The 144,179-nt window shown below is 42.2% G+C and overlaps 1 protein-coding gene across 1 annotated transcript; it reads left to right on the forward strand.

Annotated features, from left to right (window-relative positions):
• The first annotated feature begins 7,431 nt into the window (after window positions 1–7,431).
• LOC128850190 (rapamycin-insensitive companion of mTOR-like) lies at window positions 7,432–70,218 on the forward strand. The gene is given in 27 exon segments (XM_054053178.1): window positions 7,432–7,465; window positions 11,451–11,537; window positions 12,240–12,323; window positions 14,325–14,415; window positions 14,550–14,616; window positions 14,722–14,736; window positions 14,739–14,804; window positions 27,392–27,492; window positions 31,933–32,095; window positions 32,496–32,597; window positions 34,998–35,044; window positions 37,567–37,702; window positions 38,309–38,508; window positions 39,498–39,624; window positions 50,075–50,184; window positions 50,318–50,405; window positions 51,190–51,282; window positions 52,259–52,365; window positions 53,018–53,247; window positions 54,099–55,119; window positions 59,403–59,580; window positions 60,853–60,937; window positions 66,265–66,402; window positions 67,870–68,022; window positions 68,813–68,936; window positions 69,841–69,979; window positions 70,144–70,218. Coding segments are annotated over 27 exon segments (3,861 nt in total).
• The last annotated feature ends 73,961 nt before the right edge of the window (window positions 70,219–144,179 follow it).

Raw genomic sequence — 144,179 nt, forward strand, 5'->3', positions numbered from 1 at the left:
CTTTAGTCTACTTAAGGTCATATATTGTGTCTTCTGTTGATTACAAAATTGCAATTAATAATTGAGATTTAGAGTCCTTGGGTTCTGGCCTTGTGTGATGTTACCTGCTCAGAATAAAACAGAAAAGGAAAGGAAGATGGACTCGCTTCCAATGCAACTCCCATTGCAATCATCTGGAAGGAATTGGCAATGGTATGAGACAGACTGGTTTTACTTGAACTACTGAAATCAAGCGCATAACTTCTTAAGGCCAGAAAGGACTTTTGGCATTACTGACCAGGTTATTGCATTCTCTAGGAAATTTTACATTGAGTCTGGTCATGGTTGTGTATGTAACAATGCTTCAAGTATTATATAATTTTAGCATAATTCATCTTCAACTCTGTTTTACAGGGATTCCAAACTGGATTACTCAAGTTCATATACCTCTCAGAGCTCTGGGCAACGTAAAAGGCTTGTGTAATCCACACTTCATTTGCTGCTAAGTTTTTTGCTTATCTCTGTAACTTGAATCCACTACAGACTGATTTTGAAAATTTGTTACTCCTTCAGTATCACCTTATCCTGTTGGGTGACCAACACCCCTTCCTTTGTTGGAGTTTTAGCTGTTACCTTTGGGCTGTGAAGGCCTAAACAGTTTGGAACTTGCCTAGTTGAGAGCAGTGTATTACAGTGCCTTATCTGTAGTCAGGCTCCTTTTAAATGTCCTTCCTTCAAGGACATTTGTTTCTTCTTCAAGGACATCCCTGTTTTCTTGGATTTCTATAGCTCTGATTGTGCAATGGCTATTAGGAACTTCTCAGAGCTTGTTCATTTACTAAAACTTTGGAGAGATACAAGGGTGCCGACTGCTGATGTTCATGTCTGTATGTCTTCATTTCCCCCTTTTTGAGGGTAACAGGTACATTTTATTCAGTCTTCACTTTCAAATATTGTACTTGTTAATTATCTCCAACATTGTTACTTTTATTTATTATTAATAAATGTGTGTTATTAGAGACTACTTTGATTTAGCAGCTTTTCTTGTATGGCTGATTCCTGTATTTTGTAAATGTTGAGTCTTCTAGCTATAATGAGACAAATAGGAATAAAGTAGCTGAGAAAAATGGCTTTTTTTTTTCTCCCCAAGAGTGAGTTTCATAAAACTGGCTTAATGTTATCTGAAAAATACTTTTTTTTTTCCCTCCTCCCTTCTCTATAATTCCCTTCTATCATGTAGGTAAAATTAAATACAGAACTTCCAGTTAACTTCACAAAAACTAAACTGTATTTCTTTTCTTACTGTGCTGTGTTGTATTTGATTCCATGTGCCCACATGGCAAATACGTTGCATGGAGGGCAAATTTCTTGGGATGTTATTTGCAGTTTACAGCCCACAAAAATGTTGTGTGTTTTCAAGAGTTATTTGCAGGATAGTTAAAGAAGTCTGGATGAATTTTGTTTCCAAATTCAGCTTGAGATTTGGTGACCATGCTGTTTCTGGCTTCCTTCATCAGTATGGAAGAAGCAGGAATGGATGCTGTGCACCTGTGTGATACTGAGAGCTCAAGTAGTGTTGGGGGGGACCCCTTTTGCAGTGCTTGCAGAAAGGTAGTAGGGAAATGGTGCAGAGATGGTAACTGGTGTATAATTTCTTGGTGGCTCAAAGGCGGTTCTTCCACACTAATGGCATGACTGTTATTGAAACCTTTAAGAAGTTCTTTGCCTACTCTTGGAATACATGGTATGGCTTGAAAATATGGAGAAGTTGGGCTCCACTGCACCTTAGAAACACTATTTAAAAAATACCCAAATAAACAGAATGTGTGGTCATCATTAACCCTTGCTTTGTGGCGTGCCATCATTGTGATGGGTAACTATAATAGGGTGCACAGAGCACCAGCTTTGTGGGTTTTATTTTTTTCTGCTTTTTGTTTGTGAATCTGTAACAGAAGCTGTAATAGGCAGTATTTAGCAATGTTGGGTTTGGGTTTTTTTTTTTTGGTTCTTCTGAGATAGAGAGGAGCAACTTGAAAAACAGCTGGAGGGAGATTTTACTTGCCTTGCTGTCTGAGAAATTCTCTAATGAATTATTCTTCAATGTATTTTCTTTAATTTTTTTATGTATATAATAGTTGGAGTCCAAAGGGCAAGTGATTGTGATACCAAAAATGATGGCAGATAAACTCTCTAAGACTTGTTTTGGAGTTTTAGAAAGCAAGCAGCCTTTATTACAGTGCTGGGCGCTTGGGGGATAATTCCACCAATCATGCATAACGAGATGAGAGCTGGTTACAGAATATAGTTCCCACTTACGTGCATATGGATAACATTTCCCAGAAATTTCATGCATATTCTGTAACTTCCAAGGACTAATTTTAATGTTGTTATGAACTTCACAACAGCCAAATCTCCACTAATTGGGACAGGACCAGTTCTCTGACTGCCCTTACATTCTTCAGATAGAGCGAGACTATAAACAAATGGAAATGATTACAGAAGATGACACATCTGTTCAGCACATATACTTAATACAAGGCGTTATCATTTTGCAAGAGAACAGTGTCTGATAAAAGTGTTTGAAGAAAAAACCCTTGTTATCAGAGGGACATTCTATCTGTAACTTTCAAAAAAAAGTACAGTTATTTAAATGAGATTTAACTGAAGTTAGAAAACTGGTTCTACTTTAGCTTAAATTGGAATATTCCTCTTTTTGCAGTAGTAACTACTTTCAGTTGATGGTGGTGGCTGTCACGTTAAACAGGTGAGATTCTGACAGGTGGCTAAGGAGGCCCTCCCATCAAGTCATGAGATGAAAAATCTCAGACTTGGTTGATGGTTTATGACTAAAGGATTATGTGTGTGCTTATATGTGTGTTTGCCACAAATCAGAATGTGGTTACCTGTGAGGCTCTCCTTAGAGACTGGTACTCAGACGGTTAATAAGTGTGGTTCGTGGCCCAAACGGGAGGCCAGCATCTGCTTGCAGCAAAGCCTGTCAGAGAGACAGTTTCACAATGCTAGAGGCAGCAAGTAGTTTAATTCACATGAGGGATTAAAACAATTTCAGAATTGCCTTGATAAATTGACTGCTGCATTAGAGCTTAAACACTTATAACTGGTTAACAATCAGATATAAAGCAAGTAACAGTAAAAACTTGAGTCGGTAGTTATTTTCCCAGGAAACATCTGACAGTCAGAGGCGTGATTCTTGCCAAGACATTTCTTCTTGGTGGAGGAAGAGGGGTCCAGGCCCATCGACCCATCCATCACATAAGGTGGTCATTTTTTCTTCCCCAAAGAAAAGGGGTTTCAGATATCAATTTTGTACCTTTTGAAAGCCTTTGGTGCCTCTTGGAGAGGCAGGGACTGAGTCAATTAGTATGTGTTGATTGGCCCTTGACAAGGCTGTTTGTGCCATTGAGTGGGGAGCTCAGTCTATGCTTTGAAACAACACCAGGCTGTGAGGCCTCCAAGTCACCCCAGGTGCCACTTAGTTGATATGAATGTGAGACCACCACCCAATCCATCTGTTTTACCAGATGCATTGTCCATTGCTGGCAAAACAAGCTCTTTGTCATTCATAGGGCCTAATACATCTATTATATCACAGAGGCCTGCTAAATTTTTGGGAAACATGTAATGTTTTGGTAGGCTTTAAAAGTAAGGGAGTTTAAAGTGCTCAGTGTACAAGGTCCAACACAAAAAAATAAAAACACAACCCCCAAGACTAACCTTATAGCTCAGGAATCAAAAGCAGAAAGGGAGGGACAAAGAGATGGTTATAGAACACGTTCTAACCTGTCACAGTAAGGCCAGGCTCAAATTGGATCTCTTTACTCAGTGTAAGTGGACACTTGTTCAAATATAGGCCTTTTGTTACCCTTGGGTGCTTGATCACCTACCCTATTCGCCAGACCCAGCTCCCTCTTCCCAAAGATCCAGTCGGTGCTCAGAGGAACCCATGTTTTGCCGGTCAAAGATGTGAAACAACAGACATCTTCAACAGCATTTCAGGAAATGATCTGCGGAATTGCTTTGAGTGTTTGCAGCATCGTACGCTGTGTGGGTCAACTCAGAAAGGCAACTGTTTTGAAGGGAGTGGTAGTTGATTTACTTAACTTTTTAAATAAAAAGAGTTAAAAGCACAGCCTTTTTTGTCGGACCTCGTATGCACTCCAAAATTAAGGCATACACAACTATCATGTCTGCACTTGTGCTTCAGTTTACAGTTGTTTTGGAATTATGTAGTGCTCTGCCTTGCTTAGGTTAATAACGCTTGGGTCACCAAGGTAATGGGCCACTGCTCACACCTATTCCTAGGGTAATCAAGGCCATCCCAGAGTTGGTGGTGAAGGAGGTCGCACCTGCTGGGAGGGGCAGACAGGACAGGTGACCCAAAGCTGACCAAGGAAGTATTCCATGCCACATATGTCATACTCCGTATAAAACTGAGGGATCAGGAGGGTCGCCCGGGGATCACACCTCTTCTTCGATGGCCGGCGTTCAGGGAGGACCTCGTTTGTTTGTCTGTCTGTCCCTGATCCTGATCTGCAGATTCCATTCCTGAGTCCAGCTCCCACCTGCCGCTGAGTCCAGGCTGGGACTTTCCCCCGCCCTGCAGGTCAGTGGTGACTTACGGGTCATCCAGGGAGTTTGAATTGGGTTTGTATACTTGTATATATTTTAGTATTGTCTTATTATTATTGTTTTCCTTTTTATCATTATTGTTTCATTAAAGCTGTTTTAGTTTCCAGCCCGCAAGTCTCTCTCTGTTTCCCTTTCCCCTTTCCCCGTGGGGGGTAATTGTGTTTACAGCTGCCCAGTTTAGCTGCTGACTGGGCTGAAGGGGGGTGTACGTGTGCTAAACTGGGACAGAGATTCTTCTCTGTGGGTTCATATTAAATAGATTGTACTCAAATGATTAAGGGTATTTGATTAATAACTAATGGATTAGATAATAAATGTTCTTAATGTTCATTTCATATGTTTTAATCATTAGTTAAATATAAACCAAAATCACACAGTACACAAAGGAAAAATCTTAACAAAAGGCAACTTTAAAACACTATAATTTGCTTACCTAGGGTTAAGGTATCTGTTGGATCTGGGCATGACTGGGTCTTTCAAGACATGTGTTCTTGTCTGTGTTTAAAGTGTTTGTGGGTGGGTTCACGTTTTTCCTGCTGTGGTTCAGATTGGTCAATCTCTAAATTCTGTCACCTTCTTGATATTAATGATTTAGTCTTTGCCGTAACCGTTCTTCAGGGTTCAATTGGGTTGGGTTTTTTTGTTTGTTTGTTTGTTTTTCTTCTCTACCTATTCTATTAATACATGGCTCTGTGGCTGGTGTCACCATAGTAACTTTGGGTTTTTTTTGACAACGGGATGTTCTACACGGCACTAGGTTTACAACTATCAGATGGGAACCACCTTTCTCAAAGGAGGAGGAGGGTCTTCTGCTCGGGAGCTTGCAGGGCTCGTTGACAGGGCTTTAAATTAGATGTGAAGGGGGATAATATCAGGCTTGCCTGTGACAAGCTGAAGGAGGACACAGGATGGGTAGGGGGATGGGGTGCTGGTACGGGCCCTCCACATGCTGCCCCGGGGCACGCTGGGGATGCCACGGCACACTTGAAGTCTTGTGGAGATGAGCTGGGGGCTCCTGAGGTAGTAGGAGCCAGGAAGGAAACTTCCATGGAACACCTTAAGGGAAATACGGGATGTTCCACTAATGCACCCAGCTACCGTGCTGCTAGAAAGCTATGACCTGATTACTGCTACTGAAACTAATGGATTGGAAGTAGTGCAAAAATACACTGCTGTGTGGAAACTTGGTTGTAAATAAGCTGAGAAATTACTGCACGATGGTGTCTGACTGACCAATATTTTTATTGATAAATTATTCAAAAATCTCAATTTATTGCTAATGTCAATCATTAAAAGCTTTACTGTGTGCCTCAGCAGTGTTCAGGAAGAAAACGATATATGTACAAAAAAGATAAATTTTTGTTGTATTGGAAGTTGTGAAATGTTTTCTTTCCTATCACTGACTGGAAGTGAAGTGTTTTTCTTTATTTAGCATTTCAGAATCCGGAGGTGGTGGCTCTTCGGGGTGGTTTAAGTACCATCTTAAAAAATGTGATTGATTGTCAGCTAAGCTGAATAAATGAAGCTTTGATAACTACAGTTTTGCACCTCATTAATCATCCAAAGACCCGACAGTATGTGTGAGCAGATGTAGAGTTAGAGGTGGGTTCAGTTTTACTTGTTTAGTGACAGAAGTTAAGCATTGTATTGCTAATGAAAATGTTTAATTTTCACTTGAGATTTCACCCACTGTATTAGTGCAAAATGTTTAAATGCAACAGTTTAGGCGAAGAGTTTAATGATTTAGAAAGCAGGAATAGAATGGCTGATAGGAGTGGGACTGAGGAAAAGGCAAGACCTATTAACGCTTCTTGTGTAAAAGTAATGCATGTCTTTCTTTTGTTTAGCGAATTTTAGCTCCTTACACAGATTTTCACTACAGACATAATCCAGACACAGCAGGACAGCTCAAGTAAGTGTTTGTGCTGCTACTTATGCTACCAGTTCTGTTCATGGTGCTGGAAGTAAACATTTTCTTTCCAAAGTCACAAAATAAAAGCAATTAGCTAATATTAAACTAGTTGAAGTTGAATATGATAGCAGGTTAGAATGCAACATCTTAAAATATTGTTAAGCATTTCAGATCTTAGAAGGGTAAAATTAATTTTACCCTTCTTCCCTTACCCCCCCCCATTATATTTTTTTTTACTGAAAACAATCATCACAGTCATCAGTTTTTACTTCAAGCATAGGTTTATTTTTTTCTAGGTTTATCCATCCACGTTAGGAGTTTGCATTTGAGCTAGCTTTATGTTTGATGGTTGTATGGTCAGGCTCAGAAATGGAAACGAGACGTTCCTACTTGATATCAAGGGGGAAAAAAATGAATTCTGTGACGCCAGTCAAGTATTGGAACAAGCTGTCCAAGAAAGGTCCTATAGCCCTCATCCTTGAGAGTTTCTAAGACTCAAATGGATAAAGACCATTTATTTAAAGTCCAAGTGTTCCCTGCTGTAGTCTTATTGTCAGTGGAGGCTTCAGAGTGAATTATCCAACCAAGTATAGGTGTTTACTTTTGACGTGATCCTTCTAACATGGAGCCTCCGCTGATAAAGGAAAAGTAACAATACTTAAAAAATTCTAATCTTTGTGTGTACACATTGCATAAAATAAATACACACACATATATATGTAACAGACTTTTCTTACTCTGGATTTTGTCCCCCATCTAAAATTTCAGTTAACTGCTTTTTACTTACTGTGTTAGTAATATTGTTTGTTTTACAGTAACTAACTGTGTATTGTGACATTTGTTATTTTAATGACAGAGAGGACAGAGAAGCACGATTCCTAGCTAGTAAAATGGGAATAGTGGCAGCATTTCGATCATGGGCATGTAAGATTTTTTTGTTGCTGTTGATTGAAGCTGGATGACTGGAAGGGGAATTTTACTTTCTAGTGTACAAGAATTAATTTAGTCACAGAATCTGTCTCTCTTGATCTGTCAGTTTTCTGTCAGTATGTTCCTACAGTGGTACTAAGGTGTGTTTTGATATTGTTCAATTGGAGGACTCAGGCATAGTTTTCTTTGATGAACTCACTGACAAGACCACTTTTTTTTTTTTTAATAGAATACCATATAAGTTGTACCTTGATGGTGGTACTTGACATTTGATGGGTGAGAGCATGTTGAATATAGCACCACATCATAAGAATTTGCCTTTGAGATTGTTCTGCCACTGTAAATAAGAAATTTATTTGTCTATGCAAAGAGATATCAACAGAATGGATTCATTAGCACCTGCTTTTACGAAGTGCTATAGTTGAAAATATATTGCAGTTTGGACATATTTTGGGATTTTTCATGTAGAAAACAATTCTAAACTGAAAAAGTAGGTTTTGACATTTTTCTAAATCCTTTCTCTACAATATTACAATATCTAATATGAAGTTATTACCTAGGAGACTGCTCATTCTTTAGTAGCATAACAACCCTATACAGTGCTACAGACTAGGAGAAGTCTGGCTAGAAAGCTGCCTAGAGAAGGACCTAGGGCTGTTGGTTGACAGCCGACTGAACATGAGCCAGCGGTGTGCCCAGGTGGCCAAGAAGGCCAACGGTATCTTGGCTTGGATCAGAAACGGTGTGACCAGCAGGTCCAGGGAGGTTATTCTCCCTCTGTACTTGGCACTGGTGAGACCGCACCTTGAATACTGTGTTCTCTTCTGGACCCCTCACCACAAGAAGGATGTTGAGGCTCTAGAGTGTGTCCAGAGAAGAGCAATGAAGCTGGTGAGGGGGCTGGAGAACAAGTCTTCTGAGGAGCGGCTGAGAGAGCTGGGGTTGTTTAACCTGGAGAAGAGGAGGCTGAGGGGAGACCTTATTGCTCTCTACAACTACCTGAAAGGAGGTTGTGGAGAGGAGGGTGCTGGCCTTTTCTCCCAAGTGACAGGGGACAGGACAAGGGGGAATGGCCTTAAGCTCCGCCAGGGGAGGTTCAGACTGGACATCAGGAAAAAAATTTTCACGGAAAGGGTCATTGGGCACTGGAATAGGCTGCCCAGGGAGATGGTTGAGTCACCTTCCCTGGAGGTGTTTAAGGGACGGGTGGACGAGGTGCTGAGGGGCATGGTTTAGGGAGTGTTAGGAATGGTTGAACTTGATGACCCAGTGGGTCCCTTCCAACCTAGTGATTCTATGATTCCCAAAGGACATGTAGCAAAACCACACATGAGGGTGTTTTGGGTTTTTTTTTTTTGTTATGGCTTTCTGGACATTTTCTAGTTTGATGGGTTTTTTTTCCTGCCTGTACTGTCTGCTTTGTTCTATTATTCTGCTCTTCTTATTCTCCAGACTGGATTATTCTTTAGAGCTAATTACCGTGTCCTTTATCCTCATGTGTGATCGTGTCCATAGAATTGAAATTGAGGAATGCAGCAGTGACCGCATGCACCCAAATCTATTCCTGCATTGCAATTGGGATGTGGCCATTTATTGGGTTTGCATGGCAAGGTTTTAGTAGTGGGGCAGCTACAGGGGTGACTTCTGTGAGAAGCTGACAAAAGCTTCCCCTATGTCCAGATAGAGTCAATGCCAGCTGGCTCCAAGGTAGACTTTCCGCTGGGCAAGGCTGAGCCAATCAGTGATGGTGGTATTGCCTCTGTGATAACATAGTTAAGAAGGGGGGAAAAAAACTGCGCAAGAACAGCTGGGAAAGAGGAGTTGAGAATATGTGAGAGAAACAACTCTGCAGGCGCAAGGTCAACGAAGAAGGAGGCACTCCAGGTGCAGCCCATGGTGAAGTCCATGGTGGAGTCCGTGGTGAGGCAGATTGCCCTCCCCTGCAGCCCGTAGAGGTCCACAGTGGAGTGGATATCCAACTGCAGCCTGTGGAGGGCACCACACCAGAGCAGGTGGATGCACCTGCAGGAGGCTGTGACCCCATGGGAAGCTCGCTCTGGAGCAGGCTCCTGGCAGGACTCCTGTGGAGAGAAGAGCCCATGCCAGAGCAGGTTTGCTGGCAGGACTTGTGACCCTGTGGGGATCCCACAGTGGAGCAGTTTGTTCCTGAAGGTCTGCACCCCATGGAAAGGACCCACATTGGAGAAGTTCATGAAGGACTGTCTCCTGGGAGGGACCCCATGCTGGAGCAGGGGAAGAGCATGAGGAAAAAGGAGCAGTAGAGACAACGTGTGGACTGACTACAACCCCATTCCCCATCCCCCTGAGTTGCTCGGGGGGAGTAGGTAGAGAAATGGGGAGTGAAGTTGAGTGCAGGAAGAAGGGAGGGGTGGGGGGAAGGTGTTTTAAGATTTGGTTTTATTTCTCATTGCCCTATTCTGATTTGGTTGGTAATAAGTTAATTTCCCTGGGCTGAGTCTGTTTTGCCCACGACAGTAAAATTGCTGAGTGATCTCTCCCTGTTCTTATCTTGACCCTCCTTCATTATATTTTCTCTCCCCTGTTCAGCTGAGGAGGGGGGAGTGACAGAGTAGCTTGGTGGGCACCTGCCATCCAGCCAAGGTCAACCCACCATAGGCCATTATATGTTCTTGGGGGAAAAAAGGCCTCTGAGGTACACTGAGTAACATATTTAAATGCCATTAACATATATGTGGCCACACGTGCTTGTCATAAATTTTTGTGACATGGAGGTTTTAAACTTGAGGACTTTCTGTAAGTTCATATAAAACACATCATTAAAGTTGAATTTGTATTAGTGAAAATAAATAATTAGTAGGTGATATTTTTCACCTTTTAGTAATTTTTAATGAATGAAGGTTTGAGTTTATTTATAATATATAAGAAAAAGGTGTGCAAACCTGGCTTCTTTTTGTTCATTTAAAACTGCATTTTTGAGAAACCTGTTTGTTTTCTGAGTAGTATGTTACTGTAAGTTTTAATTTATTCTATGATATATGAAGAGAAATGGTCAAGGAAATGGGCAAGGTTTTTGCATTGTATGTAATTTGTGGCTGAAATTCAGTGTAACCATTAGCTTCAGGGGGTATTCTGTAACATTTATAAACAATTTGAGGGTTTGCCCTGTTAATATTGAAATATTAAGCCAACTGAGTAAAAATATAGCATAAAAAGACCAAATTATAAGAGATTTTATGTAAAGTAAAATCAACTGTGTTGAAAAGAAGAAAGAATTTTTTTTATGCTGAGGGTGGTGAAACACTGGCACAGGTTGCCCAGAGAGGCTAAAGATGCCCCATCCCTGGAAACATTAAAGGCTCAACCGGGCTTTGAGCAACCTGGTCTAGTTGAAGATGTCCCTGCTCATGGTGGCAGGGGTGGGGTGGACTGGATGACCTTTAAAGGTCCCTTACAACCCAAACCATTCTACAATTCTATGAAAATTCTGGAGGTGAGTATTTGTCTTTTGGGAAAAAATGAATAAAAATGATGCACAGAGAAGATCATTCCAAATAGATTTAAACTCGCGGTTTAGAATTCACATAAGATTAAAGGTACTAAAATAATTTGTTTAAGATACAGCTTTTGATGGAAAAACTGCCCACAGTTCTGCAGATGTTTCAGATTTACAATTTATTCTTTATTGACAATCTTGTCTTTTCTTTCTGCCACTTCTATGTAAATGTTGGTTTTGCAGATAATTTGAGGATACTGTTCACAGTAGAAAGGGTAAAAGTAGCTATAGTTTTTAATGAAGAAACAAAGTTTTGTGATTGGAATGCTTTGTTAAACACCGATTAGAAAGGAGATGACATTATGAAGGTAAAAAATGTTTATGATTAATAATTTTTATCATCTGTGCTTGCACTCAAACTGGAAATTAACAAATTTAACAATGTGTCTAATGCACTTTTTTTGTTTGATGATGGAGTATTATTATGTATTTAATATTTTCTAGGTATTATCAGTCTGTGCAAACCTGGAAATTCTGGGATTCAGTCTCTTATTGGGGTACTCTGTATACCAAATATGGAAATACAGATAGGTGGTAAATATTTAGTACTGATACTGGAATAATATTGGATGTTTTAATTAAAATTTAAAATTTTAACATTTTTATCAGTTTAGTGGTTTAAATGCAGACTCCAGTTATGAGACCACTAGCCTTGAGTTTATTTGTCCCCCAAGTCTAAGTCTATGATTCCATTCTAAAATATCTGTGATCTTAAGCAAGTTCCTTGCTTTTTCTGTCTCAGCCCCTTACACATAAAATGGGAATGGAATCACACCCTGTATGTCTGAGAGGAGGAAAGGGAAGAAAGAAAAGAGCATAAATTAATTTTTACTCTGGCCTCAAGTCAAAGTAAATTCATAGTAGCTGCAGTTATGAGTTTAAAGCTTTGACTCTGAGATAAATAAAAATGTTTCTTCCCAGTTGTCTACTAAATGAAGAAGTTGATGATAGCAGTACCAATTGTTCTAAAAACCTGTAATCCAAGTAGCTTGAGCTTCTGTAGAATTTGTAGTGTCAATCAGGCACACTTCTAAAGTAAGCAAGCCACTTCCCTTCTTCTGTTCTCCGGGCTCATTCAGATTATGAAAATAAGCATGTTACCATAAAAGCAACCCCGAAACACAGACACCAATTTTAGCACACTGTAGAAATCCCAACTGCAATATTAGTACTGAACAAAAAGACCGTTTTTTGTACATCTATAAAATTTTTGCCTCTTTTTTCGGTAGCAAGGTCTACTTGAGGTCCTTTATGATATATTTCGCCTTCCTCTCCCTGTTGTTGCAGAAGAATTTATTGAGGCACTTCTCAGTGTGGGTAAGTGCTTTATTACTGGTTCAGTATTTTAGTTCATGTAAATTTTTTTCTATTAAGCTCTTCTACAGATTTGAACTCTGTAGAAACATTTTATATTAACGAAGGGCACGATGCCCTTGAAGGACCATGAACGGTGCAGTGAGAGGAAACAACTGATAGCAACAGTAAGCTATGGCTGTATGCCCAGAAGCTGAGAGGGAGGTGTAAGCTAGAAAAGTAGAAATCATGATAACTTAGGGGAAAAGCATGTAAAATATGCAAAACTAATTAACCAAGTAAGCATTTGATCCAGGCGCGTGGACAGTAGCAACTAACCAGCAGTAGTATAAACTTATACATATGAACAGTTGTTTGTAACCAATCAAACGATGCCAAATTTTAGATGCAACGTGACATTGTGTATATAAGGAGCTCGCTAAGAGAAATAAAGATCTTCGATCCAAGATATCAGAGTCCGTGTCATCAATCTCTTCAGAACCCTTCACTGTTCCCTCCGTATTGTAAATTATGTCAGTCTTACCTGTTTCATCACTGAATTAATTGGGTGTTCTGAAGTCCTGTTTAAAACTTTCAACTGTTCAGCATTGATCAGCCTAGTAGAAGTCTAGATTTCTTCTGACATCCTTACTACTATATATCAGTTATATGTTTCATACAAGAGCAGTAGCAGAGCATTTACACAAAAGGCTCTGTAAATATGTCACTACAAATTAGATGACTTTGAAGCATTAGAACCATTAGTAACGTAGAAATTTTGATGAATGTTACAGAAGTTATGAAAAAGGGTTTTTCTATATATTGTGTAACTGCTAGCTATCTGCAGTGCACTTCAGCACACCTGTACTTTTCCTAGGGCAAGTATACGAGGTCTGACACAAAAAAAACCCCAAGGCTATGCTTGTAACTCTTATTTAACAAATTAAGAAAAGCAACTACCATCCCCTTCAAAACAGTTCCCTTCTGAGTTGACCCACACAGCATATGATGCTGCCAATGCTCAAAGCAATTCCACAGATCATTTCCTGAAAGGCTGTTGAGGATCTCTGTTGTTTTTGCTTTCACATCTTTGACCAAAAAAACATGGGTGCCTCTGAGCACCGACTGGATCTTTGGGAAGAGGGAGCCGGGTCTGGCGAATAGGGTGGGTGATCAACCACAGAGATGTTGTTATTAGCTACAAACTGCTTCACAGACAAAGCATTGTGGTCTGGCGTATTGTCTTGATGTTCACTCGCTGGTCACTCTTGCACACCGACAATTTCTGACCGAGGGTAAGAAAATGTCTATACTTGAACACATGTCCACCCATAGTGAGTGAAGCAATTGAGTTGAGACTTGTCTCACTGTGACAGGTTAGAATGTGTTCTATAACCATCTCTTTGTCTCCCCTCTCACTCTTGGTTCCCAAGATATAGGATTAGTCTCATTTTTTTTTTCTGTTGGACCTTGTATGTGTTTTCATGTCTATATATTTAGTAGTTAGTCTTTTATCATTAGAATTACTCCTTTGTAAACCTAAGAGTATCTTCTGCTTTGTCTCACAGTGCAAAAGTACGAGTCCAAAAGGAGCAAGTTTCAGTAATTCTCTTCTTGAAACTTGTTATAAATGTTTTGTAATGCAGTTGTATAATTAAGATTAATCCTTGTTCTGCACTTATAAGTAAATAAATAATTCTTTATTACAAACTTGCTACTTTGCAACATATGGATGTACGGTTTAAAATTTTAGGTGCCTATGATATTTTCTGTTAAACAAGTTTCATGTGCTTATGAATTGGAAATGTCATTATTTTGGTTGAGATCTTTGTCCTAGCTTTGACGTTAGCCTTGCTTTGTGCTGGAGTGTGGATTAGATGACTTGTTAGAGATAACTTCTGACAAAATTTTCTATAATTTTAAACCTGAAATAACAGTTACTAAGAACTATTATCTATGTACTGACAACCATTAACTATGAAATCCAGTGTTATAATTACCATTGTCCATATTTTCTTGTTATAGATCCAAGCAGGTTTCAGGAGTGCTGGAGACTTTCTGATGGCTTTGTAGCTGCTGAAGCTAAAATTATACTACCACATCGAGCCAGGTCAAGGTGAGCATTTCACAAACTCAGTCTAAACTATTGTTTTAGTTTTCTTTTGTTGTTGACAAAAATATTTGTTGTTTTCTTGCAGATACAATAAGAAATGTACTTTATAAACCATTTCCATACTTTTTTCTCCTTAGGCTTGATCTCATGGATAATTATTTGGCTTTAGTGCTTTCAGCTTTTATTACTAATGGACTTCTAGAGGTAACTAATGACTTGAAATTTGAATAGATGCTTGCTACTGTTTTTCTATAAACATTACAATAAGATGTTATACATTAAATTAATAATTTTTAAACTTTTTTGAAGGGTCTAGTTGAAGCGAAGTCATAAGTAGCGACGACCATATATCTGTTAGAGCAACTATCATTTTAGGAGAACTTTTGCACATGGTAAGTAAGACTTTTTGATGACAATAAGTAATAGTAGGTCATTGTAAATAGATATTTCCTATTATAGCTTTGAACTTCTGTTACAAATTTGGAACATCCACTTTTTATCAAAATAATGGGTTATTTTATATTACAGCATATGCCACTTCATATATTAAAACCATCATGAATTAATAGGAAGGCAATTTGGAATGTATTAAAAGTCCTAGGGCTTCTGCTCCAAGGATAATCCTTAATAACCAGTTGTATTTTTAAGCTGGAGTCTTGCAAAATTACTCATTGGTTACTGGGTTTGGGGAAAATGGTTACTGATGCTTTTTCCTTTACGTAAAATTATGGTAGCTTTGTGGCAGTGTGTTTAGCATTCTGCCTCACAGGCTAGGCAGATGAAACTTTTTTTCATTTTCAGCTTGATATGGCTTGGGCACTTTGTAGTATTCATTTAGGCAACTCCAACTTGATGGAATATTCTTTCAGCACTGCTGTTGGTAACCCCTGTGCAGAGAAGCTGAAGGGACCTTGCTTCATTCCTTTTCCCTCTTCTTAAAATCTTTCTTATAGTATCTTCTCTTTTTTTTTCCTTCATGCTGTATCACAACAAGATTAGTCTTTACCATTCCACACTGACAGGATTTATACTTATTTCAACAGCTAGGGATGAGAGGAAATTGTAAATTTATTCACAGAATCATAGACTATCTCAAGTTGGAAGGGACCCATAAGGATCATCAAGTCCAACTCCTTGCTCCTTACAGGATTACCTAAAACTAAACCATATGACTGATACCATCATCTGTTGGAGAATGGATGCATGAATGGCTAACTGAACAAGGCCATGGATCTATGGAGAAACTGTGCGAGACACAGTTATCATGAGGCTTTTGTTTAGCATGAGTATCTCAGTGGAAACTTATCAGCTGCAATGAAGATGTACCAGAGGTATGTTAAAACATGCTGATAAGGAAGTGAGTAAAGGTCAGGCGGACCTAGAAGATATGCCGAACAAACAACTTCAAGGAAGCAGGAGAGTATCGTGGGCCCCCCACTGTATCTGCAAGTAGGAGAGAATAAGATTAAATGAATGTAGTAGTAGCCAATGATTGTGACAAATGTATAACCAAACCAATCAAGTTTAGGGAATGACTAAGCAAAATGTAGTAAAAGGTATATAAACCGCAACTGTAATCAATAAAGTTGAAGCTTGCTTTATCACTCACATTGAGTCGTCTGCTTGCTTCCCTCGCCCGTCGCAAGTGGCGCCCGAACAGGGACCCCCAATCCCTGTTTCCACCGGACGGCGAGCTCGGCAAAGCACTGGTAGCAGCGACCAGAGGGCGGAAGATCGGCAACACTGAATCAGTACTTACGATCCGTGCCTGAACCCGGATAAAAAAAAAGAAGGGGTTCGCCGGCCGAGTAAGAAGACTACCCAGACGCACAGAGTGAAAGGCTGCATCTTATATGACTGGATAACAAAAGAGGGTCACGGAGAAGTGCACAATGGAAAGAGAGGTAGCATTTGAAATTTTACAACGCTTTTTAGAAAAGCGGGGAGTAGGTCCGATTAAGGACTTAATAGACGAGTGGAGAAATTATGGAGATTGTTTGTAAAAGTCGGGAAAAGCGCCGGGATGCAGCGACCGGAGTGCGAAGACTAAGAGCTTATGATTTCGTTAGGGATCGTTGCACTCTAGTCCGAACGCCTGGATCGTCCAAAAGGGATCCGCCGCCCGACATCATAAAGCTTTGGAGAGAAAAGACGGAACAGGGCTGCACGTAAGACTATAAATTTATAAGGGTTTTTTTTTTTCTCTGACCAGAAATGGATAAAGAAGTGGCTTATGAAATATTACAAAGCTTCTTAGAGAAGCGAGGACTTGACTCACAATATCTCAAACAACTTACGGGCCTCATTGCCTTAGAAAAACTAAGGGATGTTTTAAGGATCTGGATGAGATATTTGAGGAAAGTGAATGGCGCAAATTTGGGAACATCCTGTGGGAGGCACTTATAGATGATGATAAAACTGCAAAGAAACTAACGAAAGCTTGGAGAGAGATTACAAATTGTATAAAACGTTACAAGGTAGAAAAACAGTTAGATATTGAAATCCAACACCAGAAAATAATAGCGAGGAATCAGAGGAGGAAGAAGATGCCACGAAAATGCTGTAACAACCAAGGACTGTTACCTGTTAAACAACTGATACAAACCTTATCTTATGATATATGAGCATATTGTAAGTGTTGTATGTGTTCGGTACCATGTATAGTTTAAATATTCATACCATCGTGCTATTCTTATTGGTCGTAAACAATGTTGTATAGGTATACTAATCCAGTTCTCAAAAGAGTGGTTCTGCGTGTGTGTTTAAAGCGCTTTAAACGTTTGTAAGACTTGCAAATTGGGTTTTGGTTATATTGAGCCTCTGTTTTGATTAATCTTTAAAATGCAACTCTGAAACCTTTCAATCTCAAATGTCCGCTAAGCCAGCAAACAGGTAGATTTACCTGGGACCTTTGAAGTGAAAGGCTGCAGATGACAAGATTTTAAAATACCTAGGAAAAGAAAAAAAAAAAAAAATTAAAAAAAAATAAAAAAAAAATAGAAAAAAGAAAGAAAATGGGAAATACAGAAAGAAAAACAGAAAAGAAAATGGAAAAAGAAAATATAGAAAACCAGAAAAAAAAGAACATAGAAAATAGAAGAAGAAAATGAAAAAAAAAAAAAAAACCAAAAAAAAACCAGCCCTGTGGCTGCGTGTGAGTTCCCCCCCCCCCCCCCCATCTCCCCCCTCTTACTCCTGTAAGGTTTTTTGTTTTGTTTCAGCTTGGGAGTCCTTATCTCTCTAAGGGATTAACAATTTATGAAGAACACTCTGCATTCCAGTGTCCCTTATCAGATCAGCAACTGCTGGGTCCTAGTGCAGACAATTGTAAAGGGAATTTTAGCCAGATACTAATGAAGACATGATTTAAGAGTCCAAAAGGAGTATCCTCTGAGAGTAAAAAACTGCAAAGGAATAGAAAAGTTAATGCATTTGCACCCTTGAGAACTCCCATACAGGTAAAAACAGACAAAAGAAGCCAGGGGTAAACCGTTAACATTAAAGAACCAAGGAAACCAGCGCTCCAAGCTTTTGGTCCTATTGGTAACGGTTTAAGTGTTTTGGTTAGTAGGTCATTCGAGTGTCACTTTGCAAAGTCTTTTTGTGTAACCTGGTGTTATTAATTCTGCTTTTACTGGACAAATACAAGCTATGGTTTATATTCCTTTCCCACCTGTGTATATCACCCAAAGCAGTTGTGTTACTCAATTAATACCATTTCAAAGATTGTATTAGAGAAAATAGGCCTTCAAGTCGCACCTGGAAAAAATTCAAACCTGGAAATATTTTGAGTGGAAAATTTTGAACGCCACAATTGAACCCCAGCAAACCAAATTGCAAATAGTAGTTAAAACAATTTACAAAAGCTCCTAGGAACAATCAGTCAAGTTAAACCTTATTTGGGTATAACAAATGCAGAACTAAGTCCATTATTTGATCTTCTTAAGGGAGGACATGGCTTTAACAGCACCTCGTACTTTTACGAGTGATGCACAACAAACTTTGGGCAAGATTGAAAAAGCCATTACTCAGAGAAAAGCCCATAGACGACTTGATGGTCATCCAACATGTATGTTTTTGTTATTCTGTGTCAAGCATTTGGTCTAATAGCACAATTAGTACCTTTTAAAAGTAAAGCTCCTCAAACTGGGAAAAAAAAAAAAAAAAAAAAAAAGGAGAAATGTTACCTCCTAGTGAAAGAATTGCAAAGGCAACTTATGTGTTGAACTTTTGAACTTTTTATATTTAACTGGAAATAGAACTAGTCCTCCTATTGTAATCCATCACAGCTGAATCATTAAAATCGCCTGTATTGAAATGGATAAGCAATAATAATTGGGTGGAACGCCCGAATCGTAGCGAATGACCCTTGGAACATGCAATTACTGTTTATACTGATGCAGGAAAGAAGTCACGACGAGCTGCAACCACTTGGTATGAGGGAAAGACATGGAAGCATAAAATATTGACTGCAGTTCCAGAGGATTCCTTACAGACCCTTGAACTGACAGCTGTTGTCTGGACCTTTTCTCAGTGGATGCATCATGATCTGAATGTAGTAACGGACTCCATGTATGTTGCCAATATAGCGAATCATGTAGAAGATGCTCGGATAAAAGAAATACACAATCAACCGCTGTTTGATTTAATTCGACAACTACAATCAGCTATTCGACAACGAACGTGCCCTTTTTGCATAGTACATACTAGAAGTCATATGTGGGCAGAAGGACTTGGAGAAGGAAATTATAGCCGCACCACTGAGCGATTTTGTGAAAGCACGAGAAGCGCATAATGCCTTTCACCAAAATGCACGAGGACTACATCGACAATTCAACATTACAATGGAGGAAGCAAAAGGAATTGTCCGCGCTTGCCCCACATGCAGTCATCATGGACCTGGTTTAGGGTTAGGTGTAAATCCAAGAGGTCTCAGATCTCAAGAATTATGGCAAATGGACGTGACCATTTTGCTGCATTTGGCAGATGGAAATATGTACATGTCACCATAGACACTTATAGCAAATATATATGGGCCTCTGCGCGAACGGGTGAAAAGGCACTCCATGTTATAAGACATTTAACACAATGTTTTGCCATCATGGGAATGCCTCAGGTGATAAAAACGGATAATGGCCCAGCATATACTAGCATGAGGGTTCGACGATTTTTACAAACATGGGGAGCACGGCATTCTACTGGTATTCCACATTCCCCCACAGGTCAAGCTATTATTGAAAGGGCTCATCAAACCCTAAAGCAATATCTTCAAAAATTTATGGATCTATTTGATGTTCAAGAACGATTAGCAAAGACTCTCTTTGTTTTAAACCATCTATGTATATTTGGAGATCAGAAAGAACCAGCAGCATGGATCCATAGTCATGATAGTGATGAGCAAAAGAATCCACCAATGTTTGTTATGTACAGAGACCTAACAACGGGAACCTGGATGGGGCCAGCAGAAGTTAAGTATATGGGAAGGGGTTATATGTGTGTGCTTACCCCCACAGGACCAAAATGGATTCCCAGCCGTTGGACTAAAGCTGCTGTAGCTCCTGTAGTCCCATCTGGCTCTGACATTGATAATACTGTTGATCAGCAGGAAACCGCTAGAGAGTAAGCAGAAATTTGAATAAATATCTATGCAACGGTTGCACAACATCCTGACAGAGGAAGACAAGAGAAGAATAGAGGAAAAGCTGCCGCTGATTCTGTGAGTTGCTGGCACAATTGAAAGGATACTCAAAAGCTATCGACAGGACGTTAAAGCACTGCCAGACTTCTGAGGGACTAACATCCTGACAAAGAATTGGATCAGTGTTTAAGCAAATTGCAGGAGTTAAAACTGCAACGATTAGGAACAGTAAGATTTAAAAGAAATAAGAGAAGAAAGAGAGGGGAAGAAAAATGAGGTTTAGTTGTATTATATTGCTTGGTGCTGTGATAACCAGCACAGCAGGAATCACACGCTTTAATCAGCCAAGAGATAACATCTGGGTAACATTAGCAAGCCAAACTAATCAATCGTTGCTTTGCCTTAGCTTAGGAGGGGTTACTAATCCTTTTCGAACTTGTTTGGTAGGTTTGCCTGTTTGGTCTCCAGGGGAATTTTGTAGTCTTATAAGTAATAGTACCCTATGTGGACAGTGAATAAGTTGTAACATGTCAATGTATGGAAGCACACCATCACAGGACGATGGCTGCCACCAATGTAATATCATATTGTCCTTGAATACCACCCTGAATTCTCCCCCAGAGGAATTAGATCTCTTTGGAAGTGCAAATGCCAGTTTATCCAATGCCAGACAGGGGGGTTGGCTCAGTTTTGAGCCACTGAACCTAAATAACTTTAACAAGAATCGCAAATATTGGGCCAGCCTAGACTCATCCCTGGAATCAGGAACAGTGTATCGCCAGCTTTACTCCAAATGTAACGGTGCCAACATTACGGCCCCGAAGAAATTGCCCCCCGGTATATTTTTAATTTGCGGGGATAGAGCTTGGAATGGTATACCGGCAAAACCACAGGGAGGACCTTGTTATTTGGGAAAGTTATCATTATTTCACCCCAATATATCCCTACTGATGCAATGGAGTCAAAACGAAAATGCAAGCAGAGTAAAACGCAGTGTACATGAACTAGACTGCGATCAGTTAGGAGACCCTACGTTTTGGAGTAAATTCAAACAGGTAGCAATTGCGACCGTCCTCCCTGGAGCTGCAGCTAATAAGGCAATGAATTTAGCAAAACAATTGGGGTGTTGGGCAAAGGACGAATTAAATAAGACATCAGATATTTTAGATATGCTTACTACAGATGTGCAAAGTGTTCATCACGCGGATGCTTCAAAATAGAGCTGCTATAGACTTTTTGCTCTTAGCGCAAGGACAGTGGTGTGAGGAATTTGAAGGTATGTGTTGCATGAACTTTTCTGATCATTCTACATCCATCCATGCTAAAATAAAAGAATTGCAACAAGGCCTTCACCGCCTTACGCAAGAAGAAGGATGGGGAATCGATAGCTGGTTACAATCAATCTTTGGATCCCTATCCCCTTGGCTCCTATCGATAATTAAGGAAGCATTGCGCTGGTTTGGGCTGATATTATTGCTCGTAGTTGTATGTAAGATAGGTTACAATTGTATTATGCGCAATATAATGAAAAATCAAAATGCTTTGCTTGCTCAAAAAGAAAAAGGGGGAACTGTTGGAGAATGGATGCATGAATGGCTAAGTGAACAAGGCCATGGATCTATGGAGAAACTGTGCGAGACACAGTTATCATGAGGCTTTTGTTTAGCATGAGTAGCTCAGTGGAAACTTATCAGCTGCAAGGAAGATGTACCAGAGGTATGTTAAAACATACTGATAAGGAAGTGAGTAAAGGTCAGGCGGACCTAGAAGATATGCCGAACAAACAACTTCAAGGAAGCAGGAGAGTATCGTGGGCCCCCCGCTGTATCCGCAAGTTAGAGAGAATAAGATTAAATGAATGTAGTAGTAGCCAATGATTGTTTGAGAAATGTATAACCAAACCAATCAAGTTTAGGGAATGACTAAGCAAAATGTAGTAAAAGGTATATAAACCGCAACTGTAATCAATAAAGTTGAAGCTTGCTTTATCACTCACATTGAGTCATCTGCTTGCTTCCCTCGCCCGTCGCAATCATCCAGATGCTTCTTGAACTGTGACCACTTCCCTGGGAACCCTGTTCAGTGACTGTCCACTCTCTCAGTGAAGAACCTTTTCCTAATGTCCAATCTGAACTTCCCCTGAGGTAACTTCATTCCATTTCCTCATGTCCTATCACTGGTCACCAGAGAGAGGAGATCAGCATCTCCCTCTCTGCTGCCCCCCTTGAGGCCGTTGTAGACTGTGATGAGCTCATCCCTCAGCCTTCTCTTCTCCAAACTGAACAAACCAAGTGACCTCAGCCACTCCTTGTAAGCCTTGCCCTCAAAGCCTTTCACCACCTTGGTCACCCTTCTCTAGACACACTCTGATATCCTTCTTATATTGAGGCATCCAAAACTGCACGCATGTTGCTAACTGATAAAATTCAAAGTAAAAGTGGACTCTCAGTTAAATGTATATAGAAAAATTGATATATTTTGTGTACAAAACAATAACTGGGAAGAAAAAGTAAACAGAACAGTGATGCACCAGTTCATTACTGTACAGCAACACAGTGATTAAGAAAAGGATGCATCACCAATTACCACCTCGAAAACATCATACGGGTTCACACTTCAGCTGGGAAGGCAGCTGGCCCCTGGAAATTCTCAGTAATTGGGAAAGGTCCTACACGGTGTGTCCACCCGTAGATGAGGCTTCAAAAGTCAGCCCAGGAGTCTCCCATTTTTATAGTTAGTAACAAACATCTTACATTAAGTCTTCTGGCACAAGTCAGTGTGAATATGCAGACTGTTTGGGTTCCTGTTGTCAATCCCATCTGAGACACTGGCCAAATGTTCCAGATGTAACTCAGGATAGGGCCATATCTAGTCAGCACACAATATGATATATTCTCCAAATGTTCATGCTACTATATTTAGAGGTAGGTAATTATAGAAGCAGTAATCAACAATATGATACATTGTCTGAATGTCCATGCAAAAATAGATAAAAGCATAATTGATCATAAGTAGTAATCGACCATTCACATCACAGCACAGTGCTCAAGGTGGAGGACACCAGTGCAGTGTAGAGGGGAACAGTCACCTCCCCTGAATGACTGGCCATGCTGTGCTTGATGCACCCCAGGACACAGTTGACCCTTTTGGCTGACAGGGCACATTGATGACTCATATTCAACTTGCCATCAACCCAAACACCCAGATCTACTCTATTGATAGGACCCAAGGGAATGGCAGGAAGATGCACCAGGGGAGGTTTAGGTTGGATATTAGGAAAAAGTTCTTCACCCAGAGGGTGGTGGAGCACTGGAACAGGCTCCCCAGGGAAGCAGTCATGGTGCCAAGCCTGACAATATTCCAGAAGCATTTGGGCAATGCCCTCAGACACATGGTATAAATTTTGGGGTTGTCCTATGCAGGGATAGGAGTTGGACTCGATGATCCTCATGGGCCCCTTCCAACTCAGGTCATTCTATGATTCTGTCTCTTTCTGCGGGGCTGCTTTCCAGCCTCTCATCCCCCAATTTGTATAACCAGGATTACTCCATCCCAGGTGGAGAATCCAGCACTTGCTCTTGGTAAATTTCATCTGGTTCGGGATTGCCCAGCTCTCTAGTCTATCAAGATCTCTCTGTAAGGCCTCTTTACTCTCGAGTGAGTCCACATCTCCTCCTAGTTCAGTATCATTGGAAAACTTAATGAATATTTGATTCCTGCATCCAGCTAGTTTATAAAACATTAAAGAGCACTGACCCTAAAACCGAGCCCTATGGAACTGCACTGGTGACTGGCCATCAGCCTGACGGAACCTTATTGAGCCTGACACATCAGCCAATTGCTCACCCAATGTATTATGGACTTGTATAGCTGTGTGCTGGATATTTTGTCCAGAAGGATACTGTGAGAGACTGTATCAAAAGCTTTGCTGAAGTCCAATACCCCCCACATCTACTGGCTTCCCTTGGTCAACTAGATGGGTGACCATGTCATAAAAGGAAATTTAGTTAAGCGGGATTTTCCCCTCATGAACTTGTGCTGGCTGTGATCAATGACTGCATTGTCTCTCAAGTGTTTGCCAATAACTCCCAGAATAACCTGCTCCACAATTTTGTCAGGCACTGAAGTGAGACTTCCAGGCCTGTAATTACCAGGGGTTTCCTTCTTATCCTTCTTGAAAATTGGGACAACATTTGCCAGCTTCCCATCAACTGGGACCTCTCCAGACTCCCAAGACCATTGAAAAATAATGGAGAGAGGTCCTGCAATGACATCGGCCAGCTCTTTCAGTACCCTGTGATGAATCCTATCAGGCCCCATAGACTTATGTGCATCCAGCTGGAGCAGCAAGTCTCAAGTTCAGAGTTGCCTGGGATTTTATCATCCCCCTAGTCACAATCTTCCAACACAGGTCTCCGGGGGTCCTAGGGCCCATCTTTGGTGTTGAAGGCAGGAGTGAAAAAGGCATTAAATGCCTCCACTTTGTCTACATCCCCATCTGTGAGGTTACTGACTCCGTCAAGCAAGAGCTCAATGTGGAAATATAACGGAAGACTGGCAAGGAGGAACTATGGACACCCTCAAGTCACCTTGCAGCTGGGATGTAGAAAAACACCGATATTGTACTAATTGCTGTTTAGCCTTGTGTGCTTGCCAAGTAGAACCTCTCTGTTTAGATAACATAGGCCTGTGAAACTCAGAGATTCCAGCTGTAGTGGGAGAAAGATCCAGAAGACTCTGCTCTACCCTGATAAATAGGGGAGAAAGCAGCAATTTGCTCTCACGCTTTCTAGCAAGGAACAAGCTCCGCTGTGCCTGTGGTCCCTGTTGCATTCTCTCTGCCCAGGTGCTGTTTTGGAGTTGCCCCGGATCGTGAGGTAACGGGAAATAATTTATTCTTTTCATTTTATCTGTGGCTTTGTGGTTGTTCCTGCACTTTGCCTGCATTTGGCTCACACACCCAATGTTATCTCTGATTCTCTTTTTGCTATTAACATATTTTAAAAAGCCCTTTTTGTTGTCCTTCACAGCGCTGGCCAGCTTCAACTCTAATTGAGCTTTGGCTGCACAAATTTTCTCCCTATAGTAGCGAAATGCATCTTTGTAGTCCTCCCATGTTGCCTGTCCTTGCTTCCAAAGTCTACACACTTTCCTTTTCCACCTAAGTTCTAGAAGAAGATTCCTGCTCAGCCAAGCTGGCCTTCTGCCCCGCTGGCTTGACTTCTGACACTTTGGAATTGCCTGCTCCTGTGCTCTTAAGAGATGGCTCTTAAAAAGTGACCAGCATTCAATACCTTCAAAAGCAGATTCCCAGGGGACCTTGCTAACTGGCTCCTTCAGCAGCCCAAAGTCTGCTCTCCCCATATCCAGGATCGAAGTTTTGCTGGCAGTTTTTCTCCTGTCATCGCCAACAATTTGAAACTCAACTACTTCGTGGTCACTATGACCAAGAGAGCCATGAATCACCACTTCGCCCACGAGTCCCTCTCTGTTTATAAACAACAAATCTAGGAGACCACCTTTCCTAGTCGGCTCCCTGCACCAAGAAGTTATCTTCAATGTGCTTCAGAAATTTCCTGAACCTGTTTGTGACTGCTGTATGATGTTCTCAGTTGTTGTTTGGGAAGTTAAAATCACCCCTAAGGACAAGGGCAGCTGACCTAGAGATATCCCTTAATTCCTTTTAGAATAATACTTTGGTATCATAGTCCTGGCTGACTGATCGATAGTAGACTCCCACAACATCTGCTTAATATGCTTTCCCCTTCATCCTTACCCAGAGGCTCTCAATTGTTTTGTCACCAACTGTAAGCACTGTACATCTAACCCCTCCCTCATATACAGCGCCGCCGCCCCCCTCCCCCCCACACCTTTGCCTGCCCTGTCTATCCCTCCTGAAGAGCCTGTAACCATCCAGCACTGCTTTACTGTATTTGTCTTGCTCAGGTTGCTTTAGCTTACTCCAGACCAAAACCAACCAACCAAAAAAACCCTACTTGAAGAGCAGAACTTAAGCTAAATTATTTTGGTGTAGAGATGATAATGTTTTCATGTGCACTCCTCCAGTGTTGCCTTTCAGTCTGCTGAGAAGCTATTACTCACATGTGAACTAATATGATTTACTTATCTTGCAAAACAATTCTTTCTTTTTCATGGCCTTTCTTGATGGCAGAAGTATATGCAGCAAATTACTTTTTGATAATTTTCTTGTGGGTTTTTTTTTGTTTATTTTTTTTTCCAAATGAACTGTTTTATAAGAGACAGTAAGATCATGAGATAGAATTTTTTTTTTTTTACAAAAATCTGAATATGAGTTATCAGACATAGTCTGCATCTTCAGACTGTAGACTCATTTCAGTGATGTGGGATTGACCTGCCCTTAATGCTCCAGAAAACAAGATCAATCTTCAGGTATAGGATTGCTTACTCCTACAGTGATTTCCAACAGCTCAGCAGCATGGGTCACAACCACAACAAATCTGTTCTTTTTGTCTCTGCATTAATTTTCTTTTCTTTAAATAGTTGGTGGAATTTTTTGAGTGTTCAGTCAGTTATGTAGTTTAAAAAGAGGAATCTGCATTAATATATGCTGGGTTTCATGGTTTCTGGGAATACTTTTGAATGGGAGTGATTAGATGCACTGACATTTGAGTATGCTGCAAAACATAGGTTTTTTTTATTTTCTAAAGAGAAGATTTGCTAGTTAGAGATGACTTTATCAAATTATTCAACAAATATTTGTACTCCATTTAATTTTACAATATTGAAGTATTTTCTTATCTTCATTATTCTTTAGTTTTCAAAAGTATTTGCACAACTTCCCTAATTGTTTCCCAAAGCTCAAATGTTTCCCCAAATAAAATCCATTAAATGTCCAGTAACTTATGAACTTATGTTTATTTATCAGATTTTTTTTTGGCAGAATCATTGATAGTCAAAAGTATTGAATGAACATCTTTAGCTTAAACTGTATTTTTTATTTTAGGGTTTTTAGTACTTTTATACATATGACATAAGGATATCTGATACTTTGCATGTTTTTGTATTTTACAACTTTAAAAAACACCGATGCAAAAATTCAAATGAGAAGGCTTCAAAAGAAGGCTCTGAGTCCTAAAATTGTCTTAAGCTGTCTTCAATAGTATTTTGTATTGATTAATTAGATCATACATTCAAAATGGTATGTGTAATTATTGCTCTGATGTTATGCAAAAGTAGTTTTATTGTCATGTATTTGTGAAATTCTTGTGAAAAGTGGTAGATTATTCAAATAGTGATCCTAAAGAGATGGCTGAAAATGTTTTAATAACTTATTCTAATTAGTCTTCTGTTGTTGTTTAGGCAAACACAATCCTTCCTCATTCTCACAGCCATCACCTGCACTGCTTACCAACGCTAATGAATATGGCAGCATCTTTTGACATCATGAAAGAGAAAAGACTGTAAGAATTCCAAGTTACACTTAAAAGCAAAAATATGTACATTCAGAAATTTGGACAGATCACTTTTGCATAGATAGCAAGATTTGGGTTTTTTTTGTTTTACGCAGAACTTTTCTGAAATGAACTCTAAGGCACTGTTTGACCAAGCACCATCTGAGTTTTCTGTGTGTTTGACCTCTCCATTATTTTACACTTCTTTTTTTTTTTGGCATTTTGATAAAATTAAGCTTTCCAAACTAAAAAAGCCTGAACCAGTTTTATTCATTTTAGTGCTTATCTATAGCTAATTAAATAGTAATAGACCAAATCAGCAAATCATTGTTAATGTGAACAAGTGCCTGGGACAAAGCGAACGTGAGATGATAGGGTTTTCAGTTCTAGGTGAGATGAAGAAGGGGATTAGCAAAACAGTCACATTAAACTTCCAGAGGGCAGACTTTGGACTGTTCAAAAGGCTGGTTACAAAGTCCCATGGGAGACAGTCCTCAAGGGCAAGGGAGCCCACGAGGGCTGGGTGCTCTTAAAAAATGAAATCCTAGCAGCTCAGGAGCAACTCATCCCCATGTTCTGGAAAAAGGAGCCGGCGGGGGAAAAAAACACCTTGGTTGAGTAGGGAGATCTTGAGAGATATCAAAAAGAAGAGGAATGTCTATGAGCTTTGGAAGAAGGGACAGGCGTCTTGGGTAGACTACAGGGAGGAAGTGAGATGGTGCAGGGAAAAAATCAGGAGGGCTAAGGCCCAACTAGAAATCAAACTGGCTAAGTCTGTGAAAGATAATAAAAAATCTTTCTACAAATACATTAACAAGAAAAGGAGGACTAGGGAGAATATTCAGTCCCTATTGGATGCAGAAGGAACAACAGTGCCAGGGGATAAGGACAAGGCTGAGGTACTTTATGCCTTCTTTGCCTCAGTCTTTAATAGTAAGGAAAGTTGTTCCCCCTGTGTACAAACCCAGGAGTTAGAGGAGCAGAATGAGGCTCCCATGATCCAAGAGGAGGCGGTTAGAGACTTGCTTGCCCAGCTAGACACCCACAAGTCTATGGGGCCGGATGGGATCCACCCAAGAGTGTTAAAGGAGCTGGCGGATGTCCTTTCCAACCCCCTTTCCATCATCTTCCAGCGGTCCTGGCTGACTGGGGAAGTTCCACTGGACTGGAGGCTGGCTGATGTTGTACCCATCTACAAGAAGGGTTGCAGGGAGGATCCGGGGAACTACAGGCCTGTCAGTCTGACCTCAGTGCTGGAGAACGTCATGGAACAGGTGATCTTGAGTGCTATCATGAAGCACTCAAGAATGAAGCACATGCAAGAGAACCGGGTGATCTGGCCCAGTCAACAAGGGTTTACAAAAGACAGATCTTGCCAAACTAACCTGATTGCCTTCTATGACAAAGTGACTCGACTACTGGATGGGGAAAGGCTGTGGATGTAGTCTTCTTGGACTTGAGTAAAGCCTTTGACACAGCTTCTCACAGCATTCTGCATCAGAAACTGTCAGCCTCTGGCCTGGGTGGGTGCACACTCTCCTGGGTTGAAAACTGGTTGGATGGCCGGACCCAGAGAGTGGTGGTAAATGGAGTTAACTCCAGCTGGAGGCCAGTTACAAGTGGGGTTCCTTGGTGCTGGGTCCAGCTCTGTTCAATGTCTTTATCAATGACCTGGATGAAGGCATTGAGTGCACCCTTAGTAAGTTTGCAGATGACACTAAGTTGGGTGGAAGCGTGGATCTGCTGGAGGGTAGGGAGGCTCTGCAAAGGGATCTGAACAGGCTGGACCGCTGGGCTGAGACCAATGGCATGAAGTTTAACAAGGCCAAATGCCAGGTCCTGCACTTGGGGCATAACAACCTTATGCAGTGCTACAGACTAGACGTCTGGCTAGAAAGCTGCCTAGAGGAGAAGGACCTGAGGGTGTTGGTTGACAGCTGACTGAACATGAGCCAGCAGTGTGCCCAGGTGGCCAAGAAGGCCAATGGCATCTTGGCTTGTATCAGAAATGGCCATGACCAGCAGGTCCAGGGAGGTTATTCTCCCTCTGTATGCGGCACCGGTGAGACCGCACCTTGAGTACTGTGTTCAGTTCTGGGCCCCTCACCACAAGAAGGATGTTGAGGCTCTGGAGCGTGTCCAGAGAAGAACAACAAAGCTGGTGAGGGGGCTGGAGAACAAGTCTTACGAGGAGCAGCTGAGAAAGCTGGGGTTGTTTAGCCTGGAGAGGAGGAGGCTGAGGGGAGACCTTATTGCTCTCTACAACTACCTGAAAGGAGGTTGTGGAGAGGAGGGTGCTGGCCTTTTCTCCCAAGTGACAGGGGACAGGACAAGAGGGAATGGCCTTAAGCTGCGCCAGGGGAGGTTCAGGCTTGACATCAGGAAAAAATTTTTCACAGAAAGGGTCATTGGGCACTGGAACAGCTGCTCAGGGAGGTGGTTGAGTCTCCTTCCCTGGAGGTGTTTAATGGACGGGTGGACGAGGTGCTGAGGGGTATGGTTTGGGGAGCATTAGGAACGGTTGGACTCGGTGACCCAGTGGGTCCCTTCCAACCTAATGATTCTATGATTGTAAGAGAAAGAGATGTAATATTGGCATGGGACTGGTTTTTAAACCTTTTTTTCTTTATAAGAAAATGGTCATTTTAACAGTAGTAATTATGTTAAAACTTTCTGGTGCATTTGTTTGAAGTTTGCACTGATAATTTTTTCAGTTCATTTCATTCCCATTTAAATATAAGAATTTTTAAACAATTTAGTGCAGCATTCTGCAGTGACATGTTAGGCAGCATTAGGAACTGTTTGGCACTCATGGTAATCAAATGAGGTATATTTAGGTATCTGACTTAAAACAAATTTTCACACAAGTTTTCTATTCCTCTTTGAATGAGATATGCCTGAATTTTTAAACTTTAAAAACCTGTGGTTTTTTTAATTTTATTTTCCTTATATTTTGGCATTTCTCTGTATGTCTACTAATGTTGCAATTTAACCTCTGAAGTGCTCTGTCATAAAATACCATCTCTTGGATACTTCACACAATTTAAGCCTCTTGAGGAAAGAAGTCATAATTTGACAGATTCTAGTGTCTTTAAAATGTTTTTCTCTAACTCGGTGGTCTTACTTGCATTTCTTTGTAGAAGATCATTTAAATTGAGTGTGTTTGGGTTTTTTTTCCCTAACAGTAAATTATAGGAATAAATTTTGTTAATTACTCTTGCCATTCCTGATCTGATTTGTCAGATCAATATTGTGATAAATGTATCATAACTTTGTATTTTGTCTTTTGTTGTCGGTGATAAATTACAGAATCGTTTTTAACTGCTACTGTGAAATGATGAATGCTGCTTGTAGAGTGCTTCCCAGAAAATGAATGTTCTTCTTTTTAGTTTTGAGGATTTCTTACATGTCACTAGAAGATTTTCATACATGAACACAGTTATTTTTCAGAAAATCATATCTGAAAAGCCTTCACAGAGTATTCCACTTGATCAAAGCTGTGGGAAGAGAGGAAGGATGAAGAGCAGAAGGGATATGTTTGTGGATTACTTGCAGGTTTTTTGCCTTTTGAAATTTGTGGACTTACCTGATAGAGAAGTAAGAAGTCTTGGTTTTGTTGGAAGAAAGAGATTTTGTAGATGTAGTATGTTATATTTGGGGATCTTGGTTTTGGTTGATACTCTGCATTATTTCATACTCTGAAAAACTCTAAGCCCTGTTACAGATTAAATTTATGTCATTTAGGTAGGTGACCAAATTCACAGACATTTGTTTGTTTTAAGAGAATACAAAAAAACCCACTCTCTTACCCTATGAGATTTTCTGTTTATGGGGAAGAAAGGTAGACTTACCTCCTCATTTTTTAGACTTCCTTATTTTATTTGCTCAGCAATATTTTTCTGCTACCATTATAATGTAATTAACTGTTACTGCCCACGTCAAATGTCATTTCTATTCCTATCTTTTCCTGGGAAATTTCATACATATTTTTGCTGAGCTGTTTAGATATAAAAAGCAGGAAATATACTACTGATAATCCTGTCACCCTCTGTGGAAGGGAAGAGAATTTACAAGAAATACTTAGCTAGTCAAAGTTAAAGCTAGCCATCTCAACTTCACTGTAGAATGTTGATCTACTGTGACATCTCACAATACTTCATCAACTTTAAACTTTGCAATATCTTCTGTGAACTCTGAAAGGCATCACTAATTGCAGAGTAGAAGAAAAGTTATCAGTAAATTCTGAAAGACAATTTTCTGTACAATTTTAGTATAAGACTGAAGGATATGGAAGTATGAAAGCTTATATCAAGAAAATTATTTTTATTGGCTTTGGTTTTGTTGGTAAATTAATTCTTGAGCTTTGTTTATTTAACTCAAGATATAGCAGTAGCGCTCTTTAGTTGAATAATAGTTGTCAAATACTGATTATTGTATTTTTTCTGTTAGACGAGCAAGTGCTGCACTCAACTACTTAAAACGTTTTCATGAGATGAAGAAAAGAGGACCTAAACCCTACAGCCTCCATTTAGATCATATTATTCAGAAAGCGATATCAACCCACCAAAAAAGGGATCATTACCGTGTGCAGAAAGACATCTTTATTTTAAAGGTATTACCATTATTTATTTTTCAAAACTGAATTTGATTTTGTGTTTTGGAGACTTAGATCCCACTCCCCAAGCTTCACTCTCTGTAATTCAGAGCCATTTATGTGAGTTGTTTGTAGATTTTGTTTTCATTTAATTTATCTTCTAGCTACTTGTGGATACTATATTGTGTTTCTAGAAATTGTGGAGTGAAATTACAGTAATTTTTAATGCTTTTTATGCCCAATTATAATCTCTTACTATTAGATTTTTTTAATGCAATACTATAACCATACAATTTACTTTCAAATGCAAAATATTGTGGAGCATAGCCTTTTTAATGATTATTACATGAACAGTAAGTATATCATGTGACCAGACATGATACAAGGAAGCTTACTGTAGTTTATGTTTGTATTCCAGGATACAGAAGAGGCACTTGTAATGAATCTTCAAGACAGCCAAGTTCTCAATCATAAAGAGAACCTTGAGTGGAATTGGAATCTGATAGGGACCATACTGAAGGTGAGCATAAGAAGGGCATGATACTATTTTTATGAAATTATTTGGGGGGTGGGAAGTCTTCATTTCACATGTGAGCCTTGACTTCCTAATATCAATTCCATACTATATCACATAATCTGTTTTATTTCAGAAAATTAGAATCCTGTGTGTTTAATCAGTGCTGATATAGTCTCTTTGTATACAACCTTTAAACTATACACAATAATATGCTACAGTTAAATTCACAAGTTTCTTAATAAGTATATATTGTTTTATATAACTTTATTTGTATAGAAATAGACTTTATAGAATGAGATATAGTGACTTTTAAGTTGCTTATACTTTAGACTTCAGCCCAAACTACATAGGGATACTGTCTTGTTCAATTTCATAGCAGATTTTTTTAAAATATGTAAGTGAAGGCTAGAGGTGAATTATAGATCAAGCTTCAGATCTTAGACTGAGCCACATACAAAAACTTCAATAGTATACAGTCTTATTATATGTTGTGAAATAATACAAATAGTCCCAGAGCATTAAGTTCATTACAAAATGAAGTTGTTTTCACAAAATACAGGAAATATCTCTGACATATTTATTGTACAGCTTTTAAGAGACTGCCTCTTTTTTAAGCAGAGGACTTTGAGTAAGAAAATTTTCTGACTGAGTACTCAGTATAGTCTTAGAGTGAAAATAGCTCCTGTCATTCTGTGTATCAAAGCCATCTTTCCATTATTAAGCCCAAGTAACATCTTTACTACATTGTTATAAAGATGGCAAAAGTACAAAACATGATTAATGGTGGCAGACATAATCAAGATTATATTAACCCACCCCCCCAAAAAAATCCCGCTAAATATTTCTGCATTTTTTCAGGGACTGATAAACTTGAGAGAGTAAGCAAGACTCTGTCTGGTATAAAGATCCAATTAGGTATATGACAGTAGCTTTGTTACACTGAATTCTACTGTTTGCGGACTTTTTACTGTAACACTACTAGATATCTATGATTAATAATCATAGATATTTTTACCTTTAATCAAGAAACTCTTCTTCAGAATCTCACTTGACATTGTAGTACTTTGACAATGGAAGTTTTATGTAGTTGACAACTAATGGAATTTGGGGTTTTTTTAGGTTGGGTTTTCTTTTTTGTTTTGGTGGTGTTTGTTTTCTTCCCTGAAATTTAGGTCAAGCTGTCAGTTTCCCTGCTGTCTCAACCCCCTCCTGCAGCATATTTTCTAGTGTCCTGTCGAACAGTTCTAAACGTCTCAAAATCAGGGAATTCTGTCTTTCAGAATGAGAAGTTACTGTGTTTTCCAGTTAAATTATAACCACTTCCATTCCTGTTAACATCATCTTAGTTTACACTGGTGTTGTGCAGTTTATCAGTGGTCCATCTTTAGTCCTGGAATCATCAGGACCCAGATTCCATTTGGATTCCAGATTCACCATTTCATGTGGCCACTAACCTCCCTCCCATTTCAGTCACAACCTCACAACTGTGGAACATAATCTTTCCCACCACCTCACTACTTGCATCTCATATGGTGCCTTTTACTTGCTCAGCTTGCTGTTTAAGTGGCAGTAGTCAGGATGGAGGACTTGAGACTGTGTTAACAGTAGAGCTTTGTACTTAATCTGGCACTGTGGGTTCAATGTTATTAGTATAGTCAATTTTACTAATCATTAACTAGTGCACTATATGTCTTAATACTAGTATACCAATTGGAAATGTAGAACTGTATCATTTAGGTAGGAAACAAAAATGATTGATGCACTTTTTTCCATCCGTTCCAAGAAGATACTAGTAGCAACAAAGATAAATCTAAAACCATAGAGACAACAGATGACTGTAAAAACAGAGGAAAATATAATATGAAGAAAAGATAGGTCCAGAAGAGAGTATTATCACTTTGTGTGATCCTTTTAAAAACATCTTACAAAGTATCAACAGAGGAGTTTAAATACCATTTTAATAAGCAGTATTTAAGTGAACTATAACAGAAAAATTATTATTGTTAAATCAGATTAATAATGAAATCAACAACAACAAAACCCCATTTCCCTGTTATGCATATCAAAATTTATTTGCTATTTGCAGGGAAGAAACCGAGCAAAATTGATGATTTTTCATTAGGATGTCATAGTTTGCTATTTTCAATAGAATCATGGACTTGTACAAATAGCATGTGCCTGACATTCCCTGTCCTTCTCTAGAAAATAATAGAACAGTTCTTGGAGCAAAAATTTGGGCTTTTCAATAAAAATAGGGGCTATTTTATAGGTAACATTAGATGCAATAAAGCTTACGCTTATTATTAGGCGAATAGAACCATAACAGAAATGAGTAAATTTTAGTGACTAATCAAGAACTGATGTATAAGTTTCATATAATGCTATATTTGCTGTTTTTTCTAGTGGCCAAATATAAATCTAAGGAACTATAAAGATGAACAAATGCACAGGTATGTAAAAATTACATAGACTTTCTTTGTAGAAAGAAATTTGGAAAAACTGGGGTTTAATGTTGCAATAAATTGTTCCTTGATGTGTCACATATCTAAAACTTAATCTATAGGTAAGCAGCAAAAATAGATAATTAGGCTGCAAAATTTGCTGTAAATAAAAAGGTCACTTGTTTGGAAAAGACCTTTGAGAACACTGAGTCCAACTGTACCTGTCCACTACTAAACCAGATCCCTGAGCACCTCATCTTTTAAACACCTTCAGGAATGGTGACTCAACCACCTCCCTGGGCAGTCGCTGCCAGTGCCTGAGAACCCTTTCGGTGAAGAAATTTTTCCTGATGTCTAATCTGAACCTGCCCTGGCACAACTTGAGGCCATTCCCTCTCGTCCTATCACCTGTCACTTGGGAGAAGAGACCAACACCCACCTCGCTACAACCTCCTTTCAGGGAGTTGAAGACAGTGATAAGGTCTCCCCTCAGCGTCCTCTTCTCCAGGCTAAACAACCCCAGGTCCCTCAGCTGCCTCTCATAAGACTTATGCTCCAGCATAAGGACATTAGTGTTTGATGTCAGCACTTGACAAATTTTGGCAGAATAGATCTACAGTTGTGCAGTTATATAGTTATAAGTTCTATCAAAAACCAAGAGAAAGTTATTTCTAGTTGCTATTAATGGAAAGGAAAGCATGTGTACCGCTCCGATTCCTTTCACGTCTGTTGGCATTAAGGTGTTATTACAACTTTTGTGCATGTGTGGTAATTGTAGTACTAATTAGTTCTTGGATGTTACTTTTAACATGCATTACAGAAACTAATTTCATTAAACAAACTACTTTGATAGTAGGTCTGTATTTGTAGGCATAGAAAGCTACTTCTACATGAATTTGAGGAAAAACCTAAAGCTAAAATGTATCCTGAAGGACTCATGCTGCGTAATTTTAAATTTTTACTCAAAAGTAATCAGGCAACTTTTATATAGTGTTCCCAGCATAAGTGATAGTCCCATTGAAATCATAGTCATAATTTAATTTTGCATTTGTGTTTTTTTCTGATTTTTTTTCCTTCCCTGAACATTAATTGCTACTCTGTAAAATCTAGTGGCTTATAACATTGCTTCTCTAAAGGAAAATTAGACACATCCATTCCTCTACCTACCTGGCACAGTGTTCCTGTTCCCTGGTTTTGTGCTGCACTCAAGCATTGTTCAGTTCCTAAATGATTTAATTCTAAATAAATGGAGGTAACCTAGTGTTGAGTTACTGTAAAACATCTACAGTTGGTTGTTCCTTTCTACAGGATTGTGCATTATTTTTAATGGCTTTAAAATGCTGTTGTTCTTGTTTAATTATAACTAATTAACCCCAAAATCTGTCTAGTTTCAATGCTGATCATAAAAACTTTTCAGCCACTTTGGTTTTGAAGTGTAAATTTGTCCTTCCATAATTTGATTTTTTTCCTTTTGCCGTTAATAGCTTTTGTGATGATCTTATGGCTGTTAAAGTGAAATTCAAGATTTTTTTTATAGAGATCCCTTCATCTCATAGAGATACAGTTAATGCAGTGTGTGTATGCACATGTATGCGTATATAAATATATACACGTTTAAGTATAGATGTGTATATATACACTCACATATAAATGTGTGTGCTAATATATATATTTATTGCTAATAACCCAGAATAAAATACACTTCATTTAACTAAATTTAAAGAAGCCCTTCGAAGTCCTGTGTTTAGAGTTGGGATAGTGGCTTACTCTCACTTTTTTAACTAAAGGCAGTGCTTTAGTTATGCTTTCTTAATGCTTGACACATCTACCTTCAAGCAGAACATTCTGTGCTCTTTAAAAGCACAAATGTGTTTATTTTTTTTGACTAAGAATTGACAGGGGTAGCTCTTTGCTGAAGATTTATTCTTGCAATGCAAAATTCAAGCTATATTGCTCACCATAGTTTCAAAAAGTCTGAGTGAGAGTCTGCATTTGCAGTTATTGTGTTACACTTTAGAAATGCTGAAGTGAGTTTAATGCAAATACTGTTGCTGAATAAATATGGCCTTTTTCTGGCAGAACATAATTATTTTTTTTCACAGTAGCATTAACTATAATAGCTAAAGAAAAGTCATGTCATATAAACAATTAACAGACTCTTGTTTAGCTCTTTTTAAGTCTGGATAGTATAGTATTTGAAATTTACCACAGGATAAATTACAGCAGAATAAATTATAAGCATGAGAATGAAAAGGAGGCTATGACTTCTAAGAGCATAGAGATTTTGAATTCTTTTGCTTATAAGTCATGGCATAGAAAACCCTTTATAAGACACAATACAGTCACATCTCTGAATTCGTGTCTGGATAGACTCATTACTGGTAACTGCTGATCTCTTTTAATAACTTTTGAAAATTTATTGCAAATAAGCTAATTTAGTGATAAAATATCTTTTATACCAACAGCATTTTGTAATGTGAGGCTGTCCTTGTCTTACTGAAAAATAACTAATTCTTTTTTATTTTCCACAGGTTTGTAAGGAGATTGCTATATTTTTACAAGCCTAGCAGTAACCTGTATGCCAACCTGGATCTGGACTACACCAAGGCTAAGCAGCTCACTGTAGTGGGTTGTCAGTTTACTGAATTTCTTCTTGAATCAGAAGAGGTAAGAAATTTTCAGCTACAAGACTGGAGATAGAATGAGTGGTGCTGCTGTATGCCACTTAGTGAAAAAAAGCTTAATTTTGGTAAAGACTTCTGCAGACATTGGGTGTTAAATCTAAAATGATCAGCATAATTAAGAAATATAACTTAAAATTTTGAATTGTGCAGATAAGACACTAGGGAGACAACTGTGTTTGAATTCTATTAAATGCATCTTTATTAAATGCATTTTAGGGTATGGTTGTAGGGTTTTTGTTTGGGGGGGAGATTGTTTGGGTTTGGGGTATTTTTTTCTGTGTATATCCTTTGTTTCTCTGCTTCCTTTCTTCTTGTGTAATAAAGACTTTAATGCCTCAGGCCAGAGGAAAATATCATTTCACAATCCTTTTCTTGGAAAGAATGGAATTGGTCCTAAGAAATCTCCAAGCTAAACTCTTTTTATTTGCCTTGAACGTTTTTCTTTAGACTGAACTGTGTTTGCCAAACAGCATTTCTATTTTGGATCTGTATTGTGTTTGTACACTTTAAGAAATTTTAAATGATGAATTTCAATAAAGAAGAGAGACACAGTTCTGTTATTAGTAAGTGCTATTCTTTGTTTTCTTAGGATGGACAAGGTTACCTGGAGGAATTGGTTAAAGATATTGTAAATTGGCTCAGCTCTTCATCGGGAATGAAGCCTGAATGTAGTCTTCAAAATAATGGATTACTAAATACCCTTAGCCAGCACTACTTTCTGGTTTTTGGTACACTCTCTTGTCACCCTCATGGAGTGAAAATGCTTGAAAAATGTAATGTGTTTCAGTGGTGAGTGTTTTTATTCCGTTTGAATTGTGCTTATAGGTATAATTGTTATGAAACTTGTAAACTGTGCACGAGGACCACTGTCTATAAAGCTAACTTTAAAATTATTTTGTTTTATTTTCAAGTAAAGATGCTCAGTTGTGGGGTTTTGGTGTTTTTTTAAGTGGTCTTTTAGTCTGTCTTACTGAACAGATAGGGATAATTGTGTTACAAAATAGCTTACTTTTTCCTGTCTACACCTATCTGACAGAATTCAGTATCAGGAAGGATGATATTGTACTGAAATGTTTAAAAAAAAAAGGGGGGGGAGGGGAAACCCCAACAAAATGGTAGGCATCGTACTATGTGTGAAATATGATGATGCATGTTGTACCTAAACTTCAGTCCAGTATATTTGATTGAAGCTGTGGAGTTGAAAATTTCGTTTGGGTACAAATAAAGTTAACTTATCTTTGGGAGTAATTTGAACAATAGCCAATTTATTTCAAATAGTGTAAATTTTAAGAGAAAATTCAGGTGGTTTGATATTTAATTAAGTTGTTTTCATTCCTTATTAGAATGCAAGTTTTTTGCTTGCTATAGAAAACTGCATTTACAATAAAATCTAGACAGTTAATAGGACTAACCTTATGGCAAGCTGTGTACACAGAATGTTTTACGATGTGGAATTGTTCACAGAGCTTCACGAACATTTAATTTTGTACTCATAATCATCAGTCCAAGTATGTTGATAAAACTGCTACATAGCAATTATAAAAAATGTTGGATTGGTTTTTTTTTCCCCTTGCAGTTAAGTACATTATTTGGTCTCCCTTTGACTCTTAACAGCTGTAATAGTTTAAAGTCTCACCATTTCACGTGAGACCTTACTTTGTATCCTTCTGCTTTTGTAGAACTGAAAATCTAATTCAGAGTACTTAAGTTTAAATTATTGATTGAATAAAAAGTGGATTTGAGTGGGTTCAAATACTAATTTTTATTTCTCTCCCCAGTCTTCTTAATCTTTGTTCTTTGAAGAACCAAGATAACTTGTTAAAATTGACTGTTTCTAGTTTGGATTACAGCAGAGATGGGTTAGCAAGAGTCATTCTTTCTAAAATCCTGACAGCAGCTAATGATGTAAGTTCGATACAACTTATGTTCCATTGTTATTTGCCATTAGACGTTTATTTTGTTATTCAAGGTGTGTGACTTTATTTTTAAGACGATATATATGCAGAAAGTATTTTTTTTTTTTGTATTTAGAGAAATTAAACTCCTACTCATATAGTTTTTGAATTTACTCTGGACTTCACACCTTGTGCTCACACTATTTGTGCTCAAGAAATTAAGTTATTCAAACAGATGTTTCTCATGCATGAAGGGGGTTAAAGTCTTTAAATGTATAAACCCAAATGTAAACTAAATATAACATTGTCTAGGTCAGTGGACATCCTAAATCAATGGTGAAGGCTTTGTTTTCAGAAACAGAAATGTGTATTTCTAGCAGTAATAAGCAAGTTAACCTTCCAGTTATAGATGCTGGTTTGATAATGATTGAGATTACTGTGGTGGAACTCAGTAGAATCTATAGCTCCTGGAACAAGGGAAAATTTTAATTATTAAATTTTTTTTATCTCAGCCCATGAGTTTTCTCACTTTTACCTTTCCCATTCTCTCCCCAGTCCCACCAGGGGGAAACTGAATGAGTGCTTTGTAGTGCTTTGTTGCCGGCTGGATTTAAACCGTGACAAGCCCCCCAGATTTACCTATTTCAGTTCTGGTTTGTTTGGGATTGTGAAAAGGATTAGAGATCATGATCTGACTTTAATAGGCCTCACTGGTATTACCATGAGTATTTAATGCCAAACCTTGACAGATGTTGAGGTAGAACTCCTTGGAGAGAGCTAAGAGATTTTATACTGGCTCAGAAATGTAAGAACTCAAATTTTGGAGCTCCAACCTAAATAATTAGTTTTAAAGACAGAAATCTTTCTTGCTAGAAAAACTGATACCTTCTCACATCTATGATGTTTTAAGTTTTCAGCCTATGTTAGTAGTATATAGATACTGAGTTCTAATGTTTCTATTTCTTAGTCTCACATTGATGAATGGATGTAGAAATGTCTAGGGAAACAGCAGTGTTTAAGTAACTGTCTATTTTTGGAAGTCTCGTAAAATGTGAAGGAATAGAAATGAAGACTATGTCTTCTCAACTGCTTAAAACTGAATTATGAGAAAGGTTACAGTTTTACTTATAAAATATGTTATTAGTCCTTAATATCAGAGTTAGTTCTGCAGTCAGGTATAGCAGATCTCTAACCATAGTGCTCTCTAGGAAAGTTCACAGCTGAGATGTACTGTAACTTAAATTCTACTTCTACATCAGTGTTTCACTGGATGAGTGTAACCTGATTTTTATACCCTGCAATACCATGAGAATCCCTTCAATATTTTCTTTTTTTAAAAAAATATATATTTATGATAACACATTTAAGAAATATTAAAAAATAGATCTTACTTGTTCATAACAAATGTAAATGAATCTTTTACTTATCAGGATGCTAGAAATGAAGAAAAATTTACTGCTTGAATATCTTAAATAGAGCCTAACGTCCTTTGTTACACTTATTGAACCCTGAGGGATAGATAAAACTGCTTCAGAGGGTTTTGTTTCCTTAATTAGTTGACATGTTTGGAATTCATAAGGAAATGTTTTGTACTTTTGGTCTAAAAGAAGAAAAGCAAAAATATAATGGACTGTTTCATCCAGCAGAAATGGATCTACCTTTGCATCAACCACAGATGATTTCATACTTGGATAAAATTTATTTACTTCCTTAAGAAATTCTTTTCCTCTTTTACATGTGGCCCAGCTGCATACATTGTTATGGTGGAAACTGCACCAATGAGATTTTGAGGAGAAAATTTCATTGACTACTAGTTGACAAAAAGGCAAAATGTTGACATTTTGAAGAACTCTCTGGCAGAATATTACCAGTATCATAGAATCATAGAATAGTGTGGGTTGGAAGGGACCTTAAAGATCATCTAGTTCCAACCTCCCTGCCATGGGCAGGGACATCCCACTAGATCAGGCTGCCCAAGGCCCCATCCAACCTGGCCTTGAACACCTCCAGGGATGGGGCATCCACAACTTCCCTGGGCAACCCATTCCAGTGCCTCACTACTCTCATGGTGAAGAAATTCTTTATGTCTAGCCCAAATATGCCCCTCTCCAGTTTATACCCATTCCCCCTCATCCTATCACAATAAGCCTTTGTAAACAGACCCTCCCCAGCTTTCTTGTAGGCTCCCTTCAGGTACTGGAAGGTTGCTATAAGATCTCATCAGAGCCTTTTCTTCTCCAGGCTGAACAAGCCCAACTCTCTCAGCCTGTCCTCGTATGGGAGGTGCTCCAGCTCTCTGATAATCTTCATAGCTGAGGATTCCAGAACTGGACACAATACTCCAGATAAGATCTCACAAGAGAGGAATAGAGGGGCAGAATCACCTCCCTCATCCTGCTGGCCACGCTTCTTTTGATGCAGCCCATGATATGGTTGGCCTTCTGGGCTGTGAGTACACATTGCCAGCTCATGTCGAGCTTCTCATCAACCAGCATCCCCAAGTCCTTCTCTGCAGGGCTGCTCTCAATCACATCACCCCCATCCTGTACTGAAATCAGGGATTGCCCTGACCCAGGTGTAGGACCTTGCACTTGGCTTTGTTGAGCCTCATGAGGTTCACACAGGCCCACTTCTCCAGCTTGTCCAGGTCCCTCTGGATGACATCCTGTCCTTCCAGTGTGGCGACTGCACCATTCAGCTTGGTGTCATCTGCAAACTTCTTGAGGGTGCACTTGATCTCGCTGCCAATATCATTGATGAATATATTAAAGAGCACTGGTCCCAGTATGGACCCCTGAGGGACACCACTTGTCACGGATCTCCATCTGGTCTTCAAGCCATTGAGCACTACTCTCTGAATACAACCATCCAACCAGTTTCTTATCCATCGAACCATCCATCCATCAAATCCTAATTTAGAGAGAAGGATGTTGTGGTGGACAATGTCAAAGGCTTTACAGAAGTCCAGATATATCACATCTGTTGGTTTACCCGTGTCCACTGCTGCGGTTACTCCATCATAGAACACCACATGGGCACAATGTTGCCCTTCTTCTGGTCACCAGGGACTTCTCCTGACTGGCATGACTTTTCAAATATCTTGGAGAATGGCTTGGCAACAACATCAGCCAATTCCCTCAGGACTCTGAGATGCATCTCATCAGGTCCCATAGACTTATATATGTTCAAGTTCCTCAGGTGTTCGCAAACCTGATCCTTCTCTACTGTGGGAGGGGGTTTACCCCCCTCAGTCCCCATCTTGCTGTCCCATGACCCAGAAGGGGTGAGGAGAGCGGTTATCAGTGAAGAGTTAGGAAAAAAAAGTTGTAAAGTACCTCAGCCATCTCCTCGTCTGTTGATATGAGGTCACCATTTCCAGCCATCAGTGGGGGTGCATTCTCTTTGACCTTCCTCTTCTGGTTGACATACCTGTAAAAGCCCTTCTTGTTAGTCTTCACTTCCCTTGCCAAGTTCAGCTCCAGCTGTGCCTTGGCCTTCCTGACCCCACCCCTACACAACCGGGCAGCATCTCTGCCTGTGCAGTTCCCTCTTCTTTAGTTTGACCAGCAGGTCTCGACTCAGCCACGCTGGTCTGTTCCCTTTCCTGACTGATTTCCTACATCTGGGGCTGAGCACTCTTGTGCTTTATGCAAAGCATCCTTAAATATTTGCCAGTTCTGCTCTGCTCCCTTGTCCCCAAGGACTGTGCCTGAGGGGGTCCTAATGAGTAACTCCTTGAAGAGCTGGAAGTCTGCTTTTCTGAAATTTAGGGTCCTGACTATACTCTTCGCTTGTCCCATATCACTCTGGACCTTGAACTCCCCCAGTGCGTGATCACTGCAGCCCAGGCTGCCTCCAGTCCTGATGTCACTGATGAGTTCACTTGTATTAGTGACCATCAGGTCCAGTATTGCATCCCTTGGAGAAGTATCATCTCTTGGAGAAAATGCTTGTGTTTAGGGTTTCTCATGTTTGTGCTCCCAAATAGAATATCAAAGTGTAAAAGGCTAATCCAAAGGATAAAACGTTTTGATTATTCTGATGTTATCCTTAGAGGTATAAGTGGTATTTTTGAGCTACTGTAATTGGCAAAACTGCGAGTCTCTTCCAGAAATTAAAATATTTGTGTGAGGTGAAAATAGTAGTCAGTTCAGAGAAGATAAGAAACCAGAAAGAATATAGAAATATTGAACTGACAGATATTTGCACGGGCAGTTCCACTGACTGAGGAGTAATTTGGAAGTACAGCTGCTTAGATGTTAGGGGAAGGTATCTGCCATTTCCTGGGATTTACAATCTGGAATTATGAAACTGCAGCACTGTCAACAGCAAACAAAGATTTACTCCTTCGTATTTAGTAAGCATGATAGGAAAAAACTGAAACTTGGTGCAGTTTATACCACTCACTGTCCTGTCCCATAGGGAGAATATTTTTTAATATTACCAAAACTGACATTCTGTCACCTTGGACAAGTGAATTCTATGGTCAAAAATTAACATGCAGTTCAATTCAAATAAGGCACTTGCAAACCCTTTCTTTTGCAATGACTTCTGATGAGGACCTGGTAGGATGAGTGGAGCCTGTATAATAAGCAAATTCCTATGGAATGGTTTGTATTAATTCAAAATCCAGAAGATAAATTGTGATTTTATGATTCTGTATGCTGCCTCTAGCTTCTAAATTATGTTTGAAAACAATAAAAATGCATGGAACTGGGCATAATTTCTAAAAAGCTATGTTTGGTAAGGGAGAAATACCATCTCCACTAAGCCTTCTTCCCTTCAGAAATTTTAATTCCCTGAGATATTTTTACATGAAATATCGTATTTTTAGTATCTATTAATTTCAAGACCTGAAGACGCTCTTTTTTTGTAGGTTAACTAAGGTTCTAGTCTCATACGCTTTTTACAGCTACCCAGAGCTGTGAAGCAAGCTAGTTAGCCATTTGCTAATGAGTATCTCAGAACAAGGAAAAATAATTTCTGTAGTCAGCTTAGCATTAGAAGGGGAGAGTAGCTTTTGTGGGGTTGACTATACACAACAAAAACATTTACAGTGCAATATCTTTGTAGATCAGTGAAGCAGAAACAGATCTTAACCTACTTCCAGATGTGCTTTGGTCATTCATGCTGAAGCAAATTAATACTGCCTCAGCTGCCTTTCTTCAAGCTCGTGGTAGAAACAGAAGAGTAGCCAGTATGTCCTCAAGTGTTGCAGTTCATAACCTTTTGTCTTCATGGGTAGATTTATCCTATATCTACTGGCATCTATGCTGAGCTGTATCTAGTCAGCTGAGCATAGTGACCTCTAACTTGCACCATCAATTCCATGGGTCACAAAGACCTTTACTATTAAAAGTAAGAATCTTCTGACAAAAGTAAGAATCTTCCTGTCAAAAGTAAAAACATTCCAGGATTTTGCTTCATCTTTTTCTTCTCCAAACAGGAAAAAAAAAAAATTGTGCTATTTCTGCACTAGCTATGTGGATAGATTAATTCATAGAATCATGGAATGGTTTATGTTGGAAGATACCTCAAAGATCATCCAGTTCAAACCCCCCTGCCATGGGCAGGGACACCTCCCACATTACTCAAAGCCCCATCCAACCTGGCTTTGAACACCTCCAGGGATAGGGCAGCCACAAATTCTCTGGGCAACCTGGGCCAGTGCCTCACCACCCTCGCAGTAAAAAATTTCTTCCTAAGATCTAAGCTAAATCTCCCCTCTTTCAGCTAAAAACTGTTACCCCTTGTCCTATCACTCTATGCCCTTGTAAAAAGTCCCTCCCCAGCTTTCCTGTAGCCCCTTCAGGTACCGGAAGGTCACTATAAGGTCTCCCCAGAGGCTTCTCTTCTCTTCTCTAGGCTGAACATCTCCAAGTCTCTCAGCCTGTCTTCTTAGTAGATGTGCTCCAGCCCTCTGCTCTTCTTCATGGTCGCTCCAACAGATCAACAGTCGCTCCCCGTAAGACTGGTTCTCCAGCCCCTTCACCAGCTTTCTTGCTCTTCTCTGGACACGCTCCAGAGCCTCAATGTCTTTCTGGTAGTGAGGGGCACAAAACTGAACATAGTATTTGAGGTGCAGCCTCACCAGTGCTGAGTACAGGGGCATGATCCCTTCCCTAGTCTTGCTGGCCATGCCGTTTCTGATACAAGTAAGCCTTCTTGGCCACCTGGGCACACTGCTGGCTCATGTTCAGCTGGCTGTCACCCAGCACCCCACATCCTTTTCCACCAGGCAGCTTTCAATCCATTTGCATCATTGCATGGGGTTGTTGTGACCAAAGTGCAGGACCCGGCACTTGGTCTTGTTGAACCTCACACAGTTGGCCTCATCCCACTGATCCATCCTGTACAGACCCCTCTGTAGAGCCTTCCTGCTCTCAAGCAGATCAACACTCCTACCCAATTTGGTGTCGTCTGCAAAATTCCTGAGGGAGCACTTGATCCCCTCATCTAGATAATTCATAAAGATTGATAATTGATAAAATTGAACCAAACTGACCCCAACACTGAGCCCTGGGGAACACCGCTTCTGACCAGCTGCCAACTGGATTTAACTCCATTATAAAGCAGATTTTCTTGGTTTGTGAGCAGCAAGTCCAGCAGTGCCTTATTCCTGTTTGGCACATCAAACATTTGTATGAGGAAGCAGTCCTCTACGCACTCCAGGAACTTGATGGATGATGTGAGCTGCTGTGTTGTTCTTCCAACAAATGTCCAGGTAGTCGAAGAACCAGATTCTGTTGACCCAAAGCTTGCTTAAGTGATCCAAATATTGCTTCGTTGACCTTGTCATCCTACTTTGGAGACCAGTAGTAGATGCTTTCCTTAAGATCCCCCTTGGAGATGACCCCTCTGATTTTGACCCAGAGACATTCAGTAGGGCTTCCACAATCGCCATAGTTGACTGCTATACATTCAAGGTTCTCCTTAACATAGAACATGACTCCTTCATCTCTTCTTCCTTGCCTATCTTTACAAAACGGCCTATAGCCATCCATTGCGATCCTCCAGTCATGTGAGTTGTTCCACCATGTTTCAGTTACTCCTATGATATCATAACTTTCTGACTAGGCACGGAGCTCCACTTCCTCCTGTTTGTTCCCCAGGCTGCATGCGTTGGTATATATGCACTTGAGGCAGTTGGTCTTCTGGTTCTCATCTTGGGAGGCAGCTAAGGAACATTTGTCACTGCTCTGGTTGGCCTTGCTTATTCCCCAGTTGGTTGCAAAGGTGTGAGTGTTGCTACTTTGGACCCCATCCTCTGAGTCCTTCATTTTAAAGCCCGCTTCACCAAACTGACCAGCCTGCTAGCAAAGATTCCCTTGCCTCTTCTTGACAGGTGGATCCCATCCCTCTCTAACAGGCTATAGTCATCAAAGAATGTCCCATTGTCATAAAAGCCAAAACCCTCACAATGGCACCAGCCACGAAGACAGAAGTTAGCTTAACTGAGAGCTTCTGAGTCTGCTCAAAACCAAAAGAGAAGCATGCCAGAGATGGAAAAGCAGATGAATACCTGTTGAGAACTACAAGGGCATTGCCAGGGCATGCAGAGGTGCAGTTAGAAAAGCAAAAGCTCAGCTTGAACTGAAATTGGCCAGAGAGGTCAAATACTACAAGTAAGGGTTCTTCAACAAGCAGAAACAGAAGGAAATTATTGGCCTGCTGTTAAACAGGAGAGGTGAATTGGTCACCAACAGTGCTGAAAAGACAGAGGTTCTCAACACTTTCTTCATCTCTGACTTTACCAGCACTGTTGGGCCCCAGGCCTTGGGAACAAAAATCCAGGTTGATGCAAACACAGACCCACCATCAGTGACGAAGAAGAGTTGGTATGTGAACCAACTTACAGGAGCTTGATCCCTGCAAATCGATGGGCCCTGACAATATCTGACTGATGGTGTTAAGAAAGCTGGCTGACATCATTGCAAGGCTCCTCTGCAAAATCTTTGAGTAGCTGTGGAGATCCAGAAGACTGGAAGAAGGCTAATGTCACCCCCATCCACAAGAAGGGCTTAAAGGAGGTTCCAGGAAATTATAGGCCTATCAGTCTTGCTTCAGTCCCTGGGAAAGTTATGGAATGAATCCTCCTAGGGGTTATCACAGGTCAAATGAGGCATGTGATTGGGAAAAGCCAGCATCTGATTGTCTTCTATGACAAAGTAACCTGCTCAGTTGATGTGGGGCAAGCGATGGACATTGTCTACCTGGATTCCTCCAAGGGTTTGATAGGGTTTCCCACAGCCTGCTCCTAGAAAACCTGATGTGTTATGGTTTAGACAAGTGATCTGTGCGATGGGTGAGGAACTGGCTGATAGGCCATACCCAGAGGGTGGTGGTAAATAGCTCCTTTTCAATCTGGCAGCCAGTCACATGCGGGGTACCCTAGGGATCGATACTAGACCCAATGTTGTTTAATATCTTCATAAGTGATCTGGATGATGGGATCAAGTGTACCCTGATGAAATTTGCCAATGATACCATACTGAGTGGGGAAGTGGACACTTTGGAGAGGGAGAGCCACCCTGCTGGAAGACCTGGATAGGCTAAAAGAGTGGGCTAACAAGAACCTTATGAAGTTCAACAAGGATAAATGTAAGGTCTTGCACTTGGGAAAACATAATCCAGAAGTGCAGCACAGGCTGGGATCTATCCAGCTGGGGAGCAGCTCTGTGGAAAGGGACCTGGTGGTCCTGGTGGACAACAAGCTCAATATGAGCAAACAGCATGCTGCTGTGGCAAAGGAGGCCAACAGGATGCTGGGTTGCATCAACAAGGGCATCACCAGCAGAGATAAAGAAGTCATTATCCCACTGTTTTGGTCCCTGCTATACAAAAAAGATGTGGACAGGCTGGAGTGGGTCCAGAGAAGGGCCAAAAGAGGATCAAAGGACCAGGAAGCCTGCCATATGAGGAAAAACGGAGAGAAGTGGGTTTGTTTGGTCTTGAGAAAAGAAGGCTTAGGGGAGACCTTATCACCATGCTCCAGTATTTAAAGGGTGGCTGCAAAGAAGATGGAGACTCCCTTTTTACAAGGAGTCACATTGAAAAGATGAGGGGTAATGGGTACAAGTTACTCCTGAGGAGATTCCGGTTGGACACAAGTGGAAAATTCTTCACAATGAGAACAATCAGCCATTGGAATAATTTCCCCAGAGAAGCGGTGGATTCCCCATCATTGGACACTTTTAAGATTCAACTGGGCAGCATGCTGGGCCATCTTGTGTAGACTGTGCTTTTGCCAAGAAAGGTGGACCAGATGATCCTTGAGGTCCCTTCCAACTTGGTATTCTATGATTCCTTTCACCACAACTCTTAGGGCCCGATCATCCAGCCAGTTTTTTACCCAGCAAAGAATACACCCGTCCAAGGCATGAGCAGCCAGTTTCTCCAGGAGAATGCTGTGGGAAATGGTGTCAAAGTCCTTACTAAAGTCCAGGTAAAAAACAGCCCCAGCATTTCCCTCATGCACTACAAGGGTCCCCTGGTCATAGAAGGAGATCAGGTTATTCAAGCAAGACCCTACCTTTCCTAAACCCATGCTGACTGGATCTGATCACTTGGTTGTCCCGTATGTGCCGTGTGATGGCACTCAGGATGATATGCTCCATAACCTTCCCCAGCACCGAGGTCAGGCTGACAGGCCTGTAATTCCCTGGATCCTCTTTCTGGCCCTTCTTGTAGATGGGTGTCACATTGGCAAGCCTGCAGTAGTCTGGGATCTCCCCGATTAGCCAGGACTGTTGATAAAGGATGTAATAAGTGGCTTGATGAGCACTTCTGCCAACTCCTTCAGTACTCTTGGGTGGATCCCATCTGGTCCCATAGACTTGCGAATGTCTAGGTGGTGTAGCAGGTCACTAACCATTTCCTCTTGGATTATGGGGCTCCATTCTGCTCCCCGTCCCTGTCTTCCAGATCAGAGGGTTGGGTACCCTGAGAACAACTGGTCTTGGTTGTTGCTAATTACAGTTAAATCTAGATCTCATGAAGACAGAATTAGCTTATGCATTTAGGAAGTAAAGAGGAACACAAGACCCATAAAGAAAAATGCATCATTGTCATGACTAGAATAAAACTCTTCATACTTTTTTTTTTAAACATATATAATTGATTATAAGTGCTTGGTCTCATTCCTGTTGGCTTTTATGCAATTTTTTTACTAACTTATAAACAACTTCTCTAGGAATACTGAAATGCTTTGAGATTATTTGGATTAGTCACACGTGAAGGATTTCTTTCTTTCCTTCCTTTTTTAACAAATTCACTGAAATAGTTATGGAATCAGTTGTTGACTCTCTGCAAACTCATTGTATGTATGAAGAGCAGTAATGTTAGTGAGCCTCACCTTCAAATTACAATTCAGCACTTCCATTGTTCCTTCCTTATGAAGTACCGTACTATAAAAACATTAACCACCTAAATGTATTTTGTCAACCTTTATCATCTTTTAGGAATATAACTTAAAGTATGTTGAACTGATTGAAGAAAGACTTAATGAAGCACTTACAACTTATCGCAAACCTGTTGATGGTGATAACTACGTTCGTCGGAGCAACCAAAGGTAAACTCTCCAAAAGAATCCTCTTTGTCTGAAAAAACTCAAGAGTAATTCATTGCATTACACTGCAATGCAATTTATTTTAAAGGCAAATTTCAGAAATCCTTGGAAAACATTTGATTTTTCATTCTACTAGATTACAACGACCACATGTCTACCTGCCAGTTCACCTTTATGGCCAACTGGTGCACCATAAAACAGGTTGCCATTTATTGGAGTCTCAGGTGAGGATAATAACTATTTATATATTTATTTATATATTTGAAAGATTATTGTAAACCTTTTAAAATATGATTTTAAAGAGATGGCATTTAAACAGTCATTGCAAAATAAATAGAGTATGAAAGTCTCAAGTTACTTGAGGCCAAAAAGTTGTGAAGGAAGTCTTTGACATCTAGTCTCATGTAAAATTCCTTCCTGGCCACTGAAATATATGAGAGAAATACCTTGCAACATTTTTCTTAAAATTACTAGCAAAAACTTAGAATGGAAAGTAACTCACCAATAGAAATAATTTCTCAATCTGTGTGAGTGAATTGTATATTGACAAGTAAAACCGTCTGGCCTTTTATGCATACATGGAGATGAGAGAATAAAATCTTCTTTCTAGTATCCTGAAGAGCTAAGAAAAGATAAGTCAATTCATAGCTGCTTAAATAAATTGACTTTTGATGTGGATTTGCAAGATGATGTAATGAATTGTATATGATAAATCAACAAATTCAAGAGAAATCTTGTATATTATAGAGTGTTAATCTGGTGAATCTGTTATCTTTATAAAATCTGAATTAACCTGATGCAACCAGTCTTAACATTAACATTTTCTACCTGCATTACCATTGCTGTGAATTTATGGTTATTATGCTAGAACTATCACTATTTTATTTTAAGGTACATACTTTAAATTATGACTTTACCTTTATTAAAGCTACAAGAGAACCTGTTTTACTGAGGTCACCTCTTTTTCATTTTCAACTGAGTATTTTTTTTTCCATTTTTCTCCTTCAGAATATTGTTACAGATATAAGTTACACTGTTCATTCCCCAGTGCTGGATAAGTGGGAAGGAATTAAGCAGCTGAAAGCAGCCCTTTGGGCCTTGGTTAATAATACACTTTCAGTCTTTTTGCAGCTTTTTAAATTCAGTTATGACTCTTAATTTTGAAATAACTAGGCAAAATCCCTTAACATCATTATTTAGGGGTATTGTCATAAAACGACTGTGACTTTCCAAGTTAGTGGAAACTACCTTATCTGGACTTTCGAATGAAAATTGTTCACTGCATCTATTTTGTTTCGAGTCTTTTAATAGTTGCTTTGTCTTTCTGGGTTTTTTAGGGAGGTGAGGTGGGTTGGTAGTGGGGTGGTTTGATTTTTTGTTGTTTGTTTGGGGGGGTGTCTTTTTTTGTTTTAAACCAAATAAAAATAGCAGATTGCCACATGTAGCAATAGTATTACTATAGAACCAGTGGTTAGCACTAGCTGTGATCTATTTTTAATATATTTACTTTGATGTTCCAAAATTCAGTTTTTCTGGAAGAAAATTGGCTGCCAACTGTTGATGCATGTGAATGTATATGGTCGTTACATCCCTGATACTTGGGATAACATGAGGAAAACCTAGTGTCTGTGCCTATCTAAGCTATACTTCTAAAGTTGCTTTGCCACCTCAGCTGTTTGTCTGCCTCTTTCTTATCTTCCCCAAAGTTTATTTTGGAACATTTGTCCAAGGTGATTATTACTGGAAGATACTGTAGGTATGTAATAAAATGCCTGTCAAGAAGAATGTAAAGTGAGTAATTCATGATCATACTGCTGGCTGTAGTAGAACTGGTAAAATAAAGAATGCATAGTAGTTAACTGTGAGCAGTTTTAGGTATTATACATAGTGTCCCAAGTCCTTTTTTGGATTTGCATGACTAAGAAATGCCAAAAGTGTGATCAAATCTCTAATTGCTTTGAGAAGATATGTCTTGAAACTTGTACCACCAACAAACAAAGTTGTCAAAAGCTTTACATTGACAGTGCTGCAGATCACATAAAAATCAAAGCTTATTTGACAAACTGTTTTATTCCAGGGCAATATTGGATCATCAAATTGGGGTCTTAACTTGCTTCAAGAGGAGAATGTAATTCCTGATATAATGGCACTTGCACAACATTGTGAGGTTCTCTCTGTTAGAGGGTACGTGTATCTGATTTATACATAAAATTTACAGATGGTAGTTCCAGTAGATTTTCAGATAACCTTACCTAATTGATGTGAATGTAGTTTTGCCACTTACTCGGAAATCAGTTATTGAAGACCATTTATCAGCCTCAGTCTTATACAATCTCAGAATTGTATAGGAAGGCTAAAAGAACATGCAGTAACCAAATGAAATGTATGAAAAAAAATACAAACTACTTATTTCCTTTTCTAAAAAGCAATTAAAATATTTTCTATTTGTATCTCTGTTGGAATCAATTTATTGTTCCATCATTTTTATTCAGTATCTTTTTTGAATCTTTAAAAGAAAGCATAGATAGATGGTCTTTTGCCTAATACTGCTAATGCATTAATGTTTTTCCTTTAAAAAAAAGAGATATTTTTCTACTTTATGTATCAGGCTCTTGTCATAATTTTTTTTAATAGTATATTGTTCTCAGGTATTTTAGTGCATTTCTTAAGCTTCCATTGATTTACAAATAAAAATCAGAAACAAAAAGCTATTTGGCAGTTTTGTGTAGTTTCTGCTGAACTGTTTTGAAACTGTTTCCTTCAAGAGAGAAATAAGTTTAGTTAAATTAGATGCTTTTATTGTTGCTTTTTTTTTCTATAAATACATTAAATACAGAACCTGTGTCTACGTGCTTGGTCTAATAGCCAGAACTAAACAAGGATGTGACATTCTGAAGCATCATAACTGGGATGCAGTGAGACACAGTCGTAAACAGCCTTGGCCAGTGGTCCCTGATGACATGGAGCAGCTCTGCAATGAACTTTCTTCTATACCCAGTACTCTGAGCTTGAACTCCAAGTCCACCAGTTCTAGGCATAACAGTGAAAGTGAATCTACACCTTCAAGTGAGTAACAACAAAAGAACTCAAACAACACCCACCCCACCCCCTCAAAAAAACCCACAAAATTCCCCAACAAAACTGAAAACCAAGCAAATAACAAAACCAAAACAACACCACAAAACAGTATTTTGATGTTCTTACTTTTTAGCAGGATGAGTTTCAAGCAAGTGGTTTAAAGGTACTATTGCAAGAAAGAAGAGTGCAAGCCATGAGAGAGTTATATGCATTCAGAGAGACATAGTCAAGTGAGAAGGAAGAGAACAGTGTCTTAGATTTACATTTCATGTAAAAATAAGAAATTTTAATATTAGGCAAAGTTACTAGGTTTTAATGTGAAGTTATGGCAGCTTGCTATCATATCCTGCAGAAATCTCCATGCTTAGGTATAAAGATACATTTGCTGGTTTGTCCTCAAAGGAATATTTAGAATACATATTCTGTGTATACAGGTGCACTTGGATATATACAGTATTGCTGTATTTAAATTCTTGTATATTTTGTGTATCTAATCCATTTTAATTTTGCTATTGATATTTGGAATTTAAATCTAGAAATATACCATATTTAGATATCATTAAGGGAGCGCATCAGTTGTAATCCTAGTACCTGGATATTTGCACTGAAATATGATAGCATGGAAGGTTTTTTGAAGCAATTAGACCTTCAGCTCAGGTACTCCAGAAGATAATTTATTTACAGTACTAAGTTTTGCAGAAAAAATGTTGAATTAAAATTTTGGTAAAACACATAGCCTTCCATTTTAGCTTTTATAGAATTGCTTACTTTTTTGCAACATAGTTTATGCACTTTGAAGGAATATCCATTTTGAGTTACAAAGTCTCATATTATTTCAGGTATGTTCATCATGGAGGATGACTGTTTTGGTAGTACTTCCACTAGTACATTCTTCCTAGATATTACCGAAGATGCAGAACAAATATTTTATGACAGACCTGGACTTTCAATAGGCAAAGATCGTAGTCCCTTTCCTTTTTTTTCTTCTAGCAGACTTGTGAAAAATCGTATTCTAAGCTCTCTTACTCTACCTAATAAAAAACATAGGAGTGATCCGAAAGGAGGAAAGCTGACATCTGACAGTAAATCAAGCCTGAGGTGAAATCGTGCTGTAACAGAACCTTCCAGTAGCATAGACGTCCCTGCTGGGGAAGAATTCAACCCTGTTTTCAGAATTCCGAAAATCCAGATTTTACATTTAGAAGCTTCTTTTGCCAGAAATAAGCACATGGAAGATACTGAAAGAACCCCAAGTATTGGAGAAAATGATCTGAAGCTGCCAAAAGGTCTTGGAAATGAAATTCACCATGAAAACACAAGCAGAGAAAGGCTAATGGGAGATGGTAATACACAAACACATTTCAAGAGTCGTAGCTTAAGTTTTAATACAGATACCACAACAAGTGGCATAAGCTCAAAGAGCTCTAGCCCTTCGAGGGAGACTGTAGGTGTGGACACTACAAACGTAGATAATGACTGTGGAAGTTTGAGTACTGTTGTAAGCACAAAAACAGTTAAACCAAGTCACTGTTCAACACCACAGCCTAACCATCTGCCTCTCTCAAAATCCAACTCTGTATCCCTGGTACTGCCAGGATCTTGTCATATGCTTCCCCAAAGAGCACAGTCTCTTAAAGCTCCTTCTCTTGCTACAATAAAAAGTCTTGCTGACTATAACTTTAGCTACACAAGTTCTCGAGATGCCTTTGGCTATGCCACACTAAAACACTTACAACAGCAGAGAATGCATTCTTCACTGTCTCACTCAGAAGCCCTAGCATCTCCAGCAAAGGATGTGCTGTTTACTGACACTATTACCATGAAGTCTGGCAGCCTGGATTCTCGGTTGACCCCAAGCTGGTAAGAGATTATGTGTGTTTTTCATTTCAAAACTGTAAAAGTAATTTATTAAGAAAAGTATCTTTCTAATATGTTTTTCCAACATCATCTAAAAGTGACAGTGTGTCAGTTGTTGCAGGATGATTCATAACTTTGCTGAAAAGAAGTACCAGTATAAGGAGAATAGGCTAATGAGAAGTCTGAACTTAGTAAGTGCTGTCAAAGAAATGCAGCTTTCATAGCTGTCCTCAGTCCCTTTAATGCTGTTAGTGACAAAGGAGTATGCTTCCTTCTATCACATTTGCTTCCTGTTTAATTTTATTTAATATTTAAATGCAATTGCACTGCTAACATTACTAAAGTTGCAATCACACAAAATTGCTCCTGCAGTCAGAGCAGTATTTCAGAAGAGAATTTTCTTGACCAAACCTGGTGAGATTTTAAGACAGGGACTCCAGCCAATATTGAATCATGGAATCATTAAGGTTGGAAAAGACCACTAAGATCATCCCACCACCACCATGCCTACTAAACCATGTCCCCAAGTGCCATGTCTGCACTTTTTTTTAACACCTCCAGGGATGGAGAGACCCCACCAATTCCCTGGGCAGCTTCTTCCAGTGCTTCACGACTCTTCGGGTAAAGAATTTTTCCCTAATATCCCATCTAAACCTCATCTGGTGCAACTTGAGGCCATTTCCTCTCATCTTATCATTTGTGACTTGGGAGAAGAGATCAGCTCCCTCCTCTCCACAACCTCCTTTCAAGTAGTTGAAGAGAGCAATAAGGTCTCCCCTCAGCCTCTTCTTCTCCAGGCTAAACAACCCCAGTCCCCTCAGCCGCTCTTCATAAGAATTGTTCTCCAGCCCCTTCACCAGCTTCATTGCCCTTCTCTGGACACGCTCCAGCATCTCAATGTCCTTCTACCGAGGGGCCTCACCAGTACCAAGTACAGGGGAACAATCACTTCTCTGGTCCTGCTGGCCACACCGTTTCTGATACAAGTCAGGATGCTGTTGGCTCATATTCAGCCAGCTGTCAGTCAGTACCCCCAGGTCCTTTTCTGTCAGACAACTTTTCAGCCACTCTTCTCCAAGCCTGTAGTGTTGCATGGGGTTGTTGTGACTCAAGTGCAGGACCCTCTGTAGGGCCTTCCTGTCCTCAGGCAGATCAACACTCCTACACAACTTGGTGTTGACTGCAAACTTCCTGATGAAGCACTCGATCCCCTCGTCCAGATCACTGATAAAGGTATTGAACAGAACTGGCCCCAACACCGAGCCCAGGGGAACATCACTTGTGCTGCCAACTGGATTTAACTCCTTTCACCACAACTCTCTGGGCTCGGCCATCCAGCCAGTTTTTTACCCAGCAAACAGCACACCCGTCTAAGCCACGAGCAGCCAGTTTCTCCAGGGGAATGCTGTGGGAAATGGTATCAAAGACTTTAGTAAAGTCCAGGTGGACAACATCCACAGCATTTCCCTCATCCACTAAATGGGTCCCGTGGTCATAGAAGGAGATCAGGTTAGTCAAGCAGGACCTGCCCTTCCTAAACCCATGCTGTTTGGGTCTTATTAGCCAGTTATCTTGTTTGTGCCGTGTGATGGCACTCAAGATGATTTGCTCCATAACCTTCCCCAGCACTGGGTCAGGCTGACAGACCTGTAGTTCCCCAGGTCCTCCTTCCCGCCCCTCCTGTAGATGCAGGTCACATTGGCAAGCTTCCAGTTCACTGTGACCTCCCCTGTTAGCCAGGACTGCTGATCACTGACAGAGAATAAATTGGTGAACACTTCTGTCAGCCCCCTCAGTACCCTTGGGTGGATCCCATCTAGCTGCTAACCACTTCCACTTGTATTATGGGGGCTCCATTCTTCTCCCTGTCCCTGTCTTCCAGCTCAGGGGGGCTGGGTATCCTGAGAACAACTGGTCTGACTATTAAAGACTGAGGCAAAGAAGGCATTGAGTATCTCGGCCTTTTCTTCATCCTTCATCTCTGTGTTTCCCCCCGCATCTACTAAAGGCTGGAGATTCTCCTTATTCCTCCTTTTGCTGCTGCTATGTTTATAGAAACATTTTTATTGTCCTTCATGGCAGTAGCCAGAGTGAGTTCTAGTTGGGCTTTGTCCCTTCTATCTTTCTCCCTGTCTAAGCCATGGGCCGCCAGCTTCTCTAGGAGAATGCTGTGGGAAACGGTGTCAAAGGCTTTACTGAAGTTGAGGTAGATAACATCCACAGCTTTTCCCTCATCCACTAGGTGAGTCACCTGGTCATAGAAGGAGATCGGGTGGGTCAAGCAGGACCTGCATTTCATGAACTCGTGTTGACTGGGCCTGATCTCCTGGGTGACCTGCACATGCCTGGTGAGCACGCTCAGGATGCACTGCTCCATAATCTTTCCTGGTACCAATGTCAGGCTGACAGGACTGTAATTCCCTGGATCCTCTTTCTGGTCCTTCTTGTAGGTGGATGTCACATTGGCAAGCCTCCAGTCATCTGGGACCTCACCTGTTAGCCAGGACTGCTGATAAATGATGGAGAGTGGCTTGGCAAGCTCCTCTGCCAGCTCCCTCAGTATGCTTGGGTGGATCCTATCTGGCCCAATAGGCTTGTGAGTGTCCAGGTGGCATAGCGGGTCGTTGACTGCTTCCTCCTGGATTATGAGAGGTTTATCCTGCTCTCTGTCCCTGTCTTCCAGCTCAGGGGGCTGAATGCCCTGGGGATGACTGGTCCAACTGTTAAAGACGGAGGCAAAGAAGGCATTAAGCACCTCAGCTTTTTCCTCATCCTTGGTAGCAGTGTTCCCCCCCCTCATCCAGTAAAGGATGGAGATTCTCATTTGTTCTCTTTTTGTTATTGATGTATTTGTAAAACCACTTTTTGTTATCTCTTACAACAGTGGCCAGATTGAATTCTATCTGGGCTTTTGCCTTTCTGATTTTCTCCCTGCATGACCTAACGAGGTCCCTGTACTCTTCTTGAGGTGCCTGCCCCTTCTTCCAAAGGCGGGAAACTTTTTTCTTTCTCAAGTTCCAGCAAAAACTCCCTGTTCAGCCAGGTTGGTCATCTTCCCCATCAATTTGTCTTGCAGCGCATGGGGACAGCCTGCTCCTGTGCCTTTAAGACTTCCTTCTTGAAGAATGTTCAGCCTTCCTGGACCCCTTTGCCCTTCAGGACTGTTTCCCAAGGGACTCTCTCAACTGGTGACTGGAAGCCCATGGCAGCGGTTCTGGTGACTCCCCTCATTACTTCACCAAGAATCAAGAACTCAGTTGTTTCATGGTCGTTAAGCCCAAGACGACCTTTGATCACCACATCTCCCACCAGTCCTTCTCTGTTTGTAAACAGCAGGTCAAGCAAGGCACCTCCCCTGATAGGCTCACTTACCAGCTGTATCAAAAAATTATCTTCCGATATGCTGTATTGCTATTCACTGTAGCACTGAAACTAGTGTTGAGATACTGGTACCACTGATATAAATGCAAGTTTGGCTTCTTAACTACAACAGAGTAAAGATTTTACTTGCATGGTTTGTTTTTAGATTGCAGTGTCATCTTTTCAGCTTTGAGTAACATTAGCTCTTCTGAAGACTCATTAGATAGTTATCTAAGATATATAGTTCATGATATTGGAAGGGGAGAAGTTACTAGCACATTAGTCACTTCCTTACTGCACAGAAAAGCAAATGCCCATTTGCTGATTTTCAGTCCACATACCCAACTGAGTTTTTATAATGCATCTATAGTGCCTGTTTATTACTACTAGTTTCCTTCCTGATTAAGAGCATTATTTTTTTAATATTTTCACATGATTCTACAAAGATGTCGCAAAAAGATAAGTTTTGTTCCCTTTGTTCAGTTAAGTTAGAACTAGACTGAGTGTGCTGATTCAATTAAGGATGATTCAGTAGTTAAGCTGCACCATCCTGGAAATCATAAGTGCTGTTCCTTGCTCTGTAACTGGTTTCCTGTGCTAATGCAGGAAGAAATCAGTGTAATTTCAGTGGCAGTACAGATTCTGTGGCTGTCATCATGCTGTACCTTTCCTTGCAGTCATGCCCTTGATAAGCAAAGCAGCCTTGCTGCAGTGGACTCATCCTGAGACTCAGCATGCAGTCTATTACTAACAGTAATCCTGGTGCTTAGCTGTTCATAATTTCTCTTATCAGTGGTTAAGTGCAAGGTTTTGACCTGACCTGTTTAACATTAAACTGAAATGACTGGAGTGCTCATATCTCTTACTTGTAATATGCCAGAATGAGACATTTACCAAGATTAAGATTTATTATTTCAATGCTACAGGTTCGTGAAAGCATTAAGTGATGCTTTGTTAGATAAAGAAGATTTATTAAGTCCTATTAACCAAAACACGCTTCAGCATTCCTCCTCTGTTTGCTCCATGGTTTCTAATGCTACATATGGTAGCTCTGATGATTACATTGGCCTTGCCCTCCCAGTGGATATCAATGAAATATTTCAGGTATGTATGTGATAACTTAATGCATTCATTTATATTTTCATACTAGAAAGTAGTCACCTGTTGCATTATCATAAGAATAGATTAGGTCTACAGAAATGAGGAAAACAGGATGTGGTACTTTCAAGGAATACATTTTGGAGAACAAGAGTTAGTTTTCTAACCCTGTTTTATAAAAATGCTACTCCGTTTTGTATTATTAGGCAAATAATGACACAGACTAGGTTAGAAGTGTGTTAAACAGTGGTAGCATAAATATGCTGTCATAAGATTTTTAGCTGACAGCTAGCTTTTATACTAGTCTGTGGGAATTTGTTAATATCTCTTTAGCCAAATAATAGATATCTTCATTGGTCAACCATAAATGATGTGCATAATCCCACAGTAAACTTTCTGCTACCATATTTTCTGCTACCATGATCCTCATTTAATATGACTTTATTTGTATATCTATCATCATTACATTAAATTATATTGTCTTTACTTAACCTCACAGATATATTTCTTTAAGTTAAATCAGGTTATCTTAAGTGCCTTCCTCTCTCTACTTAGTTAAAACACATTCCCATCTAACAAACTAATGCATCACAGTGTTTAATATTCTGTTACCTAATTATCGAAAACAAGACATGATCTATGTCAAATGTAAATCAGTGGCTTCCTTATCTTTAGTTTACTTAGTCTTTGCCTTTCAAACCTAAATTTCTTTCTTACTAATCTCAAAAAATTACAAAACTAGAACAAAGGCAAGATTTCCATCATGCTTACTTTTATTTCCCCTTTATGAAATTACTATTTTATTTCTCTCTCTCTTCCACAGTCTTATTCCTCACTTCTTTTCTCTCAACTCTTTTTTTTTTTTGTAGAGTTGAGACACGTCTCTGCTCAACTCTGCAGCATCTTACAGGCAACATTCTAGATGTCCTAGATGGTTTTGCTCTACTTTCCCAATGTCTCCAGTGTTGTAGAGTGTTTGTGGACAGATCATTAATAGTCACTTCCGAGTCACTGGGTTCCTTACAACCTGTCACCACTATGTTTTACCATTTGCTAATTGTTCACAAGCCTTGCTTAATAAATGTTCATTTACAAATTTATGTTTTTCTCAGTGGCTTTTCTTTGCTACTCAGGAGCCCATTCTTAATTTCCTCCTGCAATTATATCCTTTTCCTCAAGTAAAAAATTGTCAACTTTTTATTTCCTCATTAAAAACTATTTTTCCTTTGCATATATTTATCACTTGTGCTAATTTTAATTTTCATTTGAATATTCCAGGTAAAGGAAACACCGTATTTCCAGAAGAAAAGCACACCTCCATTTGATGACCATGGAGCTAGGATCTTTGCACCTGATGCAGGAGGTATTTGTTTGGTTCCTCTTCTGTACCTGCCGCGATTGAGAGACGGGATGCAGCTTGATGCAAACAAATGTCATCTTTATTGCGCAGCTAACATATATTTATACTACTAGTTACAGATAATTAAGGCTCATACATATTGCAAAAAGCAAGCTCATTATTGGCTACATCGTTAAAGGCCAACTCCTCCTTAAGATAGATTTTTGTGATTTCTTGTACTTCTTTATCTATATCCTGTTGTTCTATAACAGCTACGCTCAAGGGTACTGCGGCCTTGCTTATAAGGATTCTACAAAGAAACTAGTGAGAAACTAGAGGCTGCTTATGCGTCAAAGTTCTTATCTCACTCCTTCCCAGGGCCTGTGGCCGACAAGTTCCAGCACATCCCCCTTAAACAATCCTTCTGTACTTTGGGTTTTTCCACTGCCTGTCAGGCCCTGTCCTACATGTACCTTTCTATTGTTTGTTTGTACATTAAGTGATGTGTTGGGGTTTATTTGTTTATTTTTCTTTACAGAAAAGGTTATTTTTAGCTGTTAATTTTTGAGAGCTGTGTTCTGGATTCAGGATAGTGGACTATTAATTTCCTGGTTTATGTAGTTCAAGATAACATGGTGTTGCTACAAAACTTGATCCAGCTCTAATAAAGTAAGAACGAAAGTCTTCGTATCTTTGATTATAATATGAGCTAACGTTAATTGAAGACTGGTATTGATGTTGCATTGAAGAAAGTGACAAAATTTAAGCTAAGATAAAATGTATACCACATATAGAATCATAGAATCATAGAATCACCAGGTTGGAAAGGACCCAACACTCCCTTAAACCATGTCCCTAAGCACTTCATCCACTGGTTTCTTGAACACCTCCAGGGAAGGTGACTCGACCACCTCCTTGGGCAGCCTGTTCCAGTGCTCAATGACTCTTTCTGTGAAGAATTTTTTTCTGATATCCAGCCTGAACCTCCCGTGGCAGAGCTTGAGGCCATTCGCCCTTGTCCTGTCCTCAGTCACTTGGGAGAAGAGCCCAGCTCCCTCCTCTCCACAACCTCCTTTCAGGTAGTTGTAGAGAGTAATAAGGTCTCCCCTCAGCCTCCTCTTCTCCAGGCTGAACAATCCCAGCTCTCTCAGCCGCTCCTCTTAAGACTTGTTCTCCAGCCCCCTCACCAGCTTTGTTGCTCTTCTCTGGACATGCTCCAGAGCCTCAACATCCTTCTTGTGGTGAGGGGTCCAGAACTGAACTCAGTACTCAAAGTGCGGTCTCAAGGTACAGAGGGAGAATAACCTCCCTGGACCTGCTGGTCACGGCCATTTCTGATACAAGCCAAGATGCCATTGGCCTTCTTGGCCACCTGGGCACACTGCTGTTCAGTCAGCTGTCAACCATTACTCCCAGGTCCTTCTCCTCTGTACAGCTCTCCAGCCACTCTTCCCCCAGTCTGTAGCACTGCATAGGGTTGTTATGCCCCAAGTGCAGGACCCGGCATTTGGCCTTGTTAAACCTCATGCCATTGGCCTCAGCGGTCCAGCCTGTTAAGATCCCTTTGCAGAGCCTCCCTACCCTCCAGCAGATCCACACTTCCTCCCAGCTTAGTGTCATCTGCAAACTTGCTGAGGGTGCACTCAATGCCTTCATCCAGGTCATTGATAAAGACATTGAACAGGGCAGGACCCATTAACGAGCCCTGAGGAACCCCACTTGTGACTGGCCTCCAGCTGGAGTTAACTCCATTGACCACCATTCTCTGGGCCTGGCCATCCAACGAGTTTTCAACCCAGGAGAGTGTGCACCCACCCAGGCCAGAGGCAGACAGTTTCTGATGCAGAATGCTGTGAGAAACTGTGCCAAAGGCTTTACCAAAGTCCAAGAAGACTACATCCACAGCCTTTCCCCCATCCAGTAGTCGAGTCATTTTGTCATAGAAGGTGATCAGGTTAGTTTGGCAAGATCTGCCTTTTGTAAACCCATGTTGACTGGGTCTGATCACCCGGTTCTCTTGCATGTGCTTCATGATAGCACTCAAGATTACCTGTTCCATGACTTTCCCCGGCACTGAGGTCAGACTGACAGGCCTGTAGTTCCCTGGATCTTCCCTGCAACCCTTCTTGTCTAGTCAGCCAGGACCGCTGGAAGATGATGGAAAGGGGGTTGGAAAGGACATCTGCCAGCTCCTTTAACACTCTTGGGTGGATCCCATCTGGCCCCATAGACTTGTGGGTGTCTAGCTGGGCAAGCAAGTCTCTAACCGCTTCCTCTTGGATCATGGGAGCCTCATTCTGCTCCTCTAACTCCTGGGTTTGTACACAAGGGGAACAACTTTCCTTGCTACTAAAGACTGAGGCAAAGGCGGCATTAAGAACCTCAGCCTTGCCCTTATCCCCTATCACTGTTGTTCCTTCTGCATCCAATAGGGACTGAATATTCTCCCTAGTCCTCCTTTTCTTGTTGATGTATTTGTAGAAAGATTTTTTATTATCTTTCACAGACTTAGCCAATTTGATTTCTAGTTGGGCCTTAGCCCTCCTGATTTTTTCCCTGCACGATCTCACTTCCTCCCTGTAGTCAACCCAAGACACCTGCCCTTTCCTCCAAAGCTCATAAACCTTCTTCTTCTTTTTGATGCATCCCAAAATCTCCCTACTCAACCAAGCTGGCTTTTTCCCCTGCCGGCTCCTTTTCCGGAACATGGGGATGGCTTGCTCCTGAGCTGCTAGGATTTCATTTTTTAAGAGCGCCCAGCCCTCATGGGCTCCCTTGCCCTGAAGGACTGTCTCCCATGGGACTTTGCCAACCAACCTTCTAAACAGTCCAAAGTCTGCCCTCTGGAAGTTTAATGTGACTATTCTGCTAATCCCCTTCTTTATCCCACCTAGAACTGAAAAACCTATCATCTCATGATGGCGTCCCCCAACCGTCACATCCGCCACAAGACCTTCCCTATTCTCAAACAGCAGGTCAAGGAGGGTACCCTCCCTTGTTGGTTCACTAACCAGTTGTGTGAGGAAGTTGTCTTCCACGCACTCCAGGAACCTCCTAGACTGCTTCCTTTCTGCTGTATTGTACTCCCAGCAGATATCCGGAAGATTGAAGTCACCCACGAGGACAAGAGGTAGAGATCTAGAGACCATTCCCAGCTGTTTATTAGAATAGCTCGTCAGCTGCCTCCCCTTGGCTGGGTGGTCTGTAGGAGACTCCCATCACAATGTCTGCCTTCTTGTGGGCTTCTCTGATTTTAACCCATAAGCACTCAGTCCCTTCCTTACCGTAATCCAGCTCAAGGGTATCGAAGCACTCCTTAACATAGAGGGCTACCCCGCCTCCTCTTCTACCCTTCCTGTCCCGTCTGAAGAGTTTATACCCCCCCATAGCTGTACTCCAGTTATATGAGTCATCCCACCACGTTTCTGTGATGGCAACGACATCATAGTCACCTTGCCCTACAACAGCTTCCAGCTCCTCCTTCTTATTGCCCATGCTGCATGCATTGGTGTAAATGCACTTCAGCTGGACTGACGAACCTTCAGCCCTCATAAAGGGAATAAAGTTCATTCCCAATTGACTGGTCCTTGGAATAACTATCTCCACAGTGACAGTTTCATTCTTGTGGTTCCCAGCTGTATTCGCCCCCTCTTGCTCTGTGGTGGTGTGCTGGTGGTCCACCCCGGCACACCATATCTCAGTCGCTAGACTCCCACTACCAGGCTCATTCCCAACTAGCCTGGTCTTCTCTCCCTCCCCCCTCACATCTAGTTTAAAGCTTTATTGAAAAGCCTAACTAGATTTTTAGAAAGTACTTTAGTCCCCCTTGGAGACAAGCATGTCCCATCCCTAGTAAGAAAGCCTGGGGGTGCATGGGTCACTCCATGATCAAAGAATCCAAAGCCTCTCTCCTCACACCAGGCTCTGAGCCAGGCATTAATCAGCTGTTTGTCCCTGACGTCCTGTTCCATATTCCTTAGTATTGGGATGGAACTAAACACCACTTGTGCCCCAGAGCCCTCCATCATTCTCCCTAGAGCCCTGAAGTCTCTTTTGATGGCTTTCAGCTTTCTGCGCTGTAAGTCATCATGGCCTATTTGAAATACTAGCAGGGGGTAATAATCCATTTCCTTCACCAAGGAAGGAAGTTTTCTAGTGACATCCTTTACTGATGCCCCTGGTAAGCAGCAGACCTCCCTGTGTAGCGGGTCCGGTCTGCAGATGGGGATCGATATATATCGAGCTGTTATATTTTTACTCCCCTTTGATTACATGTGAATTTACAGGAACCAATAAAGGTTAGGTACGTATTTAAAAAAGTAAATTTCATTTTTCTGTGATGTTTCTGTGACAGTTGATCAGTGGAGGGGATGGAACATTGTATAAGAAAACTACAAGTGCTCTGTAATGCCTGGCTTGTTCTGGAACATGCTTTTTACTCCAGAATAGTCAGAAATCTATAGGGCATCAATATGTATTTTTACAGTAGGACAACTGAAAAAAACATTGATACTGGTCCTAAAGTAGTACAGTATAGCTGTTTTCTTGCTTCTTAGTTAACTGGGACTTTATTACAAGCACTTGGAACATTCAAATAGACATATCTTACTGATTTTTTTCTTTTTTGTGTTTTTTATGTAATATATAAAGATTACTTTCCTGAAAGTGTATTTCTGTAGTTTACTAAGTTTCAGTGTCAAGTAATGCCTATTCAAAATTGTATTTGTTGCTATTTTCCACTCCAGGGAAGAGCATGTCGTGAAAGTGTCTTTGGCTTGTTTCTGCTTCGTTGAGTCTAGTTTTATCCTTTTACAGGCACTAAGTTACAGTTTTTTAAATTGTGTTTGTATCTTCATTGTTGTATATGTCAATTTATACATCTGGTGTATTATTGTACTAATCTCATTTGATACTATGAAAATTTGTAACATATTAATGTTACATGGATGTTACCATTACATGTTGATATAATGTCAGGATTTACCCCATATCTTCTTACAGGATGTGTGTTTAGAGGCTGAATTCTGTCCTTTGCAATGTCTTGTTATGTATGATAAGCCAGGACTAAAATGTGATGTTTATTTCCTGAATGATAACAAATCTTGGTAGCTTAACAATTCAAAAAAAGTTTCTAGATCTTCACATATACCCTTCCCAGCCTTAAAAGACTTAAAAGGGGAAATTTAATTGAAATGTTTTATTAACTGTTCATTGTGCGATTTTGTCTTTTCTGATGTCTAATTGCTTATCTACAGGTGTTCCATCAAGTACATGTGATGTTGTCAAAAGTCCTTTTCATATGCTCCGACAGCAGATCAGTCTCACAGAAATGATGAATACCAGTCGTTCAGATGCCTCTCAGTTTTTGGAAAATACAGAGGATACAGGGTTACAGGAGCACACGGATGAGAGCTGCCTTTACTGTGCCTGCATTCAAATACTGGCTTATCAGCCTACCAACAAAGTGAACTCTTCATATAGTCATACAGGTTAGTGTTCCTTGTGGGGAAGTGTGATGAAACTGAATGAAAATATAGAATTTTGTTCATCTTTGAAACTGATGAATCTGTAAGGCTTTTTGTTGTGATTTTCTTGTGTCATTTTTTTTTTCTTACAGACTATTGACCTTGAAATTAATTCTCCTTAATAAGCTCACTATATAACCATCATTTCCATCTTTTCTGTTTCTAGTGGTGTTAGTAGTTAAATATTTCTAAAAGCTTATCAAAATATAAAATTCAAAACCTTATTTAGTACTTACAAATTGATGTCCTGAAAACTGAGGTTTGCAGTCAAACTAATGAAAACTCTAACTTCAAAGCAAGTCTGTACCATAAAAAAAAAAAAAACCAAAAAACCAAAGGAAATCTGACCGAGTTGTCTGAAGTTGAGCTGTAACTTCTGGGATTTAGTCTTCTTTCTTGGTATTTTGACATTCAGATCAGATTCAGAATTATTTTCTTCCTAACCTCCTCTGCAGAGCTTGAAGTTCTATGCCTTTTTACAGTGTTTACAATAAAAAGATAATCCCATAATGGAAATACCAATTTCTGCTTAGGAGTAATCCTTACCATTTTACAACAGTGTTATGCATTCAAGTAGTAACACATAAAGAATACTGTTGGCAAGGGGGATGATGCACAAAATGTGAGGAATGGCCAAGAGTTTAAGCTCTAGTTCAGTGTTGAGAAGAGATAGCAAATAAAATCTCAATTGTAGTCTTCAATTAGCATGAGGGGATTACAGGTGAGGCAGAGCCAGGCTCTTGTCATAAGCACACAGCTGAAGGACAGGAGACCATGGACGTGCTGTAGGAATGGAAATTCCAGTTAAACATAAGGGGGAAAACTCTTAGCATTGTAATTTGATCTCATTTTGAAGTTAGCCCTTCTTTGAGCAAGAAGTTGAACTAGTGATCTCCAGAAGTCCCTTCAGATCTATGTTTTTTGTGATTCTGTTAACTGTACAACAATTAAAAGCTTGGATTTTATATTCATCTCTTACATGCAAAATGCCAAAGGCTATGAATAGTGAAACCTTTCAGAAGACTCTTACTTGTCACATCTTTCTGTTGGTGAAGTCAGAACCCTTTCCACAAGACCTGTGGTAATTGTATGAACAAAAACGCTTGTGCATATGCAAGAGCATCTTTATTATGTTATTGATATATCTATGATCTATTTTACATAAGAACTCTACGTGGGATTACAGTTTTTTTAGGCTTCTGACAGTGTTTAAGAGCTGATTATTTTCACTCAAGCATTATAAGATTCAAAATAAGTTATATTTAGATGTTTTGAGTATTTGTCCAAAATCAAACATCTAGTTTCCAGCTGTTTTATGTGCTGATAGTTACTGTACACAGTGCATCAGTGTCTTGCATGCTTAATATTGTTAAAAAATAAGAAAAGCATTTGAAGTGTGAATAACAAAGATGCAACATCTGTTTCTCTCAGATTTTTCAGACATTCCGTATACTGACTGGTATGGACAGACCATACACGATCACTTAGATGTGCATTCCTCCAAATTTTCTGGAATTTCAAGCTGTAGTGATGCAGTATCCCATGATTCAGCTAGCAGCACCAAGAGTACAGAGCTTGTACTAGGTAAGTTTGAAAGCCTTATGATTATTAGAGACTATAACGCCTAAAGTATATTTTAAGTATTGTGGAAAATAATTATTTATATATACTACAACAAGGTAATGATATTATTTTTTTAAAAAAACAAACATCAAAAGAAAACTTTTTGAATGCTCTAATCATTTTCCAGGAAGGTAGTTGCATTATCAATGGCTATGGCAGATGGCATACTTTCAAACTGTTCTGCTTTAGCTATATAGCATTTTCACAGGTAATGTTGGAAACAGAACTGCATTTACATTACCATCAAATTGATTGCCCTTTCCCCTCATGATGTTGTTAGTTTACAAAGAAAACAAATTATTTTAAAGCAGTTCCTGATTTATTGTAAAGAGGAAGACATTTATTTTTTAGCCTTGTGTTTTATGTTTTGAATTTCCATAATTTCTTATGAAGTAGCTGGTTGCTAGCTTTGCCAGTATCTTATACAAACAGAGCAGGTAATCACCCAGACTGCAACATGATTTAGTGATAGAGACAGCACTGTAATTGAACATCACAGATTTTTCTAAATGTCACACAGCATTTTTTAAATGCTATTTTACCTTTTTTAAATATTTCCATGTTAAAATTCATGAAAATATTTTTGTTTGTTTTAATTGTAATGGGATTATTTGTTTGTAGTTCAGAATACATACATAAATATGTACTCATATGTGTGCATGTGATGCTAAAACAGACTTATGTGGCATAAGATAAGCACAATCAAAGACTATTCTGTTTAAACTCCATGCTGTTGAATTTGGTTTTCCAGGAGTAAAATCAATCCCAGATGATACACCACTGTGCAGAATACTTCTGCGGAAAGAAGTCTTACGTTTGGTAATTAATTTGAGTAGTTCAGTAGGAACTAAGGGCCATGAAACTGGACTCCTGACGTAAGTTAAATACATTTTAAATGTTTTAGCAACATTTAGTTGTATGAATTTTCTAAGATAGTGATTCGCCTTATTTCTGACTTCTCAAACAATTGTCAAGTAGGTATTATTGTGAGTTACTGGGGATGACTGAATGTAACACAAAAACTAAGAAAAGAATTTTCCTTTTTATGTTTGTTCTGTCTTTAATTTCTTACCATTCCCCATTATTTTTCAAATCAGTAATTCAACTGTAGTGATGTTTCATTACATACCCAGTATGTCATGCATCTTTGATATTTCTTTTTTGTTATTTGCACCAAATAATATATATCAGATAACCAGAATAAGAATTTGAAAGTAACTTCTTGAGAAACACATATCTGCTTTAAGCAAGAGTACAACTATTAGAATTAATTTATAGAAAAATTCATGTTAAATTGTAAGAATATAAATCCAGGGACCACACAATATAATAAATACGTAGGTTTCTGGGCTAGTGATGTTGGAAACTGACATACAACTGCTAAAAGAAAACACAGAAATGCTCATTTTATTTTAAAAATGTTTACAGGTAATTAAGTTAGCATTTTGTATTTTTTATTGCTGCTCTACATGTGGATGCCTATTCTTTGATATACTGTTCTCTTTCTATATCTATTATTTTAAGACTAGGTGATCTCAGATTCTGTACAATTTTCAAAATATATATTCTATTTCATTTCATTAATATATATTTCTTCCATTGTGGTATAAAATAATACTGTCTGTTCTGATTTTCTTGCTTCATCAGATCCGGAATGTATGCCTATCACTGAAGAGTTCTATTTTGTTAATGATGACAGTCAAAATTTAATTGAACAATTTTTTAGAATATGATGGAAATCTGTTCAAGACTTAAAATTTTGTTTTTCCTGTTGATCAGAATTAAGGAGAAATATCCCCAAGCGTTTGATGACATATGCCTTTACTCTGAGGTGTCCTACTTGTTAGCACATTGTACATTTCGACTTCCATCTCGAAGGTTCATTCAGGAGCTATTTCAAGATGTACAGTTCTTACAAGTAAGTGGAGAGCTCAGATGCATTGAATGCACCAAAATGTGCCAGCTGGGTGCAGGTTTCATGTTCCGAATGCTTTCAGATATGTCTTAAAGGAAACCATTTTATGATGTGTTTCTAGTAAAATCTCTGATGACATTAATACTTCATCTGTCTTTTTCTTTGAGATGCATGAAGAAGCAGAGGCTATTTTAGCAACAACAACAAAACAGCCAGTAATTGCTATATCAGCTGAATCCTGATCTCTGTCTCGTGCAATGCATAGCATATAGACTTTCTGAAATCCTCATACAACCTTCGACTGACTGGATAAAAAACTTTGGAGAATCATTTTCTAGACTGTTCCAGAAGCTACTGGTGCCTGAAGACTTGAACTGAAAACTTTTTCTTTTTTAATCAATTATTGCCCCATTTTTTTGAGACCTTTGGGGAGTTATTAAACATTAACATAGTTTTAATAACAATAATTGCTAGTATATGCAAAAGACAAGCACTGAACACCTCCACAAGTCTTCATTTAGTGTTTTACCATAAATATAAAAAAAAGAAAAAAACAAACAACATACACAGATATCTTTTATGCTTCCAATTTTGTTCCAGAGAAGCAGAATGATGCCTTGCTTTTTAACCCCTGGATACCAGGAATCAGAGATGAGGGTGCATTCCATTGCCATGGGGAGCTTTGCTGTGATCATGGACACTAGGGGATTAATATTAGCCTTTCTCTGTTGGTTTTTGTACTGTTTGTAATGCTACTTGGGGGTTTGTAACTTCAAACAGAAAGAAAAGCCTCTGTGAATCTGAGGTTTCATTTAAGTTATGTAAATATTACTATAGTTGTAAGTAATTTTGTTTGCAGTCTCTGATTTTATTACACTTATGTACACATATCTTATCTGAACCAGTTAAAGATGTTCACTACAGTTTGATTTAAAATGAACGAATTTCCAACTTAAAATGCTGAAATTGGATTGTTTTCCCTGAATTATATGCGTTTGCAGTTTCTATACTCATGCTCATATAGTATGAACTTTGGTCTTGCTCTTAACTAAAAACCTTTAAAAAGCATGATTTGTATCAGATAAATGAATATTGTATAAACTAAACTTGAAGGCATTTAATCATTGCTGCTTTTGTAAGAAGACATAATATGAGCATTTTCAAAGTTCCATGGAAACAGCATTTTATAAAAACAAAAATTTGATTTGGATTTTCAGTGCATCAAGCATTGTAGTACTAATAAATGTAGTAAAAAGTCTTAAGTAGCAAATTTTGAAACAACAGTAATTTTATATTGGTATTTAAGACTTCTTGCAAAAGTTACATGATACAGTGACTGTTAATGACTGAAATAGTTTTGTCTGTCATGTTACTAGCGAGGTTTCTAAATTAATGAGTGCAAGCTTAAAAAAATGTAAGAATCCCCATCACTTCTCATGTATCTAAAGATTCAGAAGCCTTTAAACAAAGGTAATATAAATATATGCAAATTTATATATACAGTAGCATGGCCACCTATGTTAGAAAGCCTGTAATAGAAGGCATTACCCTTTGATTTTCATATAGGTGAATAATTCAGCTGGACTGTACTAAGACAGAGTGTATTTCTATCCATTCACTTTTACATATTTTTTTTATAATTGTCCTGAAATTTATCCTGATGCTCATAACTCTGTTCTTATTAAACATGCTACTGGAGATTTCAGTAAGTCCTGTGAAAAGTAAAACATGATTCCTAGTGAAATGTAGAATTTATTTGCTCTTTTTGGAAATTTCATCTTCCCATATAAGCACTGCTTTGCAGTTATCACATCACTAAGTTCTTATGTGCACTGCATACCATCAGGTTCTGGTAAAGCAGATCTCTAAGTTGCTGTTCACAGTCAAATTTAGTCCCTGAGATTATCTTTTCATGAGTTCCCACTGAAATGAGGAGCAAAAAGAAATGGATTCAACTCTTTCATGGTCAGTGACACAAATAATATATCTATGTGTCAAGGCACGTTTGAAATGCTCTGAAAACATACCACGCCGGTAACTATTGTACTTCTCTGGTCATAAGAAATAAACGTTCCTGTAAAACCAAAATGTCAGTCACAGTAGATCAAACAGTGGTATAAAATCCAAAGGAAATGATGTAGTTTTCAAAAAAAAAGGAGCTAGCCTATCTTATGCAGTAGTTGCAAACACTACCTCAGGTAGGCTAGATTATGAGAGATTTCTTTTAATAACTGAATGGGGTTACATGAAACAACTCCATGTTATTTTTCTGCAGTTAAGGCAAAATAAACAAATTTTACTGCCTATATGTAAAAACAAAACCACCTTTATTCATTTGTTACTGGTTTAATCCATAGCACTTAATGTAGAAAGCACCATAGGAAGTCCTCTGATTATAAAATGCAAGCAAAAGCAATGTCAGTATACTTTTGAAAGATTCTTCATCCTGAAATGCTTATGTGTTCTGAAGTACTCACTTGTGTGGGGATCCATGACAACAGAAACTTGACATATGAGTTGTTGCTGCAAATTCAGTTATAAAACATATTTTTTTTCCTGAAAGTGTATGTGTCAGTCAATTTCAACAAGTATGCATCGAGGATGTAAAGTCTGTACTGCACATAACACACAACCTTTCTAGAATTAATTTACATATTTACACATTAAGTTCATGACTTTCATTTTAATTGGTAAGTGAAGGGATACTGTTATTGAAGGAATTTTATATTGGCCTAGTTAAAAACTGAATTTCTAATTCTATCCATTTCTTTTTTAAAATATCCCTTTCAAAGTTCTTAGTTTGAGGTTTTATTTCAGAGAATCACAAGGTTGGAAAAGGCCTCCAGGATCATTGAGTCCAACCATTCCTATCAACCATTAAACCATGCCCCTTAGCATCTCATCCACCCGTCTTTTAAATACCTCCAGGAAAGGTGACTCAACGACCTCCCTGGGCAGCCTGTTCCAGTACCCAGTGACCCTTTCTGTGAAAAATTTTTTTCTGATGTCCAGCCTGTGTTGGAGAATGGATGCATGAATGGCTAAGTGAACAAGGCCATGGATCTATGGAAAGGCTGTGCGAGACACGGTTATCATGAGGCTTTTGTTTAGCATGAGTATCTCAGTGGAAACTTATCAGCTGCAAAGAAGATGTACCAGAGGTATGTTAAAACATGCTGATAAGGAAGTGAGTAAAGATCAGGCGGACCTAGAAGATATGCCGAACAAACAACTTCAAGGAAGCAGGAGAGTATCGTGGGCCCCCCGCTGTATCCGCAAGTTAGAGAGAATAAGATTAAATGAATGTAGTAGTAGCCAATGATTGTTTGACAAACGTGTAACCAAACCAATCAAGTTTAGGGAATGACTAAGCAAAATGTAGTAAAAGGTATATAAACCGCAACTGTAATCAATAAAGTTGAAGCTTGCTTTATCACTCACATTGAGTCGTCTGCTTGCTTCCCTCGCCCGTCGCAAGTGGCACCCGAACAGGGACCCCCAATCCCTGTTTCCACCGGACGGCGAGCTCGGCAAAGCACTGGTAGCAGCGACCAGAGGGCGGAAGATCGGCAACACTGAATCAGTACTTACGATCTGCGCCTGAACCCGGATAAGAAAAGAAGGGGTTCGCCGGCCGAGTAAGAAGACTACCCAGACGCACAGAGTGAAAGGCTGCATCTTATATGACCGGATAACGAAAGAGGGTCACAGAGAAGTGCGCAATGGAAAGAGAGGTAGCATTTGAAATTTTACAACGCTTTTTAGAAAAGCGGGGAGTAGGTCCGATTAAGGACTTAATAGACGAGTGGAGAAATTATGGAGATTGTTTGTAAAAGTTGGGAAAAGCACCGGGATGCAGCGACCGGAGGGCGAAGACTAAGAGCTTATGATTTCGTTAGGGATTGTTGCACTCTAGTCCGAACGCCTGGATCGTCCAAAAGGGATCCGCCACCCGACATCATAAGGCTTTGGAGAGAAAAGACGTAACAGGGCTGCACATAAGACTTTATAAATTTATAAGGGGTTTTTTCTCTGACCAGAAATGGATAAAGAAGTGGCTTATGAAATATTACAAAGCTTCTTAGAGAAGCGAGGACTTGACTCACAATATCTCAAACAACTTGCGGGCCTCATTGCCTTAGGAAAAACTAAGGGATGTTTTAAGGATCCGGATGAGATATTTGAGGAAAGTGAATGGCGCAAATTTGGGAACATCCTGTGGGAGGCACTTATAGGTGATGATAAAACTGCAAAGAAACTAACGAAAGCTTGGAGAGAGATTACAAATTGTATAAAACGTTACAAGGTAGAAAAACAGTTAGATATTGAAATCCAACATCAGAAAATAATAGCGAGGAATCAGAGGAGGAAGAAGATGCCACGAAAATGCTGTAACAACCAAGGACTGTTACCTGTTAAACAATTGATACAAACCTTATCTTATAATATATGAGCATATTGTAAGTGTTGTATGTGTTGGGTACCATGTATAGTTTAAATATTCATACCATCGTGCTATTCTTATTGGTAGTAAGCAATGTTGTATAGGTATACTAATCCAGTTCTCAAAAGAGTGGTTCTGCGTGTGTGTATGCGTGTGTGTGTTTAAAGCGCTTTAAACGTTTGTAAGACTTGCAAATTGGGTTTTGGTTATATTGAGCCTCTGTTTTGATTAATCTTTAAAATGCAACTCTGAAACCTTTCAATCTCAAACGTCCATTAAGCCGGCAAACAGGTAGATTTACCTGGGACCTTTGAAGTGAAAGGCTACAGATGACAAGATTTTAAAATACCTAGGGAAAAAAAAAAAAAAAAAAAAAAATAGAAAAAAGAAAGAAAATAGGAAATACAGGAAGAAAAACAGAAAAGAAAATGGAAAAAAATATAGAAAAATAGAAAAAAAGAACATAGAAAGAAAATAGAAGAAGAAAATGAAAAAAAAAAAAAAAAAAAAAAAAACCAAAAACAAAAAAAACCAAAACAAAAACCCAGCCCTGTGGCTGTGTGTGAGTTCCCCCCCCCCCCCCCCCATCTCCCCCCTCTTACTCCTGTAAGGTTTTTTGTTTTGTTTCAGCTTGGGAGTCCTTATCTCTCTCTAGGGGAGTAACAATTGATTAAGAACACTCTGCGTTCCAGTATCCCTTATCAGATCAGCAGCTGCTGGGTCCTAGTGCAGACAATTGTAAAGGGAATTTTAGCCAGATACTAATGAAGACATGATTTAAGAGTCCAAAAGGAGTATCCTCTGAGAGTAAAAAACTGCAAAGGAATAGAAAAGTTAATGCATTTGCACCCTTGAGAACTCCCATACAGGTAAAAACAGACAAAAGAAGCCAGGGGTAAACCGTTAACATTAAAGAACCAAGGAAACCAGCAACCCAGCATGCGCTCCAAGCTTTTGGTCCTATTGGTAACGGTTCAAGTGCTTGGTTAGTGGGTCATTCAAGTGTTACTTTGCAAAGTCTTTTTGTGTAACCTGGTGTTATTAATTCTGCTTTTCAATAATAATTGGGTGGAACACCCGAAACGTAGCGAATGACCCTTGGAACATGCAATTACTGTTTATACTGATGCAGGAAAGAAGTCACGACGAGCTGCAACCACTTGGTATGAGGGAAAGACATGGAAGCATAAAATATTGACTGCAGTTCCAGAGGATTCCTTACAGACCCTTGAACTGACAGCTGTTGTCTGGACCTTTTCTCAGTGGATGCATCATGATCTGAATGTAGTAACGGACTCCATGTATGTTGCCAATATAGCAAATCATGTAGAAGATGCTCGGATAAAAGAAATACACAATCAACCGCTGTTTGATTTAATTCGACAACTACAATCAGCTATTCGACAACGAACGTGCCCTTTTTGCATAGTACATACTAGAAGTCATATGTGGGCAGAAGGACTTGGAGAAGGAAATTATAGCCGCACCACTGAGCGATTTTGTGAAAGCACGAGAAGCGCATAATGCCTTTCACCAAAATGCACGAGGACTACATCGACAATTCAACATTACAATGGAGGAAGCAAAAGGAATTGTCCGCGCTTGCCCCACATGCAGTCATCATGGACCTGGTTTAGGGTTAGGTGTAAATCCAAGAGGTCTCAGATCTCAAGAATTATGGCAAATGGACGTGACCATTTTGCTGCATTTGGCAGATGGAAATATGTACATGTCACCATAGACACTTATAGCAAATATATATGGGCCTCTGCGCGAACGGGTGAAAAGGCACTCCATGTTATAAGACATTTAACACAATGTTTTGCCATTATGGGAGTGCCTCAGGTGATAAAAACGGATAATGGCCCAGCATATACTAGCATGAGGGTTCGACGATTTTTACAAACATGGGGAGCACGGCATTCTACTGGTATTCCACATTCCCCCACAGGTCAAGCTATTATTGAAAGGGCTCATCAAACCCTAAAGCAATATCTTCAAAAATTTATGGATCTATTTGATGTTCAAGAACGATTAGCAAAGACTCTCTTTGTTTTAAACCATCTATGTATATTTGGAGATCAGAAAGAACCAGCAGCATGGATCCATAGTCATGATAGTGATGAGCAAAATAATCCACCAATGTTTGTTATGTACAGAGATCTAACAACGGGAACCTGGATGGGTTGTGCAACGGTTGCACAACATCCTGACAGAGGAAGACAAGAGAAGAATAGAAGAAAAGCTGCCTCACAATTGAAAGGATACTCAAAAGCTATCGACAGGACGTTAAAGCACTGCCAGACTTCTGAGGGACTAACATCCTGACAAAGAATTGGATCAGTGTTTAAGTAAATTGCAGGAGTTAAAACTGCAACGATTAGGAACAGTAAGATTTAAAAGAAATAAGAGAAGAAAGAGAGGGGAAGAAAAATGAGGTTTAGTTGTATTATATCGCTTGGTGCTGTGATAGCCAGCACAGTAGGAATCACACGCTTTAATCAGCCAAGAGATAACATCTGGGTAACATTAGCAAGCCAAACTAATCAATCGTTGCTTTGCCTTAGCTTAGGAGGGGTTACTAATCCTTTTCGGACCTGCCTGATAGGTTTGCCTGTTTGGCCCCCAGAGGAATTAGATCTCTTTGGAAGTGCAAATGCCAGTTTATCCAATGCCAAACAGGGGGGTTGAAATTGCCCCCCGGGAATTTGTGGAGACAGGGCTTGGAATGGCATACTGGCAAAACCACAAGGAGGGCCTTGTTATTTGGGAAAGTTATCATTATTTCACCCCAATATATCCCTACTGATGCAATGGAGTCAAAACGCAAGCAGAGTAAAATGCAGTGTACATGAGCTAGACTGCGATCAGATAGGAGACCCTACATTTTGGAGCAAATTCAAACAGGTAGCAATTGCGACCGTCCTCCCTGGAGCTGCAGCTAATAAGGCAATGAATTTAGCAAAACAATTGGGGTGTTGGGCAAAGGACGAATTAAATAAGACATCAGATATTTTAGATATGCTTACTACAGATGTGCAAAGTGTTAATCACGCGGTGCTTCAAAATAGAGCTGCTATAGACTTTTTGCTCTTAGCGCAAGGACAGGGGTGTGAGGAATTTGAAGGTATGTGTTGCATGAACTTTTCCGATCATTCTACATCCATCCATGCTAAAATAAAAGAATTGCAACAAGGCCTTCACCGCCTTACGCAAGAAGAAGGATGGGGAATCGATAGCTGGTTACAATCAATCTTTGGATCCCTATCCCCTTGGCTCCTATCGATAATTAAGGAAGCATTGCGCTGGTTTGGGCTGATATTATTGCTCGTAGTTGTATGTAAGATAGGTTACAATTGTATTATGCGCAATATAATGAAAAATCAAAATGCTTTGCTTGCTCAAAAAGAAAAAGGGGGAACTGTTGGAGAATGGATGCATGAATGGCTAAGTGAACAAGGCCATGGATCTATGGAAAGGCTGTGCGAGACACGGTTATCATGAGGCTTTTGTTTAGCATGAGTATCTCAGTGGAAACTTATCAGCTGCAAAGAAGATGTACCAGAGGTATGTTAAAACATGCTGATAAGGAAGTGAGTAAAGATCAGGCGGACCTAGAAGATATGCCGAACAAACAACTTCAAGGAAGCAGGAGAGTATCGTGGGCCCCCCGCTGTATCCGCAAGTTAGAGAGAATAAGATTAAATTAATGTAGTAGTAGCCAATGATTGTTTGACAAACGTGTAACCAAACCAATCAAGTTTAGGGAATGACTAAGCAAAATGTAGTAAAAGGTATATAAACCGCAACTGTAATCAATAAAGTTGAAGCTTGCTTTATCACTCACATTGAGTCGTCTGCTTGCTTCCCTCGCCCGTCGCAAGCCTGAACCTCCCCTGGCGCAGCTTGAGGCCATTCCCCCTTGTCTTGTCCCCTGTCACTTGGGAGAAGAGGCCAGCTCCCTCCTCTCTACAACCTCCTTTCAGGTAGTTGTAGAGAGCAATAAGGTCTCCCCTCAGCCTCCTCTTCTCCAGGCTAAACAACTCCAGTTCCCTCACCCACTCCTCGTAAGACTTGTTCTCCAGCCCCCTCACCAGCTTCATTGCTCTTCTCTGGACATGCTCCAGAGCCTCAACATCCTTCTTGTGGTGAGGGGCCCAGAACTGAACACAGTACTCAAGGTGCGGTCTCACCAGTGCCGAGTACAGACGGAGAATAACCTCCCTGGACCTGCTGGCCACGCCATTTCTGATACAAGCCAAGATGCCATTGGCCTTCTTGGCCACCTGGGCACACTGCTGGCTCATGTTCAGTCAGCTGTCGATCAACGCCTCCAGGTCTTTCTCCACCGGGCAGCTTTTCCAGTCACTCCTACCCAATCCTGTAGCACTGCATAGGGTTGTTGTGCCCCAAGTGCAGGACATGGCATTTGGTCTTGTTAAACCTCATGCCATTGGTCTCAGCCCATCAGGCCAGCCTGTTCAATCCCCTCTGTAGAGCCTCTCTACCATCCAGCAGATCAACACTTCCTTCCAGCTTAATGTCGTCCGCAAACTTACTTAGGGTGCATTCAATCCCCTCATCCAGGTCATTGATAAAGACATTGAACAGGGCTGGACCCAGCACTGAGCCCTGGGGGACACCACTTGTGACCGGCCTCCAGCTGGAGTTAACTCCATTTACCACAACTCTTTGGGCCTGGCCATCCAACCAGTTTTCAGCCCAGGAGAGGGTGCACCTGTCCAGGCCAGAGGCAGACAGTTTCCTAAGCAGAATGCTGTGAGAAACTGTGTCAAAGGCTTTACTGAAGTCCAAGCCTTTCATCCACAGCCTTTCCCTCTTCTAGTAGGTGGGTCACTTTGCTTCATGATAAAACTTCAAAAGCAAACAGTAGTAAATAAAAATTCTTCTTATATTAACCCTAGAAGAATCCTTCCACTTCCCCTAGGAAGGGTAGCAAGGGAAGCTGACAGACTACTCACTTTGTATTTTTTGCAATCATAACTGTTTGTGATACTGCTGAACAAATGGTAATGCATATCTCATTCATTTACATTATGTACAAATACAACTTGGTTGCTGTGACAAAGAAAACTCCTGAATTATTAAATATGATAACATGAAATACTCAGACCACTCTGAGGCAAAAGCCTTTGTGGGAAGGAGTGGTTGGCTGTGAAACCAATTGTGTTTGGTCTACTAAATTAGCTAGATAATTTACTTAGTATGCATTTACAGTCAGTGGAAAGGGATAGCCTTTTCCAAAGGGCAGAGAGAGAACTAAAAGGCTCTGAATTACTTCCCTGAGGGCCTGTTTCTCTCCACTGAGTAGGGAGGACAAAGCTGGGTGCTGCAAATGTCCTTTTGGAGAGAGAGACCCTTCCAGCTGTCTGAAATTGAGATGCTGAATGGTCCCAGCTATCATGGACATCACTTGCAGCTAGAGATGGTCAGGCTTTGAGATGCCAAACTTGTGTGTTGGGCCCTTGGCATGTTGTATTTGAAACAGTCACTTTTCCTCGTCTGGCAGTTCTTATGTGACCTGACAGATGTACCCTAAATGTGCTCTCATTGAGTGGTGGTGGGGTTTTTTTCCCCAAAAACAATGGAGTGCTGAAGTATTTGGTAGTTTACAGCACAGTGGCTTGGCACACTAAAGTAAGCTGCCTTTATAAATATTTTAAAAGGCAGAATGCTGCTCACCTTTGTCATTTTATTTCAAAACATATCTCATGGTGTTGAACCAGAGATTTGTAATTTGCAGTAAGAAGATAAAAGTACCCCAAAAACTATAGCAACTTTACTAGGTGCCCGAAGAGAAAGATAGCTATTTGAGAAATAGGTAACAATCAGAGCCCAGTGAGAGATGACAGAGTTGTTGCTGCTTCTTAGTCTATGTCCTGATCTTGGTATTTGGCTTTTTTGAACTTCAGGAAGCTGGTGCTACCTTGTAAATGTGAGCTCAAGTTGAATAATTACAGTGGAAGAATTCTCAACAGGCTTTGGAGTGTCTCTGAGGTTTCTGCTTGCCTCCTGACAGGGCTGCATGGAAGTCCTGTTATTCAGGGCTTTGCAGTGGAGGCAATTGAAAGCAAGTCCCATAACTTTTTTATTTTTTCAGTTATATTTTTATTATCATGTGCTTATTAAACAAACTAGGTGAGTAAAATCTAAGAACTGTAAAAGACCTTTGGGAACATACTAGAAACTATGTTTGTTTTTGCTAGAAGCCTCCCATCTCCTTGTTTTTTTGTTTAAATCCTGATTCTGGTTCCCCAGATCATTTTATTTTCAAGAGATATGTATGTTCATTAAAGAATGTAGATTTTGTTTGGACTATTTTTGTAATACAGATGGATAACAATGCCACAGCATGCAGAAACTGCACATTTTGCTTGAATTGCTTTGTAAAATACACTATATTATTAGAGAAATGTAATTTATACCTAAAAGCATATCATGCCATTTTGCCACTCAATAGGATGTTTTAGCACAAGATGCAGTGTCTTGGGGGGGGGAGCAGATGTCTTCAAGATTTAATTGAAAAATTGTTCCAATACTGTGCTGTCAGCTTCCCTAAAACTGCATTACAAGAGGTTATGTAAATTAATCATTCTGAGGAGGGAAGGGATCAGGGAAAATCTCAAGACTTATTCTCCATGTCTCATGTGGTCTTTTGTTTTTTTTTTAATTTAGTAACACGCTGCTACATATTTGGAGGTTCTAGTAGTTGTAGGTCACTGAACAGACATTGAAATCTGATTTATACTGTATACCTGTAACATAGAAAGAAAAAATATTTATATACTTTCCGTAAAAATATTGCATTGACCTGTGCATAGTTTAGACAGAGGCTTGTCCCAAAATGGTATTGCCCACCTGGATTTATTTTTTTATGGGGATTTTTTTTTCCTTTTTTTTCCTTTTCTATTTTTTTTTTTGTGTGTGTGTGTAGTGGGTACAGTTCATCTCTATGGGCATTAAAAGCCTCCTGAAGGGTAATCTTATCAAAGGGATGCATTGTTAATAAAATCTACTTAAAACTTAAAGTTGTTCTAGTCTCATGTACCTGTCAGCACCAGAAATGGGTTTTAATTTTATTTATATTTGTGTCACGTTTTGTCAAAGTAAGGGAACAATGGAATTTCCTGGGACTCCTTATAATTTGATCAGTCTGCCTGGACCACATTGGCAGTGATGCAAGGAGAAATTCCTGTAATTTATCCAGCCTGCCAGGCCCATATTGGCAGTGACACTTGAACAAATCCCTTCTATCCATCATTTCAATTATTAAAGTTTCTGGAAACTTGTATATGTGTGCAAACAAATTTTATTATATAAGTTGTGACAGGATAAGGGTTCAATGGTAGCTGGTGATACAATACTGGCTGTGATACTAGGTTGGGGAGATATACAGTCAAACCCCAAGCATAGATAAGCACTAGTAGCTAGTTTGATGTTAGTAGATAAGCATGCATAACACAGATCTCTTACCCAGTAGGCACCCCTATGAGGGGGAGAGAGGGTCCAGCCCATCAGCTGATCCCAGAAAGTTTCAGTTAAGTCTTCCCTGAAACCTTCCTCTTTGTGTTACATTTTATAATGTTTTTGCACGTTTGGGTCAAGCTTGCGTGACTTCAGTCATATGTGCTTTTACATCTGATTGGTGTAAAAAACTGTCACTTCGCATTTAAAGGCATTGCAATAAAAATTTAGTGCCCATGTCCAGTGGGAGTGATTATGGGAGTGGTTTGACCCGGAGGCAGGGAGGATGTGGGTAGCCATAGAGGGGAGGTGTGTTTTAGTATTATAATGACATTATAATTATAAAAGTTCAGCTAAAGGACAAGTTTGCGTCATGGTTGCTGAGATAGCAGTTGTGATACATCTTTCTTGACAGGAGCTATACAGCTGTCTTCACAGTTCCATGCCCATCATGGTAATGGAGCCTGGCTGTGCTACTGTGTAGCAGCAAGCACCCTGTGCTTCATTCCAGTGAGGCAGAACATACCACTTCTTAACCAGAACCCCCATTTTTCATTATTTTCCCACAGTAAGTTACTAATTACCTAGAAAAACCTGAAGCTTTTCAAATAAACTTTTTTTTTTTGGTCAAAAATATATTTTACATTAATGCTTTGTAAGAGGTCTTATAAAAATATTTTCATAGTTTGTACACCATTTTTATTTTAAAATTTTAAAAACTGAGAAAACTAATACTAATCATTTTCCATTATGTGATATTTGCACATTAAGTATTAGCATTTTGACAACAAATATGAATGTTGAATTATAAACAAACAATGACAGAAATAAACAGTTTTCAGTTTGGAAATCACTCAACCATTAATGTAAGACAGCTGTCTTAATACATATATATACATATACGCCCAATACCCGTGCAAAAATTCTCTTTTAATCTTTAGTTCTAGTGTCTGCACTGCATCCTTTTGACTTTGGCATTATGTTCCTTGAAATCCTCTGTTTGACTGTATGCTTTTAAGCACAGATAGTTTCATGAAACACCACCTGTCAGGACCAGCAAGCATAGAAGTTTATAGATAAAGAGGAGCTAACTTCTCATCATATCACCAAACTGTTTCCTTGCTTCAAGATAATTAAATTTCATCAGTTTTTCTAAGTTGTGGAGATAATGTGGTGTTCAACACTCATAAACGAAACAAACTTTCAAATTCACTATAACTCAAAGGGCAGTAACATAAAGGGAGGAAAAGTTTCTCTGGGATGTCTCCATCAAATATCATTAGCCTATTCTCTTACTTCCCTATTCTCTGTCAAACTACACTTCAGCTAAATGTAACCAACCATATTTCCATACTCCACTGTCTGAAGGCTGAAAGAGAAGACCATACTGATTTTTTTTTTTTTTTTCTACTTCTCAAATAAATCTGTGTGCAACCTACACGTGAACACAGCACAGTGTGCATTGACTGGATACCTCTAACCACAAATAGTGCCATCTGTGTGTGTATCTTCATTTGTACCTCACCTTTGTCTGCCTGAAGACTTCTCCCTCTGCAGTCAATGCTTGTCTCAACCAAAGTCTATGTAAAATTGTTTTGGTTTTATCCAGTGGCAACACAGCTTATCAAGATTACAATAATATCTATAAGCAATAATATAAAACCTAGATGTGGTTCAGTATCAAAACTCATTTTTGTCTGCAGCTGCTTAGTTTTTAGAAAGTATGATAAGCTAGTTAAACATAGGGAAGAAGACTAACTGCATGGTTAATCGACGCGGTTCGGCGGCAGACACGGTAAATGCTGCAGCCGGGCACTAGATCGAAGCGGAGGGGCTGTTGACAGAGCAGAGGAAGCCCAGGAACCCCGGAGGGAGCCCGGCGGGCGGGTCCGGACTGCAGCAAGCCCAGGCTCGTACGTGATGGGTGACGCGGGGGGGGGGGGGGGGGGGGGGGAGGGCGGTCCCGGAAGCGGCCGCGGGAGATTTAAACGCGGCAAAGCCACCAGCAACAGTTAAGCGACGCGGTTCGGCGGCAGATAGGGAGATAGGGAGTGGAAGTCCACCGACGGGGCAGAAAATCAACCCCCTCCTTGCCCACACCACCTCAGGTGTCGCTCCTCAATGTGGAGGATGGACCAGAGGAAAACTTCTCCCACTTCAACCACCCTGACATATACTGGAGAAGTAGCATGGCAAACTGTAGGCAATCCAGGAGACTCCTGGAATGCATCAAAGATAATTTCTTAGTTCAGCTGATAGAGACCCCCACCCGAGGAGAAGCAATACTGGACCTTATGGTCACCTGACGGAGTCGACGGGAGACAAGCACATCCGATGATGATCAACAAGTCTCGATTTATTGATACGATAGGCATGCTTTTATAATAGCAGTAATAAGGCTCATACATATTACAAAAGTAAGGCTCATCATTGGTCCGATACAGAGTGTCAGCCCTGCCTCTATTGCTACATTCCTAGGATGTTTGTGGTTTTTCTAGGTCCTGTTTTTAGCTCCTGTTATCGCCTAACTTCTTGCTCAGGGAGACTGTGGCCTTGTACGAGGCTGTTATTATTTCACCAGCTGTATTTTCTCACGTCCCTTCTCCTCAAGCCATGTCTCTACAAAAACTCTCCACATTTCCCCCATTTTCTTTCTGAGCAAGAAGGTTCGTCTGACTCCAAAACGTGGGTTTCCCTATCTGACCGCAGTCTAGCTCGTGCACACTGCATTTTTCTCTGACTCCATTGCACTAATAAGGATACATTAGGATGGAACAACGATAAATTCCCTCAAATAGTAAGGTCCTCCCTGTGGCTTTGCCGGTATACCATTCCAAGCTCTGTCTGTACAAATTAAAAATATCCTGGGGGGCAATTTCTTCGGGGCCGTAATGTTGGCACCGTTACATCGGGAGTAAAGCTGGCTATTCACTGTTCCTGATTCCAGGGATGAGTCTAGGCTGGCCCAATTTTGCGATTCTTGTTAAAGTCTTTTAGGTTCAGTGGCTCAAAACCGAACCAACCCCCCTGTTTGACATTGGATAAACTGGCATTTGCACTTCCAAAGAGATCTAATTCTTCTGGGGGAGAGTGCAGGGTGATGTTCAAGGACAGTATGATCTTACATTGTTGGCAGCCATCCTCAATCTGAGGGTTACCTCCCCACTCGGGAGACACCTGGCTACAGCCCTCAGCGCTCGATAAGTTTTTGCACAGGCTGCTTTCGTTCTCAAAACCACAAAATTCCCCTGGGGACCAAACAGGCAAACCTATCAGGCAAGTTAGGAAAGGATTAGTAACCCCTCCTAAGCTAAGGCAAAACGACGATTGACTAGTTCGGTTTGCCAATGTTACCCAGGTGTTATCTCTTGGCTGATTAAAGCGTGTAAAGCGTATAACTCCTGCTATGCTGGCTACTACAGCACTAAGCAATACAGCAGAAACAGGCTTCATTTTTCTCTTCTATCCTTTCTCCCCCTATTTCTTTTAGTCCTTACTGTTCCTAGCTGTTGCAGTTTTAACTCCTGTAACTTGCTCAAGCACTGATCCAATTCCCTGTCAGGATCTCCTCTTATGGGCCCTACCACGGAATGCTGTGTTATGGGTACCAATTTGCTACATCTCGCAGAGATAATATGAGATCTACCTTGAACTATAACCCTTTTAACAATATTCTCCAATTCCCAACGGTAGTAAGCCAATATTTTCTGTTCAGGTGCTTCAAAAAATGCTAAGGCCGTGGTTGTTGCTAGCCTTGTTTGCTCTTGCAGCTCTCTCTGCCCGCTGTTAAAGTTATGGTTAAATGCACACCTGTTACACCATAAGTCACGTACTAGGGACTGTTCTATCCAAAAGATCTTATCGCAACCCCTGCAATACAAAGCTACCCAAGCAGCACAACATGGATTATTACAATCAAGACAATTTTGACCCGCTGGCCCCATATGTAATATTTCCGATAACCGTCCAATAGTTGTAATTAGTCCTTCAAAGGTCTGGCAGTGCTTCAAAACCCTGTCGATGGCTTTCGAGTATCCTTTCGACTGTGACAGCAGCGGTCGTAGGATCAGTGGCAGCTTCTCCTCTATTCTCCTCTTGTCTTCCTCCGTCAGATTGCTTGGCAGTCGTTGCATCGAGAACAGGTTTAGTCCACCTTGCAGGCACCCATACCGGTCCTGTAGGGGTAGAGACACAAAGATATCCCCTCCCCCAAAACATAACCTTAGCAGGATCTTTCCATAACCCTGTCTTAGGGTCTCTGTATTTCACCCACGCGTCCTTTTTCTGCTCGGTAGTTTCATTTGGCCGATGATGTAGTTCTGCTGGAGGGTACTCTGCGTCCCCAAATATGCACAAGTGATTGATCACAAATAAGCTCCTCAATAGCCTTGCCTGGGGGTCAGCAATCTTTTCATGTTTTGCCAAGTACCTTTTCAGAGTGCCATTAGCCCTTTCGATGATAGCTTGCCCTGTTGGGGAGTTTAGAATGCCTGTGATATGCTCAATTCCCCAACTCTTTAAGAACCCTTCTATTGTCTTGCTAATGTAAGCAGGCCCATTATCCGTTTTAATCCTTTTTGGCTCCCCATTACTGCAAAACAGCTATATAGGTGCCTTTCCACATGGATAGCCTTTTCTCCTGCCTGTGCTGTTGCCCAAATGAACTTACTATAGGTGTCAATAGATACATGCACATACTTCAATCTACCAAAGTTAGGGACATGCGTAACATCCATTTGCCATAACTCATTTGATTGTAGTCCCCGTGGGTTTACCCCTAGGCCTAGACCACCACCTCCATTGTGATGGCTGCAAATCGGGCAGGCCCTAACTATGGCCTTCGCCTCTGCCATTGTGATTTTGAACTCTCGGTGCAAGCCCTTTGCATTTTGGTGAAACATAGAGTGAGCTTCTCTGGCTAGCAGCTGGCCTGGCAGTGGAGTGCCCTGAGCCACAGACACTAGTCTGCCTGCTCTAGCATTACCCTCACCCAAGCCAGCTTCCCATTTATGGCTTCTAATATGAATCACAGCATAAGCGTGCTCCCTTAACCTTGTAGCCTTTTTTAACTGTACCAACAACTCATACAGCCTCTGGTTTTGCACCTCTTTTATCGAGGCGTCTTCGATTCTAGCTACGACCCCAGCAACATACAAAGAGTCTGTTACGATGTTCAGTGGTCCTCTTAGCTGTGATATTGCCCATACTACTGCTAAAACTTCCATAGTCTGTAGACTGTCTGCAGCTTCTGCTTGTAAAATCTGATGTTTCCATAGTCCCTTTTCTTGCCATGTTATTGCAGCAGTTCTGGATTTTCTGCCAGCATCCGTGAACGCCGTAAGAGCATCTGCGATAGGGGAATTTTCTCGTTTTGGCCGAGTGATCCAATTCCATTCCCCAATCCATTGAACTGGCGCCTGCCGGAGCTTTTCTGTTTCACTGGGGCAGCTCGCACCTAAAAGTGCCTCCTGCAGCTCCTCGCTATTACACAAGTACCAGTCCAAGGTATCCTTTTTAATTGGCATCCTGATTACTGCTGGCTCGGTTCCAGCTACTTGTAGCATTCTCTCCTTGCCTTTCTTTATTAAATCCGCTAGCATTTCGACCTTTTGAACCAGAGTTTTGGTTTGTTGTAATGCGGGGGAAATCCACTCCAATACCCTTATCTCCCCCGTTTTCTTTTGCAATTGAGTCAGTGCCCCAAGGAGGTATTTGGGACCATTCCAGATCGTCAGGTCTATGGATAATTCTGGATCTCGCCGATGGACTTGCCCCTGTGTAACGCAGTCCATTATATTCTGAAGAGTGTGCTGTTGTTCCGGAGTAACACGGATCGGTCTTGCTGGGTCCGTGCCTTTGAGAAGTGGGCGTAATTCGTCCAGCAGTTCGTTCGGTATTCCCACAATCGGTTTTAACCACTGAAGATCGCCCAGTAACTTCTGAGCCTCATTCAGAGTTGTGAGTTTTGTTTGCAGTTGTAGCTTCTGGGGTTTAACTATTTGTTCCGACATTGTCCATCCCAAATATTTCCACGGAGCTGTTGTTTGAATTTTCTCAGGGGCTATAACAAGGGAAAATTGTGCCAAGGCAGTCCGTATCTCCTGAATTTGCTGTTCAGTAAAAGGTTTTGGTTGGGCAAACAATATATCATCCATATAGTGATAAATCACTACATTTGGCCATCTCTTTCTCAGGGGCTGTAATGCAGAGTCAACATAAATTTGGCATAAAGTAGGACTATTGCGCATTCCCTGCGGGAGTACTGTCCATTCAAATCTTTGGTCCGGCCCCTCCCTGTTAAGTGCAGGCAATGTAAATGCAAATCGCATCATGTCTTGTGGATGAAGGGCAGTAGTAAAAAAGCAGTCTTTAAGATCAATAATTAGTAGTGGCCAATCCTTAGGAATCATTGCGGGATTAGGTAATCCTGGTTGTAAAGCCCCCATGGGTTCCATTTGGGCATTGACAGTACGCAAATCATGTAACAAACGAAACTTTCCTGATTTCTTTTTGATCACAAAAATTGGAGTGTTCCAGGGGCTTGTGGATAGTCGCAGATGCCCCTGTTCGTATTGCTCCTTCACTAGATCATGAGCACGCTGGAGACTCTCCCTTTTTAAAGGCCATTGCTTAACCCACACCGGAGAGCTGGTTTTCCAGGTAATGGGTATCGGGAAAGTCCAGGCAACGGCCACTACCCCAAAGGGTGCTCATTGGTTAGCCCCACTCCCAATTGGGTCAGAATGTCCCGCCCTATAAGGCACTGCACGGTAGGTGGCAATTGGACTACCGAGAAAGTAGCTGTTAATTGTTTTCCATCGATGTTCACCTTGATAGGAGGGGAACGACTGGCCAGGGTTAAGCCCCCAACCCCGGTCACTGTGGTGGCAGCCGGTTGTAAAGGCCAATGTGGAGGCCAGCAATTAGGGCTAATAATGCTGGAATCAGCCCCAGTGTCCAAAAGGCCTAAAAATGACCTCTTTTGTCCTTGATATTCCACCTCCACGGTTTTCTTGGGCCTTTCATTAAGATTTAAAGTCAGCAAGGTCAGGCCGCCAGTGGATCCGAAACCTTTTTGTCCCCTCTCTTGTTCCCTTATAGGCTTTATCTCTTTTGTCATTTGCTCCAACGGTACCAATTGAGCAATTCTCTGTCCCTTATTAATTTGAACGGGTGGAAAAGGAGTATGCACCATGATCATAATTTCTCCAGTAAAGTCCACATCAATAACACCAGGTAACACAAATAATCCAATCATAGAGGCAGACGATCGTCCTAATAGCAGTGCACCCACCGCTCGACCTTGTATAACAATAGGTCCTTTAATTCCTGTTGGGATCTTTTGTGGGTGCGATGTCATTAGCGTGATTTCTACTGCTGCTGCCAAGTCCAGCCCGAGGCTCCCTGTGGTGGCAGGTTGGGGGCAGGGAAGGTCGGTTGAGCTGCAGCGGCGACTTGTGTCTGAGCGCGGCCACTGCAATTCGCGCTCCTGCCGGAGTTTCCCGACCTCCGCCGACAAGCGCCCGTAGTGTGAGTATCCGAACGGCACTTTCGGCACCATATCCCTGTAGCCTGGCATTCTCGGCGCATGTGACCCATGCCTCCGCATCTGTAGCATCGCGTACGGGTTCCCGATGGAGCCGAATTAACTGCGGCTGACGCTTGAAGGGGTGCGAGAGCAGCTAACACCTGATTTTGTGAAGCCTTTGCCTGTTCCTGTAATCCCAGCCCCAGCTGCTTAATAGCATCTACTAAAAATGCTTGTGATCCTAACGGCATTTGAGCCATCCTTTCTAATGCCTCCTCTATGGTCCAATTTGCACCCAAGGTGTTAATCACACTCTGTGTAGCCTGATTGCAATTTTGAAGAGCGCACTGTTTTAGCAGTGCCCCTCGCATGTATTCGGGTACCCCTGCTTTTTCTATTGCGGCAGCAGCCTTATCTATAAATGCACCAAACGGTTCTTCCCGACCCTGCTTGATTCCCATATATACGGGTACTCCTCCAGGTTCTTTTACCTTATCTATAGCCAATCTGACCAATCTCATAGCCTCTCGGCACTTGTCTGGTCCCACCATAGCCTGAGCTTCCGTGCGGAGAAACGCTCCCAGCCCCATAAGCTCATCAACTGTCACTCCATGAAGAGGATCTGCTGGCTGCCTCTGTGCTGCCACGCATTCGTTAACAATCGCTTGCCAATGTGCATTAAATAAAAGCTGTTGATGCTGTGTAAATATTAACTTTGCTATTCCTCTACAATCAGCGGGCAGAAGCACTTGAGTGCCCCATATGTAGTCTAACATCTGCTTTACTGGCTCACTTGTCACCCCGAACTGGCTGACTGTAGATAGCAACTGTGACAGCAATTTCCAATCAAGGGCAGTAATTGTTGCCATCAGTCCTCCACCTGCCTGAGCCTGGAAGGTCACCGGGCATGCTAGCTGTGCTGCTGCATTAACCGCACAGTGATCTCCCCTTTCCAAGCCGTCTTTTGCAAGCGCAGCCCAAGCTTCTCTCCGCTCCCTGGCAATGACCTCCGCTAACTCGCTTTCCGCCCCAGGGGTTGTCTCATTGCCCAGAGGGAGAACGGCCGGGGGCGCTTTTGGCCACGGCCCCTGCTCTTCGGGGGGTGCGGACGGCTCAGAAGCTGCCTCTGAGCCAGAGCCAGAAGGCGGTGGCGGCGGGGGGGGGCGGGGGGTAAAGCCACCTGCGTGACCGTAGGGGGCAAAGGAGTAGTTTGGGACCATTCTCTTTCACAGTTTCTATTTTTTGTGTGAGCAGCAGATGCTTGCTCAGCTGCTTTCTTTTCTGCCTGGTACTGTAAAAGCTCGTTATGTACCACCCTCCATAGCTTTCCCAACTTTTTTGCCGTTTTATCATCCTGTAATGTAGCCTCCCACAACACATCTCTGAACTTTCGCCACTCTGTCAGCTCATGTACGGTATGCGGATTTATGAATAAGCCTTTAGCATGCCCATATATTAAAAGACTCGTTAACTCCTTCTGCAAATCTATTCCCTTAACCCGCTGCTCTTCCAGGAAAGCGGTAAATAAATTATATGCTGCTTGCCTTTCCATACCTAATTTATCAGCGCTGTTGCAGCCCCTCAAGGTCTCGGCAGCACGTATCGGCCGGGCCCATCTATATGGTCACCCAGAGCACGGCGCGTCCTCAGGCTCGTCTATACCGTCACCTTACTTTTATTCGTGCTTATTGCCGTCCCGGCTGCTTCGGGACCCGAACTTTTACCCTGTCGTCGCTCGTCCGTGGTTCAATGCCTGCATTTTGCTCCGGCATGTCGGGGATCACCATTTGATGGGGTCGTCCGTGGTGTCCAGTGGGTACATCGGGGTCACCATTTGATGGAGTCGACGGGAGACAAGCACATCCGATGATGATCAACAAGTCTCAATTTATTGATACGATAGGCATGCTTTTATAATAGCAGTAATAAGGCTCATACATATTACAAAAGTAAGGCTCATCATTGGTCCGATACAGAGTGTCAGCCCTGCCTCTATTGCTACATTCCTAGGATGTTTGTGGTTTTTCTAGGTCCTGTTTTTAGCTCCTGTTATCGCCTAACTTCTTGCTCAGGGAGACTGTGGCCTTGTACGAGGCTGTTATTATTTCACCAGCTGTATTTTCTCACGTCCCTTCTCCTCAAGCCATGTCTCTACAAAAACTCTCCACAGTCACCAATACAAGCAAATTCATCAGTGACGTTAGGATCAGTGGCAGTCTGGGCTGCAGTGATCATGCATTGGTGTGCATGGAGTTCAAGGTCCAGAGGGATATGGGACAGGTGAAGACTATAGTCAGGACACTAAATTTCAGAAAAGTGTACTTCCAGCTCTTCAAGGAATTACTTGGTAGGACCCCCTGGGGCGTGGTCCTCCAAGACAAGGGAGTGGAACAGAGCTGGAAAATATAAGGAGGCTTTCCATGAAGCGCAAGAGCACTCAGTCCCAGTATGTAGAAAATCAGGCAGGAAAGGGAAGAGGCCGGCATGGCTGAGTCGAGACCTGCTGGTTAAACTAAAAAAGAAGAAGGAACTGCACAGGCAGTGCAAGCAGGGACAGGGAACCTGGGACGTGTATAGAGATGCTGCCCAGTTGTGTAGGGATGAAGTCAGGAAGGCCAAGGTGCATCTGAAGCTGAACTTGGCAAAGGAAGTGAAGATCAACAAGAAGGGCTTTTACAGGTACATCAATCAAAAGAGGAAGATCAAAGAGAACATACCCCCACTGATGACTGGAAATGTATCAACAGATGAGGAAAAGGTTGAGGTACTTTTTTGCCTCAGTCTTCACAGATAACTGCTCTCATAGCCTCTCCTGGGTCATGGGACAGCGAGATGGTGACCAGGGGGGCAGACCCTCTCCCATAGTAGAGGAGGATCAGATTCATGAACACCTGAGGAACCTGAACATGTATAAGTCCATGGGACCTGATGAGATGCATCCCAGAGTCCTGAGGGAATGGGCAGATGTGGTTGCCAAGCCACTCTCCACAATATTTGAAAAGTCATGGCAATCAGGAGAAGTCCCTGGTGACTGGAAGAAGGGTAACATTATGCCCATTTTTAAAAGGGTAGAAAAGATGACCCTGGGAACTACCGCCCTGTCAGCCTCACCTCTGTGCCTGGGAAGATCATGGAACAGATCCTCCTAGAAGCTATGCTAAAGCATGTGAAGGACATGAAGGTGATTAGTGGCAGCCAGCATGGCTGGCATAGCCAGTAGGTCGAGGGAAGTGATTCTGCCCCTCTATTCCTGTCTTGTGGGACCTCATCTGCAATATTGTGTCCAGTTCTGGAACCCTCAACATAAGAAGGATATGGAGCTGTTGGAATGGGTCCAGAGGAGGGCTACAAAGATGATCAGAGGGCTGGAGCACCTTCCCTACCAGGACAGGCTGAAAGAGTTGGGCTTGTTCAGCCTGGAGAAGAGAAGGCTCAGAGGAGATCTTATAGCCACCTTCCAGTACCTGAAGGGGGCCTACAGGAAAGCTGGAGAGGGACTATTCATAAAGGCTTGTGGTGATAGGACCAGGGGGAATGGGTACAAACCAGAGAGGGCAGATTTAGACTAGACATTAGGAAGAATTTCTTCACCATGAGAGTGGTGAGGCACTGGAATAGGTTTCCCAGGGAAGTTGTGGGTGCCCCATCCCTGGAGTTGTTCAAGGCCAGGTTGGATGCGGCCTTGGGCAGCCTGATTTAGTGGGATGTCCCTGCCCATGGCAGGGGGGTTGGAACTAGATGATCTTTAAGGTCCCTTCCAAGCCCAACTATTCTATGATTCTATGAAATATGGAGTGTTCCACTAAGAAGGTGACATAGCCAACAGCCCAGCTAAAGTGCCTCTACACAAATTCATGCAGCTTGGGCAGTAAACAGGAGGAATTGAAGGCTGCTGTGCTGCAAGAAAGCTATGACCTGGTTGATGTTACTGAAACTTGGTGGGATGAATCCCATGATTATAGTGTGGCTATCGATGGCTACAGGCTGCTCAGAAGGGACAGACCATGAAGTAGGAGTGGAGGCATTGCCCTCTATATCAGGAAATGGATAGAGTGTGAAGAGCTGTCCCTGAAGAACAGCCACAAACAGTTTGAAAGCTTATGGGTGAGAATAAAAGATTGAAGCAACAACTCTCCTCACCCCTCCTGGGTCAATGGACAACAAAATGAGTATATGGGGGGTAAAGCTCCCACTGTAGGGGAGGATCAGGTTTGTGAACACCTGAGGAACCTGAATATATATAAGTCCATGGGACCTAATGAGATGCATCCCAGAGTCCTGAGGGAATTGGCAGATCTGGTGGCTAAGCCACTCTCCATGATATTTGAAAAGTCATGGCAGTCAGGAGAAATCCCTGATGACTAGAAGAAGGGTAACATTGTGCCCAATTTTAAAAAGGGTAGAAAAGACGACCCTGGGAACTACCACCCTGTCAGCCTCACCTCTGTGCCTTGGAAGATCATGGAACAGATCCTCCTAGAAGCTATGCTAAAGCATGTGGAGGACATGAAGGTGATTAGTGGCAGCCAGCATGGCTTCACCAAGGGCAAGTCCTGCCATGCCAACCTAGTGGCTTTCTATGATGGGGTGACCACATCAGTGGACACGGGAAACCCGATGGATGTGATCTATCTGGACTTCTGTAAAGCCTTTGACACAGTCCCCCACAACATCCTTCTCTCTAAATTGGACAGATACGGATTTGATGAGTGGACTGTTTGGTGGATAAGAAACTGGTTGGATGGTCATATTTAGAGAGTAGTGGTCAATATCTTGATGTCCAGATGGAGATCGGTGACAAGTGGTGTCCCTCAGGGGTCCGTACTGGACCAGTGCTGTTTAATATCTTCATCAATGATATAGACAGCGAGACTGAGTGCAACCTCAGCAAGTTTGCAGATGACACCAAGCTGAGTGGTACAGCTGCCACAGTGGAAGGATGGAATGTCATCCAGAGGGACCTGGACAAGCTGGAGAAGTGGGCCTGTGTGAACCTCATGAAGTTCCACAAGGCGAAGTGCAAGGTCCTACACCTGGCTCAGAGCAATCCACAATTTCAGTACAAGATGGGGGATGATGTGATTGAAAGCAGCCCTGCAGAGGAGGACTTGGGGGTGTTGATTGATGACATGAGCTAGCAACGTGCACTTGTAGCCCAGAAGGCTAACCGTATTCTGGGCTGCATCAAAAGAAGCGTGGCCAGCAGGTCGAGGGAGGTGATTCTGCCCCTCTATTCCTCTCTTGTGAGACCTCACCTGGAGGAAAAGGAGTGGTTGGCAGAGCAGGTGAAGCCTGGGAACCCTAGAGGGAGTAAGGGCGGGCGGCTCCTGACTCCCGGAAGGCGGAAGTAGTGTGTGTGTGTGGGGCAGTCCTGGAAAAAACCTGGGGAGATTTAAAGGGCCCCCAGGGAACGCCAGTGACGGGAGCGGGCAAACAGGTGTATGGCACGGCAGAAAAGCGTGGTGTAGCAGTTTGCACAGGCAGAGCAAGCAGGGAGGGCACTGGAGCTTGGCCAGAAGGAGCAGAGAACCTTGGACTGCTCCAAGCTCTGTACCAGCTGTGACTGATGCAGCCTCCCAGACAGAACCCCAGTGGGTCAATGCTGCCACCCAGATTGCAGGCTGCAGGGCGTGTCCCCCTCCTACTTCAGTATCAGACACTAGTGGGGAATTCACTTGTGGGAGTTGCACTCTGGTGGAGGAACTCCTTCAACTGGTGACAGAGCTCAGGGAAGAGGTGAGCTGGCTGAGGACCATCAGAGAGTGTGAGAGGGAGATTGACCATTGGAATAACATCCTATGCTCCCTGTCTCAGACCCAACAGGCAGGCTGTGTGACAAAGGACTCCCCATCCTCTCTCCATTCAGCTGAAGAGAAATTTAGGAGATGGAGGGGAATAGTAGCAAGTTCCTGCCCAGCGCAGCAGGTGTGTCTGCCCTGTGACAACCTCAGCCTCCCAGGTTCCCTTGAGCAATAGATAGAAGGCTCTGCAAGTAGAACCGAACCTTAATGAGGATGATGGGTCTCACAGCCTAGAAATCTTCCCTAGGTTAAGATGCAACAAGACTTCAATTAAAATGGCCTCTGATAAGAAGCAGAGGGGGGTTATCATTTTAGGGGACTCCCTTCTAAAGGGAACAGAAGGACCAGTCTGCAGACCAGACCCATTGCACAGGGAAGCTTGCTGCCTTCCTGGGGCCTTGGTTAGAGATGTAGTGAGAAAACTACCGACTCAAGTCAGGCCCATGGATTATTATCCATTGCTGATCTTCCAATTAGGTTGAAATATCAACAAAAAATTTAAGAGTAATTTAAAAGGATTTTAGGGCCCTGGCAAGTGCGGTGAAGAGTTCAGGGGTACAAGTTGTTTTCTCCCCTGTCATTCCTACTACTGGCAATGATGAGGGAAAGATTAGGAAGTGCCAGGAAATAAATAACTAGCTCCGAACCTGGTGTTGTCACACCCCAAGGTAGACAGAGTAGGACCCAGAACTGTATTTAAACATTTAGTTTATTACCTATAATGTTACAATTCTAAGTCAAGAATATTAAGCTTAAGTCTAACCAATATTAGCATCCTATAGGGATTTGTGAGGGACCATATGACCTGTACGGAGTTAGGTGATAGAGTCTTCAGATGTTTCCCCAAAAAAGTTGCTGCCAGTGAAGTTTCTGCAAATGCTCTGGTGTTCAGTGTTCGTAGATTGTTGACGTTGGTGGGGGATCTCAGACCAGCTGAGAGGGAGCTCTGATTAAGGCTTGCTCCTCTCATTCTCTTATAGTCCATTCTGGAGTGATAACATCTGGGGTACCAGTTGGCCTATCTCCTTTAATTTTGTCAGTGGTGCCTGATGGTAAGGGACACAGTGGATTGCTTCCTGTCAGTGCAATCCCCACCAATGTGTAGGAATTCAGAAAACCCAGGGTCGTAGATTAGGATGTTTCCATCACAAAAAAACTCATAGTCTAAATCATGCAAGTGCAACATATGTAGATTTCTATTCACAAATCTTATTAATATTTTGTTTTGAGGATCACCTCTGAGTCTTTATTCTGAAATCTGATAAGAGAGAGGATGACCAGGTGCCAGTTTAGTCATCCTGATAGGCAAACGAGCGGCAGACACATAACGGCTCATTCTCCCCTACTCATCCTTGCTGCACAGGTGGGCTTTGATATGGACGCTGATGTGGACTGGCCACCAGACCTCCATCTGGCCCCTCTCCATGCCACCACTCAGAAAAGACAGCAGCCCTCTTCAGCAGCTTCAAGAGGGGGAGGGATATGTCAGGTGTGAGGAGCAAAACTTTGGGTTCTTTGATCATGGATTAATGGGCAAATCATCAGGTTTGCTATCGAAGGATGGGGTACACCTGTCCCCTAGGAGCAAAAGGGTACTCACCAAGTAGCTAGAAGGGCTCATCAATAGAGCTTTAAACTAGATGTGAAGGGGGAGGGGGACATAAGCAGGCTTGATAGAAAAAAGCCTGGGAATGGTACTCCAGTTTCTGAGGGATGGTGTGCTGGCAAGGACCCTTTGATCTGCCACCTCACAGGAAGTGGGGGATAGCACCTCAAATGGCTCCACAGAAGGGTTAGATAATTCAATGAGTAGTTGCTTTGGAATTAAGACTGTTCCCCTTAGGAGCACAGTGGGATCAACAGCCCAGCTGAAGTGCATCTACACCAATGCACACAGCATGGGCAACAAACAAGAGGAGCTAGAAGTTATTGTAAGGCAGGAGGACTATGGTATAATTGCTCTCACAGAAACATGGTGGGATGACTCGCATAACTGGAGTGTTGGTATGGAAGGCTATAAACTATAGGTGAGGAAGGAGAGGCAGTGGGGTAGCCCTCTGTGTCAGAGAGAGTTTTGACAGCCTTGAACTCATTGATGGTGATGATAGGGTTAAATGTCTATGGGTGAAAATACGAGGTTCACCTAATAAGGCAGATATCGTGGTAGGACTCTGCTATAGACCACCTAGCCAGGATGAGGAGGCTAACGAGTTATTCTACAAACAACTGGGAGAAGTCTCACGATTGCTAGCCCTTGTCCTTGTGGGAGACTTCAGATTACCAGATGTCTTCTGGGAGTATAATACACGAGAGAGGAAACAGTCTAGGAGGTTTCTGGGGCATGTGGAAGACAACTTCTTGACACAATTGGTGAGTGAACTAACTAGAGAAGGTGCCCCACTGGACCTGTTGTTTGTTAATAGAGAAGGCCTTGCGGGAGATGTGATGGTTGGAGGATGCCTGGGGCACAGTGGTCACGAGATGATAGAATTCTCAGTTCTAGGAGAAGCAATGTGGGGGGTCAGTAGAATGGCCGCCTTAGACTTCCGGAGGGCAGACTTTGGTCTGTTCAGAAGGCTGCTCGATCGAGTTCCATGGGAGACAGTCCTTAAGGGCAAAGGAGCTCACGAGGGCTGGATGCTCTTTAAGAAGGAATTTATGGTGGCATAAGAACAAGCCATCTCTGTGTGCTGGAAAATGAACTGGTGGGGGAGAAAACTGGCCTGCCTGAGTAAAGAGCTCTGGATGTAAATCAGGAAAGAAAGGAAAATATACGAACTCTGGAAGAAGGGGCAAGCAACTCATGAGGACTACAAAGATGAAGTGATATCTTGTAGAGGGAAAATCAGAAGGGCTAAAGATTGGTTAAAACTTAGATTGGCCCATTCTGTGAAAGTTAAAATATCCTTCTTCAAATATATCAACAAAAGGAGGGCCAGGGAGCATCTCCATCCTTTACTGGATGCAGGGTGAACAATAGTGACAAAGGACGAGGATAAGGCTGAGGTGCTTAATGCCTTCTTTGCCTCAGTCTTTAAGGTCAGATGTTCCTTGGATACTCAAGCTCATGAGCCAGTAGACAGAGAGGAAGAGCAGAACAAAGCTCTCTTGATTAAAGAGGAAATGATTAGAGACCTGCTAGGCAAATTAGATATTCGCAAGTCTATGAGGCTGCATGGGATTCATCCAAGGGTATTAAGGGAGCTGGCAGAAGTGCTCACCAAACCCCTTTCCGTCATCTACCAGCAGTCCTGGCTGACTGGGGAAGTCCCACTTGACTGGAGGCTGGATGATGTTACACGCATCTACAAGAAGGGCCGGATGGAGGATCCAGGAAATGATAGGCCTGTCAGTCTGACCTCAGTGCCAGGGAAGGTCATGGAGCAGGTCATCTTGGGTGTCATCTCACAGCACACACAGGACAACCAGGTGATCAGACCCACTCAGCATGGGCTTATGAAAGGCAGGTCCTGTTAAACTAACCTGATTGCCTTCTATGACAAGGTGACCCGCTTGATGGATGAGGGAAAGGCTGTGGATGTAGCAGACCTGGACTTCAGTAAAGCTTTTGACACAGTATCTCACAGTATCCTACTTGAGAAACTGGCTGCCACTGGCCTGGACAGGCACACCCTCTGCTGGATTAAAAACTGGCTGGATGTTCAGGCCCAAAGAGTGGTGGTAAATGGAGTTAAATCCAGCTAGAGGCTGGTCACACGTGGTGTCCCCAAGGCTTGGTGCTGGGTCCAGCCATGCTCAATGTCTTTATCAATGACCTGGATGAAGGCATTGAATACACCCAAAGCAAGTTTGCAGATGACACTGAACTGGGAAGAAGGGTCGATCTGCTGGAGGGTAGGGAGGCTCTACAGAGGGATCTGAACAGGCTGGATTGATGAACTGAGGCCAATGGCATGAGGTTTAACAAGGCCAAGTGCAGACTTGTGCACTTCAACAAAAAAAAAAAAAAACCATGGAGCACTACAGGCTTGGGGAAGAGTGTCTGGAAAGCTGCCTGGCAGAGAAAGACCTGGGAGTGTTGGTTGACATCCAACTGAACGTTAGCAAGCACTGTGACCAGGTGGCCATGAAGGCCAATAGCATCTTGGCTTGTATCAGAAACAGTGTGGCCAGCAGGACCAGGGAAGTGATTCGCCCCCTGTACTCATCATTAGTGAGGCAATACCTTGAATCCTGTGTTCAGTTTTGGGCCCCTCACTACAAGAAAGACATTGAGGTGCTGGAGTATGTGCAGAGAAGAGTGATGAAGCTGGTGAAGGGTCTGGAGAACAAGTCTTATGAGGAGCGGCTGAGGGAACTGGGGTTGTTTAGCCTGGAGAAGAAGAGACTGAGGGGAGACCTTCGTGCTCTCTAGAGAGGTGGGTGTTGGTCTCTTCTCCGAAGTGATAGGTGATAGGACAAGAGGGAATGGAGTCAAGCTGCGTCAGGGGAAGTTTAGATTGGACATTAGGAAAAATTTCTTCACTGTAAGGGTTATCAAGCACTGGAACAGGCTGCCCAGGGAGGTGGTTGAGTCACCATCCCTGGAGGTATTTAAAAAGTGGGTAGATGGGGTGCTTGGGGACATGATTTAGTAGTAGACAGGTACGGTTGTAGTTGATGATCTCTAAGGTCTTTTCCAACCTAAGGGTTCTATGGTTCTATTATGTCCAGTTCTGGTATCCCTAACATAAGCGGGATATGGAACTGTTGGAATGGGTCCAGAGGAGGGCTACAAAGATCATCTGAGGGCTGGAGCACCTCTACTATCAGGACAGGCTGAGAGTGTTTGGGTTGTTCAGCCTGGAGGAGAGCTGGCTTCGGGGAGACCTTATAGTGACCTTCCAGTACCTGAAGGGGGCCTATAAGAAAGCTGGGGAGGGACTTTCTAACAGGGCATGGAGTGATAGGATGAGGGGGAATGGCTTTATATTGGAGGGAGGAAGATTTAGACTAGACATTAGGAAGAAATTCTTCATGATGAGGGTGGTGAGGCACTGGCACGGGTTGCCCAGGGAAGATGTGGATGCCCCATCCCTGGAGGTGTTCAGGTTGGATGGGGCCTTGAGCTGCCTGGTCTAGTGGAAGGTGTTCCTGCCAATGGCAGGGGGATTGGAACTGGATGATCTTTAAGGACCCTTCCAACCCAAACCATTCTATGATTCTGATTTTAAGGTTGTGCTCTGCAATGGAACCCAAAACAAATGAAGTGGTACATATTTTAATTGACCCCCCTGAGTCAAGACCTCAGGCTGGAAGTGATAACATCAGCAGTTAAAAGCAAACTGCAAGCTCACATTCCGCTTACCAAGGTGGTTTCACACTTTTGCAGGGATGTAAAAGAGGAACCAGGAATTAAATTGCCTAACAGTGCTTTATGGAAACCTAGCACCAAAAAAAACCCTTGACTAACCATTTGTATTGGTTGTATGGATTTTCTGTGGATGCAGCTTCAAGACTCAGGAAATACAAACACTAGAACAACAAAAAACTTCAGTTAACTAATTCTAGATTCAAACATTCAACACAGAAAAACTTAACCTTTTTCTTATAACATTTAAAGCTGAAACAGGAGAAATCTGCGTGGATTCTGAAATCCATAAAATTCCAGGTCATAGCTCATCTTTGCAAATGGAAAATAATGTCTCTAATAAGAATAATAAAATGCAGACTGTGTCTTAGCATAAATATCTTCAGCATTTAAAGGAATATTTCTGTAATGGCTGGATGTTTTGGACAGAATCTTTGGAGGATGAAGTCCTGGAAATTTGTCATAAAAATCCTGAAAATAATTTCATGGAACTGATGTGGCCAAATTCATGACCATAAGATCTGAACATACAGCACTTACAAAAGAGAATTACTGGTAATGATTTAGAAGCTGTTTAGTATTTTTGTTGTTGCAAAAGTATTAAGTTCTTCAAATGAAATAAATCTGAAAAGCCTTCGGCAAGGTCTGTTGCATATACTAACAGAATAGCCGGCATTGGGAAATACTGGAAAAAGACTGTGAAAATATTTTTATGAAATCACTCAGGGAAAATATTAAAGATGTTATCAGAAAGAGGAACACTCCAAATTTATCTTCTCCATCATCACTGTGAAAGAAGTTTAGGACAGGTTCAATGAGTGGTGATTATAGTAGGCCTTTTTCATTATTTTCAGGTAACTGATTATCTTGTAGTGCTGACTTAAACTGAAAATCAACAACAAATTATCTATACAATTTTAAAGATTTTTTTTGCAATCTGGATGAAAATGTTTATCTTCTTAAATATCTGCTGAATAAAATAAGAACAGATTACTGAGTGTTCCTGAAACTAGTCATGCCTTTTACTGAAGTTGCTGTATTACTTTAAATAGAAAATATGAATTATCCAAACAGTACTTTTTTTTTTACTTTATTTTTAAACTAAGATTCAGACTCCCATTTCTTTTACAACAAACTCCAATTTTAGAAAATTTCATGTATAATAACTTAAAAGTTCAATAATACATGGCAATCTTAAACCATAAAACTCATAAATATGTAGCAAGGTGTCAGGCAAAGGTGGTGATGTCACTTTTTACTCATGTGCTATTCCACCTGCATTTATTCTGAGACACATGGTCATCTGTTGATGACAGACATCTAATGATCCTCTGCATTCTGTAGAAGAATGTGGGTTTAGATCTTCTCTGAAAGATTTCTTCAAGTGAATGTCTCTAAACCAAAGCAGTATAATTATATTAGGAAGGAATCAGTTGCCAGGTGAAGGGCAGCATCATTTCTGTGACATCTTGGTTTTCCTGAAAGTACTTTTTTTCAAACTGTTGCCTGTATCATGGCACTATATGTTTGAAATATTGTGAGATACCAGCATGAGGAGCAGTGTGAGCCTGAAGAGATGACAACTAGGAATGAGTCTTTGATAAAATAAAGAGTATCTAAGTAAACCTTTACTACATGAAACTGATAAAAGAAAACACAAAAGAAGCCCATACCTTAATTTTAGCAAAACAAATTGACCATCTTAAACTTCAAGAATAAATTCCATTCATAACTGATGCTTTTATTGAAACATTTGTTTTCTGTAGATTATTCTTTCATCTGGGCATGGAAAAGGGAATATCTCATGCTAAATTCCATTTTCCATACAGCATTTTGTAGGGGAATTATTGAACAGTTCACATAAGTTGAAGTGGGTTTTTTTAAGTTTTAGTATATACACTGTGTTATTGAGACTTTTTAAAAAACTGCAGTAGTAGACATATCTTTGAGAAAAGGTTTTTTTGGTGGTAGTTCTATGTGTCTGAATTAAATCATAGTGATTGCCAGTACTTGGTGGAGATTAAGATTTTATTTTTTCCCTTCTGGTTCATCTCTTCAAATCCTTTTTCAGGCATTTTCTAGAAGTTTTTTATTTATTTATTTATTTTATTTTATTATTGCTTCACTTGTGCTGAAGACTGTCTTCCCTGCTGTGAAAGGGTTTCTTAATTTTGGAGAGTGCAAATTCTCTTGACTTGCAAACTAGTTTAGTGCATTGTCTTGCTAATCTTCTACTGATACTTGAAATCACAGAGTAGATAATATTTTCACAAATGTAAAAAGAAAAGAAATCTTTTTGAAAGTAAATGAAAGGAGTTTCAGTCAGTGAGATGCTTTTAGTTGTGATCATTTTTGCACCTAGAAATATACTTCTGTGTTTAAGAGGCAAAGTGAAGAGTAGCCAAAGCAGATTTCTCAGCAAGCAAACTCTAGTTACTTCAACTGAAACTGTCCAGAGCACTTGCATAACACCCCAACAGGAGTAAAAAATGCAGAAAGGGCATTTTACAAAGTCATCAAGAAAAGATTAAAATGATTTGTTGCATAGGAATGGAAAAATTTAAAGATGAAACCATGAAGCTGGCAAGGTCATAAAACTATGGACTGATGTCGAGGATCGAAAGAATTCCCTTGGATCTTTGCTTATAACGATGGCTCGAGACTGCAGCAGGAAAGGCAAAATTCTGTTTCCCTGGCCCATGCTTCAGGTAAAAACATTCAGTTTTACAGCATGGGTAGAGTGTATGCAGCATGGGAAGAACAGTCTTGGAGGGTACAGTGCAGGTTGGAGGGAGGAAGTCAAGGACAGGTTAATAAAGTCCAGCAAGAGGGACTAGAAAGGGTCAAGAGGTTTCATATTGGAAAGAGGGACTTGCAGAGATTGAGGGGTGTGAGAAGCTGCGGAGGAGATGCACTATGAAAAACATAAATAAAGCATATTAAGAAAAAAACTGAGCAAATACAGCAAGTGTTCCTAGCTTCTACATATTATAGAGGATGTATAGCCTTTACATAAATGTTAATTCTCATGACTAAAATATTTTTCCTGTCATGTTCCAGAGCTGGAGAAGTCAATTTAATCTCACTAAGATCTTTTGAATCTACCAAAATGTACGTTTCTCCATTATGTAACAAAATAAGGAGAGCATGTATAAAAATGTCTCTTAAAAGTATTATTCACTTCTATTCTCTTTCACTCTACTGCAAGAGAGCTAGGGAAAATTAAGGTTTCCCTCCATCACTGACTTCCTGTATTCCTATACTAAGAATTTATGTCTGTGTTCTAAAGCTGTAAAAAAGCATTGATTTCTTATATTTTGCATTTCAGCTGGAACTTTGACCAATATCCAACAGAATGTAACTACTTTTATATGTATACAAACCCCAAGATAATAGCTAATATTTTGTTGCTAGCAAAATTTTATTAGACAGACGTGTGTACGCGTATAGTGATCTAATGGAACATGAGGATCAACAGTGGGGATGGTATGTTCTGCAGCCAAGCACTAGACTGAGGCAGACAAGGGGTCCCCACAGCAAGGGAAGCTTGAGGAAGAGCAGGGTAGGGGATTCCCAAATCCTGGAACTGGCAGCTCTTGCGAGAAAGGTTGATGTGGTGGTGGTGTTCCCAGAAGCATCTGCAGTAGATTTAAACAGCGTCTAGGGAATGTGAGCAACCAGGAGCATGGCAAACAGGGCATGGCACAACAGAGGGGCATGGCAGTTTGTGTGGCAGTTCACGCGGGCAGGGTGTTGTCCCCTCCTGGCTCCAGGGAGTAAATTTAATTCATGGTCACTGCCCTACCAGAAGAGGACCTAGCTATGGTTCCCACTTGTCCAAAAGCCATTGCCAGAAAGAACGTGGCAACCCAGACAGAGCTCCCATGCAAACATGCAGCTGTCCAGATCTCCGGCTACAGGGAGCGCCTGAGCCTGTCAGCAGTTCCAGAAGGCAATGGAGACAAGGGATGTTTTCAGTATGATCAGGTGAATGATCTCAGCCTGGTGGCAGAGCTGACGGAGGAAGGACTGGGGTTGTTTAGCCTTGAGAAGAGGAGGCTGAGGGGAGACCTTATTGCTCTCTATAACTACCTGAAAGGAGGTTGTAGAGAGGAGGGTGCTGGCCTCTTCTCCCAAGTGAGAGGGGACAGGACAAGGGGGAATGGCCTCAAGCTCCGCCAGGGGAGGTTCAGACTGGATATCAGAAAAAAATTCTTCACAGAAAGGGTCATTGGGCACTGGAACAGGCTGCCCAGGGAGGTGGTTGAGTCACCATCCCTGGAGGTATTTAAAAGATGGATAGATGTCGGAGTGGGAGGCGGACCTGGAGTAACGATGGAGTCTCAATATTAGTATGATCGTTCTCATTTATTCATGCACCTTACACTTCTTATATACTTATTCCAATAGTGTACGCACTAACAAAACAAATCCTAATTGGTTATGTCCCACTGTTCACGCGCCTTATGCTGTCACGCAACTGGCCAGACGCTCTTGAGCACGCGAAAGGGGCAGATACAAAGTTCTCATCACAACTCTTCGGGACTTTCCTGCGCTGGATTCCACATTCTTGTATTCTACTCCCTTTTATCTTATCTCAAGGTCAGGCCTAGCTACAGACAGCAAACCCTGGATTGTTCACTGCTATTAAATCATGAGCCATCCTTCTGCAGATAGACGAGGTGCTCAGGGACATGGTTTGGTGGCAGATTGGAATGGTTGGACCCGATGATACAAGAGATCTTTTCCAACCTGATGATTCTATGATTCTAAGCAGAAAGGTTAAGAAGTATCAGGGAGCGTGAGAAGGAGATAGATTGGTGGAGCCATACCCTACCATTCCTGAGACCATGGCTCCACAAAAAGCTGAGACTACTCCCTTGCCACTGAGCAGAAAGAGAGGACCTAAGAGATGAGGGGGAATTGAAACGGGTCCCTCCTTGAAGCAGCAGACAATTGCCCTCCCAGCCTCCCTCACCTTCCCAGTTGCCCTTGCACAACAGGTATGAGATTCTGGAACTTGAGGGCCAGGCAAATTAGGAGGTAGGTGAAGGTCCATCCAGGGGATTGCCTAGGGAGAGTCAGCCAGCCCTGCACATTGTGACTGCCTCTGTTAAGGAAAAAAAGAGGGTAATTGTCATTGGTGATTCCCTTCTGAGGAAGCAGAGGGCCCAATACACCAACCAGACCCTTCTCGCAGAGAGGTCTGCTGCTTCCCTGGGGCCCAGGTTAGAGATGTTACTAGGAAACTCCCTGGTCTGGTAGGCCCTCTGTTTATTACCTGCTATTGGATATACAGGTGGGCAGTAAGGAGGCTGCAGAGAGAAATCCTGAGGAGGAAATTCCTACAGGCAAAGCAACTGGAAAAGATAAAGAATGTGATACTTTAGGAGAGGTATAACTATACCAGGCTGTAGCATTTCTATACACAGGTAAAGCAGCATTTACATTCTGACCTTTTCGAGTGATGTTATAGGTATAATTACACATTACACAAGCATCCATTATTACTGACCCATTTCGCTGGAACCCATCTTGGACCGCTGTCTGTAACCATAGAATCATAGAGTCACAGAATCATAGAATCACCAGGTTGGAAAGGACCCACTGGATCATCGAGTCCAACCATTCCTAACACTCCCTTAAACCATGCCCCTAAGCACTTCGTCCACCCGTTCCTTAAACACCTCCAGGGAAGGCGACTCGACCACCTCCCTGGGCAGCCTGTTCCAGTGCCCGGTGACTCTATCCATGAAGATTTTTTTTCTGATATCCAGCCTGAACCTCCCCTGGCGGAGCTTCAGGCCATCCCCCCTTGTCCTGTCCATTATTACTGACCCATTTCACTGGAACCCATCTTGGACTGCTGTCTGTAATGACACAAGCATATCCTCATCCCCAGGTTAACAATGGAAATGGACATTCCCAACCTTCCCAATTTCCTTCCCAAGTTCTTACCATGACTTTCACTTGATTTTTATGTTCAATCATTCCTGTTGACATGGTTTGCATATGTTTCACTATTGGAGGGATTAAAGTATCTCCCGTCAATCGTAAAAAAATCATAACATATTGTACCTTAGCTAACCTATTTGCTGGTGTTTCTCCCTGTTCCCCTGGGTTTGTTTCTGCAAAAGAGTTTTGATGGTGCAACGCGTTTGCTCTACAATTACCTGTCCAGTTGGGGAATGTGGAATGCCAATAAGGTGTTGCACTCCCATCTGTAAAAACTGTCAGCCCATTTACTGGTGTGGTACTACACACACCATTCCTCTAGACATTCTTGTTGCAGAAAGGTTATCAACCGATGGCCTGGATGATGAATTTTAATTTGTCCACTAAAGTTCACCAAGGCCACTCGTAATTCTAAACTATTCTGCATACTCCATTGTAAATATTCTGTCATTGGAATGAGTATTGTTTCAGGCTCTTTCCCATTCAATTCCTCTATCCGATCTCGACCTTTCATGATTAACTGTGCAAACATTTCTCCTCTTGTTACAATCGTCTTTGATGGCTGATTAGATAAAAAATGCCATTCTATAATTTTTAATTTGTCCAAATCAGTTTCAACTCATTGCATTATTAACCCAACAGGCTGATAAGCATTATTGATGATCAAAAAATCGACAAGCCACCCATATACTACACAATGTGCTTGTCTGTTGCTTACTGCATTTTCTATTTTTTCCAATGTTTGCTCTGCTTTCCTTGTTAGTTTCCTTGGTGCTAATATATCCGTATCTCCTTTTAACAACTCAAACAAAGGTGACAATATTTGATTATCTACCCCTATCAAATTCCTGATCCAATTGATATTACCCAGCAAGATCTGCCCATCGTTAAGCATTTGGATGTTAATTCTAAACGATACCCTTTGTGGTTTGATGGTTTTATCCAAAATTTTCCACTCCAAATACATCCATGGTGCAACACTCTGCACCTTTTATGGTGCGATTTGCAACTGATGTTTTTGCAACGTGTCACATAATTCCTGTTTATACCTTTCCAAATTATCTTTCCCCGTCACTAGTATATTATCCATATAATGATACACTAATAGCTGTGGATATTTTTTCTGAAAACCTTGTTAGGCATGGTCAACATAAAGTTGACACATTGTTGGTGCATTTTTCATCCTTTGTGGTAACACTACCCATTGATATCTCTGCACCGGTCCCTGTCTGTTGTTGAAACCGAAAAGGCAAATTTTTCACTATTGCTGGGGTCAATAGGTATAGTAAAAAACCAGTCCTTTAAGTCAATAACTAAAATGTTCCAGTCTCTATAATTCATTGTAGGTGATGGTAATCCTGGTTGTAAAGGTCTCATGTCTTCCATAGCTCCATTAATCCGTTGCAAATCACGTAACAGTCTCCATTTTCCTGATTTTTTAGGAATGACAAACACTGGTGTGTTCCAAGGGCTGGTAGGGGGCTTGATGTGTTCAGCCTGCAGTTGTTCTTGTACCAGCTATTGTAAGATGGCAACCTTTTCTGTGGTCAATGGCCACTGGTCTACCCAAACTGGTTTCTCAGCTTTCCATTTCAGCTTGAATATTGGCTGCCCTTCAGTGGCCACTATTAAAAATTTTTTTGATGACAAAACACAGTCCATCTGTCCGAGTACATCTCTGCCCAAAAGACTCATGGGTATAGGAACCACATATGGTCTTACAAAGCCTTTGGATCCTTCCTCTGTGTGAAATGTCAACATCTGTTTACTTTGTTTCGTTGGCGTATTTCCTCCAACCCTTAACAACATTCCTTGAGGACTGACCAATGGCCATCCTTCAGGCCAGTCTTTTTCTGCCATGATGGTGACATCTGCACCAGTATCCACCAACATAGTTATTTGAATTGTTTGATTTTCTAATATCAATGTCTGTAGAAACATTTTATATTAATGAAGGCCATGATGCCCTTGAAGGACCATGAACAGCGCGGTAAGAGGAAACAATGGATAGCAACAGTAAGCTATGACTGTATGCCCAGAAGCTGAGAGGGAGGTGTAAATTAGAAAAGTAGAAATCATGATAACTTAGGGGGAAAGCATGTAAAATAAGCAAAGCTAACTAACCAAGTAAGCATTTGATCTAGGCGCATGGACAGTAGCAACTAACCAATAGTAGTATAAACTTATATGCGTGAACAGTTGTTTGTAACCAATCAAATGATGCCAAGTTTTAGATGCAACATAACATTGTGTATATAAGGAGCTCGCTAAGAGCAATAAAGGTCTCCGATTTCCATCCCTACCGAGTCCGTCTCGTCCTTCATTCATGTAAACGGTGACCCCGATATGATAGCGCCACCGCCTGGTCACAGGGGTATTCAGCGCAACAAGCATCTGGCAGGAACCCCGACTCCGATGGACTCATCGGCCGGACCGTGATTCTCACGCTTTCCCGGGACATCACCTCATGAATCAGGTGAGGAGTCGGGCAGTCATGGGGCAGGGGGAATCATCGGAACAAGAGGCAATTGCAAAACTCCTGCTCCAGCACCTACTAAAGAGAGGAGTCAAATATGATGAGACTAAAGTGTGCATTCTATTAAAATGGCTCCCTAATAATGGCGCCCCGACAGATGCAGCACTTGTCTTCGATCCAAGATATTGGAGTCTGTGTCATCAATCTCCCTGAATACTGACCCTGACATTCACGTGGTGCAGCAAGAGAGATGCCGATCTGGGGATCTGAGAGACACTGGAAAGGATAGCGCATGGGGGAGACATCTCAGCTGAACGATCATCTTGCCGGCTGGACCCAGCAGACAAAAGGAGAAAGCCACCGGGGCCCACAATCACCTGTTTCACGAGATTCAGGTGAGCAGCTGAGAAACTAAGTAGTGTAAGATGGGGGCAAATATGTCGAGAGAAGAAAAGGCAATAGTAAAGATGTTTAAGCATATTTTGAAAAGGAAAGGATTTCATTATGAAGAACATAAACTGGAATTATTAGAATGGTTAAGGAATAAGAACGTGCCCATGGAATCACCGCATGTTTTTGACATTGGGACTTGGAAGGAGGCTGATGAATTACTGTTTGAACATGCCACAAAGGGAGATTTAAATGCTACCCGTGTGTTAATAACATGGCGACTGCTATATGAAACACTGAAAGATTTTAAAGAACAACAAGATCTAGCAGAAGCTAGTGCCTTAAATAATCCTGACCCTCCTGGTCCAGTACTGAAGGACCTAAAGGCGACTTCTAAAAGGAAAATAAAAAAGCAATCACCATTGTGGAGTGATTCTGAGGATGAGGAAGCTGTTAAGAAACAATCATATCCAACTAAAGACAGGACTTATAGGACACCCGTTGAACTTGCAAGTGAATCCGAGACACAAGGTAAAGGCAAAGGATTAACTGTAGTACAATCCTCTGCCCCACCTCTTTCCGACATAAGATCTCTACTGAATACCACTAATCCAGTCCTCTGTCCTCCACTACCAAGTAAGATTTGCAAATTGGGTTTTGGTTATAGGAGTCTGAGCCTCTGCTTGTTTTGATTACTCTTAAAAATGCAACTCTGAGACCTTTCAATCTCAAACGTCCATTAAGCCGGCAAACAGGTAGATTTACCTGGGACCTTTGGAGTGAAAGGCTGCAGAGGACAAAATTTTAAAATACCTAGAAAAAAAAAGAAAGGAAAGAGAGAGAAAAGAAAATGGGAAAAAAATAGAAAAAAGTAAGAAAATAGAAAATACAGAAAGAAAAACAGAAAATGTAAAAAGAAAAAATAGAAAATAGAAAAATAGAAAAAAGAACATAGAAAATAGAAAAAGAAAATGGAAAAAAAAAAAACCAACACAGAAACCAGCCCCGTGGCTGTGTGTGAGTCGTGTCCCCCCTCTTCTTCCCCTCCTTTGTCCTGATTTTTTCTGAATGTGAAGGTTTTTTTCCTTTCAGCTTGGAAGTCTTTATCTCTCTAGGGGAGTAACAGTTTATGAAGAACCCTCTGCATTCCAGTGTCCCTTACCAGATCAGCAACTGCTGGGTCCTAGTGCAGACAGCCATAAAGGGGATTTTAGCCAGACACTAATGAAAGCATAATTTAAGAGTTCAAATGGAGTATCCTCTGAGATTAAAAAACTGCAAAGGAATAGAAAAGTTGATGCATTTGCAGCCTTGAGAATTCACATACAGGTATAAGCAGACAAAAGGGGCCAAGAATTCGACAATGCCTGGACCGTTACCATAAATGTCGAAGAGGTTGTCACTTTACAAATCAACACTGTTCCAAATACGATATGGGAGGTAAACCATTAACATTAAAGAACCAAGGAAACCAGCAACTCAGCATGCAGTGGAGACACGTGACAACAGTAAATGCTCCCACTTGGATCTTCACAGCCTCCTCAATCACAATAAGGGATTAATGGGTACACAAGGTATTGCTCCAAGCTTTTGGTCCTATCCATAATGGTTTAAGTGCTTGGTTAGTGGGTCAATTGAGAGTTACTTTGCAAAGTCTTTTTGTGTAACCTGGTGTTATTAATTCTGATTTTACTGGACAAATACAAGCTATGGTTTATATTCCTTTCCCACCTGTTTATATCACCCGAAGTAGTTGTGTTGTTCAATTAATACCATTTCAAAGATTGTATTAGAGAAAATAGGCCTTCAAGTCTCACCTGGAAAAATTCCAATCTGGAAATATCTTGAGTGGAAAATTTTGAATGCCACAATTGAACCTCAGCAAGTCAAATTGCAAATAGTAGTTAAAACAATTTACAAAAGCTCCTAGGAACAATCAATCAAGTTAAACTTTATTTGGGTATTACTAATGCAGAACTAAGTCCATTATTTGATCTTCTTAAGGGGGACATGGCTTTAAAAGCACCTCCTATTCTTAGGAGTGAAGCACAAAAAACTATGGGCAAAATTGAAAAAGCCGTTAGTCAGAGAAAAGCCCATAGGTGACTTGATGGTCATCCAATATGTTTGGTTTTGTTACTCTGTGTCAGGCATTCAGTCTAATAGCACAATTAGTACCTTTTAAAAGTAAAGCTCCCCAAGCTGAAAACAACAAAAGGGGAAAACATCCTGTTTACAGCGTTTCGAATTTCTTTTATCATTTCATAACTAACTGATTCCCAGTGAAGAGCTGCATCTCGTGAATAAATCATGGTAAAAACTTGCAGCACTTCGACCTTTCCCTGCAGCTGCACCTACCTCCTGGAGGAGGGGGACTTGTGCCCATCTGAATTACTTTCATCATCAGAAGTTTCACTTGGTAGTGGAGGACAGAGGACTGCATTAGTGGTATTCAGTAGAGATCTTACGTCGGAAAGAGGTGGGACAGAGGATTGTACTACAGTTAACCATAGAATCATAGAATCACTAGGTTGGAAAGGACCCACTGGATCATCAAGTCCAACCATTCCTATCAGTCGTTAAACCATGTCCCTTAGCACCTCATCCACCTATCCCTTAAACACCTCCAGGGAAGGTGACTCAACCACCTCCCTGGGCAGCCTGTTCCAATGCCCAATGACCCTTTCTGTGAATAAATTTTTCCTCATGTCCAGCTTGATCCTCCCCTGGCGGAGCTTGAGGCCATTCCCCCTTGTCCTGGCCCCTGTCACTTGGGAGAAGAGCCCAGCTCGCTCCTCTCCACAACCTCCTTTCAGGTAGTTGTAGAGAGCAATATGGTCTCCCTTCAGCCTCCTCTTCTCCAGGCTAAACAATCCCAGCTCTCTCAGCTTCTCCTCATAAAACTTGTTCTCCAGCCCCCTCACCAGCTTCATTGTCATTCTCCGGACATGCTCCAGAGCCTCAACATCCTTCTTGTGGTGAGGGGCCCAGAAAAGAACACAGTACTCAAGGTGCAGTCTCACCAGTGCCGAGTACAAAGGGAGAATAACCTCCCTGGACCTGCTGGTCACACCCTTTCTGACACAAGCCAAGATGCCGTTGGCCTTCTTGGCCACCTGGGCACACTGCTGGTTCATGTTCGGATAGCTGTCAATCAACACCCCCAGGTCCTTCTCCTCTGTGCAGCTTTCTAGTCAGACGTCTTCTAGTCTGTAGCACTGCATAGGGTTGTTGTGCCCCAAGTGCAGGACCCGGCATTTGGCCTTGTTAAACCTCATGCCATTGGCCTCAGCCCAGTGGTCCAGCCTGTTCAGATCCCTCTGCAGAGCCTCCCTACCCTCCAGCAGATCCACACTTCCACCCAGCTTAGTATCATCTGCAAACTTGCTGAGGGTGCACTCAATGCCTTCATCCAGGTCACTGATAAAGACATCGAACAGGGCTGGACCTAGTACCGAGCCCTGAGGAACCCCACTTGTAACTGGCCTCCAGCTGGAGTTAACTCCATTTACCACCACTCTCTGGGCTCGGCCATCCAACCAGTTTTCAACCCAGGAGAGTGTGCACCTGTCCAGGCCAGAGACTGACAGTTTCCTAAGCAGAATGCCGTGAGAAACTGTGCCGAAGGCTTTACCGAAGTCCAAGAAGATACATGCACAGCCTTTCCCCCATCCAGTAGTTGAGTCACTTTGTCATAGAAGGCGATCAGGTTAGTTTGGCAAGACCTGCCTTTCATGAACCCGTGTTGACTGGTCCTGATCACCTGGTTCTCTTGCATGTGCTTCATGATAACACTCAAGATCACCTGTTCCATGACTTTCCCTGGCACTGAGGTGAGACTGACAGGCCTGTAGTTCCCCGGATCCTCCCTGCAACCCTTCCTGTAGATGGGCACAACATCAGCCAGCCTCCAGTCCAGTGGAACTTCCCCAGTCAGCCAGGACTGTGGAGAGTTTTTCTAGAGACGTGGCTTGAGGAGAAGGGATGTGAGAAAATACAGCTGGTGAAATAATAGCAGCCTCGTACAAGGCCACAGTCTCCTTGAGCAAGAAGTTAGGCAATAACAGGAGATAAAAACAGGACCTAGAAAAACCACAAACATCCTAGGAATGTAGCAATAGAGGCAGGGCTGACACTCTGTATTGGACCAATGATGAGCCTTACTTTTGTAATATGTATGAGCCTTATTACTGCTATTATAAAAGCATGCCTATCGTATCAATAAATTGAGACTTGTTGATCATCATCGGATGTGCTTGTCTCCCGTCGACTCTGTCACAGGACCGCTGGAAGATGATGGAAAAGGGGTTGGAAAGGACATCCGCCAGCTCCATAAACTTGTGGGTGTCTAGCTGGGCAAGGAAAGGACATCCGGCCCCATAGACTTGTGGGTGTCTAGCTGGGCAAGCAAGTCTCTAACCGCTTCCTCTTGGATCATGGGAGCCTCATTCTGCTCCTCTAACTCCTGGGTTTGTACACAAGGGGAACAACTTCACTTACTGTTAAAGACTGAGGCAAAGAAGGCATTAAGTACCTCAGCCTTGTCCTCATCCCTTGTCACTGTTGTTCCTTCTGCATCCAATAGGGACTGAATATTCTCCCTAGTCCTCCTTTTCTTGTTAATGTATTTGTAGAAAGATTTTTTATTATCTTTCACAGACTTAGCCAATTTGATTTCTAGTTGGGCCTTGGCCCTCCTGATTTTTTCCCTGCACGATCTCACTTCTTCCCTGTAGTCAACCCAAGACACCTGCCCTTTCCTCCAAAGCTCATAGATCTTGTTCTTCTTTTCGATGCATCCCAAAATCTCCCTACTCAACCAAGCTGGCTTATTCCCCCGCCGGCTCCTTTTCTGGAACATGGGGATGGCTTACTCCTGAGCTGCTAGGATTTCATTTTTGACGAGCGCCCAGCCCTTGTGGGCTCCCTTGCCTAGAACTGAAAACCTTATCATCTCATGATCACTTTGTCCCAGGCATCCTCCATCTCACATCCCCCACAAGGCCTTCTCTGTTCACAAACAGCAGGTCCAGGAGGGCACCCTCCCTTGTCGGCTCACTCACCAGTTGTGTGAGGAAATTGTCTTCCACACACTCCAGGAACCTCCTAGACTGCTTCTTTCTGCTGTATTGTACTTCCAGCAGATATCCAGAAGATTGAAGTATCCCAGGAGGACAAGAGCTAGAGAGCTAGAGACTATCCCCAGCTGTTTATAGAAGAGCTCATCAGCTGCTTCTTCTTGGCTGGGTGGTCCGTAACAGACTCCCATCACAATGTCTGCCTTCTTGTGGGCTCCTCTGATTTTAACCTATAGGCACTCAGTCCCTTCCTCACTGTAATTGAGCTCAAGGATATCAAAGCACTCTCTAACCTAGAGGGCTACCCCGCCTCCTCTCCTGCCCTTCCTGTCCCACCTGAAGAGTTTAACCCCCCCCAGTAGCTGCACTCCAGTTATATGAGTCATCCCACCAAGTTTCCGTGATGTCAACGACAACGTAGTCACCTTGCCCTACAACAGATTCCAACTCCTCCTTCTTATTGCCCATGCTGCGTGCATTGGTGTAAATGCACTTCAGCTGGGCTGGCAAACCTTCAGCCCTCATAAAGGTAATAGGGTTCATTCCCCATTGACAAGTCCTTGGAATAACTAACTCCACAGTGCCAGTTTCATCCTTACTGTCCCCAGGTGTAATCGCCCCCACTTGCTCTGTGGTGGTGTACTGCTGGTTCTTACCAGCACACCATGTCTCAGTCACTGGAGTCCCACATCCAGGCTCATTCCCAACTAGCCTGGTCTCCTCCCCCTCCCCCCTCACATCTAGTTTAAAGCTTTATTTAAGAGCCTAACTAGATTTTTACAAAGTACTTTAGCCCCCCTTGGAGACAAGCTTATCCCATTCCTAGTAAGAAAGCCTGGGGGTGCATGGGTCACTCCATGATCAAAGAATCCAAAGCCTCTCTCCTCACACCAGGCTCTGAGCCAGGCATTAATCATCTGCTTCTCTTTGACCTCCTGCTCCTCATTCCTAAGCATTGGAATGGAACTAAACACTACTTGTACCCCAGAGCCCTCCATCATTCTCCCTGGAGTCCTGAAGTCTCTCTTAATGGCTTTCAGTTTCTGCACTGTAAGTCATCATTGCCCATTTGAAATACTACCAGAGGGTAATAATCTGTCTCTTCGACCAAGGAAGGAAGCTTTCTAGTGACATCCTTCACTGATGCCCCCAGTAAGCAGCAGACCTCCTGTGGAGCGGGTCCGGTCTGCAGATGGGTCCCTCCACTCCTTTTAGAAGGGAATCCCCTAGGACAATCATTCTCCTCTTTTTATTAACAGAGGATGTTTTTATGGTCTTCGGAGGATGGCACAGCCCAGGGCATGTTTCTAGGCTGTGGGAGCCATCTTCTTCATCCTTGGGGATGGGTTCCACCTGCAGCACTTCATGTTTGTTCTTCAGGTGGATCTGGGGGTTTGTTGTCTGGGTAGGGGGAGCAGCTTTCCTGCGCCGGGCAGGAACTTGCTGTCATTCCCAATCTCTTGTTCCCCCAACCTTGCAGTTTGCAGGTGGATGTTGCTCAGCTACACTATGCTCCAACAGCCTGCTGAATTTGTGAGAGGGCGCTGCTCCAGTGATCTATCTCCCTCTCACATTCCCTGATGGTCTATTTACCTCCTCCCTCAGCTCTGCCACCATGCGAAGGAGTTCCCCCACACGAGCACAGCTTCCACAAGTGGAGCCAGTACGACCTTTACCTAGTGGATAGGAATTGCTCGCAAGTTCAGCGGGCATCTTATAGGTTCTGTCTGTAGTTGGATATGATTGTTTCTTAACAGATTCCTCATCCTCAGAATCACTCCACAATGGTGATAGCTTTTTTATTTTCCTTGAAGTCCTTTTAGAAGTCACCTTTAGGTCCTTCAATACCAGACCAGGAGGGTCAGGATTATTTAAGGCGCTAGCATCTGCTAGATCTTGTTGTACTTTAAAATCTTTCAATGTTTCATACAGCAATTGCCATGTTATTAACACACAGGAAGCATTTAAATCTCTTTTTGTGGCATGTTGAAACAGTAATTCACCAGCCTCCTTCCAAGTCCCAATGTCAAAAACACACGGTGATTCCGCGGGCACATTCTTACTCCTTAACCATGCTAATAACAATTCCAGTTTATGTTCTTCATAATTAACTCCTTTCCTTTTCAAAATATGTTTAAACATCTTTACTATTGCCTTTTCTTCTGTCGACATATTCACCCCCATCTTATACTACTAAGTTTCTCAGCTGCTCACCTGAATCTCGTGGAACAGGTGATTATGGGCCCCGGGGCTTTCTCCTATTGTCCGCTTGGTCCAGCTGGCAAGATGATCGTTCAGCTGAGATGTCTCCCCCGTGCGCTATCTTCTTCAGTGTCTTTCAGATCCCCAGATCAGCGCCTCTCTTGCTGCATCAGGTGAATGTTGGGGTCACCATTTGAGGAGATTGAAGGCAACAGACTCCGAGTGCAAATCGAAGACCCTTTATTAATCTGAAGGCTAAACTTATATATGTTTTCTTGACTGTCCACGCTCTCAAGCTTACAATCTTATTGGTTAATTACTACTGTTCATGTGCCTATTCTAAACACTTAATTGGTTGACTGACTCTGTGCATATTTACATGCTCTTCTACATTATCATCATAACTTGCATTTTCTTAAGCCTTGTTTTCCTTCTTCTACTCCAGGTGTGCTGCCAATTCTTCTCGTTCCTACCTCCAACTCTCTCTTATCCTGCCGTTCAAGGTCCTTTAAAAACATTGTGGCCTCCAGCTTCTAAGAATGTTTCCACAAAGTCCAAAAGCCATCAAAAGGGACTTCAGGGCACTGAGGTGATTGGTTCAAGGATCAGGAGCACAGGCAGTGTTCTCCTCCATCCCATCACTGTCAGGGAAGAACACCGAAAGGAACAGGAAAGCTCACATGATTAACATGTGGCTCAGAGGCTGGTGCCATCAGTGTTTTGTTGGTTTTGATCACGGGGAGGTTTACACAGCACCAGGCCTGCTGGCAACAGATGGAGTTCAGCTGTCTCAAAGTGGGCAAAGGATTCTCGCAAGTGAATTTGTGGAGCTAATCAAGAGAGCTTTAAACTAGATTTGAAGGAGGAAAGGAATAGAACTAAACTCCCTAGAGGTGAGCCATGGGGTATCATGCCAATACAAAAATGCACACAGCATGGGCAACAAACAGAAGGAGCTGGAAGCCATTGTGCAGCAGGATAGCCATGTCTTAGTTGCCATCACAGAAACATGGTGGGATGACTCATGACTGGAGTGCTGCAAGGGGTGGCTTTAAGCTCTTCAGAAGGGATAGGCAGGGAAGGAGAGGTGGTGGGGTGTCTCTGTATGTTAGGAGAGTCCCCTGGGAGACAGTCCTGAAGGGCAAAGGGGTCCAGGAAGGCTGGACGTTCTTCAAGAAGGAAGTCTCAAAGGCACAGGAGCAGGCTGTCCTCATGTGTCATAAGACGAACCGGTGGGGAAGGCTACTGACCTGGCTGAACAGGGAGCTTTTGCTGGGACTCAAGAAGAAAAAGAGAGTTTATCACCTTTGAAAGAAAGGACAGGCAATTCAAGAAGAGTACAGGGATCTCATTAGGTCATGCAGGGAGAAAATCAGAAAGGCAAAAGTCCAACTGGAACTCAATCTGGCCACTGTTGTAAGAGAGAACAAAAAAACGTTTTTATATATACATTAACAACAAAGTAAGAATGAAGGAGAATCTCCATCCTTATACTAGATGAGGGGGGGAACATTACTACCAAGGATGAGGAAAGGCTGAGGTGCTTAACCCCTTCTTTGCCTCCTGGCTAACAGGGGAGGTCCCAGATGTTCTGGAGCACAAGTTTTATGAGAAGCGGCTGAGGGAACTAGGGTTGTTTAGCCTGGAGAAGAGGAGGCTGAGGGAAGACCTTATCACTCTCTATAACCACCTGAAAGGAGGTTGTAGTGAGGTGGGTGCTGGTCTCTTCTCCCAAGTAACAAGTGATAGGACAAGAGGAAATGGCCTCCAGTTGCACCAGGGGAGGTTTAGATTGGATATTAGGAAAAATTTCTTTACTGAAAGATTGGTGAGGCATTGGAGGAGGCTGCCCAGAGAAGTGGTGGAATCACCATCCCTGAAGGTGTTCAAAAAACGTGTAGATGTGGCACTTCGGGACACGATTTAGTAGGCATGGTGGTGTTGTGTTGATGGTTGGATTGATGATCTAAGGTCTTTTCCAACCTTAATGATTCTATGATTCTATAATTGAATAAATATGGAGGTCATCATTTGCTGCAAGACTGGCATGATATCAACACGTTACAGGTATACCCCACAACCCTACTGGTCAAGCCGCCATTGAGTGCAGCCATTCAACTGTGAAAAATAGGTTGTTAAAACAAAAAAGGGGCAATATGCCCCCTCCCCCGGAACAATTAGACAATGCTATCTATACCCTCAATTTTTTAAAAGCCAATTTGGTTTCTGGTAGAAATGTGACCGCTGTAGAAAGGCATTTTTCAGTTTTTGAGAAATTATCACATCATCCAAAGGTTATGTACAGGGACCCTATGGCAAACAATCATTAGAATGGATCTGCTGAACTAATCACGTGGGGGAGAGGGTATGCCTGTGTTCTTCTTCCCTCAGGAACTCGATGGTTTCTGGCACGATACAGTAAGCCCTACCATGCGCTGGAAAAATGTGACCCAGAATCAGATGCCTCAGGTGGAGAAGTTGAACCTGAGTGAAGATAAAAGACCACGGAAACAAAAGAGAACAACATAAGATGATCCTATCACCTGGGGAAAACTGAAACAACTATAACAAAGCGCAAGTACCATGATGGTAGCTGCTGGTGTAACACTGACCCCAGCAAACAACTTCCCGGCATACTTAGCTATTGTCATCAACAACAGTACAGTAAGAATGTTAAAATGCTAAGGCAGAAGCTAAAAAAAATCTTAATAACTGTACATTATTATGGAAAAGTTATAAAACAGATAATGGAATGAATTAAAAGAGTGGGAGAACACCATTGGTGGGAAACTTTCTTTAGTTGGTCCCCCACAGCCACTGGCATCTTCAATGCATTTCTGCACCCTGTGGTAGTTGTTGTGTTAAAGCCAATCTGCTTGTACTTTGCTATGGTAGGGACTTGTTACAGGATGAGGCAGGTGAAATGCTGCATTGACAACCAGGTGAAAGGACTGGGGCTGGCCAAGCACCTCCTAACATAGTCCCTTGTGCAAGACTGGGTCGGCCTCTGTGTTTGCCACCAAGAAGAACTTTTAACTCAGCTGCTGGCTGCAACCCAGTAGGCATTGAGTGGTGGAGACACATGCCATATCAGACCTTGATGTGAGGGATGGTCTCCTCTGTTATGAGAGGGCAATTCAGAAGGGGAGGGCAGGCCAAGCAGCCTGGGGTTCACAATAAAAAAACAAGAATCAGCATAAATAACCTGTCTTTGAACCTCCCATGCCCAAATGCTCTGTTAAGAAACTGATTTTGTATGATTTAAACCTTCTTAAGCAGAGGAGAACAGGACAAAGAAAGCCAAGGACAGTGTCTTTGAAGAAAAGAGACGGGAACAAAGTGCCTGAGTGTTGAAAAGCACCCACTGAATATTGCAGAGTTGTTACCATCCTCAAAGACTTTGGAAAGATGATAAAAGATGAGCCTTGCAAGGACAATTAGCAGTGCTATAAAAAAAAATCCAGTAAACCAGTTTAAATTTACCAATTTGGGCATTTGTTGGCCTCGGTTGCTCTTGTGTTGTTTTTATATTTGCAGTGCTCAGAATCCTCTGAGAAATGGAATAAGATCTCAAAAAAAAAAAAATAATAAAAGAACTCAAGGTCCTCGCTACCCTTGTTGTGAATCCAATCTTCTAAAACAAAAATGGGGGAGATGTGGGAGCAACAACAAGTATATGGAAGATTAATTGGGACCAAGATAAAGCATGAAGCTGTTACCAAGCATACTAAAAGGAACATTATTAAAAAGACCAGGTATTCTGAACTCAACACAAAGGATGATGCATCTTGAATGTGTGAAGGCCAGGCTGGAAAAAAACCACCTGGGAATAAGTGAAGTGGAGATATGGCTAAAAACATTCATGAGATTCTGGAATAGACAAAAACATCCTGTTTGTCTGAATGTCGGAAAACTGAAGAGCTGTATAAAGATCTGCCTGAATGAGAGAAGCTGGTAGAAGCAGTAGTAGTGCTTCCTTAATGTGACTTCTTTATGCTATGCTGAGTAAAAGAATATAGTTAGAGAAAACTGCGAGATCTGCGTCTCTTTCATTGCCACAATTCTGTAAAGCCTTTGACACAGTCCCCCACAACATCCTTCTCTCTAAACTGGAGAGAGATGGATTTAATAGGTGCAATGTTCAGCGGATAAGGAATTGATTAGATGGTTGTATTCAGAGAGTAGTGGTCAACAGCTCAACGTCCAGATGGAGATCCGTGACAAGTGGTGTCCCTCAGGGGTCCTTACTGGGACCAGTGCTCTTTAAAATCTTCATCAATGATATAGACAGCGAGATCGAGTGCACCCTCAGCAAGTGTGCAGATGACGCCAAGCTGAGTGGTACAGTTGCCACACTGGAAGGACAGGATGACATCCAGAGGGACCTGGACAAGCTGGAGAAGTGGGCCTCTGAGAACCTCATGGAGTTCCACAAGGCCAAGTGCAAGGTCCTACACCTGGGTCGGGGCAATATCCAATGTCAATACAGGATGTGAGATGATGTGATTGAGAGCAGCCCTGCAGAGAAGGACTTGGGGGTGCTGGTCAATGAGAAGCTTGACATGAGCTGGCAATGTGCACTCGCAGCCCTGAAGGCCAACCATATCCTGGGCTGCATCAAAAGAAGCGTGGCCAGCAGGTCAAGGGAGGTGGTTCTGCCCCTCTATTCCTCTCTTGTGAGACCTCATCTGGAGTACTGTGTCCAGTTCTGGAATCCTCAATGTAAGAAGGATATGGAACTGTTTGAACGGGTCCAGAGGAGGGCTACAAAGATGATCGGAGGGCTGGAGCACCTTCCCTACGAGGACAGGCTGAGAGAGTTGGGCTTGTTCAGCCTGGAGAAGAGAAGGCTCAGAGGAGATCTTATAGCAACCTCCCAGTACCTGAAAGGGGCCTACAAGCGAACTGGAGAGGGACTATTCATAGAGGCTTGTGGTGATGAGGGAGAATGGGTATAAACCAGAGAGGGGCAGATTTAGGTTTGATATTTCAAGGAGAATTTCTTCACCATGAGAGTGATGAGGCACTGGCAGAGGTTGCCCAAGGAAGTTGTGGCTGCCCCATCCTTGGAAGTGTTCAAGGCCACGTTGGATGAGGCTTTGGGAAGCCTGGTCTTGTGGGAGGTGTCCCTGCCTGTGGCGTATTAACATGCATGGACTCAGCTTTCATTTCAAGTTAAGACCAAGTTTATTATTACAAGCTCGTATTTATACCTTCCTAAAAATGTCAACACCAGTCTTGCAAGTCCTTCATAAAAATTTCCACAACATGGTTTTCTCCTTCCAAGCTCCTCGTGACCACTGTTATTGTTTTCATGCCTTCTTTATTTTGCCACCGATGTTGATTCTTCTCAGGCTGGCGGCTTGCTGGATATCAAACTCTGCAGTCCTGCTCCAGTGGCCCAACAACACTCGTGGCCATTTCCTGCTTACCATCTCTTCTGACACCTGCCCATCGCAGGGGGGTTGGAACTGGATGATCTTTAAAGTCATGTTTAAATTTAAAAAAAAATTAAACAGAAGGAAAAAACTAATCACTGACAAGGCAAGCTTCTTGCAGACCCATAGCCTTTGATGATGACCTGTCCTTTTTGGGTGATAACCTGGTTTACCATATATTGAAAAAACATTCTGCAAAAAGGTGTGGATGCGTCTCACTGCCGCACGCTGGAGGTGGCTCCAATTTTGCATTCCTGCTATGATGAAAACAGAGGGACAAGGTTCCCAGGGAAGTGTGTGCTCAGAGCAGACAAAATAGGACCGAGAATGCAGAACAAGGGGTCATAGGAGCACAGAGGGGTGGGGCGGTGGTGTAGGAGGATGGAGGCTTTTGAAGTCTTACGGGAAAGTAAATAAAAGCTCAGGTGGAGATACAGGTGGCTGGATGGTATGCACACTCCCTCTCCCGTTTGACACGATCCACCAGCAGTGAGCCTCAGATCCATGAGGAATGTGCTTAAAAACACAACCCTGCCATACCACACTGTGTTGTAGTTATCCCATCTGTGCCAGGAAGCTTAGCTGAGAAGTAGCTTAGGAGTACCTTAAGCCCTTGATAAGGGAAAGCAGACAAGGGAGGGTTGGGAGTGTTCATTAGAGCTTGGCATCGTTCGCCTTGAAGACCTTGGAAGTTGATAACGAAGGAGCCAACTAGCAGAAGTTTACTGATAAGTGGGCATTGGAATGCAGAAAGCTGGAAAACAACCAGAAGAGACTGTGCCTGCACACAGTTCAAGGGGAAAAACTCTTTTCATCCCTCGGAAGATTTCTTGCTTCATCCCTAAGACCGCGGCCCACGACCACCAGGAGGCACTACGCAGGCGCAAGACTGGAGCGAACCTTCCAGAACTAATTATAATACGAAGCGGGAAAGGTTATGAATATGTAGTAGGCGCTTATAACTATGCATGTCTTTACACTATAAGTAGCTGTTTGTTAAGTTATGCGGTGTGCAAGCTAGGAGGAGAACCCCCTTGCACGCCAGCGCTGGAAAGAAACATACCTGCTTTATAACTCATTTTCGGTTATAGGGTTTGATTCTGCAAATCAATTTGCCGACCCAGACGGGACACCCTCTCTGCCGGGCTGCAGGATCAGTGGGGAGTGGGACACTCTAAGGCATGCCCCGGTAAGCTATTTCTCCAGAGAACCTCCCATCTCTACCCAATCGCTGCGGGGGGAGAGACGGCCCATCAGCGGGTGGACCAGGTATGTGATTTATGTATGATATGGTATGATAATTTGGATGTACCTGCAGGAGAATTAGGAGAAGAGTCTGTAAATTGTGTATGGGATGCCTCACGTGATGAGAAAGGGTTAGGGTCGTGTTGCCGAGACCCCGTAAGGCTGTGAGGGGGGATATGAATCCCCTACTTGTGCAGGGTGAGGAGGTGGCACTGCCCACCCCTGGGTAAAATAGCAAATTCGCTACTGTGGTCTGGTATGGGTGCTCCCTGCTGTGATAGCAAAGCACCAGGTAAAATATAATCCCAAGATTCTCATAAGGCGGTAGAGACAGAGTAAGGGATTATGGTATTATATATGGTATTATAGATAAGATAATATTATTATTGTATATAGTAGTATTATGAATTGGGTACTCCTTGCTGAGGAAGCAGGAGTGCTGCATATGAGATATGCATATGTCATATATGGGATGGCTATCATCTTCTACATCTGTTGCAAATCCTCAGTATCGGTAACGTGTATATTTTAACATCGCTAAGAGCTCATTTTAAACTTCTCATATGTCGTGGAGTGTTTGTATGTGAGTGCGTGGTAGCGTGAGACACGCAATTGAGTGCAAAGAGAGTTACAATCTGTGGTTCTGCTCTCCTGCGAAGGAAGCAGCCGGAGATGAACGAAGCAAGTGATCACTGCTATACGTTGTGTGTTTTATGTCATAAGCATACTCTGTGAATTGTTTGACGTATAACAGAGTACCAGCGGAATTGAGAGGGATAGCTTTCCAGGGGATGTTCTTCCTCCATAGACAGGAGGCAGAGGTGGACTGAGTTCAAAATTGTTGAAAGACTTGCAAATTGCTTAGAAGCCCTGTTTATCTTGATCCTAGGAATGCACCTACGAAGCCTATATACTGCTGGTCATTTACCTCCAGAGTAATCGCTCCCTTTTCAAATTTGATTATTGCACCAATTGTTCTAATAAATCTCTTCCACAAAAGTGCCTTGGGTGAGTTGGGCATATACAAGAATCTGTGGATGCCCCATTGTATTCCCAGTTTATATCTTAGAAGTTCACAAAAATACGCCTTTTCATTTTGTCCAGTTGCCCCATTTACCACGATGTAGTCATTTCCTAGGGACATCAAAGCTTAGTTCAAAACTGAATACGTTGCCTCTGTGTCAACTAAAATTCTAATTTCTTTTCCTCTTTCCCTGGCTTCATTATAACCAGTGGATCCGCGAGGGTGGATTCCCCAGGTCCCCGCCAGTCTTCCTTCACATGAGCCACTATTCCTCTTTTAGTCTAGCCCAAAACCAAAAACCTAGTTGTTGTATTCCTACCCTTGACCCAGGATCCAGCAGTGTGTTGCGGCTGTCTGGATCCCACATTGGGTCTGGCAGGGGAAAATGTTCTTTCCAAATCTCCTAGAGTTTTAAAATCATAGAATCATATAATCACTAGGTTGGACGGGACCCACTGGATCATCAAGTCCAACCATTCCTAACACTCCCTAAACCATGCCCCTCAGCACCTCGTCCACCCATCCCTTAAACACCTCCAGGGAAGGTGACTCAACCACCTCCCTGGGCAGCCTGTTCCAGTGCCCAATGACTGGAACATGAAAAACTTTTTCCTGATGTCCAGCCTGAACCTCCCCTGGCAGAGCTTGAGGCCATTCCCTCTTGTCCTGTCCCCTGTCACTTGGGAGAAGAAACCAGCTCCCTCCTCTCCACAACCTCCTTTCAGGTAGTTGTAGAGAGCAATATGGTCTCCCCTCAGCCTCCTCTTCTCCAGGCTAAACAACCCCAGCTCTCTCAGCTGCTCCTCATAAGACTTGTTCTCCAGCCCCCTCACCAGCTTCTTTGCTCTTCTCTGGACATGCTCCAGAGCCTCAACATCCTTCTTGTAGTGAGGGGCCCAGAACTGAACACAGTATTCAAGGTGTGGTCTCACCAGTGCTGAGTACAGAGGGAGAATAACCTCCCTGGAACTGCTGGTCATGCCGTTTCTGATACAAACCAAGATGTCATTGGCCTTCTGGGCCACCTGGGCACACTGCTGGCTCATGTTCAGATAGCTGTCAATCAACACCCCCAGGTCCTTCTCCTCTAGGCAGCTTTCTATTCAGACTTCTCCTAGTCTGTAGCACTGCATAGGGTTGTTATGCCCCAAGTGCAGGACCCGGCATTTGGCCTTGTTAAACCTCATGCCATTGGTCTCAGCCCAGCAGTCCTGCCTGTTCAGGTCCCTCTGCAGAGCCTCCCTACCCTCCAGCAGATCCACACTTCCACCCAGCTTAGTGTCATCTGCAAACTTGCACTCAAGGGTGCACTCAGTGCCTTCATCCAGGTCATTGATAAAGACATTGAACAGGGCTGGACCCAGTACCGAGCCCTGAGGAACCATACCTGTAAGTGGCCTCCAGCTGGAGTTAACTCCATTTACCACCATTCTTTAGGCTCGGCCATCTAACCAGTTTTCAACCCAGGAGAGGGCGTGCCTGTCCAGGCCAGAGGCTGAAAGTTTCTGAAGCAGAATGCTGTGAGAAACTGTCAAAAGCTTTACTGAAGTCCAAGAAGACTACATCCACAGCCTTTCCCTCATGCAGTAGTTGAGTCACTTTGTCATAGAAGGTGATCAGGTTAGTTTGGCAAGACCTGCCTTTCATGAACCCGTGTTGATTGGTCCTGATCACCCAGTTCTCTTGCATGTGCTTCATGATAGCACTCAAGATCACCTGTTCCATGACTTTCCCCGGCACTGATGCTTTGTGGAATCAAACCCTATAACCCAAAATGTAGGGAATGCCTGCGGCCAACCTGAAAAGGTACCAGTTGATACCAATAAGTATCAATATCCTCCCCTTTTTTCTTGGGAGTTCCGAAAAATCAATCTGCCGTTGTTGCCCAGGCCCGTTGCCTCTTCCAATTTGGCCCATTTCTGGTTTGGGGTAATTTTGGGATTAGTCTGGAAGCAAAGGTCACACTGCTGAGTCACTTGTCTCACAATGGTATATAAATTTCTAGCTGCAATCACTTTAATTAGTTGTTTATATAGAGCTTCTGCCCCTCCATGTCTCTTCCTGTTTTCCTCCCTCAACAAAGACCATGTTAAATAAAGGGGAATGATTAGTTTCCCTTGTGGAGTGAGGACCCACCCCTCTTTACTATATGACCCTTCCTCAGGTCTATTATAAATTTCTGATTATCTGATCTTCCTTGGTATATTCTGGCTTACTTTCTATGGAGATTCGCCTGTCAGGGATCAAAAACCCTTTTGTTTTTACCTCACCTTTGGCTGCCAGTTTTGCCTCTCTGTCCGCCAGCTCATTTCCTCTCCCCAATTCCAAATTCCCTTTCTGGTATGCCTTGATGTGCATGATTGTCACTTTCTCAGGTAGCTGGACTGCTTCCAGCAGTCTCAGAATTCCTCTGCATGCTTGATATTTTTGGCCTGGCATGTCTTTTATTGCTTAAGACATATCTGTTTCCATCCATGAACCAGCCCTCAGCGTCTTCCATGGGACTGTCTTTCAGGTCCAAACGGCTCAAGTATGTGGCCTCGATGGTCTCTAAGCAGTCCTGGTGCACTGGTTCTCCTGTATTTTCACTGAGAAAAGAAGCTGGGTTGATGATGTTAGTAACCACAATTCCCATATCATGTTCCAACGTTATAGCTTGGTATTTTAGGAATCTTCGTGGAGAAAGCCAGTGCCCACATTTCGCTTCCAGACACTAACACAGTCATTTTCTGGCCCCAGGGTAAATCTTCTTGCCTCCTGGAAGTTTAGCAGGACAGCCGCAACCGCTAGTAAACAGCCAGGCCCTAGGGCAATCCCTTGCTTCTCATGAGAGAAAAGGAAAAATGGCTTACTCACATATTGAAGTCCTAAGGCCGGGGCCGACATCAGGGCTTTCTTCAGCTGTTCAAAGGCTTGCACAGCCTCTTTGCTCTGTTGGAGGTATTTCTGTTTGGCGGTGGTTAGTGCATACAGGGGTTTAACAAGCAGTCCATAGTTACAGATCCATAGCTGACACCACACAGTCATCCCCAAGAAAGTTCGTAACTCTTTCACTATTTACAGTCTCAGGGTATGGTATATTGCCTCTTCTCAGGCCTGTCCCAAAGTTCTTTGTCCAGTGCTGATTTCATAGCCCAAGTAGATTGCATTATTTGTGCCTTCTTTTGAATACACAGTATCCCTGGAGCCCCCAAAAGTTTAACAGACTCACCATCCAGGTCATGCAAGCATTGTCTTGGTGGAAATCAGGGTATCATCTACATACTGCAACAGTCTCCCTTCCTCAGGTGGGGCTTCCAGGCCTCAAGATCCTTTGCAAGTTGATTATCAAATATCCAGGTGAGTTGAGTTCTGCACCTGCTTTCATGGTTTTCCCATTCAAATGGAAATATTTTCTGGCTGGCTTCATGGAGAGGGAGGCAAAAGTAGGCATCCTTCAGGTCTAAAGCAGTAAGCCAGGTTAGTTCAGGTATTAATACAGTTAACAGGGTATATGGATTTGACACCACTGGGTAAAGGTTTTTTTTTTTATTTTATTTACAGCCCATCAGCCCCAGGAACATTGGTGGCCCATATCTCGGGGTATACTTGGTTCATGATTTCTTCGCTGATTTTTCCTTCTGTGCGAACACTGACTAAGGATAAACCACTTATTTGCATATACTGCTGGTCATTTACCTCCAGAGTAATCACTCCCTTTTCAAATTTGATTATCGCACCCAATTGTTCTAATAAATCTCTCCCCATTGTATTACCAGTTTATATCTTAGAAGTTCACAAAAATACGCCTTTTCACTTTGGCCAGTTGCCCCTTTTACCACGATGTGGTCGTTTCCTAGGGACATCAAAGCTTAGTTCAAAACTGAATACGTTGCCTTTGTGTCAACTAAAATTCTATTTTCTTCTCCTCTTTCCCTGGCTTCATTATAATTAGTGGATCCGCGAGGGTGGATTCCCCGGGTCCCTGTCAATCTTCCTTCACATGAGCCACTACTCCTCTTTTAGACTGGCCCAAAACCAAAAACCTAGTTGTTGTATTCCTACCCTTGACCCAGGATCCAGCTGTTTTACAGCACATTATATTCCTCAGTCGATTTAGGAATTCAGATGGTGATTTAGAGGGACATTGTTTACTTGTTTGGGAATGGCTCTTTTCATTCCCTTTGAGATTCACTCCTGATATACCTGTAATTCTTTTACATGTTTAGATCTGTCTGGATCCCACATTGGGTCATGGATGGGAAACACTCTTCCAAATCCCATACAGTTTTACAGTCAGTTATGTTTGGTCTTGTTGGTTGGCTTTTGGGGTGGTTTTTTTTGTTTGTTGTTTTCTTTTTCTTTTTTTTTTCGTCTCGTTCTTTCCAGAGAGGTGCCTGTTAAACTGTCAAAGCAGACCTATCCCTGACACAGGAAGATACCGGGCTAGTCGGGGGGGACCCGTCCAAGCCCGTATCCCATTCCTGTGATGAGAGGCTTAAGCAAATCAGATAAATCTTGTTCTGTTCTGCTGTCCAGTGAATTTTATTTATTCTAGTGCACCCTTGCTCTATACTGCACGTCGTGCAACACCGCGTCAGTTTACCTTTAAATTGTTATTTTCCTGCTCATGGGCGAGTACCATAGGGTCCTGCGGTAGCAAAGTCCCACTGTCCCTTTGCCACTCTGGATGGTTTCAGAGGGTGAAAAACACTTCATTCCACTTTCCCTCTCTTTAAAAACAACATTAGTTGCAAAATGGTACTGCAGTTCTCTTCTTACTCATTGAGCCTCCGGCTCCCCCCTCCAATCACTTCCAGTGCTGTAATATGCATCCTAATGGGCTTGCCCGAGGAAATTCTTGCTCGGTTTTGCCCCCATTATACTACCTTCTGACTCTACCTTTCTCTAACTTTGACAAACCATTTAAACACTTACAAATGGCCTGTCTCTAAGTTCTCAGGGACTTCCCACAAGACTAGTAACAACAACAATTCCCACCTACAGATTACAGACACTCAGGACAAACCACATATAACCTTCACAAGTACATGGTATTAGGGAGTGCTTAGAAAGTATGTACTAACAACCTTATCCGAGCAGAGCCTACGGTATTACTAACAACCTTATCTGAACATAGCCTACATTTGTGAAGGCCAGAAGCATACCAAGGGTAGTCAAGTGAAGATAAGGAAATGCTGGTGTCCACACAAATGATGAGACAATCCTCAAATACATATGTATGAAGAAATGATGTAATCTGTTGAATATACATTAGATTGCGAAACACTTAAGGGTTAAATTGCGGACGCGGCGTGATCATCTTTGAACCAGATTTGGGTGTGCATACCCCTGGTTTCTGGGGCCTCGAAATAAAGCACCACATATAACCTTCCTGGAATGGTTATGTGTTAGTCTCTATGCTAACAGGTGCATTCCTAGGACCAAGACAAACAGGGCTTCTAAACAATTTGCAAGTCTTTCAACATTTTGAACTCAGTCCACCTCTGGCTCCTGTCTATGGAGGAAGAACGTCCCCCGGAAAGCTATTCCTCTCAATTCCGCTGGTACTCTGTTATACGTCAAACAATTCACAGAGTATACTTATGACATAAAACATACAACGTATAGCAGTGATCACTTGCTTCGTTCGTCTCCGGCTGCTTCCTTCGCAGGAAAGCAGAACTGTGGATTGGAACGCTGCACTTGCTGCGCGCTCAATTGTGCATCTCACGCAACCACGCACTCACATAGAAACACTCCACAACATATGAGAAGTTTAAAATGAGCTCTTAACGATGTTAAAATATACACAGTACCGATAATGAAGATTTGCAACAGGTGTAGAAGATGATAGCTATCTCATATGCAGCACTCCTGCTTCCTCAGCAAGGAGTACCAAATTCATAATAATTTTATATACTATAATATTATCTTATCTATAATACCATATATAATGCCAAAATCCCTCACCCACCATCTCCGTCTAACGAGAATCTTGGGATTATATTTTACCTGGTGCTTTGCTATCACATCAGGGAGCACCTACACCAGACCACAGCAGCGAATTCGCTATTTTACCCAGGGGTGGGCAGTGCCACCTCCTTACCTGGTGCAAGTAGGGGATTCATACCCCCTCTCGCGGACTTATGGGGTCTCGGACAAGTGACCCTAACCCTTCGGCATCACGTGAGGCGTCCCATCCACGATTTACAGACTCTTCCCCTAATTCTGCACGTACATCCAAATTATCATACATAAATCACATACCTGGTCCACCCGCTGACGGGCCGTCTCTCCCCCCGCAGCGATTGGGTAGAGATGGGAGATTCTCCGGAGAAATAGGTTACTGCGGTGCACATTAGAATGTCCCACTCCCCACCGATCCTGCAGCCAGGCAGAGAGGGTGTCCCATCTGGGGTGCCAAATTGTTTTGCGGAATCAAACCCTATAACCCAAAATGAGTTATAAAGCAGGTATATTTATTTCCAGTGCTGGGGTGCAAGGGGGTTCTCCTCCTAGCTTGTACACCGTATAGCTTAACAAGCAGCTACTGACAGTGTAAAGACATGGATAGTTATAAGCACCTACTACATATTCATACCCTTTCCCCACTTCATATTATAATTAGTTCTGGAAAGTTCACTCCAGTCTTGCACCTGCGTAGTGCCTCCTGATGGTCGTGGGCCGGGGTCTTAGGGATGAAGTAGGAAGTCTTCCTCGAGAAGAATATATTTATTTTTGAACTTTGCTCAGACTCAGTCTCCTCTGGCTGTTTTCAAACTCCTGAACCAAATGCAGCCAGCTTTCTGCATTCCAATGCCCACTTATCAGTAAACTGCTGCTAGCTGGCTCCTTCATTATCAACTTCCAAGGTCTTCAAGGCGAATAATGCCAAGCTCTAACGAACACTCCCAACCCCCCTTGTCTGCTTTTGCTCATCACTGAGATCAGACTGACAGGCCTGTAGTTCCCTGGATCCTCCCTGCAACCCTTTTTGTAGATTGGGACAACATCAGCCAGCCTCCAATCCAGTGGAACTTCCCCAGTCAGCCAGGACCACTGGAAGATGATGGAAAGGGGGTTGGAAAGGACATCCACCAGCTCCTTTAGTACTCTTGTGTGGACACATCTGGCCCCATAGACTTGTGGGTGTCTAGCTGGGCAAGCAAGTCTCTAACCACTTCCTCCTGGATCATGGGAGCCTCATTCTGCTTCTCTAACTCCTGAGTTTATACACAGAGGGAACAACTTCCCTTACTGTTAAAGACTGAGGCAAAGAAGGCATTAAGTACCTCAGCTTTGTCTGCATCCCTTGTCACTGTTGTTCCTTCTGCATCCAATAGGGACTGAATATTCTCCCTAGTCCTCCTTTTCTTGTTAATGTATTTGTAGAAAGATTTTTTAATTATCTTTCACAGACTTGGCCAATTTGATTTCTGGTTGGGCCTTAGCCCTTCTGATTTTTTCCCTGCACGATCTCACTTCCTCCCTGTAGTCCAACCAAAACACCTGTCCCTTCTTCCAAAGCTCATAGACATTCCTCTTCTTTTTAATGTCTCTCAAGACCTCCCTACTCAAGCAAGCTGTTTTTTTCCCCCGCCATCTCCTTTTCCAGAACGTGGGGATGGCTTGCTCCTGAGCTGCTAGGATTTCATTTTTTAAGAGCGCCCAGCCCTCGTGGGCTATCTTGCCATTAGGACTGTCTCACATGGGACTTTGCCAACCAGCCTTCTGAACAATCCATATTCTGCCCTCTGGAAGTTTAATGTGACTGTTTTGCTAATCCCCTTCTTCATCTCACACCTAGAACTGAAAACCCTATCACCTCATGATCACTTTGTCCCGAGCATCCTCCAATCATCGCATCCCCCACAAGGCCTTCTCTGTTCACAAACAGCAGGTCCAGGAGGGCACCCTCCCCTGTCAGCTCACTTACCAGTTGTGTGAGGAAGTTGTCTTCCACACACTCCAGGAACCTCCTAGACTGCTTCCTTTCTGCTGTATTGTACTCCCAGCAGATATCTGGAAGGTTGAAGTCTCCCAGGAGGACAAGAGATAGCGATCTAGAGACTATCCCCAGCTGTTTATAGAAGAGCTCATCAGCTGCTTCTTCTTGGCTGGGTGGTCTGTAACAGACTCCCATCACAATGTCTGCCTTCTTGTGGGCTCCTCTGATTTTAATGCACAGGCACTCAGTCCCTTCCTCACCATAATTGAGATCAAGGGTATCAAAGCACTCTCTAACTCTCTACCGAATATGTTGTGGAATGTTCATATGTGAGTGTGTGGTAGCGTGAGACGTGCAATTGAGCGTGAAGTGAGTGCAGAGTTCTGATCCGCGGTTCTGCTCTCCTGTGAAGGAAGCAGCCGGAGACGAACGAAGCAAGTGATCACTGCTATATGTGTTGTGTTTTCTGTCATAAGTATACTCTGTGAATTGTTTGACGTATAATAGAGCACCAGCGAAACTGAGAGGGATAGCTTACTGGGGGACGTTCTTCCTCCATAGACAGGGGTCAGAGGTGGGCTGAGCTCAAAATGTTGAAAGACTTGCAAATTGTTTAGAAGCCCTGTTTGTCTTGATCCTAGGAATGCACCTGCAAAGCCTTTTAATTCCAAACGTCCATTGAGCTTGCAAATGGGTATATTTACCTTGGACCTTTGGAATGGAAGGCTGCAAAGGGTAAGATTTTAAAATACCTAGCATAGAAGAAGGAAAAAAGGGAAGAAGAATGGGGAGAAGCAGCTTAGAGTGCCCCTCCTTCTCCCTCTTCCTGGAATGCGAGTTAAGCTTATCTTTTGTAGCATTTGGTGTGTGGGTTAACTCTCTCCTGGAATGTGAGTTAAGTGCTTTGTGTATATAAACTCAAAGTGTAAAAGCAAAAAGGTTTGCATGGGCAGGGGGGGCAGAATTCTGCAGGGTGTGGGAATGGATCAGTTTTTGATGTTCAGACTGTCATAAGGTTTTATTGTGCTGTTCAGCTAGGTTGGGATCACTCTATTGTCCTGAGTGTTACTAATCTGTAGATGGGAATTGTTGTTGCTAGTCTTGTGGGAAGTCCCTGAGAACTTAGGGACAAGACATTTGTAAGTGTTTAAAAGGTTTGTGTGGAAGTTGGAGAAAGGTAGAGTCAGAAGGTAATATAAATGGGGGCAAAATCGAGCAAGAATTTCATCAGGCAAGCCCCTTAGGACAGCACTGGAAGGAACTGGCGGGGGGAGCCGGGGCCTCAATGACTAAGAAGAGGATTGCAGTACCGTTTTGCAACTAATGTTGTTTTTAAGGAGAGAGGGAAAGTGGAATGAAGTGTTTTTCACCCTCCGAAACTGAGACGGTGTTGCATGACGTGCAGTATTGAGCAAGGGAGCACTAGAATAAATAAAATTCACCAGATACCAGAACAAGATTTACCTGATTTCCTTAAGCCTCCCCTTCGATCACAGGAATGCGTTATGGACTCGGATGGGACCCCTACCCCCTCGGATGGCCCGGTATCTTCCTGTGTCAGGGAATGGTCTGCTTTGACAGTTTTGCAGGCACCTCTCCAGGAAGATTGAGAGGAAAGGAAAAAAAAAAAAAGAAAAAAAAAAAACCCAAACCAACCAAAACTGATTAGGGAGATCTTGAGAGATATCACAAAGTAGAGGAATGTCTATGAGCTTTGGAAGAAGGGACAGGCATCTTCCAACCTAGTGATTCTATGATTCTATTCTATGAGAAATTTAAAATGAGCTCTTAGCAATGTTAAAATATACATGGTACCGATACTGAAGATTTGCAACAGATGTAGAAGATGATAGCTATCCCATATATGACACTTCCTCCTCCTTCCTCAGCAAGGAGTACCCAATCCATAATAATACTATAATAATAATATAATACCATAATTCCTCACCTGGTGCCAAGCGTCTTACGAGAATCTTGGAATTATTTTTTTCCCAGTGGTTTGGTATCACAGCAGGGAGCACCCATACCATACCATACCATACCATACCATACCAGTGAATTTGCTATTTTTCCCAGGGGCGGGCAGTATCACTCCCTCACTACGCGCAAGAAGGGGATTTATATCCCCCCATACGACTCACAGGGTCTTGGTAATGATCCTTACCTCTTGTCATCGCGTGAGGCGTCCCATGCATGACTTATAGACTCTTCCCCTAATTCTCCTGCAGGTACATCCAAATTACATAAATCCCATACCTGGTCCACCCGCTGATGGGCCGTCTCTCCCCATGCAGCGATCGGCTAGGGATGGGAGATTCTCAGGAGAAGTAGTCCGGGGCACACCTTAGAATGTCCCCCTCCCCACCGATCCTGCAGCCAGGCAGAGAGGATGTTCCATCTGGGGTGCCAAATTGTTTTGCGGAATCAAACCCCTACGCCTACTACATATTCATAACCTTTCCCCGTTTCGTATTATAATTAGTTCTGGAAAGTTAGCTCTAGTTTTGTGCCTGCGTAGTGCCTCCTGGTGGTCATGGGCCACGGTCTTAGGGATGAAGTAAGAAGTCTTCCTCAGGATGAAAATTTTTTTTTCCACTTGAACTGTGCACAGGCACAGTCCCTTCCGGTTGTTTTCCAGCTTTCTGCATTCTAATGCCTACTTATTAGTAAACTGCTGCTAGCTGGCTCCTAGTTATCAACTTCCAAGGTCTTCAAGGTGAGCAGTGCCAAGTTCTAGTGAACATTCCCAACCCTCCACCTGCTTTTGTTCACCAGTTTCATTTTTGCTGAGCGAGGCCACGCATGCAGCTCTAGCCCAGCTGCTGGAATGCAGAACAAAGCTCACAAGCACTGCTTTTGAAGCACACGGTATCAAAAGCATTCCTCATTATGTGCCATCATCTCTGCCCCTACCATAGGAGTTACACAATTCCCACAGCTTCCACCAAGAGTACTGCTTTGATAACAGGGCCCGCAAAACAAAAATCTAAGACAGCTGCCACTGCCTCTTGGAAAGCAAGAACCATAGCCACACAGACAGCAGCAGCCCTCATGAGCACAGCAATTACAGACAGCACCAGCCCTCACAAGCAGCTACTCAGACAGCCACCCCATCAGTACCAGCACCAGCCCTCACGAGCACTGAAACTACTCAGACAGCACCAGCCATTACGAGCACAGCAGCTACACAGACAGCCACTCAACCCTAACCCATGCCAGTGGCCACAAGCACCGTAGCTACACCAAGAGTTACCAGGGAATCAGCCACTCAATACAAACCAGATCCAGTTGTGGCAAGCACTTCAACAGCTACTACGGACGCTCCTACTGAATCCATACCAGTTCCAGTGGTCACAAATACTACAGCTATGCAGACTATGGACGCTCCTACTGAATCCATACTGGTGCCAGTGCATGCAAATACCACGGCTAAGCTTACCATATTGGTGCTAGTTGCCCCCGTGAGGATGAGAAAATGCAAACAAACCTCCAGAGAGGAGGAGAAACAGCCCAAAAAGGCAGTTGGTGAGGATGAGGATGAGAGTGAAGAAAAAACAGCTCCTATTTCAGTGCAGGAGGAAGATCCGGGACGGGGTCCTTCACAGCAACCAAAGAGTTCTTCACGATTGCCAAGTCCTTCATTACAAGAAAGTCTTTCAAAACCAGGGCCGTCACAGGATCAGCAGGCGGATGATTCAAGACAATCAGAACCAGAGGTAATCATCAAATCCTTATCCATGAAGGAGTTGCGACTTCTAAGAAAAGACTTTAGCTGTCGTAAGGGTGAGTCAATTGCTTCCTGGTTGTTCTGGTGCCGGGGCAATGGAGCCAATACCATAAACTTAGATGATAAAGAAGCCAAGCAGATGGGACACCTAGCCGGAGATGGAGGAGTTGACAAGGCACTTTGGAAAAAGTGTTGTTGTGGAAGTCTGCTATAGGCCACCCAACCACGACAATGACACTGACGAGTCATTCTTTAAGGAACTAAGGGGTGCCTCCAAGTCATCTGCCCTTGTCCTCATGGAGGACTTCAATTTGCCAGATATCAACTGGGAATACCACACAGCTGGTACAAACAGGTCTGGAAGGTTCCTAAACTCTCTGGACAATAACTTCACGGCACAGGTGCTGAGGGAACTGACCAGGAAAGGTGCCTTTCTTGATTTGTTGCTTGTTAGCAGAGAGGGTCTCATGGGTGAAGTGGCATTTGAAGGCTGCCTTGGCCACAGTCGCCATGAAGCAGTCAAGTTTAACATCTATGGTAATAGGAGGCAAACTGACAGCAAGACCTCAACTCTGGACATGAGGAAAGCAGACTTCAGTTTTGCTCAGGGAACTGCTTAGTAAGATCCCCTGGGAAAAAGCTTTTGAAGGTGCTGGGGTCCATTGGTGCTGGTCACTTTTTAAGTACCACCTCCTAAGATCACAGGACTGGGCAATTCCAAAATGCCGGAAGTCAAGCAAGCGAGGCAGAAGGCTGGACTGGCTGAGTAGAGATCTTCTACTGGAACTGAGGTATGAAAGGATGGTGTATGGCCAGTAGAAACAAAGACAGGTGACATGGGAGGATGACAGGGATGCTATTTGCCACTGTAGGGCAAATATTTGTGAAGGACAACAAAAAGAGCATTTTAAATATGTTAATAACAAAAGGCGGGCCAGAAATAACATTGGCCCATTGCTTGATGAGCATAGACACCTCACAAACAGGGATATAGACAAAGCAGACATTTAATGTCTTCAACATTGATGATGAGCTTGCTCCCTCCCCCCCCCGAGCCCTGAGCTAGAGGACCAAGACTGTGCAAATGATAAACTCCCGATCAACCCTGAACTTGTGCGGGATTTGCTGCTCCAGCTGGATCCCTATAAGTCGATGGGGCCTGATGGGATTCATCCGAGGGTACTTAAAGAGCTGGCTGATGTCATAGCGAGACCTCTCTCAATGATTTTTCAATACTCTTGGGAATCTGGAGAGGTACCAGTTGACTGGAAGCTGGCAAATGTTGTCCCAGTCTTCAAGAAGGGCAGCAGGGATGAGCCCAGTAACTGCAGGCCTGTCAGTCTCATTCCAGTGCCTGGCAAGATCATGGAGAAGATTGTTCTGGGAGCTACTGACAACCCCCTCAAAGACAACATGGTCATTGGTCTCAGCCAGTACAGGTTCATAGGTCCTGCCTGACAAATTTAATTTCCTTCTATGACAAGGTTACCCACCTGGTTGACTAAGGAAAACCAGTTGACGTAATCTTTCTGGATTTCAACAAGGCCTTTGATCCCATCTCTCACAGTCTCCTCCTGAACAAAATGTCCAGCATTCAGCTGGATAAACACATAATGCAGTGGGTGAGCAATTGGCCAGTGGGTTGGGCTCAGAGGGTCACAGTGAATTGGGTTACATCGGGCTGGTGACCAGTCACTAGCAGAGTTCCGCAGGGATCCATCTTAGGGCCAGTACTCTTTAATGTCTTCATAAATGACCTGGATGCAGGACTGGAAGGTTTACTGACCAAGTTCGCTGATGACACGAAACTGGGGGGAGCTGCTGACACTCTTGAGGGTGAAGAGGCCCTGCAGAGGGATCTGGACAAATTGGAGAGCTGAGCAATCACTAACCACATGAATTTTAACAAGGGCAAGTGCCAGGTTTTGCACCTGGGACACAGTAACCCTGGATGTCCATACAGACTGGGGAGCAAGAGGCTGGAGAGCAGCCCTGCGGAAAGGGATCTGGGGGTTCTGGTTGATGGTAAGTTGACCGTGAGCCAACAGTGTGCCCTGGCAGCCAAGAGGGCCAACCGGGTCCTGGGGTACATCAAGCATGGCATTGCCAGCCGGTTGTGGGAGGGGACTGTCCCGCTCTGCTCTGCACTGATGTGGCCCCACTTCGAGTATTGTGTGCAGTTCTGGGCACCACAGGATAAAAAGGATATCAAGCTACTGGAGAGTGTCCAGAGGAGGGCTACAAAGTTGGTAAAGGGTTTAGAGGGAAAGTCGTATGAGGAGCGGCTGAAGTCACTTGGCCTGTTCAGCCTGGAGAAGAGGAGATCTCACCACAGTCTACAGCTTCCTCACAAGGGAAGGAGGAGGAGCAGGCGCTGAGCTCTTCTCTCCGGTGATCAATGATAGGACCTGAGGAAACGTCAGGAAAATGTGCCTTGGGAGGTTTAAGCTGGATATTAAGAAAAGGTTCTTCACCCAGAGAGTGGTGGAGCACTGGAACAGGTTTCCCAGGGAAGCAGTCATGGCATCAAACCTGACAATACTCCAGAAGCATTTGGACAGCATCCTCAGACACATGGTGTAAATTTTGGGGTTGTCCTATGCAGGGATAGGAGTTGGACTCGATGATCCTCACGGGCCCCTTCCAACTCAGGTCATTCTGTGAAATATTTTGATATTAGCAGAATTAACTACTTCAAGGAGAGTTAAATTGAACATGTTCTTCTAAAATATTCTGAGATTTCAGCTTTTCATCATCATTTGGAATAAAATCACATTTTGAAATCTTTAAACTTCCCATGGACTAAGTCCCTCAAAGTGATCTGTTTTAGTGAATACAATGGAAGACCGGGCTGTCAGGAGCCCGTGTATGGGTGCCCTTATGTTATATTATTAAGGATTGTCTCTTAAACACATTGCAGCATTGAGATTTTTTTTTTTATCTCTGTCATTGTGCCAAAAATTGAGTCTTTGAGGATTCACTTCCTTTGCACAAAGACCTAAGAGGATGCTTCTTTCTGTACTTAAATCCTAAGTGCCCATCCACATAACAGACTAGTGTCATGCACCCAGCCCTCCACGTAAGGGGGCTCCATCTCCAGAAGAACCCCTATGAATGTCCCAGGAACTGCAAACATTGGGAAAGGTGATACCCGACACAGTGCACCTGGTTGGGGGTTGGTACCTCTGCTGAGCCACTAAGGCTCTCAACTCGCTCAGGTGCTGAGGTAGGAACAGCTCCTTAGGCAAAGGCTCAGCACCACATTTCCCTAATAAGCACTATAACAGACAGGATCCCTGATGGTAGACCAGTCACTAAATGTACCCAGCCCACCTGTGATGGCATGGACTCTCTTAACAGGAGAGAAGAAGGCACAAGGCTGCCTAGCAAAGGTGCACCTTTATATCCTTCACAGAAGCACCAAATATGCAGGAGATGGGGGCAGTGGGATGCTATTAATAACTCTGTTAGTGCAAAAAACCTGCTGAAACACAGCGCATCTGCATTTAAGGGGGGAATATGGACCCCACTTCAAAGCAGCCACATCCTAGAAGCCCCTTTCCATGATAAAATAGGGATGGATCAGAAGTATACAGCTTTTCATGAACGGCTCCAGCAAAATAGTGAAGACAGGTAAGAGTCTGCAGGCAATCTTGTACCTTCACAGCGCTTTCTCGGCGACATCCAGCGGCAGGACGGTGAGTACTGCGGTGGGGTGGCCATCTGAGGCGCTGGGGCACTTCCCTGAGACGGGAAAAGCCTACGAAAACCCAAGCGGGAGCGGGGCGGGCGGCGCTCGGCTCCTGACACGAGGCAGCGGACGGTCCCGCGCGGTGCCTGACAGGAGGCCCCTTTCAGGTACTGGAAGGTTGCTATAAGGTCTCCTCGTGCCGCGATTAAGAGACGGGACGCAGCTTGATGCAAGCAAATGTCGTCTTTATTGCACAGCTAACATATATTTATACTACTAGTTACAGATAATTAAGGCTCATACATATTGCAAAAAGCAAGCTCATTATTGGCTACATCGTTAAAGGCCAGCTCCTCCTTAAGATACATTTTTGTGATTTCTTGTACTTCTTTATCTATCTCCTGTTGTTCTTTAACAGCTGTGCCCAAGGGCACTGTGGCCTTGCTTATAAGGATTCTACAAAGAAACTAGTGAGAAACTAGAGGCTGCTTACTCGTCAAAGTTCTTATCTCACTCCTTCCCAGGGCCTGTGGCCGACAAGTTCCAGCACATCCCCCTTAAACAATCCTTCTGTACTTTGGGTTTTTCCACTGCCTGTCAGGCCCTGTCCTACATCTCCCCCTTCCTGTTGCACAACAAGAATCCCTTTCATAGATCATGCTACCAACCTTTGCAAGCATTGTAATAAACATGGCAATAAAAGTAATAACAAAATAAAGACACCTAAAGCGTATACGACCATTTTTACAAGGCTTCTCAACCACCCTGAAAGTCCCCATCCTTTGAAGAGTTTATCTAACCAGTCCCAACTATCACTCTGTTGTAATTTGGAGACTCCAGTCTTAAGCTGTTGAATGCTCACATGAATAGATTCCGAGTGGTCGGAAAGATTCGTGCAACACACCCTCAAAATCTTCACAACCATGTCTCTGTGCTAAAAGTAAAAAAATCTATTGCAGCTCTATTCTGAAGAGTAGCGTGTCGCACACTATCTACATCTAATAAAAGCCCAGAAAGCGCAGTGCTAGTGGCATTCGTTTGTTTTGCTAGCCAACAACCAAGCTTATCCAGGGTTGCTAGTGCTTTTGCAGCTGCACCTCCAGGTACAAAGAAGGAGGCGGCAAAGCGTTGACCAAAAGACCAAAATTCTGCCTTATCATCGCACTCAGGGGTATATGCATGCACCCCGCGTTTTAATAGGTGAGAAAGGCGATGTTGTAAAATCATAGATGTATTAGGTGTTAATAATGTCAATCTGCCTAGGGTGCAAGGTCCTCCACAAGCGTTAGAAGGTATACCTGGCCACGCTCAATCTCCACAAATGAAAAACACCCCTGGTGGTAATTGCAGCGGCCTTTTATGGGGTTTGGCTAAGAGTTCTTTTGTGGTATAGTTGCACCACATTGTTTGATTTTTAAAGGCCGGGTGAGTAGCATTGACGATAACTGCATTGGAAGGATCTCTCCCTGTACAATCAAAAATTACACATGCATCAGCTTTGACTGATCCTAAAATATCCAGTTCTTGAGGTTCTAGCTGCATCTTAGGTAAACGATCTGCCCATACATTCCACATATCCATACATTCGTGCATTTTGTCAACACAAGCATATAATGAGCCCACTGTCTTTGGCATACTTTTTACATCCAGTGGGACACCTACAAGACACGTAGTAAACGGATTATTAGGAGAGGCAGTGGCAAGGCACAAGGTGTCTTGCCCCGTAAGATTTGCTAGTGTCACCCATATATTGACCTTAGGTAGCGCAGGCAAAAACTAATAACCTTGTGCATTCCCGAACACGATCAAAACAAGACATATTAATTGAAAAACAACCTTTTCCTTTTTTTCCAGCTTCCAAGCAAACTGTCTTTTGCATCTTTCCTTTGTTTGATTCCAGTCCCGTTTAAGGACAGCCCATATAGCGGGTACCAAATTTGTCTTGCTGCACTCTGTTCTGATAATTCGTGCCCTATAATCAATAAGAGTCGTACAGTATCGATTTCCTTTTCTAAACAGTCTTAACATACACACAAAACCCAAGGTTCACAAGATCTACATAGAGCGCAAATGATTCCAGCGACAGGTGTTTCTCTGCCCTGGTTCATACAGTTTTTCCAGGCTTCCAGTGTTCAGCCTCTGTCGTCCCAATCTTCCTCCGTGAATTCTTCAAATGGTTGTTCGGGGGACTGGTCCCGAGGATGATTGAGGTTTTCACCAGGTGATTGCTGTAAGGACTCACGGAAGGGTTGCACATTTTTTGCCAGGATCCATCGGGGTCCTTTTTCTGTGGAGACACAAGCATAACCTCTGCCCCATGTAACAAGAGGGTATGGTCCCATAATCTTACCTGTTTCTGGGTCGCGAACCAATACTGGGGCCTTGACTCATGCCTCAAGTGAATCAGCTGTATTAAAATGTCGAACAATTGGAGGGTTGCTATCTATCAAAGAACAGTTCAAAAAATTAAAAACATACAAAGCTTTCTGTAAATGCTCCTCAGGAATAACGGTTCCTATTCCCCCTTTTTGTTGTAGTAACAGGTGTTTTAGTGATTGGTGAGAGCGTTCAATTAAAGATTGACCTGTGGGGGAATGAGGGATGCCAGTAATATGGGTTATGCCCCAAGAATTGAAAAATGCCTTTGTTGCGGTTGAAATATATGCAGGTCCATTATCTGTTTTAATTTGAGAGGGTATGCCCAGAGTAGCAAAGGCACGCATCAGATGTTTGCGGACGTCATGTGCCTTTTCTCCTGTATGACAAGAAGCAAACAAGGCACTGGAAAAGGTATCTATAGAAGAGTGAATATACTTCAGTTTGCCAAACTCCAAAAAGTGAGTTACGTCTGTTTGCCATAATTGTAAACTTTGCAAATCTCTGGGATTAACACCTCTTGCTATTGACGGAAACGAATGCCTTTGGCAGTCCGGGCAGACAGCGATGATATTAGATGCTTGCTGAGAGGTGAGGCCAAACTATCGTTTGAGGCCTCCTGCGTTCTGGTGAAAGAAGGAGTGGCTAAGTTTTGCCTGTGCTATACGATCGGGCAATACCTGCACTGGTAATGTCAACAAATCAGCCTGTCGGTTCCCTTCTGCAATAAAACCAGGTAAACAAGTATGTGATCTAACATGCATAACAAAATAAGGGTGAGGTCAAGAGTCCAAAAGAAAAATAAGCTCCTGTAACAAAACAAATAATTTAGGATGTGAAAGGTCACACAATAAAGATGCTTCGTCTCTCTCTACAATCCCCGCAACATAAGCGGAATCAGTAACAAGATTAAGTGGTGTGGTCCACCTTCGAAAAACTCGGACTACTGCAGTTAGTCCCACTATTTGAGGGGATCCAAAAACAGTGTCTACGCCTGAATTCCATCGTTCATGTTGATCATCCCACCACAGAATGACTGACTTGTGCGTTTTTCCAGATCCATCAGTGAATACAGTAAGGGCATGTAATGGCTGATCACTCCTCTTTGGCCTAGGCAATAGGCAAAAATCAACGTTGAATAATTTGTGTGAAGGTGGATGGGATGTAATCTGATCCGTATAGTCAGCTAGTACCATGGTAAAGGCATCTGATTGTTGATAAAGCCATTGTAAATACATGTTCGTTACAGGTAAGCAAATGTGAGTAAAATCTATTCCGGATAACATTAATAAATGTTGCCTAGCCTTAATGATCAAACAGGCAAACATTTCATACTGAGTCAAAATAGCTTTTGTGGATTGATTTGGTAAGAAAATCCATTCAATAATTAACAATGGGTCTGATTTTCTAGGGTCCCATTGAAATATCAAGGTGTGAGGCTGTAGAGCAGGGTTTAAAATGATCAGGCAAAAAGGCAATTCAGGAGCCCATCGATGTGCCTGTTTAGAACTGATTGCTGCAGCAACCTTTTGCAAAGAGTCAATGGCCTCAGGGCCAAGACTGCGGCGGGAATGCAAGTCAGTGTCTCCCTTGAGTAGTTTAAATAACGGACCTAAATCCGTGTTGGAAATCCCCAACAACGCCGAACCCAATTGATTGTGCCTAACAGCCTTTGGACATCATGTAAATTTTTCACATTTGCTCGTATCTGTAAAGGTTGCGGGGTCACGGACTGAGCTCTTATGCGCCAGCCCAAATATTTCCATGGTGGCGTTTTTTGAATTTTTTTCCGGCATGATACAAAGGCCCGCCGAATCGACGGCGGCCGAGACAAGGGCTACGGCTTCCTCCATGACCTCGTGGTGTTGTGCAGCCACCAGAATATCATCCATGTAGTGATATAGCAAAGCATCGGGCACAGCGGCTCTGACCGGGCTAAGCACTTTAGCCACATACCACTGACAGATCGTAGGGCTATTCTTCATTCCCTGAGGCAGCACAACCTACTGATATCTCTGCAATGGAGCTTGCATGTTAACGCTTGGAACAGAAAAGGCAAATTTAGAAGCATCATTTGGATGCAGAGGAATATTGAAAAAGCA

This window comes from Cuculus canorus, chromosome W, assembly GCF_017976375.1.
Source record: "Cuculus canorus isolate bCucCan1 chromosome W, bCucCan1.pri, whole genome shotgun sequence".
In the NCBI taxonomy this organism is placed as follows: Eukaryota; Metazoa; Chordata; class Aves; order Cuculiformes; family Cuculidae; genus Cuculus; species Cuculus canorus.